Source organism: Heterocephalus glaber, unplaced genomic scaffold, assembly GCF_053883595.1.
Source record: "Heterocephalus glaber isolate CG9 unplaced genomic scaffold, H.glaber_assembly_v1.0 deba00001587, whole genome shotgun sequence".
NCBI lineage: Eukaryota > Metazoa > Chordata > Mammalia > Rodentia > Bathyergidae > Heterocephalus > Heterocephalus glaber.
Genome location: NW_028258365.1, coordinates 3,760,304 through 3,882,199, shown reverse-complemented (window position 1 = coordinate 3,882,199; position 121,896 = coordinate 3,760,304). Strand labels below are relative to the sequence as shown.

General features: G+C 37.4%; 1 pseudogene; it reads left to right on the top strand.

Annotated features, from left to right (window-relative positions):
• Window positions 1-738: 738 nt before the first annotated feature.
• Window positions 739-53,004, top strand: LOC101705529 (PEST proteolytic signal-containing nuclear protein pseudogene; annotated as a pseudogene).
• Window positions 53,005-121,896: the final 68,892 nt, after the last annotated feature.

Below are 121,896 nucleotides of genomic sequence, written 5' to 3'. Positions count from 1 at the left end.
CAGAGAAGTTGGTGATATAACTCAGAGTCCAAAGACCATAAAGTCCCATGTCTGTATCAGGAAGCTGAAGAGTCTGTGCTGGAAGCCAGGAGACAGATGTCCAAGGTGAAGGTGAAAACTGGAGCCCCTCCAAAGAAACAAAAGAGCCTGTCTTCTCTTTCTTAAACTCCTATTATGTGAATGTTCGCTCTCTTGATGTTATCTCATTAATCCTAAAAGCTTTCTTCATTCCTTTTAGTTCTTTTTTTTCTTTTTTCCCCTTTCACTGTATATTTTGAAATAGCTTGTTTTGAAGTTTGTACATTTTGTATTTTGCTGAATGAATTCTGCTGTTGACACTATTATATTTTTCACCTTATTCATTACATTCTTCAACTCTAGAACTTCTGTTTGGTTTATTTTTATGATTTTAATCTCTGTCAAACTTCTTGTTTTGCTCATATGTTATTTTCCTGATTTCACTGAATTATCTCTGTGCACTTTTGTGGCTTGCCAAGCTTCCTTAAGTGAGTATTTTAATTTTTTTTCAGTTGCTTCATACATCTTCATTTTTAGGGGCCAGTTACTAGAATATTTATTATGCTCCTCTGGTAGTGTTGTATTTCATTGCTTTTTTATATGCCATTCATTGATGTCTACATATTTGATTGGGTAGTCACCCTTTCCAGTCTTTCTGGTGGTTTTGGTGGGGAAACATCTCTCTTACTGGTGAGTATCAGGCTGCCTGTTGAGTGAGGGATGGCAGTTCTGGCTCCAGTGAGGGATCAGTATTCTAGTCTTCATGTAGCTCTGTCAGCTGAGGCCAATGTTGGCAAAGGCTGTTATGACCTTCAGTATCCATGGCTGTGGGTGTCTGCAGTGTTGGTGAAGGATCTTGTGGTCTTTGGCGGGAAATGCTGCTGGGCTCCTCCTGATCTCTTTTTCTCCTGCTGGGTAAGTTTTAGTTGAGAGAATCTCTTTTGGTGCTGGGTTTGGTTTGAGGGCATGCTTGTGGTGGCAGTCACCAGTGTCTGATGTGTGGTGCCTGTGGAGTGGCTGCAAAGCCAGGGTCTGGAGCTTGGGCATGTGTGGAGGGAACAAGATTCCAGAGTCCAAGATGGTTGTGGCACAGGTTCCTGTAGGACAGTCACCTCTGCTGCTTCATTGCTAGTTAAATTACCCATTTCAAGGCATGGGTGCTTGTGGAGTAGTTGGGGAGCCAGGGTCTGGAGCACAAGCATGTGTGGAGCTATGGCAGCTCTGGGGTCTGGGGAGTGGGATAACTCTCTGCAACAGTGGGTCAGATATTAGAGGGTTTGGTGTTCATTCAGTAGTTGAAGACTTGGTGTCTGTAGCACTGGAATGTACAGAGCAAGAGAGTCTCTAAGGCTGGGATGGGACTAGCCACTGATGGCTCTGGTAATTTAGGCACAATTGCCTGTGGTGTTGCCACAGAGCTAGGATCTGGATAAGCATGGAGAAGGTGTGGCTCTGGGATCAGGGATGGGTTTGAGGTTGGAGTGTAGCAGCTTGGGCCTAGGTGGCACAGTAGCAGCTTTTTCTTGTAGGGGGAAATGTCCCAGCAGCGTCTTCCTCTTCAGGAAACCTGCAGTAAAATTGTTCTTGGTTATCTCAGTGGAGGAATGTGCTGGTGACCTCTGCAGAGTACGTCATGGGGACCATAGTGGCACCTGCTGTGTGGCAGATTATGATATATAGTCCCCACCCTTCTTTGTTCTTGACCATCTCCAGATTTCTCACTTTTACCTGTCTCCCCTGTGATCCATACTAGCAGTTATTTTCTGTATTTTTTTTCCTCATTTGTATTGCTTCAGATTCTTAAATGGACTCTTGAACCCTCTCAAAGATATTATTGTTCATGGATAACTGCTGTTGTTTTATGGAGGGAAAAAGGCTTGTATCTTCTTTTTTGTTGTGTTGCTTTCATAACTCATTAGAGTTATTTATATACATTTCTGTTTAGATAATACATGGGAGTGATTTTTTTCAACTCCCAGATCCTTTTTGGAATTTTTCATTTGCCCTTTATGTTAACTACAACTAAAATAGTCCATCTAAAGTCCATCTCTTCCTTGTGTAAGCCTTTGATTTTGTTTACAACACTGGGATGCTGGCCTAATTTTACAACTGCATAGATAAGTTGAAAGAAAATGAACTCATATGTGTCATTATTTCATTGAAAAACAATTTCATTCTAAATTATGACTTTTATCTTCTTTCCTTTCTGTCTACTTCTCTAAATAGCAGCCATTCCAGAATTCATTCTTTAAATACCACCCTGAAGGAGTAAAACTAACATAAGTACTTTCAGGGTTTTTTTTATACCATGGAGATTATTTGGGTGGGAGATTACCTTGAGGCTAAAAGTGGAAATTTGACTTTATTCAAGGTGCTTCATTTGCTAGTTACTCAAAGGAAAAAAGAGACAGAATAATGGAATGTCAGCTGTAAGAGCTATTTAGTTTAATCACTTAGCAAATAAACTGAGGCCCTTTACCCAGCCAGGATCTAGCAGGTTACACAGACAAGTGGTAAGGAAGTCTACGAGTATTTCTCTCAACTCAGAGTGATTCTGTTGAACCCTGTGCATTTGGTTAGATTTGACTTGGGAAGTGGTGAAAGAAGGGAAACTAAGAAAAAAAACAACCCATGACAGGTTTATGGCCAGCTTGTTAAATCCTTTACTTAACACTATATTGCTTTCTTTGCTGGGTGTGGATTGACAGGTATTGACAAAGTGTCTGAGGTTCTAATTCAGTATGCTTGGTAACAAATTATAATTTGACAAGATAAGGTTATCAATAAGCTATAGGATGAGTCTGTGAGCTCCAGGCTGCACCAACCATTATACTGTCTCTAGCAAGTCTCTGTGCTTTAACAGGGATACACATTTGATCTCTTTATTCCCAAGAAGTAGACTAAGTGCTTCAGTAAATATGCCATTAATATTTAATTGTACTAAGCCTTTAATACACACCAAAAATGCACTGAAAGCAGAGGGCTAACGCCACCTAAGGAGATATGAACAGTCTAGAGGTATGCGTAATGTTGTCTCTACTTTGACTTTTGATTATTAAGTATAATTTAAGTTCTTTAGGAAGTAAATTTTTTCATGGTTTAAATAAAATCATGATAGAGAAAATAGCAATTTCTTCTCTAATCTGTTCTAAATGACCCCTTCTGCCATGATGCTTACTTTGTTGTGATTCTGATTATATTAATCACTTGACCGTGAACCTGAATCAAACTGTAGGTATTAGAGTACCTTTTCATCACCAGATAACCCTTTTTAAAGTTTCCTTTTTATTGAAGAAGCTAAATTCAAAGCATCTAGAGATGTTTGTTTTGTACATGTGCTGCCAAAATGTTTGCTTTGAATGTACTCTACTGGTTATGTTTGTTGTCTCCTATTTCTTTTCAAACAATTATAGTGGTATTAGACTAACATGTTAATAGAATTTTAACACCACATCAGATCTAAGAGATCATTTAGGTCAACCCTTCATTTTAGAAGTGAAGATATTATAGGTCAAAGATGTGAAGTCACAGCCATTTGTGTTGACTTTGTCATACTAAAGGGATTTGGAGTCTGTAGGTTATTCTTTCCTTAAAAACATAAACGCATTTATCCTTTCAAATACTTAGTTTTTACTTGGCTTTCATCACCTTCTAGTGATTGATATGATAGTTTGGGTGAGAAAACTAAGTACAAAGAAATGACTTGGCCAGAGTCAGACTGAGGGAAGGTGAGGCAAGTCTGCTGCCAAATTTCAGTGTTCTAGTTTCAAGGAGAAGCTCTTTTTTTTTTTAAAAAAAGTGTACTCACTTCTTTTGATATTGAAAAATGAAAAAGAAATGAAAAGTCTTCATTTTTCACATTGATCTTTTATATTTTTCTTTAATGATTTCTGAGAAGTCAAATACATCCTGTAAATTTTGCAGAACAGTCCTTCAAATTGTTTACACATCCTTTTTATTTTTCTTGGGGAAAGGGGATGATTATAATTGGTTTCAGTGAAAGACTAGGTTGAATTGACAGAACCACCAGTGAACACTAATTCAGGAAACATGTAGTCCATGGAAGGCTTCTTTGAGAGGACTGATATTATACTGATTTCCTATAGTACAGTGGCTATTTCAGCTCTAGAGTTACATGATCACCTGTTTGCTTTCTGTGGGTTCAATTCTTTTCCTAAAATGGGATCTAGTAACTTCAGTATCACTTAGAGCTTTGAAACAAAACAAAATTGACCCGGAAGGAAGCTCCCCACCTCCATCCCAGGCTCCTAGGGCAGAGAAGCTCAGCCAGTCCCAGCACCCAGAAGGAAGCTCCCTGCCTCCATCCCAGGCTCCTAGGGCAGAGAAGCTCAGCCAGTCCCAGCACCCAGAAGGAAGCTCCCCCACCGCCATCCCAGGCTCCTAGGGCAGAGAAGCTCAGCCAGTCCCAGCACCCAGAAGGAAGCTCCCTGCCTCCATCCCAGGCTCCTAGGGCAGAGAAGCTCAGCCAGTCCCAGCACCTGGAAGGAAGCTCCCCCACTGCCATCCCAAGCTCCTAGGGCAGAGAAGGTGAGCTGCGTGGGTGCCAGAAGCACCCCCCCCCCCCGTGGAAATGAGAAGACACATAAACAAGTCTCAAAAACAGACTTCCGGATCATCTGCAGCAACCCCAAAGGGAAATGAGTTGGAACAATCTGATATTTAACTACCTGGACTCTCTGAACTGGCAACAAAAGAGGATCTGGGAAAAAGGAAATCAGAAATAATTACTGATAACAGCAAAGATTTTGCTCATGGTGCAAGACATGATTAATAAATCTAGAGAGGACACAGATAAAAAAATAGAGGATCTGAGGAACATGATGGAATCCCAACATAGGAAACAAATGGAATCCATAAAACAGATACAAACAGATTTCCAAGAGATTAAAAACTCCACTGAAAGTCTGTGCAGCAGAATGACCCAATGTGAGGATAGAATTTCACATATAGAAGATAAAGTTGCAATTAGTGACCGGGAAAAGAAAAATTGCTTTAAAATTCTAAGGGAACATGAGAAATCAATCCAGAAGCTGCTAGATGATGCAAAGAAGAATAACATAAGACTGATTGGAGTCAATGAAGAAAGAGGAGAGAGTGCAGATGACATAAAAAAAACTGTTCACAGAAGTGATGGCAGAAAACTTCCCAAGGAGTGAAAAACAACTTGACATACAGATAAGTGAGGCATATGGGACTCCAGCTAGCCTTAATCAAAAAAAAAAAAAAATCAACACATAGGCGTATAATAGTTACGATTGCAGAAATCCAACAGAAGAACAGAATTCTACAAGCAGTGAGAGAAAAGAAACAAATCACATACAAAGGAAAGCCCATCAGAATCACAACAGACTTCTCAATGCAAACCCTCAAGGCAAGAAGAGCTTGGAGTGATGTATTTCAACCCCTAAAGGAGAACAGCCTCCAACCAAGATTGATGTACCCTGCAAAACTATCTTTCAAAATTGATGGAGAAATAAGATACTTTCATGATAAAGAGCACCTCAGGAACTTCATGAATACCAAACCGGCACTCCAAAAAATTTTAGACAATACCCTAGGAAAAGACAATGAGGATCACAACCCCAGGAAACCCAGCAGAATGAATCCATTGGGTGTGACAAATTAAACACAAAGGGGGAGAATCCAACAAAAAGAAAAAGTCATGATAAGGCTTTTAAAACTTTTGACTTCATCTCCCTAATGAGTATATAATTCAATCTTCTTATTGTACTGATTAGTATTTTTCTGATTCTAGAGTTGCACACCATTCCTTGTGCTATACTGGCTATTTATCACCTTCTTATGTCTACATTTTAATTGGGTTGTCCATTAATGAGCTCTAAGAATTCTTTATATATTCTGGTCATAGTTTATATGCATTGTAAATATAGTCTGTTTAAGGACTACTTTTCATTTTAACGATGTCATTTAAAGTTCTAAATTTTGATGGAATCTCATTTATCAATTTTTTTCTTTTATACATCATGTTTTATGTATCCTAGGTAGTTCTTGCCTACCCTGAATTCCTAAACATTTTCCCTTCTAATTTCTTCTTAAAGTTTTATACTTTTAAGCTTTCATATTTAGGTTCATAGATCCCTTCAAGTTATTTTTATGTATGGAAAAAAAGGGTTGAGGTTAATTTTTTATATACGGTTACCAGGTGTTCTAGTGCCATTTGCTGAAAACACTATCTCTTCCTCGGCTCTTGAATTGAGTTTATATTCTATAAAATGCTAATGTTAAATAGTCTTTCAAAACTCAGTGGACCATATATGTGTGGTTCTAGTTCTAGATTCTGTGTTTTATTCCAATGATCTATATGTCTTTTCTTACACCAACACTGCCTTGATTACTGTAGCTTTAGAAGAAGTCTTAAAATTAGGTACTAAACATCTTCCAACAATGTTTTTGTTTTTGTTTTTGTTTTTACCTTTTCTAGGTCCTTTGTACTCCTACATAACTTTTAAATTTCAATATCCAATTCTTCATTTATAGCGAGTATACACAGACCTGAATTTTTATATATACCTTGTGTTTTCTAATCCTGCTAAATTCAAGTACAAGTTCTAGGGGCTCCTAGAGATTTCTTAGTATTTTCTCTGTAGATGATCATTTCATCTACATATAAATATTTTGCTTCTGCCATGCCAATCCTATCCTAGTTGTGTCATTTTATTGCCAGACTATTTTGGTGGGGCTTAGGTTTCAAAGTTTAATGGACAGATAAAGAGTAAACATATCTGCCCTTGTTCACCACCTTAAGGGGAAAGCATTGCATCTTCTCCATTCATATAAGGTATTTTTGCTGGAAGTATGGAGTACATGTCTTTGATCTGTTGAGAAGGTTCTGTTTTACTTGTAGTCTCCTGATAGATTTTACCATGAACAGCTATAGAATTTAGTCCAATACTTTTTCTCCAACTAGTGACAGGATCATATGGCTTTTTCCTTTCCTCTGTTAAAATGATGACTGCTGGGGGTGGATCTTCCAATGCTGAACCAACACTGCCATCCCTATAACAAAACCACTTTCTACATCCTGCCAGATCTGACTTCTAATAGTTTGTTTTGTTACACAAATTTCTATCTATGTTCATACTTTTTTCTTCTATTATCTTTATCCAGTTTTAGGATTAGCACAATGTTGATTTCCTAAAATGAGGGGAGAAGTGTTCCTTCTTTTTTCTGCTTTAATTGTTTGATATAATTTATCAGTTAAAATGTTTATGAGCCTGCTGTTGTCATATAGGTAGGTTTTCTAGCTAGGAATATACTTTCTTTAATAGGTGCTATTCAAATTTTATATTTCCTCCAGAGTTAGTTTCATTAATTTGTCTTCTAAGTTACTTCTTAGAAGTTGTCAAATTTATTTCAAAAAAGATTTTTGAAATATGCTTTCTATATCCTTTTAAATTCTGTAAAATCTGTGGTAATGTCTCCTAGATCTTAATATTGTAATTTAAAAAATGTATAATTGATATTGTGTAAGAGGAAGAAAAGGTCTAAAAGAGCAGGGGAATTGGGAGGGGTAGGGGAAGGGAAAAAAGGGGAAGGAAAAAGTATGAGAAGAGGAAAAAAATGGAAACAAGGTCTTTGCAAATAGGGAAGGGTGGAGGGGTTGAAGGGAGGGCAAGGGAAGGGGAAAAAAATAAGAACCAAGAGACTCATGTAATGGTACAAGATCCCAATGATGAATGTAACTGTACTGTATATCTAAAATGTACCAATAAAGTTAATGGGAGGGAAAAAAGAAAAAGAAAACTATAAACTAGAAAGAAAAACAATATAAAACAAAACAAAATTAAATTCATTGCCCTTAGCAAACCTTTTTTTCTAACCAGCTATAAGGACATATTGAACATGAAGAATGAGCAAATAGACTCTACTAATGACCATTCAGGAAAAATAAAAGAGTTAAAAGTAAATAAAATGAGGGAATCGTAGGTTGTGGCTAAATAGCAATATAAACATGTCTTACTTTTATTTTTTTAGTTGCAAATATTAGGTAAAGAAATAATATGATTTTATTATTTACTGATCAGATCACTTGTGAGTGCTCCCATACAACCACGTGTCATACTACATTGGATTACATTTTTATTCAAGTTCAAATTGAGGAAAATCTGTGCATCTGGGATACCAGCAAATATAACAGCGACCAGCTGTAACATTGGGAAAGGTTGTAATATTCATTTGTGCTGTCTTCTCCACTACGTTTAATTTCTTCCAGGACAGATACCATTCTTTGTTCATTTTTGTATCTCCAATTCGTAGAACAATGAAATACTCAGTCAGTATCTTTTAAATGTATCTTGGAATCAAGTTCTGTAATCATTCTGATGTACATTCTGAGTTTCTCATGCTTAGGATAAAAATTCTGATTCTAAGTATAAAAACAGGATAGTGTCCTAATTTGGCATCATAGCTCATTCATACATAAAAATATATACAGCTATTCAGTGTATGGGGAGAATGCTTCAAGGCATAATAAATAATGGAGTATGTGCCTTTCTCTATGGTGATGACATGGTTTTATTAACACAAACCAGGGTTTTCCTTTCAAAGCTGCTGAACCTGTTGGCTACTTACTGTCAGAACAGTTTAACATCAACCAAGCTACAGCGAAAACCATTGTATTTGACAGACATTCTCCAGTATTTAAATGAACAATACTAAGTAACCCCATACAACAGGTCAATGCATTCGGCTATTTGAATGTATATTTTGCATCTAACTTACTGAGTGGGTTCATCAGGATACAATTCTACTTTTTTAAAAAAATCAGACATTCACCAAAGGCCAGGCTGAACCGCTTTTATGATCCAGGGAGCCAATTGGTAGTTTTTAGAGTGCCTGGCTCTTAGGGACTGCCCCTCCTCCTGGTTTAGAAGTGATTCTAATCCCTCCCCCAACCTGCTTGCTCAGGATTACATGATTCTTCAGATTCTGAATAAAGCTGTCAGCTGCCAAGAACAGAAAAATAGATAAGAGAAGCATTCCTGAGAAGAGGGAGTGGACTCTGGTAGAAGGGAGTAGAGTGGACCTCCTGGGGGCACAGAGAGAATAACTACACCCACAGAACAAGTTCAGATCAGTAAACAAAGGCTCCTTAGTGCCTGGGTTGAGATAGGATAACGAAGCAAGACCACCACAGTGGTGGTGCCTGAGGAAGATGCCCAAGGGGTGAGTGAGGTCACTGCCTGTGTCAGGCAAGGATAACAGAAAAGGACTCAGCTACCATCCTGTTTTCTGCTACTGTATTAGGACTTAACTTGCAAGAATAGAGCTTTGTTCCTATCACTTGGACATGTGTGGTGGAAGAGCACAGTGCCTATCAGGGAGGTGCTACTCCGGAGGAAACTATTTCTCTTTAGACTTTCCTATTTCTCATTCCTAACTGCATTTTTCCATTTTTGGGCATAGATTCTAGGAATCTCAGCTTGATACACACTTGAGTATTTGTGCTGAGCTGATATTACTTCTTGGAAAAATAATTTGGTCTTGGTTTATAAGGAAAACCCTTGTGTCTTGTTTCTGCATGGGGGTAAAAAATGCCAGGCATTTAGGAATTTAAAAAACATTAGGGAAGTTCTGTCACACATGCACCCCTCATATCAGAAATGAGGCTACTTTTTAATAAGCAGCATGGAATATTGGTGTCTCAGATAGCAGAACTTGATCATTAGATGACAGCAATGTGCTTGTCAAAGCATGGCTGAAATGGGTATGGCTATCAGGATCTCCTAAGTTGGCTGCCTCCAAGGCAGACACAGGATGGCAGAGGTAAAGGTGCTCAGCCCATGGCAGCTAGGAAACAGAGAGCAAAGGGAGGAGCTGGAAAGGGAGTTATATCCTGCTATGTCACACCCCCAGTGACCTGCCTCTATCCAGGCCCTACCTTCTAACCCTAAGTCAGCAGTAAACTCATCAATGGAGTAATCTACTGATGGGTATAATGCCCCTAGAATTCAATCACCTTCCAAACACACAAGGTTTTTGGAGAACATTTTACATCTAAATCATAACATTCTACCCCTGCTCCCCAAAAGACTCATGTCCATCTCATTATGCCAAATGCATTTAGTCCATCTCTAAGAGCTGCCAAAGTCTTAAGAGTTCCAGCATTGCTCAGAAGACCAAGTCCAAAGTTTCTTCTGAGACTCAAGACAAATTCTTAGTTGTGACTCCCTGTAAAAATAAAAAATAAAATTAAAAACTTGCAATGTATAATGGCATAGAGTAAACATTCCCTTTCCAAAATGGGAGAACATGAAAGTAGAAAGGAAGACTGAAATCCTGCAAGGAAAATATTAAATCCTATAGTTCCATGTCCAGCATCCAGGGCAATTTGTGGTGAGATGTGAACTCTGAATGGCTTGAGTGGACCCATCCCTACGGTATTTTGCCAGTTACAGCCCTCATGTCCTCTCCCTTGGGGTGGCTCTGCTCACTGCCTTCTACTTTTCCTTTCTGCTTTTCAGAAAAGCCACATTCCTGGTATCTCCAACTTCCTGAAGTCTCCACTGCATGTTCAGCTTCACTCTCATAGCACTGTCCTCTCAGGAGCCCTCCCAGGCCTTTTTCTGAAATCTGAGTAAAAGCCTCCATGATCCTGTAACTCTTACATTCTGCCTGCCTGTAAAACCACTACTACATAGATGATGTCAAGAGCTTCTGTTAACTTGAGCAGTAGCTCAGCCCTGTTGGTGGGCTACAGAGGCCTCTGATGTCTTGCTATCTGTATACTATAAAACAAATACTGGGGAGCCAATTTCTTAGATGGCTCTTTTCTAGAAGGGGACCCAGGGACTCACTGCTCAGATGAAAGCTTTATGGGTTTGTACCTTTGAGTCTGAGAAGGATAGTCTCAGATAGTCTCTTTCAGATAGTCCTGAGGCAAAGTACTTGGCTCCTTTTTAATGCTAATCTTTTCAGCAACTATGTTCTCCTTTGCCTCAATTTTGTGGGTGATGAAATTGCAAACTGATGAAATTTCAAACTTTTCAAATCATTCTGCTCTGCTATTTTTCCTGATTTTCATTACAAATCTGGCTAAAACCAGCTGGCAGTACCCATACCAAAGCCAGAACACTGGGATACCTTCTCTACCACATCCACTACCTTTAATCTCATTCTTCCAGAAATTCTCAAGACATGAACAAAATATAGACAATTTTCTGCCAGACAGTAACTGCTAATGGAGTCCTGTTTCCAGCTGAAATCTAATGCTGGCCATTATAATATTGATTCTTATCAACATTCTGGTCTTCTGAGCTCTCACCAGAATGCCTCATCAAGTTCAGTTTACAGCATTCTAGGGTTTCTGTAGCACACATTTCCAAACTTTTCCATACTCCCTCTACAAACAAGTTGCTAATGTTTCTAAATCACATGGTCAGGTACAGTCACAACCACAGCTCCACTTCTGTGGTACTAAAATATGTGACAGTCACTTCCCCTTTACTTGGACACAATACCTAACACACACAGCTTAAAGGAGGAAAGGTTTATTTTAACTCAGGTTTTCAGTCCATGATCAGCTAGTTCCAAGGCAGGAACAAGATGGGAAAGGCATGGTACAGGAAAAGGTGCTCATCCTATGAAAGCCAGAAAGCAGAGAGCAATGGGAGAAGGCAAGGAAGGAGATATACCATTCTAGGTAATGCCCTGCAGTGACCTGCCTCTAACCAGTCCCAAACTCCTAAGAGGAAGTTAGCTTGAGCTCATCAGTGGACTAATCCACTGATAAGTATAGTATCTCCACAATTCAATTATCTCCCAAACAGGTGAGGCTTTTGGAGCACGCTTTAGATGTAAATTATAGCAGAGCTCATCACTATGTAAGTCATTCAGACACAAAGAGCAAAAGAAATGAAATCTTGTTTAAGGAACTCTCAGGGGAAAAACCCAGACGGACAACTAACCATAAAAATTTTGGGAGATCACTGATGTCTTTACCTGTGCAAACATAGTAGGAGAAAGTAGAATAGATCTAAAAAGTGAACACAGTTACTTGGTAAGGAAATTTACCTAGAAGTTTAACAAAAGAGATTTGAGAGCTGTCCAATCACTTAACAGATGAGGAAGCGAGAACCCAAACCTATGTTTTATAATCATAATTTATTGATAGTGTGTGTCTGTGCATGTGTGTCTATGTGGTGTTTGCACCACGATGGACTAGAAAATACGTTCACCTCTTAAAGTATAGCTGCTACTTTTTTAGTACAGTGAATTAACCTGCAAAATGGGTTGCTGTGTTTGTAGTCCACATGTGAATTTGCGGAAGGATTTTGGCAGGTGTAATGTCTAGGGGCTGGGGCAAGAATTTCTCAGGTTTGTGGGATACCCCATTATCTGAGTGTAGTTGCTGGGAAGTCTCCATGGGGTAAGGCGCCGATATCTAGGTGGTGGTGGTGGTGATGTGGGATGGTAGCAGTGGTGATATCACTATGAGGTCTTTGTTGGACTGGCACAAATTAAGTATAATAAGAGCTACAGCTTTGTTGGCTAGGGTTCATGGCTGGGCTTCTATCCTGACAGGGAGCTAGGGTGAAAACCAGAAGCTGGGCAGAAAGCCAGTCAAATTGAATGGTAGGTCAATTCCCAGGGGTCTCAATTCACCTCAAGGAATACTGGACAAACTACTTCCAGTTTCTGCTTAATCATGAGAAGGAAACTTCTGACATGGTAGGCAACCATTCTTAGCTCCTGAACTTCCCTGAAGTGGGAAGCAGTTGAGTAGATTTAGGATAGTCGGGACACAAGAATGCATATTATGTTTCATAGGTGTGGGGTTTCTTATAAAAATACACCTGTTGATAGTGGAAAATACAAAAAAAGGATAAAGAGGTAAATACTATAATTAACTATAAAATCAAAGACTGTTAGGATTTTCCTTCTCTACATATTTTTAAATTAAGGTAATATTATAAATATTGTTCATTAAACTCTTTCCAATCAGTATCTCATGTTCATTTTAGATCTTTAAATGGACATTTTTATTAGGAATTATTTTTTTTTTGAGACAGGGTCGCCCTATGTAGTTCAGCCCTGACTTGAACTCGCTATGTAGTCCAGGCTGGCCTTGAATTCAAAGTGATCCTCCTGCCTCAGCCTCCCAAGTGCTGGGATTACAGGCATGTACTACCAGGCCTGGCTTCTTTTCTTTTTCTTTTTTTTTTTTTGGTACCAGGGATCGAACTCCAGTCCTTGTGCTTGTGCAGCAGGCGGCAAAACCACTGAGCAAAATCGCCAGCCCCCTGCCTTCTTTTCTTAATACATGTGTATGCCAGTTGTCCAAGTTGATGTTCCTCCATTCCTGTAGTTAATTTTCATCATAATTATAAGTAGAATTTATGAGTTGAGAGGGACTTGTTAAGTCATCTTGCCAAACTATCATTCTACAAACTGAAGTCTAACTTGATTCAATGGTGTACATGAGATCATTTAGTAGGTTTGAACAGAGCCCAGGCAAAAAGTAATCCCATAATTTCATTGGCTGCACAATGACAATGATTCCACAAATTATTTATTTCACATACTTATGGCTCATTGACCTTGCCAGAGTACAAGTTCCTTGAGGACAGAAATAGTAGGGTTTTATTTTTTGTTTTGTTTTTGGGTGGAGTCTCATTATGTTGCTCAGGCTTCTCTCCAAGTCCTGGGCTCAAGGGATCCTCCCATCTCAGCCTTCCCAGTAATCCTGGACTTCAGCATAGAGTACCACACCCAGATGAGGAGAGAGAACATGTTCTGCATGGCTGGGTACTTCAGTTGTGTCTTCAAACAAACACTAACAGCATTACTTGGGAATGGTTTGGTTATGCAGAATCTTAGGCACTACCCAAGACTTAATGAATCTGAATCTACACTTAAGAACATATCAAGGTAATTAATACTCACACTAAAGTTTGAGTAGCACTAAGGAAATAGGCAGTAAATATTTCTGTATAAGTTAAGTCTTTTGTTTGTATCAGTAGAATTTGACCTTAAGTATCTTAAGCCAAAAATAAAAATAATGGTATTTTTTTGAAAAGAGTCTGATGTATCATGGGTAATTAAATACCACACTTTTAGGATTAAGCTTGAGCAACATAAGAAACAGTAATTCACTGGGGCTGTACTATTGATGTGATGCCCAGTTGCAGTATCTTTTCAGTCCAAGTTTTAAATGGGAGGGGGAGAGGATGAGTGTATGGGGTGGGGAGAGAATTTTGGTAGTTTTGCTTGGGCCAGGCTTACATCTTCTTGATTATTTTGAGCTGACGTAAAGGGTCATGTGGCAGCCCTGGGTACTGCAGCCTGCCCCTCCCCATGTAGTCATAAGCCATTACCAGAGATGGGGGATATTCATGAGGCAGGCACCATCCTGCTTAATAGTTGTCTGCTCTAATTTTTAAAGTTTTCACTTTAGTGACATACACATTTTCTGAAAATAATTGGGCCTATTTCCAGTCTTTTTCCCTCTGAAGCCCTATTCCTGTGATTTTTTAAAATCTCTTTTTTTCCATCAAAGAGTTCATAAATGCTAATGATTGTAGCATTTATCATTTAGCTGGTGACACAAATGTACTTCCAGCTTGAATCTCTTTTCTGAGTTTCAGCCTCATATCTCCAAATGTTCCATAATTACTTAAAGTTCAACATGGGCAAAATTGGGTTCATCATCTGTCCTTCCCAACTTTCTTATTTCTATCAAGATGCTACTATCTTTGATGACAGTTAAGCATCTGTGGTTCTTTCCTTGTTTTTCAGATGCTGCTACTAAATCTTGAACTTTAAAATGTGACTTTCTTTACATTTCCCTCTTATCCTAACTTGGCCTGTGACCTTGCCATGCCCCTCCTCCTTCCTGTTTGTCATAACACTGTCATGCATATCTTCCTTAGATTCTATTTGTAGCATTCTATGGTCCACTTCAGAAAATATTCAGTGGTATTTCAGGACATTTTACATATAGACCTGAGGTTGTCACTGTAACATACCACACTGGTAATTCAGAGATCTCTATTATCAGCTATCTACTTAAAAACTATTTGAAAAAAATGACCTTTTTAGAAATAATTCTATGAGATAGATGGCCAACTCTACTAGAAATTAATAGCATTATGTTGACATAAAGAACAGTATGTTAGCATAACCATCCCCTATTAACATTTTTTTTTAAAGTTTTTACTTTGGGATAAACTCAGACATTCAAAAAATTTCAAAAGTGGTAGTCCCCAAATATAACCTATCATAACCATAGTACAATAATGAAAAGCAAGAAATTAATGTTGATATAATATTAAATAATCTATAGACCTTGTTTAAATTTTGTAACACTGAAGTTCTTTTTTTATAGTTCAAGATCCAAATCAGAATGATCCACTACTTTTAATGGGCATGTCATGTTAGTTTCCTATAATCTAGGACAGTTCTTTAGACTGTTGCTCATGATGCTAGCAATTTTGAAGAGTATTGGCCAGTTATTTTTATGGGATATCTTTTAATTTGCGCTTAGCTGATGTTTCTGGATGTTGAAATATGCATTTTTTCTTTTTGGTAATGGGGATTGAACTCTGGACTTTGCATTTGCGAGGCAGGTGGCAGAACCACTGAGCTAAATCCCCAGCCTGAAATATGCCTTTTGAATTGTACATTTTGGGCAGGAATACTGGCAAAATGGTGAGATATCTTTCTCAGTCACCAGGGAGTACATGATGCCAGTCTGTCTTATTACTGCTGATGTTAATTTTTATCACTTGATTAAAAAGATGTCCAACAGTTTCTGCACTTATATTTTTATTCCCTTTGGTGATTCATGAGCATTTTGTGTGAAGATATATTAGAACCATGCAAGCATCTTGTTTCTTGCTATACTTTTGCTTATTTTGTAAAGTCTTGATTACTCTAGCCTGAAATAAATATCATTAACTCAGGTAGTTGCAAAATGGTCCTCTTTTCTTTTCATCATTCCCTCTCTGTTTATTAGCTGAAATTCTGCTGTAAGAAAGAGCTTTCTTTTCTTACATATTTATATGTTTATTCAGTCATTTATATCAGTATGGACATGAATATTTATTCTTTGGGTTATGATATATTACTATTATTACCTATTTTCTTATTCAAATTGTCCCAGATTTGGCTAATGGGAATTCATGTTGGCTCCTGTGCCTTTTTTTTTTTTGGTACCAGGAATAGAGCTCAGGACATCACGCTTGCCAGGCAGGCATAGTGCCATAGTGCCACTGAGCTAAATCCCTGGCCTGGCTCCTGTGTACTTTTAACAGGGCAATATTATTATTTTAAGCCACTTCCTTACTTTCTTGCAGGAAATTTCCAGGCTCATCTTGTATTTCTCTATCCTCTCCCTAGAATTTGCCATTTCTCCCCAAAGCCCTGGATCCTTCTATTATTTGCATCTGGAATGTCCCTCAGAGGCCCAGATGTTTAAGGCTTGGTCTCCAGGTTGGTGCTACTGGGAGGTGGCCTAGTGAGAGCTTTCAGGTCACTGAGGATTTGCCCTTGAAGGGGGCTCTTGTCTCTTCTTCTCTTTTTTTTGCATCCTGACCATGAAATGAGCAGTTTCTCTTTGTCACACACTTCTGCCATGATATGCTACCTGCTATAGATTCAGAGGAATAGGGCCAATTACCATGGATGGAAATCTCCAACAGTGTGAGCCAAAATCCATCTTACATCTTTATAAGTTGATTGTCTCAGGTATTTTGGTACAGTAATTGAAAGCTGACTAACATACTTCTATTGCCATGCAAAAAATGGCATTTGAAAACCAAGAATTTGGCTCCTAGTTGTGTTCATTGCTACTATAGTGTCATTGTGTCTAGCTCTCTTTGTTAGCTTTTTGTCACTGGTGACAAAATACATGAGAAAAACAACTTAAAGAAAGGAGGTTTGTTTTGGCTTATAGTTTCAGAGGTTTCAGTCAGTGGTTGGCCAGCACCATTGCTTTAGGCCTATGGCAAGGCAGAAACATGATGGTGGAAGGATATGGAAGAGAAAATCTGCTTACCTTATGGCATCCAGGAAGGAGGGGGAGAGACAGAGAGCGAGCTAGTCAGAGACATGATATACTCTACCAGGACAAGCCCCTAGTCACCTACTACCAGCTACACTCCACCTCCTAACAGCCTACTCAGCTATGAAGTCATTGATGAATTAATCAACTGATAAGGTTAGCACTTGCACGATTCAGGCACCTTCTTAAAATCCCATTAACTGGCCACTGAGCCTTTAGTGTATGACTTTGGGGTACATTTAAAGTACAAACCATAACAGCCTCTCAGTGTAGGAAATACATGGAGCTGTATACAGACATATGCATACATCTATTTCTACTACTCCTATGTAAATTATGAACTTTTAATGTCTTATGTGTCCCCGGTAAGAAGTCATGTATAGATGCTTTGTAGGCTAGAGGCAGACCAGAAATATTTTTTTTTACTGGTTCAACTTGTAATGACAAAGAAAACATGAAATAATAACAGTGGTTTAGCTAAATAAGGCAAACACATCTCCTCCAAATAAGATAAAAGCATATTTTTAAACATTTTCCTATTACGTAAAAGAAGTTTGAAGTAGACAGTCAGGGTGAGATTGAAGCACCAAAAGCTTCAAGAACTTAAGTGCTATCTTCATTTGTGCTCCCCTATCCCTAACTCACAAATTCTACCCTCAGAGTCACGCCAGGTCATGGTGCAATACATCTGCTAAGGCTCCAGAGACTGTGTCCACATACCAGGCTGGAGGAAGACAGAAAAGGGGGCAGCCAAAAGGAACTCGCTCCCACCTATCTCAGCCCTTTCTGAACATCACCTGACAATGCTGCTTACACTCATCTGCTGCCCCCTCAACAAACGAAGCTAGGTGATGCGGTCTTGTAATGGGGATATTGTAGCTAGAATCAAGTTAAAGTTCTATGAGTAAGAAGGGGCAGACAGATATTGAAGAGAAATCAAGTGACCTTTTCTAACCTTTTATAGCAACATTTAAACATCTAAAAGTCTCATGTTGCCTGGTGTGGTGGCACAAACCTCTAATCCCAGAATTCTGGGAGGCTGAGGCAGGATGATCACAAACAGGAGCCTGCCCTGGACAACTGTCTCAAAATAAAAAATAAGAAAAGTCCTGGAAATGTAGCTTAGAACAAAAGCCCCAAGTTCAATACCCACTAATGCAAGGGGAATAACCCAGGATAAGAACTAAAGCCATAAAACTCTTAGAAGAAAACATAGTGGCAAATCTTCATGATGATGGATTTGGCAGTTGACTCTTAGATGTTACACTGAAAACATAAGCAATAAGAGAAAAAATAGATAAATTAGAATTCATCAGAAGACTTCCTTAAAGACTTTTGTGCATCTATGGTCATTAAAAAGAAAGTGAAAGGCAACCTACAGAGTGGAAGCAAATATTTACAAATTATATATCTCATAAAGGTGTAGTATCTAGAATATATAAAAAGTGCTCACAACACGACACAAAAAGACAAACAACCAATTAAAATTGGGCAAAGGATTTGGGTAGATAGTCCTTCAAATAAAGAACACAGATTTCAACTTTTTTTTTTTTTTTTGTACCAGGGATTGAACTCGGGTCCTTGTGCTTGCGCAGCAGGTGGCGAAACCACTGAGCTAAATCCCTGGCCCTCAACATATTATACAACCCTCACACCCACTAGGATGGCTGCAAATAAAATGCCAGATATAATAGTTGGGGAGGATATGGAGAAGTTTCAACCCTCAGATATTGCTGATGGAATTGTAAAATGGCCCAATCACTGTGGAAAATAATTTGGTTCTTCAATAAACAGAAGTAACCTTTGACCTCACAGTTCTGATCCTTCCTAGGCATAAACCCAAAAGAACTGGAAAGATACACTGAAGCAAGTGTGTGTGCATGCATGTCCATAGGAACACTATTCACAATAGTCAAAAGGTGAAAACAGCCCAAATGTCCATCAACAGATGTATGGATAAACAAATTGTGGTATATACATGTAATGGAATATTATTCAACCAGAAAGTGAAAAGAGTACTGATACATGGCACAACATGAATGAACCTCCAAAATATAATGCTAAAAATGAGAGAAGCCAGACATGAAAGTTGGTAAAGCATGTGATCCCATTTGTAGGAAGTGTCCAGAATAAGCAAGTTCAAGAGGGCAGAGAAAGTTTGATAGATGCCAGAGATTGAGTGGATGGTTGACTGGGGAGAAACTGCTTATGGGATATGGAGTTTTACCCTGAAGCAATGGAATAAAGGCAGTTATTGCACAACATTGCAAATGCATGAAATCCCACTAAATATTTATTTTTAAATGGTTAATTTTATTTTATGTAAGTTTCATCTCAATAAATTACTTTAAAAATTTGGTTGTAAGTGGTTTCTAAAGTTCAGGACAGTGGAAACAGTGTATGTGAACACAGGGAATGTTTAATGAGTTTAAAGAATGCAAATAAGATAATTGTCACTAAAACATAGCAAACTCAATAGAATCACTGACAAGTAGGCTAGAGAGGTAGACAGAGACCAGAACTGAGGTGTTAATTGTAAGGAATTTATCAAGGGGAAACAACAGGAAGAATGATGTGATCCTTTGGTTTTAAAAAATCATTCTGATTACTACGTAGAGGATGGAATTTAAGGGGTCAAGTAACATTCAGTAAGTCTGGTTGAGAGGCTATTTCAGAGATCTAGTCAAGGGATAATGGTAGATACATATAGGATAGAGGTGATGGGAAGTAAAAGGATATGAAAAGACTTGAAAAATATTTGAGAGCTGTATTGGTCAGCTTTCCATTGCAGGGACAAAATATCTGACATATACAACTTAAAGGAGAAAGGATTTATTTTGGCTTATGGTTTCAGAGGTTTTAGTCCATGGTCTGTGAGACAGAAACATCATGACAGAAGGGCATGATAGAGGAAAGCTGCCAATCAGATGGCCGGGCAGAGAGGATTAAAATGGGGAAGGGCAGGCTGGGGATTTAGCTCAGTGGTGCTACCGTCTGCCTTGCAAGCTCAAGGTCCTGAATTCAATACCCAGTACCCCCCCCCCAAAAAAAAACTGGGGAAGGGTGAGACAGAGAGACAGAGAGAAAGAGGCTGGGGACAGGACAGATCCTTCAAAGATATACCTCCAGTGATATACGTCTTCCAACTGGGCCCCATCTCGTAATAGCCCATTCAGCTACGAACTCCTCAGTGGATTAACCCATTGATGAGGTCAGTGCCCGCATGATCCAGTTACCTTTCTAGTCCTCACCTCTGAACTTTGTTACATTGAGGATCAAGCCTTCAATGCATGAGTCTTTGGAGGTGGGACTGCAAATTTAAACCATAACAGGAGCTTAATGTTGGATTAGATGTACTATTGCCAAATAAAATACAGTGTGCACAGTTAAATTTCAATATTTTAGAAATACGGTGCTATGATAAAAATTATTTTTGTTTATCTAAAACTAAAATTCAGTGAGGGTCCTATTATTTTTAAACTGTCAACCACATGTCAGGGGTAAGAGAAAGGAAGAATTACTGGTGACATCTAGGTTTCTAGCACTAGCACTTGATGGGCAATAACACTCTTTACTGTGGAAAAATTGATTTTTGAGGGAGAAGGGGAACATCATGCATTTAATTTGAATTTTAACCTATAATTGATAGATTAAGATAGACAGGATCACTGAAACTATTTGCAGAGTGGAAGGAGAACACTGTGCAGGATGACATAGGGACATCAACCATTAAGAGATGTTCAGAGAAAAAAAATCTCAGTATAGGAGACTTAGAAGGCTCTAACAGGGTGCACAAGAAGCCAGGATGGTGATAGGGCAGAAGCCTCAGGAGAGGAGAAGCGATGTAGAAGTCAGAAGTTGTAGAGATGTCAAATCAGTTGAGGACTGAAAGATCAATACTTTTGGGAATTAGGAGATTTTGGTAGATTTGAACAAAAACTCTTTCAGTGTAATGTGAGTGGGGGGAGAGAACTGCAGATTTTGTTTAAATTTAATTTTAATGGGTTAAGGAATGATGAGGTAAGGAAATAAAACCTGCTACAAATTTGGTAATTGTGTTAGCTTTCTGACCCCGTGACAGAATACCCGAGAACAATTTAAAGGAGGAAAGCTTTATTTTGGCTCATGGTTTTGGAGGTTTCCATCCTTGGTCTACTGGCTCTGTTACTTTAGGTCGAAAGTGAGGCAGAATATCACAGGGGTGGGAGTATGTGGAGGAGGAGGCTGCTCACCACATGGCAGCTAAGAAGAAAAGTGGGCAAGAAAGCTGAGAGCTGGAGACAAAGTATGCCCTTCAAAGGTGCAACCTCTGTGACCTCCTTCCTCCAACTAGGCTCCACCTCCTAGACCTACCACCTCACAATGGCGCCCTCAGGTGGGGACCAAGCTTACAACACATGAGCCTTTGGGAGGCATTCCAAATTCAAACTATAACAGTAATTAAGGGAGTTACACTAGAAAATCTAGGCAGACAGGGTCAGAAAAAAAATCATCAATTCTAAATTCAATATGTTGTTCATCATCATCATCATTATTATTATTATTATTATTATTATTATTTTGCAGAGCACTGAAGCAAAAGTTAAGAATGCATAATGTGAAAAATAAAAAGAATCCATAATGTGGATTCTAGACAAATAAAAAATGAAGGAGAATTGAAATTTTCCCCAAGATTTTCCTCTTGTTTGCTGTAGAAGACCCTAACTTTTTGCGTTTGAAACAAACATTGATGTATATAGTAGAACTATATAGCTAGACTCTACATGATTACAAAATACAGACTTTTTTCTTTTCAAGATTTGTTTGCTTTTCAGCCTTGGTGATTTTTTAATAGCCATCCTTCTGAATATCTTCAGAGTTGATTAACTGTTCTTATCACTTTATACTATCACGACAGGTGTGTTTGTGAATGTAGGAGCTAGAGATAGCAGTCTGTCTAAATGCCAAGTCAGTTAAAATTGATTTGGTATATACTGAAGCATACCATGTTATAAGAAAATAAACATAACTTAAAGGCAAAACACTAAACACCCAGTTAATTTATGGTGAAACATACTTAGTTTATGATTTTAGTTAATACATACTTTAACTAGAACAGTGTTCTGCTCTCATTTTTATTAAATACTGTAGGTGTTTGCTGGGGCATGAGGTAATAACCCAAATACAATTAAAATGACCATAAAATTAAGGGTCTCCACATAGGCTTCCAAGGATGGGTCTGTTTGAGGCTTCTAGTCATCAGCACTGGGTGGTCTGCTGTCGGTGTATGATGCTTAAATAGAGCTTTTTCTCCCTTAGGTCTGTAAGGTGTTAAGGTGTTTTTATAAAACCCCATAAACCCTCATTAAACACATTTTTTCATAAAGAAAACTTAAATTTTTATTTGACGTGTTTTCTGTGACACTATTTTGGCATTTTAACAAGTTCTTTAGAGAATCACTCCAATAATTCTATACTGCACAAGGGGGAGGGGGAAGGGTTATTTTCCAGGTTTTTGTTCATTGAACTGCCTGATCCATTAAGCAGCAGGCACCATTTAATAAGGAAAAAGATTAAAAGAGTCTTAAGGTGGAGAAAGTTAGGCTAATTTCAAGTATTGCATATTAACTGACCAGAAGGTTTGACTACAGAATGAATTAACAGTTATTCAAATATAGATTATTTATTACCAGGAGACTGGTTTTCCCAAAACACTCTATAAGAAATAGCATTTCCCTCCATCCTGTAACTCCTTATTCCCTTTTCCTGCTTTATATTTTATTTAGTTGTTGTGGTTACCAGTTTTTGTCTGCCTGTATGTAACCTTTATAGGAAAAAGATTTTTGTCTTTTGTTCACTGTATATATTCCATGTCTAGGACACTGCTTGGGGATAATGGCAGACAATAAATATTTACTGAATGAGTGGATAAATGAGGGAATAAATTAATAAATTGTGTTCCATATGTGTTTCATGGTGAAGCATGAACAACTCTTTCAGAGCCCAAACTTCACACGCATCTAAATTTCTCTTACTTAAGGATCTCATTCTTTCCTCATTTACTCCACATCTTGAATCACAAAATCGTGGCATCAGTAGGAATAATATTTATATGATAGAGTAATGATGTGAAGTCAGCCCATGGTTTTTTGGTGATGTCATGAAGCAGTAGTCCATATAAATGCATTTGTGCTCTAGAATTTCCTCCAAGTAGAAACAGGTGGTTATGTTAATCTTTTTTTCCCTTCTGTATTTTATATAAAAACACCCCAGTTCACAGAAATATTGGTATCCATAGTCTCTGTATTCCTTGAAAATGTTTAACCAGGGAGAAGGATTCTGGGAATATAGAAGCATAGGAAATAGCAGGAACCAACTACCCCCCAAGACGAGAATCTCCCTACAGTCTGACAGAAGGAACTATTATGGAATTCTGGAGTCTATTGAATGTTTGCAACTTCCAGAGGAAAACTTGCGTGGTAAATTGCAGTTAATTCCAGTAAACATCAGCTCTTAGCACTATAGCCCCTATCCATCACCCTCTCCACACACACCCCATGGCAGTCCTGTGCATGAGTTCCTAGAGCAGCTTACATGTGGCCTGTGGGAACCAGAGTTGGCAGTGAAGACTGTGTCTTCAAATGTCAGGGGTCTGTGATCAGATTGATAATTGGGACTTCTGATCACAGGGGTGCAGATGCAGAGGTGGACAGTCATAGTTGCATCTCCTTCTGTTCTTAAGAGCCCTTCTACCTCAACTGAAGTAACTTCAGTTATTTAGAGGGCTGGTATGTCTTTTCTAGTCCAAGTTTTTTTTTTTTTTTTCTTGGTACTGGGAATTGAACTCAGGACCTTGCACTTGCAAGGCAGGCGGATTGCCACGGAGCTAAATCCCCAGCCTTGGTATGTCTTTTCTTTACCCTTCTCGAGTTTCCTCTTTTTCCCATTTTGGGAATCAGATCTTCTGGGACTTTAGGAAGAAAGCAACTGTATATACTGTACCAGGGAACTGGAATGTGACTGCACATGACTCAGAAAAGATACAGATTCAAGAGAGACATGACAAGATCCACAGTTACACTTCAAGCTGATCCTTGGCACATAGCCTAAAACAATCAAAACCAAACCAGCAGAACTTGGAGAAGGAGGAGAATCTGAATCCAGAGTTGCCATATTATCATAAATATCTAGTTTTCAATAACACAAGCCATATGAAGAAACAGGGAAGTAGTTCCCACTCACAGGGAAAAAACAAGCCAACAGAAACTGTCCCTGAGAAAGACCACGGGCAGGCCTACTAGATAAAGACTTTAAAACAAGTGTGTTAAGGGTCTCAAAGAACTAAAGGAAATTGGGAGAAAGTCAAGAAAAAAATTCCATACAGAACTACATGTACAAAATAAGATAATTATCAATAAAGGGCAGAAGACCTAAAAGAAACAAAAAATAAATTACAGAGTGTAAAAGTACAATAGTTGAAATTTAAAAATCCATTATGGGTATCTAAATGCAGTTTGAGCAGGCAAAAGAGAAAAATCTGTGAACTTGGAGATGGGGAATGGAAATTACTAAGTTTGAGAAATAGAAAGACGTGACTGAAGAAATATGAACAGTGACCGTGGGGCCGTGGGACAACGTCAAGTAGACTAACATCCACATTGTGGGGATTCAAAGAGCAGAAAAATGGGCAGAGAGGTTGCTTGGGAAAAAATGGCTGAAAGCTCTAAATTTGGTCTAAGACATGAATATAAACATAAAGGAACTCACCACACTGTAAGTGGGATGAACTAAAAAATATTCACGAGATGGATTATAATCAAACTGTTGAGAGATAGAATCTTGTAAGCTGGAAGCAAACATGTTTTCATTACAGGCAAGGGATTCTCAATAAGTTTGTCAGCAGATTTTACATCACACATCACAAAATTTGGAGGTCAGAACAGAGTGAGCTGATATATTCAAAATGCTAAAACAGAAAAAAGACAGGTTCATCCTATATCCAGCAAAACAGTCCTTCAAAAGTAAGGGAAAAATTAAGATATTCCTTGAATATATAAATTAATAATATTAATAAATGTTGAGATTATTCTGTCACTAGATCTAGCCACAAGAAATATTCAAGGGAGTCTTGCAAGGTAAAATGAAAGAAAACTAGAAAGTAACCTGAAGTCTCATGACAAAATAAAGACCTCAGTTAAGGTAAATACATTGGCAATTATAAAAGACATACTATGACAACAATCTGTAATACTACTTTTATGTTTTCTACATGACTGAAGATACTAATGAACTAAAAAAAATTATAAAAGCTAGCATTATTATATTTAATTTGTAATCCCATGTTTTTCAAGATAATTTAAAAGATTAATGTTTTTAAAATTAATTACTAGTTTATGTTTTTTGACACCTAGTGTACAAAGATAATTTTGTGGCATCAATAACTAAAAGCTCTGGCTGGATAACTGTAATGAGCAGAATTCTTGTATGTTTTTAGTGTTAAGCTGATAAAAATACAAACTATAGAGTGTTATGACTTTAAGATGTTATATCCAAGATGGGCGTGGTGATGCAAGCCTGTAATCCCAGCACTCAGGAGGCTGAGGCAGGAGGGTCACTGTGAGTTTGAGGCCAGTCTGGGCTACATGGTGAGTTCAAGGACACCCTGAACTACATAGCAAAAGCCTGTCTCAAAAAAACCAAAATAACAAACCAAAACAACAACAAAACAATAAGTTATATACAATATCCATGGTAACTACAAAGGAAATAATTATAGAATTTACCCTAAAATAATTGAGAAGGGCAGTAAAATATTTCACTACAAAATAATGCAGGATATGAGAGACAGAAAGTATAATATATATAGGATACAAATAGCAAAATGACAAAAGTACCTTTTTGTCAATAATTACTTTAAACCTGAATGGATTAAACTCTCCAAAAGATAGAGATTGAAAAATGGAAATAAAGCTTTTGTAAATAGCAAGGCAACTAAGAGTTGGAAGGAGCAGGGAGAAGTGGGAAGGGTAAGAGACGAAAAATGAGTTACGATATGTCATGTACCTATACCAGCTCCCCACAATGAATGCAATCATTCTGCACTGCAACACGTACTAATTTAAAAAAAGACCCAATTGTCTGCTCTCTGTAAGAGGTTCATTTTAGGTTCAAAGATGCAAAAGATTGAAAGTGAAAGGATAGAAAAATCTATTCTGTCTAAGTTACTTTTCTCATTGCTGAGACAAAATACTCAACACCCACAAGTTAAGGGAGAAAATATTTATTTAGCTCACAGTTTCAGTCCATAACCAGCTGGCTCCAGTGGCACATGGCAAAGGGGCAACAGTTCATGGCAGCAGAAGACAAAAAAAGCAACAGGAGACCTTAACAGCATCTTCCTGCCCCTTTTATCTTAGTCAGATTACTTAGGTCGGGTAGCACTCTCACCCTTAATCCTAGTGTCCTGGGGCCTGTATTGCACTATGAATCAATCACACATTCTATATTGAGGCAACTCTGAAAAAGCCCCACCAATGATGGCATGAGGCTTTGGGGGGACATCTAGACACAAGCCATGACACATTCCATGCAGATAGTCATAAAAAATGAGCAGAAGGCATATTAGCATATAATAAGACATTGAGCACCTGCAACCTAAGAAGAAAAGCCTTCATCAGACACCAACTCTGCTGGCTCTTTGATCTTGAACTTCCAGTTTACAGAATCTTGAGCAGTTAAACTTCTGCTGTATAAGCCACCCAGTCTGTGGTATTTTGTTATGGCAGCTTGAGCAGACTAAGACTGAAATGAATGAAAATAAAAGCACAGTGTGCCACATGTATGAGATTCAGTGAAAGCAATGCTTAAAGGGCAAACTTATACCTATAATGATTAAATTTTAAAACAAGAAAGATATAAAGCCAGAAACTGAAATAATTAGAAAAAAGAAAAACTAAATCCAAAGCTAGCAGAAGAATGGAAATAATATTGTAAAGAAACAAATAAAATAGAGGCTAAAAAAACACTAAGTAGAGAATGAACAGAGCCAAAATTGATTCTTCCAAAAGTTCAGTAAAATAGATAAATCTTTTGCTACATAAACTAAGAAAAAGGAGAGAAGACTCAAATTATTAAAATCAGAAATGAAATGGGGACATAGCTGGGCATGCCTGTTATCTCAGTTACACAGGAAGCTGAGGCAGGATAATCACAAGTTTAGGTCCAGCCTGGGCAACTTAGTGAGACCCTGTCTCAAAATAAAAGTAAAAATGGGCTAGAAAAGTAGCCCAGTGTAGAGCCCCTTCAGATTCAATCCCCAGTATAAAAAAATAATAATTTAAAAAGTGGGGATATCACTTACTAATTAACCCTGCCATAAACCTACTTCCAAGCCTTGCTACTTTGTGAAGTACTGGGGGTTAGGACTTCAGTGTATGTATGAATGGGGTATGTGTCATGATGAAACCCATACCACCACTCTGCATGTTCCGTCTTCATTTCTGACACTTGCAGACTTCCCATTCTTAATTTATAAGCCAGCTATTTAATTTCATTTGATTGCACTATTTTATTTAAACATGTTTGAAGTGAGGTGGCAATGTCCTAATGCCAGCATAATCCACTCCACTGGCTGGAATTTTGTTTTTCCATGATTTAATGCTAAAAACCCAAACATCATCAGCTAATACTTTTAAAGAAATTAAATAAGAACTTAAAGGAAAGAATAAAAATAAAGACAAGACACTATGAACGAGGAAGAGGTAGATTTCAAAAATAACTGTGGAGAACTTGTAGAAATAAAAAATATAGTTCCTGGAAATATGAAACTTGGTTGGTTTTCATGTGCTAATTTGGACTGAGGGAAGTCCAGATAGCTGGTAAAACATTATTTCTAGGTGTTTAAAGGTTTTTCCATTAGATATTAGCATTTGTTTTTATTTTGTTAATTTTTTTGTTACCAGGGATCGAACTCAGGTCCTTGCGCTTGAAAGGCAGGTGGGAGTACCACTGAGCTAAATCCCTGGCCCAGGTACTAGCATTTAAATTATCAGGTCTCTCTCATCTGTAGAGATGGATATCTTCCAGTCCTTTGAGGACTCAAATAGAAAAGCAAGGGAGGATGAATTTGATCTCTTTGAGCTGGCATACTCATTTCCTCCTACTCCTGAACATTGGCATTCGTGGCTCCTGGGCCTTTGAACTCAGATTGATACTTACACCCTAAGCCTCTGCTCTGGTCCTCAGGCTTTTGGACTTTGAATTACACCATTGGCTTTTGTGATTCTCCATCCTGCAGACAGTAAACTGTGGGACTGCCCAGTCTCCGTAATTGTATGAGCCAATTCCTGGAATAAATTCTATCTGTCTGTCCATCTATCTATCTATCATCTATCTGTCATCCAGTCGTTCTATTTTCCTGGAGACCCCTAACTAATACAATATGCTAAACTGTATTTAGGTTCCTTTGAAGAAAGAATTGGTGAATTGAAAGGTAGGTCTGAAGAGACAAGGATGTAGCACAGAGGCGGAAAAGGTAAAAAATTAAGAATTAAAAAACATACAGAAAAATCTCTATACTGATCTCCATAGTGGTTGTACTAGTTTATGTTTCAACCATCAATAAAGAAGCCCCCTCCATCTATGCAGGCTTTCCAGTGTTTGTTATTACAGTAATCGATTTCTTGACGATGGCCATTCTTTCTGGAGCAAGATGGTGTCTCAGTGTTGTTTTCATTTGCATTTCTGTAATGGCCAGAAATGTTGAACATATTTTCATGTATTTATTGGCCTTTTGTACTTCTTCTGAGAAGTGTCTTCATTTTGGTTGCCCATTTGTTGATTGGGTCTTTTATTTTGACCTTTTTTAAATGAGAAGGTGAGCAAGAGATGTAGAAGGAAGGAAGGGAAAATGGATTTACAAAAATTTTTAAATAGAAATAGAGCTTTTTCAAATGGGAAAGGGAACAAGAGGAATTGGAGAGGAAGGGGCCAAAAAAGACTTAAGATGTGCTTGTTATGTAGAATTTATAACCCACCCCAAATGTAAATATTATGTACTGTAAGCATGTGCTAATAAAAAAAAATCTGAAAAGAAACCATGGGAAGTCTAAGATTTGTCTCATGAGCTTGAGAAAAGGAGATGGAAAAAGTAGAAACAGTGATTGCCGTGTTTGATGAAAGAATGGCAGAGAATTTTCCAGACTTGGAAAGCGAGCTTAGGAAGACTTGTTAATGGGTGGGAAGGGGATGGAGATGATAAGAGAATTAAGCTATGTTATAGACATACACCTATGCCATAAGATGAATGTAAATTTTGTGTACTGCAAATGTGTACTAATAAAATAGAAAAATTTAAAAATAGGGGAAAAACCCCCAAACTGCTGAAATCTGAAAAAAATGCTAAAAATGGTTAATTCATAAATACTAATAAGTTGACACTATTAGTTCTTGCTTCTCTACAGTGCCTCCAGAAGAAAAGTGTAAGAAGATCCTAAGAAGGATCTAAAATTCTAAGCTTTGGTACAGATGTTTCTGGAAAAAGATTTTGTGAGTAAGGAGGTTGAAACTATTGGCTAAGAGTTAAAGAGATTTTTTTGAAGATTTTTCACATTTTTGTCAATTTCCAGTTTGTATTACATTACAGAAATACAAATCATGCCCTTTTTATTGTCAGACTATATTATCAAAGTAGAATTTAATGGAATGTAAAATAGAGCTGGCTAATGAATTAAAACATTTTAAATTAAAACTTCTCATCAAGAAACATTAAGAAAATCTTTAGCCTGAAGCTATGCTCATACATAGCCATGTTTTTAATACTTAACGAATGTGTGGCTTTTATTCTGAATGTAATATTTGTTTTGAAATTTAAACAATAAACAATATTATATATGTACATACTTTGTTTTGCTTAAAGTCACATTTTGTCATATTTGGCTGCAAAGCATATGGTGGGACCAGTATGATTCCTATCCAATGGAAATATGAATAAGACCACACAAAAATGGTTCCACTGTGTCATTTTATTCAACGTAGTCTCACAAAAATAAACTCTTCTCACCACAAAAACTTGGTTGTCATTTCCCACTCTTCAATATGATCACTCTTAACTTCACTTCTAGCACCTTATTCCTTTTCTAAATTGGTGTCTACTCTAAAGTGACTTAAAGATTGTTTATTTGCTTTGGAATCCTTCACTGTTCATTTTTACCACATTTCTAACTATAAAATGCATATTACTAAAAACATGTGGAGCCTTTGTGATAGTTTGATCTTGGTAATTTGAGAGTGTTGGCTCATTCATTGAGAGGTTTGTGTTGTTTGTATTTGTACTGTATTTGATGTATTTCTGGTGTGTTTTAATTTTTAGAGATTTTTTTAGCACATAATTGAGAACTAACTTAATTCTCCAGAATATTTAGTACAATCTTTATTTGGTTTTCTTCCTCAGCTTGTTTATCAAACAGTGTATTTGTGAAACATTTTAACATCCAAGAATCTTAGGTTATCTTGACATTAATCCAAGACACAGAATTCAGCTTCAAAAAAGGCACGAATTATTTCCAGATCTTCTAAATAGATCAAAGACATTAATAGCAAAATATTATTTGCACAAGCAGACTATAACATTGGGCAATCATAGTAGACTCCAATTATTCACAGTCTATACATTCTAAAGAGTAATACCCTAAATGAGGCACAATATGCTAATAACAATGTGGTACAAAGTATGTTTGAGGGGAAACTTTAAGTGCCTATTATCATTTATTTTAATAAGTTCCTGTATCACATAAGTTTTTAGATTTTTTTCCTCAACCTTAGTACTATTAAACATTTGAACCAGATAATTCTTTGTGCTCAGGGGAGCTTTTGTTGCATGTAGGATGTTTAGCACTATCCCTAGTTTCTGTCCACTAGATGCCAGTAGCACTCATCCCAGTGGTGACAATCAAAAATGTCCCCAGATGCTGCCAAAGTGACATATGGGGCAAAATTGATGGTGAATGAGAACCACTGACTCAGAGCATTATGTTGCTAAATATTCATTCAGCTCCTGGTCAAATCGAGTCTAGCTCCTTAGTTTCCAGTTGTTTTCTTTTGTAATTAAGGCTCTTCTGTCAGTTATATTTTATTCTGCATCTGAGTTATTTGTTTCTTTTAAAATCTGTTTTATGCTGCTAATATCACAGTTTTACAAAATGGGTAACTTATAAAGGAAAAGAAGTTGATTTTGGGTTCACAGTTCTGGTCCAAGCTTGAGGGTCTACATCTGGTGATCCCTTTCTTTCTTGCAAAGTCCTTGGCAGCATGAGGCCTCACATGGTGAAAGACAGAGATGTGGAGTCCTAGTCAAACTGACTTTTAGAGCAGGCCTACTCTGGAGACAATCCATTAACCCAGTAATCCATTACTTGCTCAAACGAAGTAATCCATTTATTAGGGCAAAGGTTTAATCACCTCTTAAAGATCCTACCTCTTAATATCTCCTAATGGGGATTAAATTTCAGCATGAGTTTCAGTGGAGGACAAACCATATTTAAGCCATAGCATTTTCTAAATGTGTACATGTTTTTTCTTTCCATTTTAAAATTTCATTTTATAGGAAACTTACCAATTTTATCAGTCATTTGAAATTCATTCTATCTTTACAGAACACAACCACAATATACTGTACATACATAGTGATTGCTTATTTTCAATACTTTTATTATGAACCCAAGTAAAGATAAGAACTGTGGTATATTGTAGGGTTAATTCCTATGAAATACAGCTTGGAAAGTTTCTCCGAGTTGATAATATATCACTGATAACTGCCCTTTGAATGCAACATTGATATCAGTAATTTGCCTTATTGATACTGATGTGGTCTCAAACCTGCTTTTCTAAATGTCTTTAAAATTGTTTTGTGAGATCCAAAAAAAAATGTTGATTCAAATCAGAAGAGATTACCCCTCTACTTACCATATCTCTTTGTTGAAGCAAAATAATCTGGTTGCTCAGAGTTTCTTGATATAGTCACACTATTTGCTTGCTAGTGATTGAGTGGAACAATTCTAGAATTACACAGGAAGGTGCTGAATATATAATCTATGCAATCCTATGAAAATGCAATATGCTGAGAGTGGCCTGACAATAGATTTATAGATTATGGGAAGTGAGATGTGACACTTTAAAAGTTTTTTTATTTTTTTCAATACTGGGGATTGAACCCAAGGCCTTTGTACTGAGCTACATCCCTAATCCTCTTTCATGTTATTTTGAGACAGGGTCTTGCTAAATCACCCAGGCTGGTCTCTAAGTTCCAATCTTCCTGCCTTAGCCTCCCAAGTAGCTGGGATTACAGCCACATGGACTTGTCAAAACTTAATGTTTGGCATTCTTAAGGATCTTTTTACCCAGATTTCTTCTGTCTCTCCCATCCTTCCTTCATTTTTTTATTGTGGATTTATTCAACTAAAAATTATTGATCACTCACTATGTACCAGATATTGAGAATACAATGATAAAAAAAGAACAAGGACCTTGCCTTCAGGTAGCAGGAAGACTCATTTGAGACTGCGGTGGAGAATAAGAGAACAGATATTTATAGTGCAATGTGCCAAATGTAGTGATAAAAGGGAGCACACAGTAGTATAGGAATACATAGGAGGGGTGGTGCCAGGAAGTGCTGTTCTTACAGAGTGATGTCTACATCCACAATTAAATGTGGAGTAGAAATTATTCTAAGGGAAATGTAGGAAGACTTCCAGGTCAAAGGAGTGAGGTACTCAACTGGATCAATCTGAGTGGAAATTTTCCTCTTTGATCAGAATTAATCTGAGGTGGCGGATTGCCATGAGTTAGAAGCCAGCCTGAAGTAAGACATAGTAAGACCCTGTCTCAAGAAACAATGAATCAAACAAACAAACAAACAAACAAACAAAAACAAAGAATTAATCTGAGGCAAAGACAACACAATGGCTCACTGCTCCTTGAGTTTAGGACCATGGATTGTGTCCCTGATGGACAGGAAAGTATAGATACAGTATTTATTTACACAGTATATTATGAGACTACCCATCCAGAGAGGCCCACCATTAATTGCTTTGAATAAACTAGAAGACTACCCATGATTTACATGAATATACCAGTAGTTAGTGTTACCATAGTTATCGCTCACTAATTATATAATTAGTGAGCTAATGAATAGCTCATGACTAACTCTTCCTCCGAAATTTTTACAGGTAATAGAAATATCTACACATTGTTGCATCATTTTGAGTGAACATTTCTTAATAAAACCATAAGTAGTTTTTCTGTTGGACTATCATAAAAGGAGCTGGTGGCTCATATAATGACCCTGTTTTCTAGTTAGCTTTAATTTGCTCTCGTATTTCCTATGTTTTCAAATACAACATCATGTTATTTTATACCAATGTTTTTAATTAAGTCATATTGAATAAAATAAAATAAGAACTAAGATGTATCATGTACAGGTACAAATTCCCAATGATAAGTGTAATCATAATGTATACCTAAAATTGTCAGGTAAAAGGCCGAAAACCAAGACCAGACCAGGCCACAACAAGCCTTTATTAGGGGAACAGATCTGCCAGGCTATCTCTGAACAAAGGAGAGACAAAAGCAATATGGCTGGGGCAGGGAGAGTCTTTTATAGAGACTGTGGTGGGGTTTTAGGGGCTGAGACAGGGTTGAGTGAGGTAGTGACTAGGGAATGGAGGAGCCGGTGATGTCACTAGGTGATAGGAGGTGAGCGAGTATTAGGTTACTCTCTAGGCGGGAACAGGGGCATGCTGGGAAGAAGGGTTTATTCTTTGGTGGGAGCAACCATCTTGGCATGACGTCACCCAGGGGAAGGGGCAAGGCACCATAGGAAGAGGACAGCTACTATACATAATAGCTGCTGAGGTAGTGGGAGACCTATCAAAAATGTACCAATAAAGTTAATTTTTTTAAAGAGGAAGCTGCTATTTGACCCCGCTATGAAATTAATGCCTTTTTCCATTTATTTGAAACTTTCTTATTTATTTATAGATCTTTTATTTTCTCACGCTTAATTTTTAAAATTAGGTATTTCTTTTCCTCTGACTGCTTCCATCTTCCATATCTTGCTACATACTGGAGTAGATCACTACTAGTCTGAGAGGATAGAAAATGATATCACAGCAATTAAATAATCCTTATGCCCTTCAAATCATCACTTGCAGATGGGCAGAATCATTTTTGTATCAAACTATTAAAAGTTGAGAGCAAAAACTAATGTTGCTCATCTTTATTTAGTAATTATAATAAATTCACCCCTAAAAGTAGAAGCATTTATTATCTTCTACTTTGAAAATAAGTAAAGGGTTAGGGATAGAAAGAAGTAGTGGATTAGCTGGGGGGTTGTAATCAAGATACCTGTGAATAATTAAGCATGTGTCATATAGCTTATGAAGAATATATAAAATATTCCACTTACATTTTAAAGACACCTTTCTTATAGTTAATATAACTGGGTATATTCTTTTACATTTCAATGTTGACATAATTGATATTTCTAGAATTTTCATGGAAAGATGCAATTTGTCTTCATTAAAATCCTCTGCTTCATATCATAAGCATTCACCACAGAGCTTCTCTTAGGATAATTGGTTCATACTGTTATTGATCTTAAGGATCAACATCTTAGCTAGACTAAGAAAAGAGGTGGGATGAGCTTGGATTTGTTGTAGGCAGAATTATGGTTCCCCTAAAATGTCTACCTCTTAACCCTGAAACTTGTGAACGTGTTATTTCATGCGGGCAAAAAAGAGAAGTTAAAGTTGAAGAAAGAAGTAAGTTCCCTCATAATTTTGGCTTTAAAATAGGAAGATTATCCTGGATTATCTGGGTAGGTGCAATGTACTCACATGAATCTCTAACCATAGAAATGAGAAGCAGAAGAGAATCAGTGTCAGAGTGGTATGATGAGAAGGATTTGACCCGCTATTGCTGGACTGAAATATGGAAGGGAACCATGAAATCCCTAAAATTCCTACTCACTTTAATACAGAAAAATTTTAATGGCTATGATTTGGATAAATGTCCCCCAAAGGTCTATGTTTAAAGGCTTGGTTTTTAGAGTGATATTTATGAGAGGCAGTGGAACCTCTGGGAGGTAGGACCTAATACAGGATCTTTAGGTCTTTGGGGCATGCCATGGGATTAAATGGGATTCTGTGACCCTGGGCCTTTCTTCTTTATTTCTTTGCCTTGTCATGAGGTGAGCAGTCTGTTCCACCACATACTTCTGCTGCCATGATGTACTACCTCTATCTTAGAGTGGAACTTCCAGAACTGTGAGCCAAAATAAATAATTTCTCTTGATAAGGTAATTCTCTTTTGTATTTTGTTATAGTAATGGAAATCTAACACATTAATAATAGATAAAAATTTGGTCCCTTCCAGTAAAAATGGACCTTGCAATATGAGATTATGATACTTTACATAATAGAATCTATTTTATAGCCCCTTTATTGCTGCAGAGTGGTCTGTGACTTGCTTTTGTCAAAAGAATGAAGCACTAGTATCAATTCTGATTGTAGTCTTCATGAAGATTTGGGCATTTCCATTCTTTCCTAGATACCTGCCTCATCATGAAATAAGTCTGACCAACTTGAGTAGGGATCATATACCACTTAGAATGGGAAAAAACTGTATTAGCCAGGAACCAATACCTAGAAGCAAACCTGTATATATGACCTATGGTTCACCTCTGATGTATGGGGAAACTCAGATATAACCCGAAGAACTGCCTGCCTAGATACAACTTAAATGGTTAACCCAAAGAATTTTGAGGGAAATAGTATTGTTTTAAGCTACAACATTTGGAGTGTTTTGTTATGCAGCTGTAGCTAACTGTTGCAGTAGATTTTGTGGAGCCCTATGAACTCTGAAAGTGTGTGTAAAATTTGATGTGTATTTATGTTTTCTGGGAAGAACTTTTAAGCTTTAGCAATTCTCAGAAATCTGTGGTGCAGAAAAGATTTACAAATCATTGCCTTATTGGTATAGTGATAGGTTTAATCACAGGCTAGATGTTAGACCCCTTCATCTATTGAATGCAAGTACTTATTAGAGTCTCATGAAGATGCCTAATAAGTTAGAGTATTTTTTAAAAAATGTCTTTATGTGTGCATGTGTACTGTCCTATGCATGCATTTTTTAATTAAGCTGGAAATCATAGGGTCTCTTTTCAAGGTATAAGCTGACATACTTTGGTATCAACTAGTGTGTAGTGCTTATGTCTTTTGTGCATTCCTTATGATTGAGTGCTAGAGTGTTGCGTTAAAAGATCAATTTCAATCACTGCTACCCTCATCACATTGCCTTGGAAGATTACATATATGTTGCTCGTTGAAAAACTTGTTGTTAAAAATACCCTCATAATTCATTGCTTTCAACTTTCAACTCTGATACTGTACTTCTGTTTTCACTCTGAGCTGATAGGTCATCAGAGGGAAGCTTTCTCAGAGCCTTCATGGGACAGTGATTAAGAGAACAGTAAAACCTGTAGCTAAGTAAGCTAACCAAAGCTTTGGGACTCATTTAATTGTCTTATAGTTGAAGACCTACATTTTTGACTGGGTCTCTGAAGCTGTAGGGTATGTCATTTTCACTTGACACCTGTGATGTCCTTTCATGAACCAATGAGGCCAACACACAGAGCTCTGCTTCAGTGTGTGTCATTTGCTTTGCTCTTACCCATCAAGACTTGAGAACCATGCATTTTCCCCAAACTCAGATCTTCTGGCTCATTGTCAGTCAAGTCATGCCAGAGCTTCTAGCCAATAAAAGCATATAGGGAAAATAAATTTGTCATAGGAAAAGTACAGGAAAGTGATCACTTTCGGGCAGTGCTACAGTAAGAATACTGTTAGGCTGCATTTCACAAATGTTAAAAACAAAATACCTTGCCAAATATCTTTCTTTATACTGTGTGTGTGTTAATTAAAACACAAGCATTTTTATATACTTCCACCCTGCAGTGAGACCTAAATTCAGTTCTACACAAAAACCCATAGAGATTTACAAGAGTTATTTGCCTGGGAACCAAGATGGATATTTGTGAACACTTTTTGCACTCATGACTCAAACATGTTTTTGCTAACCAGCTCCCAGGTGTGAGGAGTGGAGAGAAGAGGGGATTGAATTTCAGTAAAACATAGCAGGTATAGTGGTGGTCCCAGAGAAATACCTCCTTTTTATTCACAGAGCAACAGGTCACTTTGCTGTTTTCTTTAGCACTTGTACCTTCCTTACAGCTTCAAATACATACTAGATGGAAAGTGTTTTTAGAAGACTGCACAATGGCTGGTAGAAACGCAACTGGCTGGGAATGGAGGTTCCTATCTTTGTTTTTTCTCTAGGGTACAGCATAATGGTAATAATATTTCCCTTCTTTTTGGCTCGGAAATTACTTAGTAATGCATATAAAAAGATAAAAAAGAGAGTAAGGCAATCTACAAAAAATTGATATACTAGTTATTTGAATATTTTTTCAAAGACACCATTGTCTATATGCATTTGTCAGGTTTAGAGTAAATTTGGTTTCCTGGAGACATGGAATGAAAAAGGAATAGAAATTTGAGATGTCTTTCTGATACCATATATACCATGAAAATAATTTCTGATGTTGCTATAACAGGAATGAGACCATTTGCTGGGCTCATATGTTGAAGCTGTGAGAAACAGGTTCCCGAGCTCAGTGAGGTAGTGGCAGCATGCAAAGGAAGTGACACCTACGTGTCAGTGCTAAAAAAGACAATGACCTGTACATAAAATCCAAGCAGTGCCCAACCAGTTACAAGAATTCCTTCACCCCTTTCCTATTCCCAAAATCAATTGTTCTTTTGTAACTGCATTCTCTCTTTTCCCTAGCAAGGTGGTCATTAGTGTTTGTTGTCACTACATTATTATCTGAATAAATATTTTGGATTTGGAGAATAGGAGATACAGAATGTGTTTTTCCCTGACCCACATATCTCCTTAAGGAAGGATATGTTGTTACATACTATTCCAGAAGAGGAACATGATTTAGGAATTGCTATTATGCTTGTCCTGGGAGGTAAATGTTGGAATGAAAAAATCCCACACAAAGAGATTAGGCACAAGTTGAGCTCTGAAGTTGCAATGCTCTGTTTCCTTTTATTTATTTCTTTAAAAGAAATTTCTCAGATTTTCCTCTTGCATTGACCCGAAATAGAATTTTGAGAACTTACAATTTTTCTCAGCTGCATCCACACTTAGTTTTTGAATTGCTTTTGTTTCTAATTCTGTGGTCACTTAGGTTATTTACTAGTGGTTCAAGAAGTGTCAAACAGCAGCAAAGTTATTCGCTTGATATACATAATTATTAACAAACACAAAATATGCATATATACACTCTTATGTAAATTTATGTCCAAATGGATTTTAAGTGGCTGGAAGAGAATCTAAAGTTGCTGTACTGTAGATAAACTTGTTTTGACAATTCCTTTATCAAGAATTTTTAAAAATTCTACAGTAGATGAAACCTGATATTCTTTGCTTCAAAGTATTCTGTGCTGCAAAAGAGTTTTCAACTCTTTCTAAAATTTACTTAATCTCTATTTCAGTTCAGGATTTATAGAAACATCATGGTTCAACTTCTTCACCAGTTTGCATGGTAATTATCTATGGATTAGAAGCAAGAGTGCAAACCAAAGCTGGGGTCCAGAGTATGAACTTTAGATCGTGCCTCTAAATTGTTACCACTGATTTTAAACTTGATTTGAAATATAAGGATGTAAAAATTTTCATATTTATAAAAAGTTTAGGGGAGCATGTATTTATAATTTGAATTGTGTTTTAAGCAATTTTGATATGGAGATTGGAGATGCTGATATTTAAGAGAAATCAATGGTGAATCTTTTCCCCTCTTTGGAAATAATTATCTTGGAATTCATTTTGGGTGTAAATCCAGACCTTCATGCATTGTTGGCTTGAGTGATTAAGTGTGAGTCCAGCTATGCTTGTCTAACAAAATACCTTAGACTAGATAATATGCAAACAATAGAAATGAAAAGTCCCAGATGAAGGCACCAGCAGATTGATGTTTTGTGAGGTCTCACTCTGCTTCAAAGATGGCACTTTTTAAAAAAATGTATACTCACATAGCAGAAAAGGGTAAGAGTGCTTGTTTGAGGCTCCTTTTATAAGAGTAGTAATTCTTTCCATGATGGTGGAGGCCCTAGACTTAATCACTTCCTAAAAGCCCACCTCTTAACACTATTACATTGGGTATGTGATTTCAACATATGAATTTTGGGGGGGTATGTTTTAGGGACAGGATTAGGGTTAGAACATTCAGAACACAGCAACCATATACATCATTTATGCAGACTCCTTGCTTCTTATCTAATATCCATACCGTGAGTTCCCTATTATTACTTATAATAAGTATAATATTCCAAAATTATCTCTAAAACTTTTATAAGAAGTTTGAGTGCAGCAGTATGAAATGTGACAGGGAGCTAAAGAAGGAATAAAGCATGTAGGTAAATTTTTAAAGTGCTTACCTGGAAAGGAGAAAGTGGTACAGAATTTAAAAATTCACAGAACAAAAAATAATTTTTTTTGGTACTGGGTATTGAACTCAGGACTTTGTGCTTTCAAGGCAGCCAGCAGAACCACCGAGCTAAATCCTTGGCCCACAAAAAAAATTTTTTTAAAGAAAATTGCAAGGAAGTATGGCTAAGGGAAAATAAAATATATAGAAGGAACTAATTGATAGAGAAAAATCCTACTCTGGCGAGGAAGAGATATTAGTTTCCTATGCCTAACACAACAATTACCAAAAACATGGTGGCTTAAAACTATTTTTTTCACAATTCTGGAGGCCAGCAGTCTGAAATCAAGGCATCAGCAGGGCCATACTCCTTGAAACTCTGGGCAATGGGGAAAACTTCCTTGCCTCTTCTAGCTTTGGGTGTTGCCAGAATATCTCAATTTAGCATGTGATCATTTCCATCTTTGCTTCACTCTTTGCATTACCTTCTCTGTGAATTTGTATCCTCTCCTCTTCTGTATGTTTCATATCTCCTTCTACCTTTCCTCTGTATGGACACTTATTATTGAACTTAGGGCCCACCTGTACAATCCAGAATGCTCTCCTTGTCTCAAGATCCTTAACTTAATCACATCTTCCAAGGTCTTTTTTCCAAATAAGGTAACATTTTCAGGTTTCAGGAATTAGGATGTGGATATATCTTTTTTCAGTACTATCATTCAACCCACTATAGAAGGGGTCAAGAGTAGAGGTAAAGGGATGAGTATGGAACTAGAAAAGAGGTAGAGCCCACCCCAGCCTGGGGAAAGAGGAGTGTACAGAAATTGTAGCTGGAGGTCAGAGACCAAAAGAATTCTGACCTGGGAACTTCATATTTCTCTGTAAAACAGTTAACACAATCATCTGTCCAGAGGAAAGAACATAGGACTGAGTATAGGAGAAAAGAAGATAAAATACTGTACAAGTCATGAGTGTGGGAAGACAAGGTGATAAAGAGCAGGTAGAGGTAATTCAAGAGCTAAGATGTTGGGGACTATATATTGGTATGTCTTACATTTGTAAATTTTACCATACTTTTATAAATCTATGCTTGTATTTTTCTTCAAGAGTGTGCAGTAAAACAAAACAACTATAATAACATATAAAACAAAGTAAAACAACTGGTCATAAAGATAAAGCAGCAGCCTACTTACTTAGTCTAGACTAGCCTGGTACTTTTTCATTGTGAAACCAAGAGAAACATGGATATTGAGTAATACACACCAGAATTAATGTAGGAGAGAAGGGAATGAAAGCCTTCAGTCATTGGGAGCTCCATGGGGAGTAGGGCAAATTGAGCTGGATTTTCTTTGGCTTCTGATCTGAAGTTTGTCTAGAAAAAGCTTTTCAAGGAAATGAGAGAAATGCCAAGAATGGGTGTGTGCTAGATGTGGGGTAGATAAGCCTCTGTACATACTGTATTTGTCCAAATGATCAAACCATAGGGACAGATTTCAGTCGGGAACTGTAGCCTTATTATCACTTTAAAAAATTAATATGGAGTATTTATTGAGCACTAGCCATGTGTGGTCCTCCATGTTGCCCTGAGCCCAGGTAGAAATAGTGCCAATGTTTATCTAAGTGACTCCAGGGAAAAATCTGATTTTTACTTTTCCCACTATGTACCACAAACCCACATGCAAATATCCAGACTCTTTTAATGTTATCAGAAGAGATCAAACATTATTCAGATATCCTTCATGTCTAAGCCAGTGAGTTTGAAAACAATTTGCTGTTTACATTAATGGAACAGAGATAGAGATAGAGATGAAGAGGACTTTTGTTGTCTGAATCCATGGTATTCACTTGGTTCTTCAAATTACAGACTAAAGTGATGTGGATTACACACCGTGGATGCAGTTGCTAGATTTCCTACTAATATGTATGTATTCCTCAGGTACCAAGAACCAAGAGAGTGGCTATATATATCATAGTAGTGCTGCTCAAGCTTTAAGGTGCAGTTGAATCTCATGGGAATCTTGTTAAAGGCAGATTCTATGGATTTGGGGTGAAGCCTGAGAGTTTGCATTTTAACAAGCTGACAGTGATGGTCCAAAAACTATATACTTTGAGGATCAAGGTGTTACATTAGCTAGATAACATGTTACTAGGTTGCTGTATCACCGCCCCAGAGGGTGGAGGAGGTGAGCCTCTTTGGCCACTGTACCACTGCCCCAGAACACCAAGGAGGTGAGCCACATGGATGCCAGCACACACACACACACACACACACACACACACACACCCCCGGCTGTGCCAAGTCATTACCTGAATCCACACCACAGAGTTGCAGGGGTCATAAATGACACTGTTCTGAGCTTGAGAAGATAGAGTAGAAGTGAACAACAGAAAGAGGGCCTCTCTGAGGCCTATTGATGAAAATTAAAGCACACTGGAAAAGTGAAGAAAACCTCTGCAATAAAGGCACACCAGATCACCTTAGTTGGGGGAGCAGCGGTGTGGACCAGAGCAGCACAGCTGCAAGCAGATCCCAGCCAGGGCTCCACCCCAACCCCAGAGGCTGGGGCACACCTGCCCAAGCCAAGGGCCCACCTGGAAAAGAGCTGTACAGGCACACAAGCAACAGCCATAGGTTCACCCCTATACCATCAGTAAGTGTGCAAGACCCTAGCCAGAAGCTTGCTCACACAACAAGAACTGGGGTGCACAGCCCCCAGCCAAAGGCCCTTCCAGGCAACAGCTACATAGGGGCCCTAGCCTGTGACACACCTAGATACCATCCCAAGTATGCACAGGACCCAGCCAGAAGCTCACCCAGACAACAGATCAGCTCAGGGATCCAGAAGGCCACCTTTCTGAACCCAGGAATAAGTGTACTGTTGATCAGCAGAGAAAAGACATCTCTGTGGCTTGCTGAGAATTGAAGACCACTGGGTGATCAAAAAGTTGCCTCATCAAAGGCACAGCAGGCTGCATCTGTTGAAATGAGAAGACACACAAACAAGTCTCAAAACCAGACTTCCAGATCACCTAAGGCAACCCCAAAGGAAAATGAGATGGAACACTCTGATACTCAACCACCTGGACTCCCTGAATTGGCAACAAAAGAGGATCTGGAAAAATGAAATCAGAATTAATTTCTCAGATAACAGCAGAGATTGTGCCCATAGTGCAAGACATGATTAATAAATCTAGAGCAAACACAGATAATAAAAAAAAGAGGAGCTGAGGAACATGATGGAATACCAACATAGGGAACAAATGGAATCCATAAAACAGATGCAAACAGATATCCAGGAGATTAAAAGTTCCACTGAAAGTCTATGCAGCAGGATGAACCAATGTGAGGATGGAAGTTCAGCTATAGAAGATAAGATTGCAATTAGTGACCAGGAAAAGAAAAATTTCTTTAAAACAGTAAGGGACCACGAGAAATCAATCCAGCAGCTGCAAGATGGTGCAAAGAAGAGTATCAAGACTGATCAGAGTCAATGAAGAAACAGGAGAAAGTGCAGATGACATAAAAAAACTGTTCACAGAAGTGATGGCAGAAAACTTCCCAAGCAGGGGAAAAGAACTTGACATACAGATAAGTGAGGCATATAGGACTCTAGCTAGCCTTGATCAAAAAAACTCTACACATAGGCATATAATTGTTAAGATTCCAGAAACCCAACAGAAGAACAAAGTTCTACAAGCAGTTAGAGAAAAGAAACAAATCACATACAAAGGAAAGCCCATCAGAATCACAGCAGACTTCTCAATGCAAACACTCAAGGCAAGAAGAGCTTGGAGTGACATATTCCAAGCCCAAAAGGAAAACAGTCTCCAACCCAGATTGATGTGCCCTGCAAAATTATCTTTCAAAATTGATGGAGAAATAAGATACTTTCAGGACAAAAAGCACTTTAGGAATATCATGAATACCAAACCAGCACTCCAAAACATTTTAGACAATATCCTAGGAAAAGACAATGAGGATCACAACCCCCGGAAGCCCAGCAGACTGAATCCACCGGGCAGGACAAGAAATTAAACACAAGGGGGAGAATCCAACAAAAAGAAAAAGTCATGACAATGATAAGTCAATATATATCAGTTATAGCCCTCAATGTTAATGGCCTGAATTCACCAATCAAAAGAAAGAGACTGGCAAAATGGGTCAAGAAGCAAGATCCAACAATATGCTGCATACAAGAATCACACTTAATTTAAAAAGAAACTCATAGACTGAAAGTTAAAGGGTGGAAAACAATACTCCATGAGACAGGAACCCACAAAAAAGTAGGAGTAGCTATCCTCTTTGCAGATCAAGTGGATTTCAACCCAAAATTTGAAACACTGCTGGTCCCAAGAATTTCAGATAAGGGACAGTCAACTTGTATGTACAAATCTATTGTGAACATATGTTTTCATTTCTCTTAAGCAAAAATTTAAGAACAGAACTGTTGGTTCTTAACAGTAATACAAGAAATTTCTTTGTTGTTTCCCAAAAATGGTTTTATCATTTTACATTCACATTAGCAGTATTAGAAAGTTCTAACTGGTTCACACCTAAGCTGACATGTGTTCTTTTAAAACTTTTAGCTTAATCTCCCTAATGAGTGTATAATACAATCTTGTTATTGTACTGATTAGTAATTTTCTGATTCTAGTGTTGCACACCTTTCCTTGTGCTGTACTGGCTTTTTATCATCTTCTTGTGTCTACTTTTTAATTGGGTTGTCTATTAATGAGGTGTAAGAGTTTTTTATGTATTCTGGTCATAGGTTATATGTATTATAAATATGTTTTGGTTAAGCACTACTTTTCATTTTCTTAACAATGTCTTTTAAATTTCTAAATTTTGATGGAATCTCATTTATCAATTTTTTTCTTTTATACATCATGTTTTTTGTGTCCTAGGAAATTCTTGCCTACCCTAAATTCATGAACATTTTCCCTTATAATTACTTCTCTTTTTTTTTTGGTACTGGGGATAGAACTCAGGTCCTTTTGCTTGCGCAGCAGGCTACTTCTTAAAGTTTTATAGTTTTAGTCTTTCATATTTAGGTTCATAGATCCCTTCAAGTTATTTTCATGTATGGAAATAAAGGGTTGAGGTTCATTTTTTATATACGGATACCAGGTGTTCTAGTGCCATTTGCTGAAAACATTAGTTTTTCCTCTGCTCTTGAGTTTATGTTCTATAAAATATTAATGTTAAATAATCTTTCAAAAATCAGTGGACCATATATGTGTGCTTCTATTTCTAGATTCTGTTTTATTTCATTGATCTATATGTCTTTTCTTATGCCAAGATTGCCTTGATTACTGTAGCTTTATAGGAAGTCTTAAAATTCGGTAATAAATTGTCTTCCAACACTGTTATTTTTTTTTTCTTTTTACTTTTCCAGGTCCTTTGTACTCCTACATAACTTTTAAATTTCAATATCCAATTCTTCATTTGTAAGCAAATATACATAGACCTGAATTTTTATATATGCCTTGTGTTTTCTAATCCTACTAAATTCAAATACAAGTTCTAGGGACTCCTAGAGATTTCTTAGTATTTTCTCTGTAGATGATCATTCATCTACACATAAAGATTTTACTTCTAACTTGCCAATCCTATGCTATTTGTTTATTTTTATTGTCAGACTATTTTGCTTTAGGCCTATGTTTCAAAGTTTAATGGACAGATGAAGAGTAGACATATTTGCCCTTGTTCCCCACCTTAGGAGAAAGCATTGTATCTTTTCCATTCATATAAGGTGTTTTTGCTGGAAGTATAGAGTACATGTCTTTGATCTGTTGAGAAGGCTCTGTTCTACTTCTAGTCTCCTGATAGCTTTTACCATGAACAGTTATAGAGTTTAGTTCAATACTGTTTCTGCAACTACTGATAGTATCATATGGCTTTTTCCTTTCCTCTGTTAAAATGATGACTTATGGGGGTGGATCTTCCAATGCTGAACCAACAGTGCCATCCCTATAATAAAACCACTTACTACATACTGCCAGATCTGACTTCTAATAGTTTGTTTTGTTAAACAAATTTTTATGTTTATACTTTTATCTTCTATTATCTTTATCCAGTTTTAGTATTAGCACAATGTTGATTTCTTAAAATGAGGGGAGAAGTGTTCCTTCTTTTTTCTGCTTTAAACGTTTGATATAATTTATCAGTTAAAATGTATATGAGCCTGTTGTTCTCCTATAGGTAGGGTTTCAAGCTAGGAATATACTTTCTTTAATAGGTGCTATTCAAATTTTATATTTCTTCCCGAGTCAGTTTCATTAATTTGTCTTCCAAGGTACTTCATAGATGTTGTCAAATTTATTTCAAAAAGATTTTTGTAATATGCTTTCTATATCCTTTTAAATTCTGTAAAATCTGTGGTAATGTCCTCTAAATCTTGATATTATAATTTTAAAAATGTATAATTGATATTGTGTAATAGGAAGAAAAGGTCTAAAGGAGTAGGGGAAGTGGGGGTGGTAGGGGAAAAGAAAGAAGGGAAAGGAAAAAATATGAGAAAAGGCAAAAATGGAAACAAAGTCTTTGCAAATAGGGAAGGGTGGAGGGGTTGTAGGGAGGGCAGGGAAATGGGGAAAAAATAAGAACCAAGATACATCATGTAAAGGTACAAGATCCCAATGATGAATGTAATTGTATTTTATACCTAAAATGTACCAATACACTTAATGGGGAAAAAACATATGTAGAATACTAACAGAGGATATATATGTAAGCCAGTAGCTATAACCTCAGAAAGAAATAATAGAGCCACGTGTGGTGCTGCACTCCTGTAATCTCACCATTCAGGATACTGAAGCAGGACCATGGCTGTGAGTTCAAGGCCATCCTGAAATACATAGTGAGACTATTCTCAAAAAAACAAAAACATAAAATAGATAATAAATGACAGAAGGAAGGAAATGTTTCCCTTATCTTTTGAGAAGATTCACATTTTTTTAGTCACTTGGTAAGTCTTCATGTTGGCCATGCCCACTTAGCATTCTCTGTAATGAATATTCAACAATTTAAAAAGTGGCAGTATTTGCCCTAAAACTAGTGAGAAATTTGTGATGAGGTTGAATGTGCTTGATAAATGCCTCCCTGAGAATGTACAAGAGTTTGTTTTTAATATAATTATCCTTACGAAGGAACTGGATAATTTCTTGAGAAATAAAGGTTTTTGCTTTTGTAATCAGAATGTCAGTAATAATTTTGGTGATACCTCTATTGAGATTTATTGTGCATTTAGCTATCTGAGGAACCTATTGGTTCCTTATTTAGCATCCACTTCCTCTTTTTTGCTATCAGAAACCCAATTATGTAACAGAATGACTCCAATATCATGGAGCCATGTGCCTTGGGATAACTAATGCCTGCCCAGCTCTAACAGAGGCTCTGGCTTTTTTGGGGGAATTCCATTTCTTTTGCAAGAGACAGCTTAGGAATGAGATGTGGAAGCTTTAGGTGACTTCTACGATGTATTTTCTCCATTCCTAAGAGTAAGTCCATCATCCGCAACCAGCCTGAGACTAAAGTCAAAACAGTGGAGAGATAGATGGAATTGATAACATCATTATCCTCTGACTTAACTAATGCTATAACCCTCCCTACTTCTAGACTTTTTGTCATGTGCAATAACTTATTTCATTTTTATTAGTTTGATTTGAGTTCTCCATACCTACAACTGAAACATTTTTCTTCTAGCTTTGTGCCAAATAAAATTGCAAAGGAGGATCATAATGCATTGGAAATTTATAAACCATTTATTAATGTTATATAAAGTCATTTTGGTTATATTGCAACCATCAACTACATTATTTTCCTCTGCTAAGTGAATATATGAAATTCTTTTTAAATGCATATTTTAAAAAATTATCACTTAAAGATCAATTTTCAAATTATACTGATAAATTTTAGAGCTAAGCTTTCTAAAAATATTATTTTTTCCATTTGTGAGATTCTTTTGGCTTCTGATGAGCAGTTCTACTTTATTTGGAGATACTTCTACTAACAAGTTGGGGCAGGGGGTATAGCATAGCTCACTGGTTGAACATTGGCCTCACATGTGCAAGGCCCTGGGTTTGATCCCCAGGACTGCTAAAGAAAAAAGAAGAAAAAGTCGCCTCTCATTGTTTTTGCACACTGAGCATACATCACCAGAGTGGAAACTGTGCGAACAGGGAAAACCGAGACCCACACTGCAGTTCACGCTGAGGCAATGCTTTTGACATCGGCTTCCCTCAAAAGTAAATGGTTTTAATTTGTTGGCCATTTTTTGGTTAAAACTCTATTTGTGAGTGTCGCATGACATCCATCTGTACATCCTCACTGCTGAACACGATGCTGTGAGAAGCGCAGGGACGAAGAATGGCTTCTTTATGATACCGTATAGCAAAACCCTAATGAGAGCCATTTACTATAGAAGCCTTCTATATGTGGTAGTTGACAGCGGTGTCTGGAGAAATTCTTGCAAACATTTTGAAGTATACTGTTACTGACAATTGGCAAGAGAAGGTAAAGGTTTGAGTGCAAAAGGTTGAGCCAGAAAGAAGAATAAAATGCAAAATCATAGTGAAAGAGAAGGAAAATGTCCCCATGTCTCAGCCTACCAACTTGCTTGTGCATTCAGAAAGTATAGAACTCCATTGGAAGGCTCGCAACCTAACATACCCTACATAGAGGAGAAAGGTCTTACTGTGCTCAAACCACTGCATCACTTAAGTCTCCTCTCTCAATAAAGAATGCATGCAAGTGACTGGCTCACATCAGTTGGGAGTTTAATTAAACCACTCACCCCTGGCCTGCAGAAGCTGAGAATGAAATTTATGGAGGGAAATGTACATGTGGACAAGTTTTACATGAGATTTTTACATCTCATGCTTAATGTCAAATGCATTTATAATTGTATTTTTGCACACTAGACAAAGATACTGTATCTGGTTCAAGGGGTGAGTGAGTGGGATCTACAATCAAAGCCCATCTGCAATGCCCAACCCTAAACTCTGGCAAAGGGCAACATTTTCTAGGACTGATAGGATGTGTTTATTACTTCCTGTAAAGATATTCTTTCTCTCTTTCTGTTTTTCTCTCTCTTTCTTTTCTTTCTTTCTTTCTTTCTTTCTTTCTTTCTTTCTTTCTTTCTTTCTTTCTTTCTTTCCTTCCTTCCTTCCTTCCTTCCTTCCTTCCTTCCTTCCTTCCTTCTTTCTTTCCTTTCTTTCTTTCTTTCTTTCTTTCTTTCTTTCTTTGTTTTATAGATGTGGTCTCTATGTTACCCAGGTTAGTCTCAAACTCACACCCCTGCTGCTGGGACTATAGCGGTACACCACAACACTTGGTTCCAGAAAACTACTTTCTTTAAGCCATGTGCTCACCTTGGTAGGGGTATAGAGGGGCAACTTTAAGTAATTTGCCAAAGTACACAGCATTTAAAAAAAAAATTATCCGTGGTGGTGGGATGCTTTTTCTAATTTGTCTACATAAAGAACATACTTTTTCCCTATCTAGAGAGCACACCTTTTACCTATTTGGCACAAAGGCATATGTAAACTAGCAGCTGCCTAGTTCAAGAGGTATAATTGAGTCTCTCTTCCCAACTTTGGAGCATGGACAAGGCCAAAACAACTAACCATTCAGGTACTGTTCTATAGGGCAGATTGCTCTTATGCTTTGAGAACTGTTACGTACATTGGGTAATTGTAATATTCTAGGAACTGGTGACAGAGGAGTGGCAGGCAGGAAGAACAGGTAGAATCTATAATCCTACCCTTCTACAGCCAACAAATGTTCCCTGGTCTTGCTGGTTTTAGGAATGCAAAGTGAAAGTGAGCAGAGTTGATGGGGAACATTTTTTCATTGTATTACACATGGACTGCTACAAGTTTATGAATGACTAGAGAGGGAGTGAATACAAACCAGTTGAAAGCAAAAGCAAATCACAAACATAGTTTCTTTTCTCCTTCCACCTCCTCCTTCTTTTTAAAGTTTTAACAGGAGCAGTTGTAAGGCAGTATAAATTATAGCTGCACACAGCAGTAATCATCACTGTTCCCAAGAGATGACAAGACTGGTTTCTTGGCAAGCATGATTATAAACAAAAAAGTTTAAAAACTCATTTATTTATTATTTTGCTTTGTCATTATTAAGAAAAAAAACATATTCCTCAAATAATTCTATTCTTCACTATAGTGATCGATTTGATTATTTATCCAGTTATTTGCTATTGAGAGCCATTCTATATAATTTTTGGGGAAAATCACTTCACAATTAAATTATGGTTAGTCTTCTTGCCTACAGGCTGGCTACACATGCTGAAACATAACACCACTTTTGCCTCCAGGCACAGCTGAGACCTCAGTGGTCCCATGATACTGTGACTCCCAAGGGCAAGATTATATCAGCTGAAGACATCCTGATTCCTTGAGAACTGAGTAGTAAGGGAAGTGTTTTACCTAAGGAGGGATGAATTCCTTATTGGCTTAACTCATCCCACCCACTGTTGTATGAATGTTTTGCCCATCTCACCATCCTAATCAACTTAAGCTCCTCATTGATTTAAGATCCTCATCAGCATAAGAGCCTCATCACCATAGGATTATTGCCACCCTTCAAGACATCTGATACTTCCTCTGATTATAAGATCCTTGTCAATTTAGGATTATTGCTATCCACTGAGTCATCTGTTACTCCCTATGAACCCAATAAATAGTGGCAAGTTTGGGGTGCCTATATCTTTGCTGCCCAGAGCAGCACTGATCAGGCCCAAAGCCCAGCTTCTCTCTAAGTCTTGTTTCCTATCTTTATTCTTTAATTTGCCTTGTGCTGTCATGGCTCACAAGAGACCAGGACTCACTGCAGGGGTTGTAGTAACATCCTCTTTCCTGTGCCCTACAATTTGCCTCCCCTGTTCTTGTGAAAAGATTGTATAGTTTAACCCATGGCAGTTCCAACTCATGGAGGAATGTTCTTCCTTATTGCATTGGTATTGTGCTTGGCAATGCTACTCACTTTGGCCAATCACCTTTGACAGATGTAATGAAAAACCGTAAATTGTTTGCCATGGGATTCCTTTTCATCTACCATGAGGCCTGCATGTGCCAAGCAGAGATTGTTTCTCCACTTAAGGTCCGAGAAGAAGTTATGTGGAGTGGAGTTAGAGTCTACTGTATCTACATGTAACATGAGTGCTAAATAAGCCTTTATTTTATAAGCCCAAGAGACTGGAGGACATTTGTTATTACAGCAAAGTTGACTAATACAGAAATTGGTACCAGAAATGGAATGCTGCATAACAAAACCCCCAAAAGATGCAGCATTGACTTTTGATCAAAAGTTTATTTAAAAATGTAAAGATGGAAATTTGTGCTATGAAATTATGTGTATTTGGTATAAATGATGTGCACAATAATTTGGAGGTAGAAAATATATTTTACATACTTGTGATTTTAGGTTATGATGTAGTGAAACAGAATGTCAGGATGATGTGTGTATGGGAAGGCTGAATTTCTATTTAGGACAGAAGCAAAACTGTGGGGCCCCCATATCTCTATAGATAGGAAACTGGCTGAGAAAGATGCTTAGCCATGAGGGTCGATATACTCTCCAGTCGCCTCTTTAGACATAGCCAAGAAGTACAATGCAAAAGGAATGCCCTCCTGAAGGCTAGATCCAAAAGCCATGGAGGAAAGTGTGCTGGAAAACTACTTCCAGGGAGCAGAAGTCAAGCCCTATTCAGGAGCATTTCCTCTGTGCAGCAGAAGAAACCTTCAAACTTCTGCGTAGTGGATTTTAGAATTGCTATTGATGCCCTCTCTGGATCCCCCCTTCCTGATGAGTATTTGTTACTGTTACCTTGTTCCTGAGCCACTATTGTATATACATTGGGTAAGTAATTTGTGGGTCAGTCTGTGTCTAGATCTGAAGTAGAGACTATCAGGAAACCTGGACTTCAAGAATGTTCTCATCATTTATGGAATTTTGTATGTGGAGAGGAAGGAAGCAACTCTTCATGATTCCCAGAGTAGACTGTGGCAGGTTGCATTACTGTCTCTTTCCTCAAAGATTATTCATCCTCATCCAGTGCCATGAGATTTTCATCAATTCTCCTCACTCTACCCTGGTGCCATAGGAGGGGTCTATTTTGTGGAAATAAACCAAGACGACCCAAACAAGAACAAACCAGAGGCTATTTATTCAAAGTTTGCTATATAGCAAGGGAATCAACCATCATGACTTGCACTTGTCAGCAATTCAAAGGTAGGGAGAGGAGTGGGAAAACTCCACAGTGAAAAACGGAAGGCTCCAGGACTACTCTAATTGGTGGATGTTGGCAGGAGGAAGCTGAAGGCTGGTCACCAAAGTGGGGCATCTCATGTGGTTGGTTTGGAAGGCCTATTTTGCTTTCTCTGGTTGATCTTGAGTTGGAAACAGGAGCAAAAAACTGGGAAGCTGGCAGTCATTGACAAAGTCCTAACTGTTCTGGGATGATTGCTGAGGAGGCTGTGGTCTGGCTTCCTGGGCTGGTTGCTGCAGAGCATGTGAGTCAGAGTTCTATTGCATAGATCTGGCCATTATCCACTTGTACATTCAATCTCTCTAATTCTCTGACTCATTGACATAGAGCTTAGCAATAGGACTTTGGCTGGTAGGACATGATATATACCATATGTGAGCAAAGGTTTAAGAGCCCTTGTGTTCCTGACTCTGGTTCCCCTTTTCATCTACCATGAGAATGGCATGTCCTACATACAGCTGCCTCTTCAGTCTGGGTCCCAGAAAGTGAAAATGCATGGAGCAGAGCCAAAGATTACCCACTGCCAAAGACACATCTGCAGCTGTCTAGAGCCCACATGAAATAGCTGTGAAAAATAAACCTTTATTTGTAAGCCACTAGTGTCTGAGGTTCCTTTTTTGCTGCAACAAAGCTAACTAATACAGCCACATTGGCTTATATTAGAGAGATTCTGACACAAGGATGGTACTTCTTTAAAGAGAGGAAAAGAGGGAAAGGAGAAGCCTGGTCGCAGCGCTGAGAAGCGATCAGCTGAAGAAGCTGCAGACCTCCCAACAAAGCCTACAAAGATCTCCAAGTTTGGATTTGCCATAGGTAGTCAGACAACAATGAAAGCATCAGCTATATCCATCAAACTTGGATCAAGTAAACCTAAAGAAACTGTTGCAACTCTTGCTCCAAAAACCCTTTCAGCAGCAGCAGCTTTTAATGACGGTGAAGATAATGAACCAGAGGAAATGCCTCCAGAAGCAAAGATGAGGATACAGAATATTGGAAGGGATACACCAACATTAGCCAGACCAAACTCTTTTAATAAAGGAAAGCATGGGTTTTCTGATAATCTGAAGCCATGGGAGCAAAATATAAAATCTCATTTTGGAAATGTCCATGACCAAGATAATTAAATGATGTATTTTGAATTGGGGTATGGGGTGGGTGTAAAGTTAAAGGGAACAGTTTTCTTTTTTTGAAGAATGGTATAAGACTATCTTTGGAGCTGCTTTTTCTTTTTTTTAAGATTGAGTGGTATATTAATAAGTGAGAGTTTGAAATTAGAGGTAATTTATTTGTTATATACAGATTTCAAGACATTTGCTAATTTTGTAGTTTCATGTGATTAATTTCCAAAGGTTACAGATAATAAAGAAATCAGAAATGGTACCTTTTAAAGAACTGCATAGTTTTTTAGACCCAACTATTAGCAAAAAATTACTATTTCAAACTATAAGGAGTTACTCCTAAATTAACTCCCTCATTACCTAAACTGTCTGGCTCCCAGGAACAGCCTTATAGAGAAAGGGGGAGTATTGTATTGAAAGGAAAATGTTACTGGACTATTACTGAAAGTAAATCTAGAGAAAATTAAAATAGAGTTTTTTTCCTTATGGACATTTGTTTTGTTATCATATTATTAGGTATTACCTTGCTATCAGTGGATAGAAGCTTACCTCTTTTACAAAAAATAATTAAAAAAAATTTTTATGTGAAGTGTCAAGTATTTGAAGTAGCCCATTTCACTTTAATGGTCTTGTCTACCTTCATTAGTCTCCAAAGAACAGCCATTTGCTACCAAAGTAAATCAGTATTTAGAAAGTGCTTCTCTTGGTTTGTGTTTGTTTATTAGCTAGTTCCTGTAAGCATTTCCACCAGAACTTGAGGAAAATTGTAAGGAAGCTGTTTCTTTTAAAATACAAACCACCACCAAAAATTTAAATGTACATACTGCTCAAGTATTTGGCTGGCTTTTATTTTTTAAAAGGTATAAACACCCCCCAAAAAACTGACATGTAGAAGATGGAAAACAATAAAGATGCATATTCTGTAACTTTGTCTACACATTTACATTTCTAAGTTGTTAAATCCCATCTGAATTGAACTCACTACAGGATTTCTTATTAGAAGAATTATATGGTTCATTTTCAGTGTATATATACCATCCAGTGGCCTCTCAAAAGCATATTGTAGGTTTTAAAAATAAAAGGAAAGAAAATGCATCTTCAAACAAATTTTATGGAATTGTTCACCACATATACTGTTAGATATGTGTATTTATAAGGTGTTTTGTTTTGAATTTTTGTATTGTATATGAACTTTTAAAAACACATCTTTGAAAGCAGTCACAGACAAAAGAAAAATGATACAATGATTTCCTGCAGAATTCCTACAATGTTAAATTTGGAAGCAGCTTTAGACTTGTTTTATTGTTGGCAGTTATTTGCTGATCTTTTTTAATAGGTAGTAACTCCAGAGAAGAAACCTGCTCTATGCCTAGTAAGTTGTTCTTTTACATTAAAGTTTAGATTAAGCCCCAAGTAAAACAATGGAAATGTATATAGGACTATTAGTTCTTACATGATTTAATTATATCAAGATACATGAATTTAACTTTAAAACTTACTTTTATGTAGGCAAACTATTCATTTTTGTCCATTTTACTGTTTGTTAAAATGACATCCCTCTCCTACATACTCTTTTCTTGACCCAAATGAAATACTAATCTAAAGTCAAGATGAGGAAATGACTGAGATGAATGTCTTTATCAAAATAACCAATAAATTTTGTCAAACTCAAAACAAAAAGAAAACCTAAGAAAAGGGATAAAGGCAAGTCTTTGTACATGTTGAGAAACAATGTATCTGCACCAATAATAACAATAATACTAATATTTGTATTATGCATAGCAAATATTTATACCTGGATGATTTTGAAATCTTCATGTAATCACATGAAGAAAATAATTCAACAGAATTCCTCTTAAAAGGAGAAACATTTTTATTAGGAAAATATATTGATGATTGAAAAGGTGAAACAATGACAGAATGTTGGTGTGGACAGAATCACTCTTAGTAAGTGAAGGTGGTTTTTCATTGTTGAACCAGAGCAAAAACGGGACTAGGAAAAGAGGAAGACAAGAATTGGAACCAATGAAGTATTGAAGACAGCAACTTTCAATATAATCTCCCTATGATAATTTTCCTCAAATCCCAAGTGCATTTGTTAAATTTATGCAACATTTGTCTTGGGAAACTGAAAATGGTCTGCACTTCCTTCCAGGTGCACAAACATAAAAATAGAACCATAAAGATATATGTCACAGGTTGGAGAATTGGGCCAGGTCCAATCAGATTTCTTAGGTGAGTTCCTACTTATAGACAAATTATATTCATAAAATCCTATGAACAAACATTATTCCTACTATACAGTGAGACAATTGAGACTTGACAGGGCCGGAGATTTAGCTCAGTGGTTCCGTGGCCTGCCTCGCAAGCTCAAGGACCCGAGTTCAATCCCCGGTACCAAAAAAAGAAAGAGAGACTTGACAAGCTGGAGTGAATGTCTGATCTGCGTTTTTGCAAAGGCTATGTTCTTTCTTTTCTGTTATTATGGTCTAAACCAAATTTAAAAGTTGATAATACATTTATAGGTCTCAGAATAGTTTTTTTTTCTTTTGAAAATGTTTTATTTATTTATTTATTTATTTAATGCCCTTTGTTCTATCTTCTGATTTTTCATTGATTCCAGTTAATCTTACAGTAGTTGTTTTTGCATTGTCTAGCAGCTGTTGGATTTTTCATTGTTCCTTGCTGTTTTTAAGAACTTTTTGATTTGATGATTGCCAATCCCAACCTTGTCTTTTAGATCTGGATTTTCTTTCTATATATTGGTTGATTCTGCTGCATAAAATTTCAGTCGAATTTTTCTTTTTTTATAGGGGGATCGAACTCAGGACCTTGCACTTCTAAGGCAGGTGCAGTGCCACTGAGCTAAATCCCTGGCCCCTTCTTTCAGTAGACTTTTTAATCTCCTGGATTCTATTTCATCTGCTTTATGGAATCCAGTTCTTTTCTATATTGGGCAATTTTGTTCGTTTGTTTCCATGTCTTTCCTAAGCTCCTCTATTTTGTTTTGTTCTGTACCTACTCTAGATTCACTATTTCCTACATTATGGTCATCATCTCTTTAATTATCTGTGTAATTATTGCTGTTTTGGTTTTGCCAAGAGACTATTCATTTGTTTTCTAACTTCTGTGCTACCAAAATTCAGCTAGGTTGCTTTTGATTTCCCAAGCCCTGCCGGATTTGCCTTGAGTGAGTTTAGGGTGTTGAGTTGCATCTTGCTTTCATGTTTTCTCATTTGTTTATTTGTTTTCTGCATTGAGGCTTGTAAATTGCTTAGCTTTATTACTAGTATCAAGACCTTTTTAGGAAATGACTACTTTTCAGAGATGTCTTCTAGGCATAGATAGCCTTTGACCTTTTATTCTGTCCCATGATCCTGCCTTTTGTGTTTATTAGGGATGAAAATTTGCAGCCTGTTTGGTCTAGCACTCAGTTCTTTGGTACAGAGCTGTGATATTGTTTATGACCCCCAGACAATCTAAGTATTGGCATACAACAATGTCATCTTGGCTAAAGTAGTACAATCAGTAATAATAATAGCATCAAACAAAGACTGAAAAATGACAAACTGATAACTGATAATTTGCCACCTTTAACACTAGGTACAAGATTTATGGTTATAGGGCCGGGGATTTAGATCAGTGGTTTTGCCGCCTGCTGTGCAAGTGCAAGGACCCGAGTTCAATCCCGGTACCAAAAAAAAAAAAGATTTATGGTTATATAACAAGATCTAAGACAAATCAGAAAACTATATACAGTAAATATCCACTCAATAGAGTGATTTTATCCAGAGGGGAGAAAATTTAAAATGGAGAAGAAAAAAAAGAAAGAAATGAAAGAAGAAAAAAATTAGAATCAAGACTGAAGGAAGATTATTCAAGCCTCAGGAAACTGGTAAAGAAGACAAGAGGGAAGGAAAAAAAGAAAAAAACACAAAAATACCCCCCAAATGTTCCCACTCACCAAAAAATAAAAAATAAAAAAAGGAAAACAAAAAAGAAATTTCTCTGTGGTTATCTTATTTGGGCTTCAGTTTTATGGCAGTGTCCAATTCAAGGCATGACTTCTCTCACTCGTAGACAAGGCAAGCAGTCAGAGCCCAGACCCATGCTGAATAATCACTAGCAAGTCAGCAGTAGTATTAGGATGGGCATCTTTTCTGGGACTTTAAAATTCATGGAAATTCAGGCTGAACCTGGCCTCTGGTCATGGGGATAGGACCTGAGTTGGTTAGCTTATAACACTGTGACTGTCTCTTGCTGGCCTGCCCATGGGTCCCTGCCCATGGATGTCTCCTGTGGTGTTCTTCACCGAGTCACTGTGGGAGTTTAAAACTGGGATCCCTAAGATGCAGACAACCCACAGCTGCTCTGAGTCCCATGTTTAGTTGGCTCCTCCTTAGAGTGGTGTTTGACCAAGCATTCTCTTCTTGTATATGGCAGTCACTTGGTCTGGAGTCACTCACCAGCTGTTGTAGCACACAGCATCCACTGTTCCATGCCATTGGTATGTTTCTCCCTGAAGACTTCTGGAGTTGGTCACTTTCACTCTGTCTGTTGATTTGATCTTCCTTTCTTATGCTACCAGCCAAGGGTTGGGGAGAAAGTGCAGATTGCCCTTTTCTTTTTCTGTGTTGAGATCTGTCTCTTCAATTTCTCTGTAGGCTCCAATTTTCTCTTCAGATCCTTCCTGGGTCCCAAGGGTCCACTTCCCTCCTTCTTTTCTTCCCCAAGTTATTATTTTCCAGTTTCTGGATTCCAGATCTTGAAGATGCTGACTTGTTACTACTTATTGCTCACCATTTTCCCAGAAGTCTCAGAATAGTTTTAATGAACACAATTATTACTTAAATTTCTGCTTCATTAATGAAATTTTAGCTTTGTGCCTTCTTTGATGTATTCAATGCATCTTTTAAAAAAAATTCTTTTATTGGTACATTGTAGGTATACAACACAATTACATTTCTCATTGGGAATTGCACCTTTACATGATGCATCATGGTTCTTATTTTTTCCCCATTCTTAGACCTCCTTTCACCCCCTCCACCCTTGCCTATTTACAAAGACTTTATTTGCATTTTTTCCATTTCTCATCATTTTCGCTTTCCCTTCTTTCCTTTTCCCTGCCCCTCCCACTATCCCTACCCCTTTGGACATTTTCTTTCTATTTTGCATTATCGATTTTTCATTCTAATCATTGGTGTATTTTAGGTATACAATATAATGACATTCATCATTGGAAATTTGCACCTTTACGTAATCTCTCTTGGTTCTTATTTTTCACCCTTGCCAAGCCCTCCCTTCAACCCCTCCAGTCCTCCCTATTTACAAAGATTTTGTTCCTATTTTTCCATTTCCTCATATTAATTCCATACCCCTCTCTCCTTTCTCCTTCCCCTCCCACTTCCTTCCCCTTTGTGCCTTTTCTTCCTATTATAGTTCCTATTATACATTTTAGTCCTTATTTACACTTTCAGTTTCTCACACCAGAGAAACTATTCAGTATTTATACATGTGTGTCCTATTTATTTCACTTAAGGGTATTGCCTCAATGTGCATCCATTTAGCTATAAATGTCTCTAATTTCTCATTTTTATGGCTGAGTAGTACTCCATTTTATAAAAAACCCACATTTTCTTTATCCAGTCTCCAGTTGATGGGCATTTGGGCTGTTTCCAAGTTTTAGCTATCACAAACTGTGCTGCTATGAACATGGGTGCACATATATCACTGTGGTATGATTCTTTTAATTCTTTGGGGAAGATCCCCAGCAGTGGAATAGCTGGGTCAAATGGGACTTCTAGTCCTAGTTCTTTGAGGTATCTCCATACTGATTTCCACAGTGGTTGCACCAGTCTACACTCCCACCAGCAGTGGAGCAGTGTTCCTCTTTCCTCACAGCCCCGCCAGCATTTGTTATTGGTTGATTTCATGATAGCAGCCATTCTTTCTGGAGTGAGGTGGAATCTCAGCATTGTTTGCATTTGCATCTCTCGAATGACCAGTGATGTTGAACATTTTTTCATGTACTTATTTGCTCTTTCTACTTCTTTGTGTGAGAAATGTCTGTTCATTTCAGATGCCCATTTTTGGATTGGGTCTTTAAATTTGGAAGGTCTGATCATTTTAAGTTCTTTATAGATTTGAGATAGTAGACTTTCATCTGAGGGAAAGCAGGTGAAGATTTTTTCCCACATTGTGGGTTGTCTCTTCACACTGCTGGTGGTTTCTCTTGCTGTGCAGAAGCTTTTTAATAAGAAGAGATTCCACTTGTTGATTGTTTGTGCTAGTTCACGGGCAACTGAGGTTTTGTTCATAAAATCTTTTCCTACACCAGTGTCTTCAAGAGTTCTACCTAACCTCTGTTCCAACTGGTTCAGAGTTTCTATTTTAATATTTAGATCTTTAATCCATTTGGATTTTAGTTTAGTGCATGGTGAGACATATAGGTCTAGTTTTAATCTTTGGCAAGTTGAAGCCCAATTTTTCCAGCACCATTTATTAAGGAGGCTATCTTTCCTCCAGTGAGGGTGTTTGGCTCCTTTATCGAAGATGAGATGGCTGAGTGTGTCTGGTGTTGTTTCTGCATCTTCTAATCTGTTCCACTGGTCCTCAAGCCTGTTTCTTTGCCAGTACCATGCTGTTTTGATCACAGTAGCTTTGTAGTATAGTTGCAGGTTGGGGATTGTGATATCCCCTGCCATGTCTCTGTTACCTAGAATTGCTTTTGCTATTCTGGTTCACTTCTTGTTCCAAATGAATTTTTGGATTGTTTTCTCAAGGCCTATGAAGTATGCTGCTGGGATCTCAATTGGAATTGCATTAAATCTATATATCAGTTTTGGAAGTATGGCCATTTTCACTCTATTAATTCTTCCTACCCAGGCGCCGGGGATGTCTGTCCATTACACAGCTATTATTTTAGTAAGTATTATAAGTTCATAATCAAAAATTTTGGTGGAATTTTTTGATGAGAATATAAACTGCCACAACAATTAGGAGAACAATTTGGCAATATCTAGTCAAGTTAAAAATGTATAGAGACAGGCAGGTCTGTGGATGCTGTAGCAACATCGTGAGTCACGCGTTCCGTGCCGAATCAGCCCTCTCCCAGGCACCAATCCACTGGACCCCCCCCCCCCCCGGCCCCGCTCCTCTGTACAGCCACCTAGTTCCACACTACAAAGACGCAGAGGACACTGGACGACCAGACCACTGGACTGGGTAAGTTGGAGTTATCTTCACCTCCCATCAGGACAGGGACTATCTTCAGGGGAAGGGCAGCTGGAACCTGCAATACAACTCTGCAGAGTTCAACCCTGCAGGAGGACAGAGAGCTCAACTTGGAACTTGCAGCCAGAAATCTGCCTGAATCTCATAGGTCTGCGACTAGCTTGCTGAGACTCATTGACTTCTATCTGCACACTGCAACCCACTTGGTCTATTGTGACAGCAGAGACATACCCTGAAAGAGGCCCTTCATCTTCATCGTTATTTTTTATTCCCAAAATTAGTTTTATTATTTTGGTTTTTTTCTCTTTTCTTTTCTTTTGCTTCTCTTACTTTTAATTTTTTCCCCTACTCTTTGCAAATATTTGTTTTTCTCTCTTTTTTTCTTTTCTTTCCTTCTTTCTTTTCTCTTTCCTTTCTCTCTCTCTCACAATCCCTCTCTTGCTCTCATTGTTCATCTCCCCTTTTTGTCCCTGTTTTGGTCCTTGTTCAGAGTTCATCTTTATTTTCCTAGTATTCTCTTTTTCCCTCTCACCTGTGTCCTCTGGCCACACTGCTAACCTTCCCCTATTCTTCTTCCCATCTATCCCTCCCTCCGCAACCCCTTCTAACTCCCCGTCTCAAAGGGTAAAGTTGTTATATTGAAGAGTTTATTCACTATATGTTGAGTTGGTCCTTGATCTTGATTTAATTCACACAGCTAAAGGTGACAGATTAATAACTACCACAAAATGTCATTTTCAAAGATGTACTTAATGCAATGGTGTTGCTGATTGTATCACTTGGGCTAAGGTGTTGGTATTGATCAGGTCAATGAACCTTCCTAGTATAAGGAAAATGAGATAGCCTTAGAGTCATTAGAGACTCAAAACTTAAAGACCAGCTATAACTGGAAGACACCTCTGAGAAGCAATCATTCCATAAGGGTTCTAATTACAAGCAACAAAGATAACTACAATAAGCAATTTCAAACTATCAACCCAGGAGTTAAACCAAGGACAGTACCAAAAACAAAAATGAGAAGACATTAAGCAAGGCACAAACTCAGACTTCCACCCCACCAAGGTTAAATCCTGGGGGAAATGAGATGGAAAAGTCCCATAATCAACCACCTGGACACCCTGAACTGACAGCACAGGAAGTAACAAAACAGATGAATGAGGCTCTAGAAAAATTCAAAGCAGAAATCATCTCCCAGATATCCACAGAGATGGTGAGCAGAATGAAAGACATGATTAGAGGATCTAGAACAGAAACAGATAAAGAAATAGATGAGCTCAGAAACATGCTGGAAGCCATGACTACCCAGCATAAGAAAGAAATGGAAACCATGATCGCCCAACATAAGAAAGAAATGGAAAAAAGAAACAGATTCAAACAGATATTGAGGAGATCAAAAACTCCATTGAAAGTATCCACAGCAGATTAAGGGAATCTGAACATAGAATATCAGATATAGAAGACAGGATAGTGGTTAGAGACCATGAAAATAGAGATTTTTTTTAAATAGTAAGGGACCACGAGAAATCAATCCAACAACTGCTAGACGATGCAAAGAAGAATAACATAAGACTGATAGGAGTCCATGAAAAAACAAGAGAAAGCACAATTGACATTAAAAATCTGTTCACAGAAGTAATAGTGGAAAAGTTCCCAGACAGAGGTAGAGAATTGGAAGTACAGATAAGTGAGGCATATAGAACTCCAACTAGCCATGATCAAAAACAATCTACATCTAGACATATAATAGTCAAGATCCCAGAAACCCAACAGAAAAAAAAATCCTACAAGCAGTTAGAGAAAAGAAACAAATCACCTACAAAGGAAAGCCCATCAGAATCACAGCAGACTTCTCGACACAAACCCTCAAATCAAGGAGAGCCTGGAGTGAAGTATTTCAAGCCCTAAAAGAAAATAACTTCCAACCTAGACTGTTGAATCCTGCAAAATTATCTTTCAAAATCAATGGGGAAATTAGATACTTCCATGACAAAGAGCACCTGAGAAATTTCATGAACACCAAACCAGCACTACAAGCAATTCTAAACAATATCCTAGAAAAAAGCAATGAAGGCCACAACTCCATGAGGCCCAACAGAGGGAAGCCACCAGGCAAGGTAAGACACTAAAGGGAAAGGGGGAAAAAATAAGAAATAAAAGACACAACAACAGTAAAACATCATGACAAGGATAAATCAATATCTATCAAATATAACCATCAATGTTAATGGCCTCAATTCACCAATCAAAAGAAATAGACTGGCAGAATGGATTAGAAGGAAAATGCAACAATATGCTGTAAACAGGAAACACACCTAACTCAAAAATAAACTCAGACTGAAAGTAAAAGGATGGAAAACAGTTCTCCACGCCACAGGAACCCAGAAGAAAGCAGGGGTAGCAATCTAATTTACAGACAAAGTAGATTTCAAATCAAAACTAATTAAGAGAGACAAAGATGGTCACTACATCCTTGTGAAGGGACCAATCCAAGAGGAAGAGATGACTGTCCTAAATATATATGCACCAAATATGAATGCCCCCAACTATACAAAACAAAATAAATGAAAAACACAAACATGAAAAACCAAATAAACACTAACACAATTGTAGTGAGGGACCTCAATACCCCACTATCACAAATAGACAGATCATTTAGACATAAAGTTAACAAGGAAATTCTAGAACTGAACCAAGCTATTGAACAAATGGACTTAATAGATATTTACAGAGTGTTCCACCCCACAAAATTGGAATACACATTCTTTTCGGCTGCACATGGGTCATTCTCCAAAATAGACCACATGCTAGCTCATAGGACATATCTAAGGAAATTTAAAAGAATTGAAGTTACCCCCTGTATGTTATCAGACCACAGTGCAATAAAATTGGAGATCAATAACATAAGAAACCACAAAACCCCAACAAACACATGGAAACTGAATAACACCCTCTTGAACAACCAATGGGTCATAGATGTAATTAAAGAAGAAATTAATCAGTTTCTACAAGTAAGTGAAAATGCCAGTACAATATACAGGAATCTATGGGACACAATGAAAGCAGTTCTACATGGGAAATTCATAGCAGTGAATGTCCATATTAGGAAAACAAAGAAAACTCAGATAAATAACTTAATGCAGAACCTCAAGCTCCTAGAAAAAGAAGAGCATAATGAATCCAAAGCTTGTACAAGAGAGGAAATTATAAAGATTAGGGCAGAAATCAATGCAATGGAGACTGAGAGAACAATACAAAAAATCAATGAATCAAAGAGTTGGTTTTTTGAAAGAATAAATAAAATCGATAAACCTTTAGCCAACCTTATCAAAAAAAGTAAAGAAAAGGCACAAATACATGTAATTAAGAATGAAAAATGTGAAGTCACAACAGATCTAACAGAAATCTAGAGGATCATCAATACCTACTTTGAGAACCTCTATTCCAATAAAATGGAAAACACAGAAGAAGTGGATGGATTCCTAGATACATATGAATTGCCAAAGTTAAATGAAGAAGATATAGAAATTCTAAACACCCCAATTACAATGAGTGAAATTGAAAATGTAATAAAAAATTTACCAACAAAGAAAAGCACAGGTCCTCATGGGTTCACTGCTGAATTCTACAAAACATTTAAAGAAGAACTATCACCATTACTCTTTAAACTTATCAAGGAAATTGAAAGGGAAACAAAACTTCCAAATTCATTCCTGAAAGCAAGTATTACTTTGATTCCAAAACCAGGGAAAGACACTGCCCAAAAAGAGAACTACAGGCCAATCTACCTAATGAACATAGATGCAAAAATCCTCAACAAGATACTGGCAAACAGAATACAGAGGGTCATCAAGAAGATCATACACCCTGACCAAGTTAGATTTATCCCAGGGAAGCAAGGATGGTTCAACATTCGTAAATCAATAAATGTAATACACTGTATTAACAGAGTCAAGGACAAAAACCATATGATCATCTCAATAGATGCAGAAAAAGCATTCGACAAAATCCAGCACCCATTCATGATAAAAACCCTTCAGAAAATTGGAATAGAAGGTCTTTATCTTAACCTGATTAAGGCTATCTATGAAAAACCAACAGCCAACATCATACTAAATGGTCAAAAACTGAAAACTTTCACACTAAAATCAGGAACAAGACAAAGATGCCCACTAGCACCACTCCTGTTCAATATCATTCTGGAAACATTAGCCACAGCAATTAGAAAAGAGAAAGAAATAAAAGGAATAAAGATAGGAAACGAAGAAGTTAAACTGTCATTATTTGCTGACGGTATGATACTTTACATAGAAGACCCAAGAAACTCCACCAAAAGACTTCTAGACTTAATTGACAGATTAAGTAGAGTAGCTGGATAAAAGGTCAACACTCAAAAAACAATAGTCTTCTTGTACACAAATAACAGACTCACTGAGAGAGAAATTAGGGAAACAATTCCTTTTACAATAGCATCTAAAAAAATGAAATATCTAGGAATCAGTCTAACAAAGGAAGCAAAAGACCTCTACACTGAAAACTACAACACTCTGAAAAAAGAGATCGAAGAGGATACGAGAAAATGGAAAGACATCCCTTGCATCTGGGTAGGAAGAACCAATATAGTGAAAAGGGCCATATTTCCAAAACTACTATATAGATTCAATGCAATGCCCATTGAAATTCCAACAATATATTTCACAGAACTAGAGAAAACAATCCAAAAATTCATTTGGAACCATAAGAGACCTAGAATAGCTAAAGCAATTCTAAGCAACAGAGACATGGCTGGGGGTACAACAATCCCCAACTGGAAACAATACTACAAAGCTACTGTGATAAAATCAGCATGGTACTGGCAAAGGAACAGACCTGAGGATCAGTGGAATAGATTAGAAGATGCAGAATCAACTCCAGACACTCTCAGTCACCTCGTCTTTGACAAAGGAGCCAACCATCATCATTGGAGGAAAGATAGCCTATTTAATAAATGGTGTTGGAAAAACTGAATTTCAACATGCCAAAGAGTGAAACTAGACCAATACCTATCACCGTGCACTGAACTAAAATTGAAGTGAATTAAAGATATAAATATTAAGACAAAAACACTAAACTTGCTGGAAGATAAGTTAGGTAGAACTCTTGAAGACATTGGCATAGGAAAAGACTTCATGAACAAAACCTCAGCATCATGGGAACTAGCAGAAAGAATCAACACCTGGGATCTCATCTTATTAAAAAGCTTCTGCACTGCAAGAGAAACCACCAACAGAGCTAACAGACAGCCTACAATATGGGAAAAAATTTTTAGCAGCTGTACCTCAGACAAAGGACTACTATCTAGAATATATAAAGAATTTTAAAAAATCATACACCCCAAATTCAAAGACCCAATTCAAAAATGAGCATCTTAAATGAACAGACATTTCTCAGACAAGGAAGTAAAAGCAGCAAACAAATATATGAAAAAATATTCAACATCACTGGTCATTCAAGATATGCAGATGAAAACAACACTGAGATTCCACCTCATCCCAGAAAGAATGGCTGCTATCAAGAAATCAACCAATAACAAATGCTGGTGGGACTGTGGGGAGAAAGGAACACTTCTCCATTGCTGGTGGGAGTGCAGACTGGTGCAAACACTGTGGAAATCAGTATGGAGATACCTCAAAGAACTAGGACTAGAGGTCCCATTTGACCTAGCTATTCCCCTACTGGGTATCTTCCCAAAAGAATTAAAAGAATCATACCATAGTGATATATGTGCACCCATGTTCATAGCGGCACAGTTTGTAATAGCTAAAGCTTGGAAGCAACCCAAGTGCCCATCAACTGGAGACTGGATAAAGAAAATGTGGTTTTTTAAATAAAATGTAGTACTACTCAGCCATAACGAATGAAAAACTAGAGACATTTATAGCTAAATGGATGCATATCGAGGCCATACTCTTAAGTGAAATAAATAGGACACACATGTGTAAATACCGAATAGTTTCACTAGTGTGAGAAACTGAAAGTGTAAACAAGAGTTAAAATGATTAAAATGAATATTTGATAATTTGAAATAGGAAAAAAGATCCAAAGACGAAAGAGTGAAGGGAGAGGAAGGGGAAAGGAAAAGAGGGAAAGGAAAAACTATGAGAAAAGAAAAAAAAATGGAAATGAAATCTATGTAAATAGGGAAGGGTGGAGAGGGTGAGGGGTGCACAGGTAATGGGAAAAAAATAAGAACCAAGATATATCATGTACAGGTACAAGCACCCAATGATAAATGTAAATGAGTCGTACACCTAAAGTGTACCAATAAAATGTACCAATAAAATTAATTTAAAAATGTATATACCCCATGCCCCAACTATTACACTCCTGGAGATTTTTATGCATGTACTCTATATCAGTTAGGGTCCATTTGTGATTAAAGGAACCTACTGTAGCTAGTTAAGCAGGAAGACATTTATTAGCATTTATTTAATAGCTTTAGAATTACTGAAAGGCCTGACAACTCTAGGTTGGGTCTTCAGGAGTGATTCCCCAGAATCACAGGACTGGGCCGACAAAGGAGCTTCTGCCTTCTCTATGACCAGGAAGCTGCTGGCACCAGAAACACATTGCAACTGCCAAGATCAGTAAGTTGTGAAACCAGGTAATGGTCATAACTATGAAACTGCCACAGTCAAGAAGCCATTGCTACTCCTCCTGAATCCAAATCAGTGCCACACAAACAAAACAGAAATCTGCCCTGGCTTTCCATACCTCTGAAGCTTGTTGACTAACCGCTGGGACTTGGCTGGCACTGCCTCTGTGGCTGTGCTTGCTCCCAGAAAACATGGAAGCAGCAAAAGTACAGTTTCTGCCTCATTCTGTTCTCCAACTGTTATTGAGATCATTTGACTGGCAGAATCTAAATCACTTCCAGAACGTGTTTGCAAAACTGAAGGGGAATTAATTGTTTTTAGCCTCTTTCCTTGTGAATCTCAATCTGCCTTTGAACTCTACAATGCAGTTAGAATTACAAATCTTTACACTTCTTTTATTTCTCATTCCTACCATATTCCTCATTCCTGCCAGAGGCTTCCATTTCGGAGGTCCTTGTTATGGCTTGAGTCTAGATGTCCCCCCAAAAGCCTCATGGGTCATAGGCTTGATATAGAGTGTGTGAAGCTGGAATTGATTCATGGTGCAATGCTAGGCTCTAGGGCACTAGGGTTAAGGGTGTGAGTGCTATCCACCCTAAGTAGCCTGGATAAGATAAAAGGGGCAGAGAGACGCTGTTAAATTCCCCTTGTTTCCTTTGTTGCCTTTTGCATGCCATATGCCATATTGTTTCTCCTCTGTGATGCCTGTTTGCCAACCTTGCCTTGGAGCCAGCCGATTATGGACTGAAACCTCCATGAACTGTAAGCCAAATAAACCCCTTCCCCTTTAACTTTGGGTGCTGGGTATTTTGCCTCAGCAATGAGAGAAAATTAACTAACACAGTCCTTTTTTCCAGGCAAGCAGAGTTTAATTATCTGTTGCTAATGAGATTATCACTGCTTTTAGACCCACCTAGATGAGATAACCAATCCCAGAGTTCCATTTTCTTGAACTCTATTGCATGTAACCCTACATGATAATAATTGCCTAACTTACTAATTTAAAATATGGGAGAACAAAATCCACTTCAATCAGTTTAAACAATTGACTTCTTATTGGAAGAGAATAATTTTTAGGGGGCTATGAATTTAATAAAAAATTTGAGGGCTCTTTTAAGGAAGAGAATACAATATGACATATGCAAAATTAGGTACACACTTCAAATTTATTCATAATTAGAAAATAAATTACAACAAATTTCAAATTCTGAAAAACTGACATTTACCAACACATTACAAAACCCAGGGGCCAAGGATTTAGCTCAGTGGTTCTGGCACCTGCCTTGAAAGTGCAAGGTCCCGAGTTTGATCCCCAGCACCAAAAAAAAAAATTAGTACAAAATCCAGAAATGTAATGTGATTTTTATCAATCAAATTTCTTATATATGTTTACACTGTTTCCTCTACATTTTGACTTTATACATTCTTTGTCTATTTGATATTGACTTTATTTTGATATTGATTTTGTTATTGACTAAAATGTTTTATTACTGATAACTTAGGAATTTTTCTTCATATTTGTGAATCATTGTTGATAACATCAAGTGACTTTTCATAATTATTACCAAAATTGAGGAAACCTATCACATTTCTTTTTTATATGAAGTATGAGGTTTGGAAGAGTTTTCAACAAATTAGTTTCTGGCTTTGTGTATTTTAAACTTTGTTATTCCTTCACAACTCACTCTTCTGGTGCAGTATGATCTCTGGGTCTGTTTTCTCACGTCGTGAAGCTGGCTGATTCCACACAGTGGGCATTAGAAAGAATTGAAAATACAAACAGATATCCATTAATCTGATCTAAATATATACCCAACTTATTTTTCCTTAACTGGGTCCCCAAAAATGCCTGAAGTCACTCCGTTGATATTGGGGAAAAATTGGAAATGTAACTGAGGGAAAGTTCTAGGGGAAAGAGATAATATTTTTCATTTGTAGCAATTGAGATGTCTTACTTTTGCAATTAAAAAAAATTATGATCACACATGGCCCATGCAATGAGGTTTTAAGCTTCATAGCTTCATGATAAATACATCTTTGATTATAAAGTATTAAATGTAATCGTTAGGAGAAGGAAAAAATAGACTTCCAAGTGAGCTTTCAGATAGACTTCTAAAGCTACACTACAGATTGTATTAATGAGGCCATCTCTTATGAGCAGGAAGCTGCCACTATCAGGAGACCACTACACCATTAGAAAGCTGTTGCTGCCAGTTCTAGGCTCACAGCAGACCTGCAGTGATTCATAATCACAAAACAAACATACTATGCATTGATTCTCAATTCTTGCAAAATGTGTGAACATTAGGACTTTTGCCATCATTGAGTAGAAAAATCTTTTTTGACCATACAGCACTAGAAATGATAGCAATATGGAAATTATCTTATGTTCATTATGAAAAGCTTTTATGATTGTCTTTGATTGGCCAAACCTAAATCATACATGGACATGTGAGTTTTATACAAATCTCTTGTTGATGATATTGATTTTAGCTTTGTAGATATTATTTATGGAAAGCACACAAAAAGGAACATAGAATAGATACTGCTAACCAATGATTTAAATGCAAAACAAGACATAATAATAGCTGACATGCATCGAATATTCATAATTTTCTTATTCAAAAGAGTGAGAAGAAAAATTCCTATTTGTCAAGAAAATGGAGGGCTGGGGATTTAGCTCAGTGGTTTTGCCGCCTGCTGCACAAGTGCAAGGACCCGAGTTCGATCCCTCGTACCAAAAAAAAAAAAAAAAGAGGATGGATAAATGTATCAATTCATTTTTTCATACAATGTAATATTATTCAGCAGTTAAAATGGAAGAAGTAGAGCTGTGTAAACATCAGCCGGAATATATCAGAGAAGCATAATGTTGAGTTAGTAAAAAACAAATCGCAGAAGGATTCATAAAGACTGAGACTGTTCATATATGTTTAAAACAGAAGAAATCTACCTAAATAGATAGATAGATGTAAAAAAAAGACTAGTGAAGTTGGGTATAATAAATACCAAATTCAGGATGGTGGTACGTAAATGATATAAGGAAGGGTTTACTGGAATTTGCTGAATCCAGATTCAAGACTAGGAGGTCAATCCCAGGAGGTGTCACTTGCACAGAATGCAATGTATGATTCCTGGGCTTAGGAGAGTCATTCACTTTCTCCTTTAAGCAAAGTAGTGTCTTCTGCAGTTGCTCAACAAGGCAGCGCTGAGTGTACTTATATGCTTCATTTTTTAAAAATAACTTTATTATCAAACACACACATACAGAAATTAAAACCATTCAAAGAAGAACAATGCAAGGGAAAAAAACTACAATAATATTCAAATACAGTAGAACTCAACCAAAACAAAACTGAAAAGCACTTAAACATTTTTCCATATAACTTAAAAAAAATCTCAAGTACCAACAAGACACCAGAGTATGTGACTTGTTTCAGAAAGATCCCCCAAACCAACATTGAACAAATGGTAGTGTGGAAAAAAACCTCCAGTTAGCTAGCATACCCCACATAAGTGAAACTTCTCCCTAATTGAAATTTTAATACAGTCATATGACACGCAATGGAAACACAATCAGAGAAATATGTTATTGGGCAATTTTATCCGTGTGTATCCTTAATTACACTCTCAGTTTCTCACACTAGAGAAACTATTTGGTATTTACACGTGTCCTATTTATTTCACTTAAGAGTATGGCCTCAATATGCATCCATTTAGCTATAAATGTCTCTAGTTTCTCATTCTTTATGGCTGAGTAGTACTCCATTTTATAAAAAAACCCCACATTTTCTTTATCCAGTCTCCAGTTGATGGGCACTTGGGTTGTGTCTAAGCTTTAGCTATTACAAACTGTGCCACTATAAACATGGGTGCACATATATCACTGTGGTATGATTCTTTTGATTCTTTTGGGAAGATACCCAGCACGGGGATAGCTGGGTCAAATGGGACCTCTAGTCCTAGTTCTTTGCGGTATCTCCGTACTGATTTCCACAGTGGTTGCATCAGTCTTCACTCCCACCAGCAGTGGAACAGGGTTTATAACAGCCATTCTTTCTGGGGTGAGGTGGAATCTCAATGTTGTTTTCATCTGCATCTCTCGAATGACCAGTGATGTTGAACATTTTTTCATATATTTGTTTGCTGCTTTTACTTCCTTGTCTGAGAAGTATCTGTTCATTTCAAATGCCCATTTTTGAATTGGGTCTTTGAATTTGGGGGGGTCTGATTTTTTTCAATTCTTTATATATTCTAGATAGTAGTCCTTTGTCTGAGGTACAGTTGCTAAATTTTTTTTCCCACATAGTAGGTTGTCTGTTAGCTCTGTTGGTGGTTTCTCTTGTAGTGCAGAAGCTTTTTAATAAGATGAGATCCCAGTTGTTGATTCTTTGTGCAAGTTCCTGTGCCACTGAGGTTTTGTTCATAAAGTCTTTTCCTATTATCAATGTCTTCAAGAGTTCTTCCAAACTTATCTTCCAAAAAATTTAGAGTTTCTGTCTTGATATTTAAATCTTTAATCCACTTTGATCTTAGTTTAGTGCATGGTGATAGATATGGGTCTAGTTTTAATCTTTGGCAGGTTGAAATCCAGTTTTTCCAACACCATTTATTAAATAGGCTATCATTCCTCCAATGAGGATGGTTGGCTCTTTTGTCAAAGATGAGGTAGCTGAGCATATCTGTAGTTGTTTCTGCATCTCCTAATCTATTCCACTAGGGCCAGGGATTTAGCCCAGTGGTTTCGCTTCCTGCTGCATAAGCGCAAGGACCCAAGTTTGATCCCCAGTACCAAAACAAAAAAAACAAAAAACAAAAAAACCCTAATCTATTCTGCTGATCCTCCGGTCTGTTTCTTTTCCAGTACCATGATGTTTTTATCACAGTAGCTTTGTAGTATAGTTTCAAGTTGGGGATTGTAATACCTCCAGCCATATCTCTGTTGCCTAAAATTTCTTTTGCTATTCCAGGTGTCTTCTGCTTCCAAATGAGTTTTTGGATTGTTTTCTCTAGTTCTGTGAAATATATTGTTGGAATTTCAATCGGCATTGCATTAAACCTATATAATAGTTTTGGAAGTATGGCCATTTTCACTATATTAGTTCTTCCTATTCAGGAACAAGGGATGTGTTTCCATTTTCTTACATCCTGCTCAATCTCCTTTTTCAGACTGCTATAGTTTTCAGTGTAGAGGTCTTTTGCTTCGTTAGATTGACTCCTAGATATTTCATTTTTTTGGATGCTATTGTACATAGTTTTTTTTTGTTGTTGTTGTTGTTGTTGTTTTTTGCTTTTTTTCCCCCCATTAAGTTTATTGGTACATTTTAGGTATAAAATACAGTTACATTCATCATTGGGATCTTGTACCTTTACATGAGTATCTTGGTTCTTATTTTTTTCTCCTTCCCCTGCCTCCTTTCACCTCCTCCACCCCTCCCTATTTGCAAAGACTTTGTTTCCATTTTTTTCCTTTTCTCATATTTTTTCTTTTCCCTTTTTCCCCTTCCCCTACCCCTCCCACTTCCCCTGCTCCTTTAGACCTTTTCTTCCTCTTACACAATATCAGTTATACATTTTTTAAATTAAAATATCAAGATCTAGGAGACATTACCACAGATTTTACAGAATTTAAAAGGATATAGAAAGCATATTTCAAAAATCTGTTTTGAAATAAATTTGACAACTTCTAAGAAGTACCTTGGAAGACAAATTAAAGAAATTAACTCTGGAGGAAATATAAAATTTGAATAGCACCTATTAAAGAAAGTATATTCCTAGCTTGAAAACCTACCTATATGACAACAGCAGGCTCATAAACATTTTAACTGATAAATTATATCAAACAATTAAAGCAGGAAAAAGAAGGAACACTTCTCCCCTCATTTTAGGAAATCAACATTGTGCTAATCCTAAAACTGGATAAAGATAATAGAAGAAAAAGTATGAACATAGATAGAAATTTGTTTAACAGAACAAACTATTGGAAGTCAGATCTGGCAGGATGTAGAAAGCGGTTTTGTTATAGGGATGGCAGTGTTGGTTCAGCATTGGAAGATCCACCCCCAAAAGTCATCATTTTAACAGAGGAAAGGAAAAAGCCATATGATCCTGTCTCTAGTTGGAGAAAAAGTATTGGACTAAATTCTACAGCTGTTCATGGTAAAAGCTATCAGGAGACCAGAAGTAGAACAGAACCTTCTCAACAGATTAAAGACATGTACTCCATACTTCCAGTGAGAATGCCTTATATGAATGGAGAAGATACAATGCTTTCTCCTTAAGGTGGGGAACAAGGGCAGATCTGCCTACTCTTTATCTGTTCATTAAACTTTGAAACCTAGGCCTGACCAAAATAGTCTGGCAATAAAATAACATAATTAGGATAGAATTGGCAAAGTAGAAGCAAAATCTTTATATGTAGGTGAAATGATCATCTACAAAGAAAATACTAAGAAATCTTTAGGAGCCCCTAGAACTTGTATTTGAATTTAGCAGGATTAGAAAACACAAGGTATATACAAAAATTCAGGTCTGTGTATATTTGCTATAAATGAAGAATTGGATATTAAAATTTGAAAGTTATGTAGGAGTACAAAGGACCTAGAAAAGTTAAAAAAACAAAAACAAAAACAGTGTTGGAAGACATTTAGTACCTAATTTTAAGACTTCTTCTAAAGCTACAGTAATCAAAGCAGTTTTGGTGTAAGGAAAGACATATAGATCATTGGAATAACACAGAGAATCTAGAAATAGAACCATACATTTATGGTCCACTGAGTTTTGAAAGATTATTTAACATTAGCATTTTATAGAATATAAACTCAATTCAAGAGGCAAGGAAGAGATAGTGTTTTCAAACAGCACTAGAACACTTGGTATCCATATATAAAAAATTAACCTCAACTCTTTTTTTCCCATACATGAAAATAACTTGAAGGGATCTATGAACCTAAATATGAAAGCCTAAAGGTATAACACTTTAAGAAGAAATTATAAGGGAAAATGTTTAGGAATTCAGGGTAGGCAAGAACTACCTAGGATACAAAAGACATGATGTATAAAAGAAAAAAATTGATAAATGGGATTCCATCAAAATTTAGAACTTTAAATGACATCGTTAAAATGAAAAGTAGTCCTTAAACAGACTATATTTACAATGCATATAACCTATGAGCAGAATATATAAAGAATTCTTAGAGCTCATTAATAGACAACCCAATTAAAAAGTAAACATAAGAAGATGATAAATAGCCAGTATAGCACAAGGAAATGTGTGCAACCCTAGAATCAGAAAAATAGTAATCAGTACAATAACAAGACTGAATTATATACTCATTAGGGAGATGAAGTTAAAAGTTTTACATGCCTTGTCATGGCTTTTTCTTTTTGTTGGATTCTCCCCCTTTGCCTTTAATTTGTCACACCCAATGGATTCATTCTGCTGGGTTTCCTGGGGTTGTGATCCTCATTGTCTTTTCCTAGGGTATTGTCTAAAATTTTTTGGAGTGCCGGTTTGGTATTCATGAAGTTCCTGAGGTGCTCTCTGTCATGAAAGTATCTTATTTCTCCATCAATTTTGAAAGACAGTTTTGCAGGGTACATCAATCTGGGTTGGAGGCTGTTTTCCTTTAGGGCTTGAAATACATCACTCCAAGCTCTTCTTGCCTTGAGGGTTTGCACTGAGAAGTCTGCTGTGATTCTGATAGGCTTTCCTTTGTATGTGATTTGTTTCTTTTCTCTCACTGCTTGTAGAATTTTGTTCTTCTGTTGGATTTCTGGAATCCTAACTATTATATGCCTATGTGTAGATTTTTTTTTGATGAAGGCTCTTTGGAGTCCTATATGCCTCACTTACGTGTATGTCAAGTTGTTTTCCACTCCCTGGGAAGTTTCCTGCCATCACTTCTGTGAAGAGTTTTTTTATGTCCTCTGCACTCTCTCCTGTTTCTTCATTGACTCCAGACAGTCTTATGTTATTCTTCTTTGCATCGTCTAGCAGCTGTGGGATTGATTTCTCGTGTTCCTTTACAATTTTAAAGCAATTGTTATTTTCCTGGTCACTAATTGCAATCTTTTCTTCTATATGTGAAATTCTATCCTCACATTGGTTCATTCTGCTGCGCAGACTTTCGATGGAGTTTTTAATCTCCTGGAAATCTGTTTGTATCTGTTTTATGGATTCCATTTGTTTCCTATGTTGAGATTCATCATGTTCCTCAAATCCTCTATTTTTTTATCTGTGTCCTCTCTAGATTTATTAATCATGTCTTGCACCATGAGCAAAATCTTTGCTGTTATCTCAGTAATTATTTCTGATTTCATTTTTCCCAGGTCCTCTTTTGTTGCCAGTTCAGAGAGTCCAGGTGGTTGAGTATCAGATTGTTCCATCTTGTTTCCCTTTGGGGTTGCTGTGACTGATCCAGAAGTCTGTTTTTGAGACTTATGTGTCTTCTCATTTCCATGGTGTGGGGGGGTGCTTCTGGCACCTGTGCGGCTCACCTTCTCTGCCCTAGGAGCTTCGCATGGCAGCAGGGGAGCTTCCTTTTGGGTGCTGGGACTGGCTCAGCTTCTCTGCCCTAGGAGCTTGGGATGGCAGCGGGGCAGCTTCCTTCCGGGTACTGGGACCAGCTCATCTTCTCTGCCCCTTTTGTTTGCTAAAGTCACCTGCTTAGGACTAGTAGAGCAGATGGTAGAACCCAGCCAGTGTGACCGTACTTGCACGCGTAGCCTCTTTCTGTTTTGGAGCTGTTCATGAGGAAATTCTCTGGCTGCTTGATAGGAGGTCAAAGATTTGTCATTCCCAAGGAACCCTCTTCCTGACCCTGGAGGAAGTGAGTGGCTACCTGCAGACGGATGAGGAAGAGTGCAGAGGGTCCGTCTGCACACTGGAGACCGCCCATGTGAGTTCCTAACAGGAGATGGAAGTATCTGCACCGGAAGCTGCAGTCCGGGCATGGACACCGGGTCGGTGAGGGCAGGAGGACGTGAGGGCTACAGTCACTGCGACACGGGCGACATGGACGCGTTTCCTTCAGTTAAAAGGGCGCCAAGGTTGCAATGGGGGCGCTGCCGCGCCTCCTTACGGATCTGAGCCCACGGCAGTATTGTAAATACTGGATGTATTGGATTCTGTTGTAAAAGGAGTTGTTTCCTAATTTCCCTCTCAGTGAGTCTATTATTTGTATATAAAAAGGTTATTGTTTTTCCAGCTATTCTACTGAACCTGTCAATTAAGTCTAGAAGTCTTTTGCAGAGTATTTTGAGTCTTCTATGTAAAGTATCATATCATCAGCAAATAATGACAGTTTAACTTCTTCCTTTCCTATTTTTATTCCTTTTGTTTCTTTCTCTTTTCTCATTGCTGTGGCTAGTATATTGAGAACAATATTAAACAGCAGTGGTGATAGTGGGCATCCTTGTCTTGTTCCTGATTTTAGTGTGAAAGTTTTCAGTTTTTGACCACTTAGTATGATGTTGGCCATTGGTTTTTCATAGATAGCCTTAATCAAGTTGAGATAAAGACCTTCTATTCCAATTTTCTGTAGGGTTTTTATCATGAATGGGTGTTGGATTTGGTCAAATGCCTTTTCTGCATTTATTGAGATGATCATATGATTTTTGTCCTTGACTCTACTAATACAGTGTATTATGTTTACTGATTTATGAATGTTGAACCATCCTTGCATCCCTGGGATAAGTCTGACTTGGTCAGGGTGTATGATCTTCTTGTTGATCCTTTGTATTCTTTTGCCATTATCTTGTTGAGGATTTTTGCATCTGTGTTCATTAGGGAGATTGGCCTGTAGTTCTCTTTTTGGGCAGTGTCTTTCCCTGGTTTTGGAATCAAAGTAACACTTGCTTCCAAGAATGAATTTGGAAGTTTTGCTTCCCTTTCAATTTCCTTGATAAGTTTAAAGAGTAATGGCGATAGTTCTTCTTTAAATGTCTTGTAGAATTCAGCAGTGAACCCATGAGGACCTATGCTTTTCTTTGTTGGTAAATTTTTTATTACATTTTCAATTTCACTCATTGTAATTGGGGTGTTTAGAATTTCTATATCTTCTTCATTCAATTTTGGTAATTTGTGTGTATCTAGGAATCTGTCCATTTCTTTTGTGTTTTCCATTTTATTGGAGTAGAGGTTCTCAAAGTAGGTATTGATGATCCTCTGGATTTCTGCTAGATCTGTTTTGGCTTCACCTTTTTCATTCTTGATTGCATGGATTTGAGCCTTTTCTTTCCTTTTTTGATAAGCTTGGCTAAGGGTTTATCGATTTTATTTATTCTTTAAAAAAACCAACTCTTTGATTCATTACTTTTTTGTATTGTTCTCTTAGTCTCCATTGTATTGATTTCTGTTCTGATCTTTATAATTTCCTCTCTTGTACGAGCTTTGGGTTTGTTATGCTCTTCTTTTTCTAGGACCTTGAGGTTCTGCATTGGGTTATTTATTTGAGTTCTCTCTGTTTTCCTAATATAGGCATTGACTGCTATGAATTTCCCATGTAGAACTGCTTTCATTGTGTCCCATAGATTCCTGTATGTTGTACTGGCATTATCATTTACTGGTGGAAACTGTCTAATTTATTCTTTAATTACTTCTGTGCCCCATTGGTTATTCAGGAGGGTGTTATTTAATTTCCACGTGTTTATGGGTGTTTTGCAGTTTCTTATGTCATTGATCTCCAATTTTATTGCACTATGGTCAAATATTAATGGATATGAAAAACCAAGTAAGCTCTAATACAATTGTATTGGGGGATCTCAATACCCCATTATCACAATTAGACAGATCATCTAGACAAAAAACTAACAACAAAATTCTAGAACTGAACCAAGCTATTAAACAAATGGACTTAATAGATGTTTACAGAGTGTTCTACCCCACAAAATACACATTCTTTTTGAGTGCACATCGGTCATTCTCCAAAATAGACCACATGCTTACTCATAGGACATGTCTAAGTAAATGTAAAAGAATTGAAGTTACCTCCTGTATATGCTTCATTTTTTAAAGGTGAGTGAGATGATTATACTAGTGTTCATTATTGTATTCTCTACAAATTTGTATGTGTAGGAAAGGTTTTTTTATTAAGATATTCTGTGACTCAAAATACAAAGTTCTAATTCCATCTATGAAATCGTGTGTATGCTGATCTGGAAAAAAATATCTCTCAGACTGATGAGTTTAATAGCCAAATATTTATTTGCATCTCTTCTTTTGTGGTATGGGGATTGACTTCAGGACTTTCACATTGAGGTACATTTCCATCCTTTTTTTTCTTTTATTTTGACACAAATTTTCACTAAGTCACTCAGTTGCCCAGGCTGGACCCCAACTTCCAATCCTCCTGCCTCAGCCTCTCAGAGTGCTATGACTACTGTTATACACCACCATGCCCAGAGTGATCTCTTGTCCTTGGTTCTTGTTCCATAATGGGAGAGTAGACACTTCATTTTAACAGTTTGTTGGCATTGATGGGCTGGAAGCTTCTAACAGAGCTAACCATGTGTGATAAATGCCCCAACTTCTAATAAAAAAGTCTTTAACCTACTTATGACACCTTTACTAAGCTTTTTTGAGGTTTTAGAGTTTTATTGGCATTACTGTTAAAACTCAGGATTCCAGTAGTTAAAAATTTTTTGGTTGAATTTTTTGATACCTGGGTGTGAAATACAAGTCAATAGATGGAAAGCAGAAGTGCTAGTGTTATTCTGGAATTCAGTAAAATTTATATACACCACACATATATTTACCTTCTCTTTCAAATGAGGATTTCTAAGTATTAATTTTATATTATTCATAGAGATTGGTGAATGTAGCCTTTTAAAAATTCCAAACCTATCTCTCACCCTGTTTTGTGGTTTGTGTAGCTGATTGACCACTTCTGAAATTACTCCCCAAAGCAACATTGAGGAACCCACCTCAAACATTACCATCTAGTGAATTTTTCAGAGACAAAAACCTCTGGCAGAAAGAAAAGTGGATTCGTGGAAATATTATGATTTCAAAAAACAAACAAATACAAACAGTGAGACCTTGTGTCTCGGGTCAAAGATTCAGGGTATTTTGTGTATCGTTTTTGTGGGTGTGGGTCAAAGGTTGTCTATGTTAATAGCTCATCTTAGAAAGATTAAAAACAACTTCTCTGAATGCTGACAGAGAAGGAAAACTCACACAGGCCCTTTACGCTCAACCTTGGCCCACCAGCAGCAGCCAAGGTGTCGGAGGTTGCTGTAGCAATGACCTGTATTACATAATGCTTCCCATCTGTCCACAGATGTGAGAGTTTGCTCAAAGGTTTTTTTCTTTTAGAAAATTATCACATTTTTATAAATCCCCAGGCCATCTGCATTTACCAGTGTGTTTATAATTTCTGAAATGCCTAATCCTTTAGATATTTAATATTTGGAGAGAGATATTGAAGTATGTTCTTTGCCTATGTCCTTGCTGGTATCTGTGGGATACTGACAAATGTTTTATGGATGCAATGGAATTGATGAAGTAGGCATTGCAGGCCTCAGTGATGATGATGATGATGATAGTAATGTCTGTCTGGACCACTTTGGTGCCAAAGGCTCTAACTGAAAGTTAATGTTCTCTTATTTGTAACTTTAAAACTACTCCAATTCACCCATAATTTGATCTACAAGGAGAGATGACAGAAGGAGCACTACAACAGTAGCAATATATCCAAAACAGAGCAAAAACAGTTCACACAAGCCCTGCAAATTGTTTTTACTAATGTCTTAGTCACTTTGCTATCACTGGGACAAAATACCAGATACCTACAACTTCAAGAAAAAGTTTCTGTTGGCTCACTTTTTAGAGGATTCAGGTGATTTTTGGTTGGCTGCAAGGCAGAGATGGCATGGCAGAAAGGCATGGCAGAGGAAGGGTGCTCAACCCATGACAGCCGGGAAGCAGAGGGGTAGAGGGAAGCAGGGACAAGAATGCATCCCTACAGTTCATGTTCCCAGTGACCCATCTCCAACTAGCCCCACCTGCTAACAGCACATTCAGCCGTGACCTTATCAATGGATTAATCCACTGATGCATATAGTGCTCCCATGATCCAATCAGCTTCCAAAAGCCCACTTGTGAATGCATAAGACTTTTGTGGCACATTTTAGATCCAGACTATAACAACTAATATAAATAATTAAAGCTTTTTTTTTTTTTTAGAAACCTGTAAATAGTCTGGACTTGAGAGAACTGGATCTAAACATTTTTTCATTTTGATATCAGTGGTGATGGTACTTTTTCAAGCTAAGCTGTCACAATCACAGCTCGACAAGCCCTGTTTTAGAAAGCCTCTATGAGAAGATCACTAAGTCCATCTTGTTCATACCTCTGACCCCAGCATAGTGCTCCACATGTGGTAGGCCCTCAACAAATATGTGCTGAATAGAAGATTGAATCGGTTTTTACTGGGTGTGTGTTTTCCAGCTGGTTCATGGTTGCTGAATGCTTATTGACTGAGTAGACTGGAAATCTACACTCAAAATTCTATACCATGTTAGAATTTTATTTTGTCATAATCATCATTTTTCATGAGAAATTCAATCTTGGGGCTCCCCTGAAAAGTTATTTTTAAATATTTTTTTATTTTGTATTTTGTATTAATTATATTGGTACATTTTAGGTATACAATATAATGACATTCATCATTGGAAATTTGCACCTTTTCATAATCTCTCTTGGTTCTTATTTTTTCCCCTTCCCCTGCCCTCCCTTCAACCCCTCAATCTCTCTCTATCTACAAAGACTTTGTTTCCATTTTTTTCTTTTTCTCATATTAATTCCATTCCTTTCTTTCCTTTCCTCTGCCCCTCCCACTTGCCCTTCCCTTTTGCCCCTTTTCTTCCTATTTCACATTATCTATTATACCTTTTAGTCCTTATTTACACTTTCAGTTTCTCACACTAGAGAAACTATTCAGTATTTACACACATGTCCTATTTATTGCACTTAAGAGTATCACCTCAATGTCCATCAATTTAGCTATAAATTTCACTAGTTTCTCATTTTTTATGGCTGAGTAGTACTCCATTTTATTTAAAAAACCCCCACATTTTCTTTATCCAGTCTCCAGTTGATGAGCAGTTGCATTGTTTCCAAGTTTTAGCTATTACAGATTGTGCTGCTATGAACATAGGTGCACATATCTCACTGTGGTATGATTCTTTTAATTCTTTGGGGGAAGATACCCAGCAGGGGAATAGCTGGGCCAAATGGGACTTCCAGTTCTAGTTCTTTGAGGTATCTCCTCCCCTGAAATGTTATTGAATTTACTGCATATTAGAGATTCCAGGGTGGTTAATCATGGGTTTCTTCAACTGAATTATTCATATGATTAGTTGGAAATGTCTGTATACTAATAATTAGTGATCTTAATCTTTAGATTTAAGGGTAGAATTTGTAAGGACTAATTTTATTCTTTGACTCAAACTGAAAACAAGTTTTGGTTTTTAATAGCCATTTTTGGCAGCTCCCTGTCCATGGATGGAGTTTCTCTTCTTCTCCTGTCTCATAAACAACCTCCATTCACATGGCATGTGTGAATATAATACGTTCTCAAGTTGTTTATTCCAGTACAAAAATATTTTTCACACAAATTGGAAGGTCAGGAAATAATATCCTCTTTTATATTTTAGCCATGTCCAAAATTTATTGTGATGTTATTCTGTGATTATCTCAATTTTGTCTAAAAGGAAAACAACAACATTGAGGGTTAGATAGCATTTATTTGGCAGGTAGGCCTCGGGCCTTTCTTATTCTGATTCCAGGCTTAGCTGTGCCAGAGTGAGCCAGAAGCCAAATTCAGTCAGATGAGGAGAAATGGTTTGCAGGTGTCATGGAATTCCAGTGTTTTACTTAGACTGGGTAACCCTAAGAAGGAGAATTTCCATATATGAAGCCAATGTTGACTTGTCCAAAGAAAGTATCCTTGTGTTCCAGGCTGAAAATATGATATTTGGTGGTATGAGAGGATGAGCCCAATAGTTGGTAACCCAGCAATAGATTCTTCCATGAGAAGTTGTGATTATTTTCACATGTAAGAACAGGGAAAAATGAGTATCATTTTCAAATCTCCGTCTAAGTAAACTCGCCAGTCGGGAATGCATCTACCTACCTCATTTTAAAAGAAATCCACTGGGGCTTTGACAGCATGTGAGCTATTTCCATGACCTTCTTTCACTGGATGTTTCTCACACTTATTTGGTCTCTATTTTCATGTTTATAAAATGTGTTCCCAAGCCCTTTTGGATAAAATCAACAATAGTGCCTAGGGCTCCAGTGAAAGATTCCCAGTGGGAGGGTCTGAGCCTTTTGTTCCAGAGGATCTAATAGAGTGCGAAACTGACACAGAAATGGAAGGACCATTCAGCTAAAATTAAAGTCTTTGTTCCATCATTAGTTGAACTTGAACTTCACATTTCTGAGGTTTTGCTAGGTTACTTTCTCTAAAGTTCTGATTTAATCAAGATGAACAGGGAAGCTCATTAAAATCTGTTTCTCTCATGCTTTGAAAAAGAGATTGCAAGCAGTCCCATTTTGGGGTACAAATGTTGTTGAAATTTTGGGGAAATTGATCTGAATTTTAAATAAATATTTATAATTCATTAAAGAAAATTTTTTGCTATCATTTTAAAAAAATTCGGATGGAGACTTCACTTTATTTTATCAGTTCATTGACTTCTTCAGTTACATTGGGAAAGATGAAGGGTTAGTGGTCAGGCCATTTATGTGATTAATGAACTAATATGACTGTATAAAATTTAATTTTATTACTTTTATTTTGGGGGGAATTATTGAAAATAGGAGGAAACCTTAGATTGTACATGTTACTATCCACCCTAACTTTCACACCAAAACTGTTTGTCATGTCTTATTTCTAATCTGAGTTCATTTCTTGCCTTCTTCATTCAGCAGGAAAAAGGTGAGAAAATTAGGTACAGCAATACTCTGGGACAGAGGGTATGTATAAGTGTCTCTGATATTTTGATATGATAGTGTATATCCTCAATAATATAATTATTTTATATTTCCAAATTACAATGAGCTTTTTGCCAAAAGTCAGTGAAACTTTGTCAGATTCTGATACAATTCTAACTATGAAGTTTAATTTTTTCCTTCATTTGAGAATAGAAATTTCACCTTTTCTGTCTTACTCTTTTCTTCTCTTTCTGTTCCAGTCATCAGAGTATGATCTCCAGGCCTTCTCTGTTATGTTTCTAAGTGAAGAATGATAGAGAAAATTAAAGAATAGCTCAACTGACTGAAAAAGAAATTTCTTTTTCATATTTTTTGAGGTTTGTTATATTCCTTCTATGGCACAGAACTCTATTACTTCAGCCTGGGTGTAAATTTGCTACTCACAGTAAGAAGCAGTAAAGCTTCCACATTGCCCTCAGATTTTAAGAGAATTATATGCATATTAAACCATTGCTGTTTTATTGCTCTAATCAGAGCAGATGTTTTGAGTAATGACAGTCAGTGGGGGAATAACTATGATCATGCTTTTGGGTAAAGTAGCATCCTATTCAGATTTTAATAGTTTTATATACAAACAATACTTATCTCAAACCCAAACAAGCAGGCAAACAAACAAAATAAAAACTTTGGAAATTCTCAGAGGATATCTATTATCAGGGCAGAGTATTGTGGAAAGGAAAAGATGAATAAAACATAAGTCTGATCTCAAAAAGCTTATTTTTTTGTGTAGAGGAGGTGCTGGCTTATCAACATCTGTAGTTGGAGGCAAATTATTCAGTTTTTTTTTATTCTGCTCTTCTGATTCTGCTCAGGGGGTCACAAAATCAGATACCTACAAGGAATAAGCAGGTAAATAAATTTAATGATGACAATAAGAAGGGTGGCTGTTTCTGAGCTCCTGTTATTACCGAATGCCAACATGAGCCCGATGTTGTGATTTTTTTTTTCTTGGTGAAATCTCCCAATTTTTAAATTGGCAGATAGCACAACTTTAAAAATCATGGTGTAGGCCAAACAAAATTCATTTGTTGGTTCAGCCAAAATAGGCTGCCATTCATGGTCTCTGCTTTTCCCCTTGCCTTCTGGTTTTCCACATCCATTCTCATGGATGTTATACCTATAACAAAATTATGTATATCTCAGCTAGGAATGGTAGCCTATACTTGTAATCCTTGGAGTCTTGGAGGCCTGGGCAGGTAGATTGCAAATTCAAAGCCAGCATGAGTGACCTAGAAAGACCCTGTCTCAAAATTAGGAAAAAACAAAAAACAAACAACGAAAGAAACACCAAACCACTGCTGGGAATATGGTGCCAACACCCTGAGTGCAATATCTAGTAATGCAGAATAAAATAAGGTATATTTCAATAGTTATTGGTTGGTGGTAGCTGATCCTCCTTTGTTGCTTTTGAAGGTATTTCTCATTTCTCCACTGTTATCCTTCCTTCGACCAGGCATGCATTCCTCCAATGGCGTCAATGTTTTCATGATTAAAACATATGCATAACCCTTAGTTTTTTCTTATATGCCACATTTGCCTCAAGTAGACACTTGAAGTTCCTCACTAATTATAGTTAATAAATCCCAAATCTTCAACCTTGCCCATTTTTTGGAGTTCCAGACCTGCTGCACATATCCACAACAGGACATATCCCAAATGGAATTTTTAAAAATCCTCTTTCAGATATACTCCTTGGTATTCTCTCCTCAGTGAGTTCCACCATTATCTCCATTGTGCAATCAGTACCATCCTGGACTATTTTCTCACCTTTATCCTAATCAGTCTAAGGTCCTGATGATTTTCTCTTCTAACTTCACCCCTCTCATCTCCTGGCCACTGCCTGATTCCAGACCTCCATTGTTCTCTGCCTGTATTCCTGTCAGCTGGCACTAATCTCCAAGCAAGCCATTCTATTCTCTGCCGCCAGGGCTTCTTCTAAAATACAATCTGTTGTGCTTTTTATTTGCTCAAAAACTTTTAATGACATATCCTTACAGTTTTAAATTGCAAATTTGCAGCATGGAGAATAAGCCCTTAATATCTTGGTTTTAGACTTCTGCAATTTAATCTTACATACCTTAAGTATATACCTTACTCTACAGCTACAGCAGTTTCTTTTCATTAAATAAACCAGGCAACTGGTGTGATCAAAAACTTTGATGAATTTTAATTTTTTTTTTTTTAAAAACCTTACTGCAGTAAAAGACACATTGCCAATGAGGATAGGGTAAATATGCTCAAAGCAAAGGAGAGTATTTTAAGTATTTTGAGGAGGATATAGCAATAGATATTTTACTGTAATGATTTTTAAAAATTTGAACATTCACGGTATTTTTGAGCACATCTCATTGAGATGTTTGCAGGAATTTCTGTTAAATAAAAACATTGTGTGTCCCCATTCACATCATTCACCAGATTTCGCACTGCATGACTTGACTTTGCCTCTTTCCCAAAGTCAAAATGGCTCTGAAAGGTAAACATCTTGAATCAGTTCGGGACATCTAGGCAGCCACACCCATGCAACTAAAGACACTCAGGAGGAAGGACTTCCAGAATAGCTTTAGAAAGTGGCAAGACAACTACAAAAGGGGGGGAAACATTGCCAGCTGTTCCTCAGACAGAGGACTAGTACTAGGATATAGAAAGAACTCAAAAAAAGAAATTAGACCCCCCAAATAATAGGCTCAATCAAAACATGGGCAACTGAAATTAATAGACACTTCTCCGAAAAAGAAGTACAAATGTCTGATAAATATGTGAAAACATCTTTAACATCTCTAGTTATTAGAGAAATGCAAATTACAGTAACACTGAGATTCCATCTTACTCTAGAAATAATGGCTAAAATGCTTAATAAACCATGCTGGAACTTAGCTTCTTAAAGCAGTAAACATTCATTGAACTCACAGTTTCAAGAGTTGGCCACTTGTCTGGATTCAGTTGAGTGATTCTCCTGCCTTTGGCTCAACTCCCCTGTGCACCTGCCATCAGCAGTGTAGCTTGGGCAGCTGTTTCAGGGTGTTGTTAGCAGTGATATTTTAGCAGAATTTTTTTAAGCCACTTGTTCATTTTATGAAGACCATTTAAAATTTCATTAAAGCGATTAAATCTATGAAAGGGGGACAGATCAGCTGTGATACAATTCAGTACGCTTGGTGGTTGAGGGCATCTGTAATAGACTGTGGGCCGTTCACCACCATCCATTTCTTCTTCTTGGTCCTCTAACCCCTGCTATTATTAGCTGTGGCTATGAGATTAAGTTCTGGCCAATGGAAGATGAGCTTAAATGATGTGTGCTCCTTCTAGTCTGAGTCTATAATAAACCTTCCAAGATTCTTTGTCCACATCCCCTTTTCCCCCTGCATGGAAGTGATGCAGGTGGCCATGCTGACCATAGACAGAAGTTAGCAGAGCCTCATTCACCTGAGAAACTGACTTGAGCTGTCTTGCAGATCCAATCACCAGAATAATTAAGCAAGAACTAAGCTTAAGTGCAATGTTGGACCATTGTATATTTGTTTTTGGTTTTTTTTGTTGGTACTGAGGATCGAACTCGGGTCCTTGGCGCTTGTGCAGCAGGTGGCGAAACCACTGAGCTAAATCCCTGGCCCCTATTTGGTATTTTTGTTGCAGCCTCACCTGCTAGAATTGATTCACTTGTCACCTCTTCAACACTGGTAAATCCTCAGCCTTCAGAAATACTCATAGCTGCATCTGCATCATAAGGAACTTGGTGTCATTCTCCACCAGGCTTACTTTCTTTTTTAGTGTTTAGCCCAAAAGTCAATAGAAAAAGAAGTTCTAAAAATACTTTCCAGGACCACAGAATGTACTACACTTCACTTAGTAAACCATGACTTTAAGAAACTTCAACTTTGTAAGAGTTCAGCATTGAGAAGCAGGTCATAGTGGCACATGCCTGTCATCCCATCGCTTTGGGAGGCTGAGGCCTGCTTCTGCTAGTTTGAGTCCAGCCTGGGCCACTTAGCAACTAAAATGAGCTGGGACTGTAGTTCAATGCAAAGGCCCTGGGTTCAATTGCCAGTATTTTTTTTTTTTTTTTTGGTACCGGGGATTGAACTCGGGACATTGTGCTTGTGAGGTAGGCAATGGAACCAGTGAGCTAAATCCCCAGGGTAGGGGAGGAGGAGGAGGAGGAGGAGGCGGAGGAGGAAGAATTCCTCACTGTTAATGTGTGCATTATTCTGTAAGAAGACGAGATTTGATTCTCAGTCCATTGTAAAATAAAAGTCTCTTGAAATGCAACTTTCATTTACTACATTTTCCATTGTTCATGTGCCCTTATGTGGACTTTTCTGACTGTCTTTATTCTTTCTTTTATAAATGGCTCATGGGAAAGAGATTTCTACCTGAGTTGCAATCCCATTTGATATAAGACTGGGGGCAAACTGATCCAGGTCAGATTCTCTCTCTCTCTCTCTCTCTCTCTCTCAGCTTAGTTTTTGCTTGTGAAAGAATGTTGCTTCAATTAGCCCTACTTGCTTCTCTCCTGCTCATGGAATAAATTCCAAGGCAAAGACAGTGATGATCCAGCTGATATGCTGCCACTAAACAACTTCACTCTATTTTCCTGGCCCTTTCCCCACTTGTCTATCTTCATCTTAAATGAATTGATACTAAGCAAATCTACAACCCACCCAAGACGGGTGACACTTTTCAAATGAGTAGGACAGGTCAGGTCTCTCTACCCGTTAGTTGACAGAATTAAAACTGATGAGAGGTTGAAACATGACTTCAAATGTTTGCTTAAGGATGGGGAAGTTGGGCCCAACCCCACTGTATTGCCAAATGTTACATGGAGCATCATAAAATCAAATTCTCACATCTTGTTGTCCTCCCATTAGATCACATTAAACTCTGGCAGCCAGGCCAGCCCGCCTTGGTGGTTTTCTGATTTGTGGTTTGCACTTGGCTCTCCTTGCAGGCTTTAAAAATGATTTTATTTTGTGGGCAGTCACTGATAGACTCTAGAGTAAACTTGCCAGGGCCAACATTTGCAGCAATAACATTTCACATTATCAAGAGTTTCCTGAAGCACTGCAAAGAATAAGAACAAAGAAGAGCTTTTCTGGTAGAGGTTGTTTTTCTTCAGAGGCTGGTAACCTCCCGAGTAGAGAGGCTATGAATTTCGCCTTTGAAGAGTCCTACAAGCATCTACAGTTCTTTGCCTTTAAGGTGAAACTGGAGGCCTGGAACCAGTTTGGGTTTTCTTGATCCCTGGCTTGTTGAGTGTGTAACTGATTCTCCCTTTTCCTTGTCTCGGGTGGTTTTTCTGATTATCTTGTTCAATCTTTGGTGGTGTGGGGGTGGAGGTGGGTGGGCTGGGGCTAGGTGGCGTGGGGTCAAAGAAAGAAAAGCTGTTTGGGTAAGTCCAAAGACTTTCTCAATGATCTTCATCCTGTGTCCCACCAAAACTTTTTATGCTGCTCATAGAAAGGAAATGAAGTATGATCGTCAGAACAAAACATGCAACTGGTTTCCTAGGTAGCTTGGTGATGATAGGGATGATTTAAATGGCAATTATGTTATGATTCATTAATGAAAAATATTAAATAAATGAGCTTATAAAATGAAAAATGAATGCCAGTATACATTACCTTGAACTGATTTCAAACCCAGTTGTTATATTCAGACTTTTATTTTTTAAATTAAGATAAAATATATATAGCAAAAAATGTACTATTTTAATCATTTTTAAGTGTACAGTTCAGTGGCATTGAGCATATTTACTGTGTTGTGCAACTATTACCACATCCAACAAGATAAGCTTTTTTCATCTTGCATCCCTCCCCCCAGCCTCTGACAACCACCATTCTTACTGTGTTTATGATTTTGACTATTTTAAGTGCCTTATAAAAATGGAATTATAAAGTATTTGGTTTTTGGTGATTGGTTTACACCCTTAACATAATGTCTTCAAGCTTCTTCCACATTGTACTATGTGTCAGAATTTCCTTCTTTTAAAAGGAGGAAAGATATTTCATTGTAAGTATGTACTGCATTTTAATTATTTGGTTGTCTGTAGACAGGCATTTAGGTTTGGAGACTTGGTTTTATCAAAGAAACATCAGTAGGTTTGAGTAACTGATATTTTGGAGAGAAGAACTTGAATGATTATGAAAATTATCTCAGTTTGAAATTCTTGTAAGTTAAACTAGACTGATAAAGCTATATTCATCAGTTCACCAAGAAGTATTTACCAAATGTGTTCTCTTTATCTCCTTAACAAATAGTGATAGTGTTTTGTTATTACAAAGATATATCATTGCAAAGAATTGAACAATATAAAAAAGTATGAGGGAGAATATAGAGGTCATTTGTAAAACTGTAACCCTGTTAACCGCTCAATATTTGGTATACATTATACGAACAAATGGTATCAATGTAAATGTAAATGCTCTACATATTAGCGTAGTCCAGTTTTACTTAACAATGAGGGTATATTCTGAGAAATGGGTTAATAGCTGAGATAGTCTTTGTGGAACATCATGGAGTGTTCTTACTATCTGGATAAATCACCTGACATGAGCTCCTGATGCAGTTAATGGATGCATTAAACATGCTGTATGAAGCTGTTGCTATTACAGCATAACATATTGTTTTACAGAAAGCTTTAAAAATTATATAAATAGAAGGAAATACTTTAAAATAAAAGAATTAAAATAAATTAAAATAAAAGAAAAAGTATGACATAGTAAATATATAAGCCAGTAACATTTATTATGGCTATCAAGTACTATGTACTACACATAATTGTATGTGCTTTTTGTTTCATTGGCAGTGCATTAAATTTATTTATACCAGCATTACCACAATCACAGTAATGCATTGTGACACAACATAACCAGGGGACAGGAATTTTTCTACTCTTAATCTTATGGGACTACCAGGATATTAGTCTGTTGTTGACCAAAATGTTATGTGGTGCATAACTGTATAGATAGGGATTTAGATAATTTTGTAGAACTGGGAACATATTCACATGCTTGCAAATTGTTTTTATCAATTAGCAATATATTGGGGACATAAATATGATTTTACTTTGGTTGTTTTTTGCATTTTATATCATATAGCCCTCCCTTCATATGAATTCTCAGAATTAATTTATAAAAATGAAACTTTTCTGGTTAAAGTGAGCAAGACAAGTACAGAACTCACCCAGTCAGGATGAACAGGTGGTTACAGTGATTTTTGAGACACTCCTTGGGAACACTACCACTTGTGGGTTGAATTGTGTCCTTGAAAAAGACACTGAACTCCTCTCCCTCGGTACTTGTGAGTGTGACCTTATTTATAAACAGTGTCTTTGCAGATAATCCAGTTAAGATGAGGTCATTATGACTTAATACAGCATGATCGATGTCCTTACAAAAAGGGGAAATTGATCCTTGTAAATAGGGAGGCATGGAGGGGTTGAAGGGAGGGCAGGGGAAGGGGGAAAAATAAGAACCAAGAGAGTATGTAAAGTTGCAAATTTCCAATGATGAATGTCATTATATTGTATACCTAAAATGTACCAATAAAAGGATATACAAAAAAAGGGGGGGAAATTGAACACAGAGACAGACATAAACAGGAAGAACATTGTGTGAAGATGGAGGCAGTGTTCAGGAGACCCAAAGGTTGGCAACAGTCACAGGAAGCTAGGAGAGAAGCATGAAGATATTTTCTTTCACAGTCCTCACATGAAACCAACATGCTGATAAGATTTTGAGCTCTACAACTGTGAGACAATAAATATATATTTTTCTAAGAACACTGTTTTAGCATACTTTGTTAAAGCAGCCATAAGAAACTAATACTGACCTCCAAACACAGGATTTGCAAACCATTATTTTTATTATTTTAAAAGTCTGGTGTATTCCACTGTGTAGAAGTATATAATGTAGCTTTCATTCCCTTATTAATATAAACAAATAGTGTTCTGATAGTTTAAAGAATGATGCTTTGAACACCTTTTTAGGTAAATCTTTGCAAATTTGCCCCATTATTTCATTACAATAACTTGCTGGAGAGGAATCATCAGATTAAATGACAGGAACATTCAAAATTTTAGTATTTGCTTCTAACATACTTTCCAGAAAGCTCATAGTAGTTTATTCTCTCATCATGATGTCTGAAAGTGTATATGTTTCTCTATGTCTTGACTAAACATTGTCATTCTATCTTTTAAAATCTGAATTAAAATTTAATTTTTATCTAAGAAATATATGAAAGTATTTTAAATAAGTATATTAGTTTTGCAGGGTTTATAGCCCAAGCCAGCAGTCAAATCTGTTTCCATCCCTACCCCTGTCAGTGATAACCATGTTCAATTCTTGCAACTGATTCTTCTGTTTGTTTGTTTTTTTAAGTGTTTCTTCTTTCTTTTTATAGTCCTGGGGATCAAACCCAAGGTCTCATGCATGCTTGCAAGTGCTCTAACCCTGAGCTACATCCCCAGCCCTGTATTTCTAGTTAACATGTTTATACTACTTTTTTGTTTTTAAAAGTTTAGATGTTAATTTTTTACTTCTTGGCATGCAAGATTAAGAATGGGCTCACTTTATGGCCTTTCCATCTCATTCTCACAAAGAGATTATGTTATGGTTTAGATTTAAATATCTCCCCAAAGTCTCATGTATTTAGAGATGGGAGTTTTGGAAGGTGACTGGGTCATGGAGGATCTATACTGATCAATGGATCTGTGTACTGATAAATTCATGGCTGATTGTGCTATTAGGAGAAGGGCCTGGTTGGAGGTGGGTCATTGGTGGCATGACCTGAAGGGTGTATTCTTGTCTTCAGCCCCTCCCTTCCCTCTGGTTCCTGGCTGCCATGGGTTAAGCACTTTTCCTCCACCGTGGCCCTCTGCCATGCTTTTCTACATTGGAGCCAGCAGAGGATGGACTGAAACTGTGAGCCAAAATAAACCTCCCTTCTTTTAAGTTGTGGGTGTCAGATATTGTGTCCCAGCAACAGGAAAGTGAATAATGCAGGTTATATCACAATTTAAGTTAAATCAATATTCAGAGTTGCTTTTTATACTACTGTGTCCATAAATAGTTTTTGCAGCCAAGTCACATAGTATAGTATAATTCATTTATTTTTATGGGGTTAATAATTAACTCATTTTTTTGTTTTTGTTTTTGCTTATTTTTCTATGTTCTTATTACTAACTCCTGTAAAAATCCTTTTCTCAATGCATTTTTACTCTGTTCTATCAGTCTATCTTTTTATTTTTGGAATTATCTTTGCTGTAGCTCTCCATCTTCCTACTCTCTTCTCTCTAGAGCCGTTACCCATCTGTCTACCTGGATTTTTCTTCACCATAATCCTTTGCTTATCACCTGTGTTGGATCCTGTTTTTTCTGTATCTTCCTGTTTCTTGACTGCTTTGCTGTAGTGGAGTGTGTCCTACTGAAGAGACACAAGAGTGGCAGACTCCTCTCACGTTACACTTTTATAGGAATAGACTTTGGATTCATTGGAAGCATCATTTAGGTTTCTGGTAGTATCTTCTGTCAAGTTGCTCAAGAAAAACTTTGCTTCTTAATAATAATTGCTGAATTTTAGCAAATGCCTTTTCATACACATTTAGATAATGATATAAATTTTCTCTTTGAAGCTGTGAGTATAGTGAATTACATTGAAAGACAGACTGATATTAGCCTACCCTTGCTTTTCTGTGGAAAAGACTACTAGTTCATAATGTAATTCTCTTAATGCACTATTGGATTAAATTTTCCAATGTTTCTTGGAGTGTATTTTTGCCTCTATTTGTCTTTGGGGTTTTGTTGGGGTGTGTATGTGTTTTACTTTCTATTTTTATCTGATTATGATTTGGTATTATGTTAGATTTCTAAAATGAACTGAAAACTTTCCATATTTTTCTATGTTCTGTAACAGTGTAAATAGTACAGATATTATCTGTTCTTTGTAGGTTTAATAAAATGTACCCATAGATTGTCTTGAATTGTGCCTCTTTTCAAGACTTTGGTTTCTTTTAATTTCTTTTATGGCTATTGGTTTTCTCTGGGTTTCAATTTTTTCTTGAGTCAATTTTGATTAATCAGTTTTTCCTACTGAATCGTCTTTCAAACCATTTTCTAATTTATTTGGTATAAACTTGGATTTGATGCTTACACTTTAACATTTTTTTCCTACTTATTTTCCTTCAATGTTGGTTAATCTTCCTTCTTCAATACTGATCACATTTGACTAAATTTATTTGTTTAATAATTGCTCTATAAAAATACTATTATGAAAGAACTAGTTTATCATTTTATTAGTCATTTATCATTTTTGTTTTCTACCTATATCTTTATTGTTTTTTATTTAGGCTTATTCAATTCTCTCTCTAACTTCATGAATTAATATTTAGTTTATTTTTCAAGATCTTTTTTTTTTGTATTAAATTCTTTTATTGGTACATTGTAGGCATGCAACATAATTACATTTCTCATTGGGAATTGTACCTTTACATAATGCATCTTGGTTCTTATTTTTTCCCCATTCCTAGCCCTCCCTTCACCCCCTCCACCCTTCCCTATTTACAAAGACTTTATTTCCATTTTTTCCATTTCTCAGCATTTTTCCTTTCCCTTCTTTCCTTTCCCCTGCCCCTCCCACTACCCCTACCCCTTTGGACCTTTTCTTCCTATTTTGCATTATTGATTATTCATTCTAATAATTGGTACATTTTAGGTATACAATATAATGACATTCATCATTGGAAATTTGCACCTTTACATAGTCTCTCTTGGTTCTTATTTTTCAACCTTGCCCAGCCCTCCCTTCAACCCCTCCAGTCCTCCCTATTTACAAAGATTTTGTTCCTATTTTTCCATTTTCTCCTATTAATTCCATTCCCTTCTATCCTTTCCCCTAGCCCTCCCACTTCCTTCCCCTTTGCCTCTTTTCTTCCTATTTCACATTAACTATTATACATTTCGTCCTTATTTACACTTTCAGTTTCTCACACCAGAGAAACTCTTCGGTATTTACACATGTGTGTCCTATTTATTTCATTTAAGAGTATTGCCTCAATGTGCATTCACTTAGCTATAAATGTCTCTAATTTCTCATTTTTTTTGGCTAAGTAGTATGCCATTTTATTAAAAAACCACATTTTCTTTATCCAGTCTCCAGATGGACATTTGGGCTGTTTCCAAGTTTTAGCTATCACAAACTGTGCTGCTATGAACATGGGTGCGCATATATCACTGTGGTATGATTCTTTTAATTCTTTGGGGAAGATCCCCAGCAGTGGAATAGCTGGATCAAATGGGACTTCCAGTCCTAGTTCTTTGAGGTATCTCCATACTGATTTCCACAGTGGTTGCACCAGTCTACATTCCCACCAGCAGTGGAGCAGGGTTCCTCTTTCCCCACAGCCCTGCCAGCATTTGTTATTAGTTGATTTCATGATAGCAGCCATTCTTTCTGGAGTGAAGTGGAATCTCAGTGTTGTTTTCATTTGCATCTCTCGAATGACCAGTGATGTTGAACATTTTTTCATGTATTTATTTGCTCTTTCTACTTCTTTATGTAAGAAATGTCTGTTCATTTCAGCTGCCCATTTTTGGATTGGGTCTTTAAATTTGGGAGGTCTGATCTTTTTAAGTTCTTTATAGATTCGAGATAGTAGACCTTTGTCTGAGGAAGAGCAGGTGAAGATTTTTTCCCACATTGTGGGTTGTCTCTTCACACTGCTGGTGGTTTCTCTTGCTGTGCAGAAGCTTTTTAATAAGAAGAGATCCCATTTGTTGATTGTTTGTGCTAGTTCATGGGCAACTGAGGTTTTGTTCAGAAAATCTTTTCCTACACTGATGTCTTCAAGAGTTCTACCTAACCTCTGTTCCAACTGGTTCAGAGTTTCTATTTTAATATTTAGATCTTTAATCCATTTGATTTTAGTTTAGTGCATGGTGAGAGATATAGGTCTAGTTTTAATCTTTGGCAAGTTGAAGCCCAATTTTTCCAGCACCATTTATTAAAGAGGCTATCTTTCCTCCAGTGAGGGTGTTTGGCTCCTTTGTCAAAGATGAGATGGCTGAGTGTGTCTGGTGTTGTATCTGCATCTTCTAAGCTGTTCCACTGGTCCTCAGGTCTGTTTCTTTGCCAGTACCATGCTGTTTTGATCACAGTAGCTTTGTAGTATAGTTGCAGGTTGGGGATTGTGATACCCCCTGCCATGTCTCTGTTACCTAGAATTGCTTTTGCTATTCTGGGTCTGTTCTTGTTCCAAATGAATTTTTGGATTGTTTTCTCAAGGCCTATGAAGTATGCTGCTGGGATCTCAATTGGAATTGCATTAAATCTATATATCAGTTTTGGAAGTATGGCCATTTTCACTATATTAATCCTTCCTACCCAGGAGCAGGGGATGTCTGTCCATTTTCTGATATCATCTTCAATCTCTCTTTTCAGAGTGCCATAGTTTTCAGAGAAGAGGTCTTTGATTTCTTTCGTTAGGATGATTCCTAGGTATTTCAGTTTTTTGGATGCTATTGTGAAAGGAATTATTTGCCCTATTTCTCTCTCTGAGTCTGTCATTGGTGTAGAGGAAAGCTATTGATTTTTGTGTGTTGACCATGTATCCAGCTACTTGACTGAATTTGGTTATTAAGTCTAGAAGACTTTTGGTGGAGTTCTTGGGGTCTTCTATATAGAGTATCATGTCATCTGCAAATAATGACAATTTGACTTCTTCATTTCCTATCTTTATTCCTTTTATTTCTTTCTCTTGTCTAATTGCCATGGCTAATGTTTCCAGAACTATATTGAACAAGAGTGGTGATAGTGGACATCCTTGTCTTGTTCCTGATTTGAGTGTGAAGGATTTCAGTTTTTGACCATTTAGAATGATATTGGTTGTTGGTTTTTCATAGATGGCTTCTATCAGTTTGAGGTAGAGACCATCTATTCCAATTTTTTGTAGGGTTTTTTTTAAATCATAAATGCATGTTGGATTTTGTCAAATGCTTTTTCTGCATCTATGGAGATAATCATATGGTTTTTGTCCTTGGCTCTATTGATATAGCGTATTACATTGATTGATTTTCGTATATTGAACCATCCCTGCATCCCTGGGATGAATCCCACTTGATCAGGATGTATGATCTTGACGATCTTCTGCATTCTGTTTGCCATTATCTTATTAAGGATTTTTGCATCTATGTTCATTAGTGAGATTGGCCTATAGTTCTCTTTTTCAGTTGGGCCTTTCTCTGCTTTCGGGATCAAGGTGATGCTTGCTTCCAGGAATGAATTTGGGAGTATTGCTTCCTTTTCAATTTCATTGAAGAGTTTAAACAGTAGTGGCAGTAGTTCCTCTCTAAATGTCTTGTAGAATTCAGCAGTGAAGCTATCAGGGCCCAGGCTTTTCTTAGTTGGTAAGTTTTTAATTCCATTTTCAATTTCATTGCTTGATATTGGGTTGTTCAGAATCTTTAGGTCTTCTTCATTCAACTTTGGTAATTCATATGTATCTAGGAATCTGTCCATTTCTTCTGTGTTGTCCATCTTATTGGTGTATAGGTTCTGGAAGTAGGTATTGATGATCCTCTGGATTTCTGCTGGGTCTGTTGTCATTTCACCCTTTTCATTCCTAATTGCATGGATTTGGGCCTTTTCTTTCCTTTTTCTGACAAGGTTGGCTAAAGGTTTGTCAATTTTGTTGATTCTTTCAAAGAACCAACTCTTGGCTTCATTGATTTTTTGTATTGTTCTCTTAGTCTCCATTGCATTGACTTCTACTCTGATCTTTATAATTTCCTCCCTTGTATAAGCTTTGGGTTTGTCCTGTTCTTCTTTTTCTAGAAGCTTGAGGTTCAGCATCAGGTTGTTTAATTGGGCTCGTTCTGTTTTCCTAATGTGGCCATTCACTGCTATGAATTTCCCTCTTAAGACTGCTTTCATTGTGTCCCATAGGTTCCGATATGTTGTATTGTCATTGTCATTTAATTGAAGGAACTGTCTGATTTCTTCTTTAATTTCCTCTGTGACCCATTGGTTATTCAGAAGTGTGTTATTCAATTTCCATGTGTTTATGAAATGTTTTGAGTTTCTTTTGCTATGGATCTCCAATTTCATCGCACTATGGTCTGATAATATACAGGGGATAAGTTCACTTCCTTTGCACTTACTTACACATGTTCTATGTGTGAGTGTTTGGTCTATCTTGGAGAATGACCCATGTGTAGCTGAGAAGAATGTGTATTCTGATTTTGTGGGGTGGAGGATTCTGTAAACATCTGTTAAGTTCATTTGTTCAAGAGTTCGATTGAGTTCTAGTATTTCATTACTTATTTTTAGTCTAGTTGATCTATCTATTTGTGACAGTGGGATGTTGAGGTCCCCCACTACAATTGTATTAGTGCACATATGACTTTTCATGTCCGTTATTTTTTGTTTTATATAGTTGGGTGCACTAGTGTTTGGTGCATAGATATTTATGATTGTCATCTCTTCCTCTTGGATTGTTCCCTTTACAAGGATGTAGTGTCCTTCTTCGTCTCTCTTAATCAGTGTTGGTTTGAAATCTACTTGATCTGTAAAGAGGATAGCTAGTCCTGCTTTTTCTCAGGTTCTTGTTGCACGGAGTATTGTTTTCCACATTTTAACTTTCAGTCTATGAGTTTCCTTTTGAATTGTGTTTCTTGTATGCAGAATATTGTTTGATTTTGATTCTTGATCCATTCTGCCAGTTTATTTCTTTTGATTGGTGAATTGAGACCATTAACGTTGATGGTTATAACTGAAACGTATTGACTTGTCATTGTCATGACTTTTTCTTTTTGTTGGGTTCTCCCCCTTTCCATTTAATTTCTTGTCATGCCAGATGGGTTCATTCTGCTTTGCTTCCTGGGGTTGTGATCCTCAATGTCTGTTCCTAGGCTATTGTGTAAAATTCTTTGGAGTGCTGGTTTGGTATTCACGAAGTTCCTAAGGTGCTCTTTGTCATGAAAGTATCTTATTTCTCCATCCATTTTGAAAGATAGTTTTGCAGGGTACATCAATCTGGGTTGGAGGCTGTTTTCTTTTAGGGCTTGGAATATGTCACTCCAAGCTCTTCTTGCCTTGATGGTTTGTGTTGAGAAGTCTGCTGTGATTCTGATGGGCTTTCCTTTGTATGTGATTTGTTTCTTTTCTCTCACTGCTTGTAGAACTTTGTTCTTCTGTTGGGTTTCTGGAATCTTAACAATTATATGCCTGTGTGTAGATTTTTTTTGATCAAGGCTATTTGGAGTCCTATATGCCTCACTTATCTATATGTCAAGGTCTTTTCCCCTGCTTGGGAAGTTTTCTGCCATTATTTCTGTGAAGAGATTTTTTATGTCATCTCCACTCTCTCCTGTTTCTTCATTGAGCCCAATCAGTCTTATGTTATTCTTCTTTGCATCATCTAGCAGCTGCTGGATTGATTTCTCATGTTCCCTTATAATTTTCAAGCAATTTTTCACTTGATCTTAACCAAAAGGCCGAGAAGCAATTTTGAAGCAATTTTTCTTTTCCTGGTCACTAATTGCAATCTTATCTTCTATATCTGAAATTCTGTCCCCACATTGGCTCATTCTGCTGTGTAGACTTTCAGTGGAGTTTTTCATGTCCTGGAAATCTATTTGCATCTGTTTTATGGGTTCCATTTGTTTCTTGTGTTGGGATTCCATCATGTTCCTGAGCTCCTCTCTAGATTTATTAATCATGTATTGCACTAGGGGCACAATTTCTCCTGTTATCTGAGAAATTATTTCTGATTTCATTTTTTCCAGACCCCCTTTTGTTGTCAGTTCAGTGGGTCCAGGTGGTTGAGTATCAGAGTGTTCTATCTCATTTCCCTTTGGGGTTGCTGTAGGTGATGTAGAAGTCTGGTTTTGAGACTTATTTATGTGTTTTCTCATTTTGACTGGGGCGGGGGACTGTTAGCACCTGCACAGATTACCTCCTCTGAGCTCAGAGAGGTGGGACAGGGGCCGGGAGCAGCGGTAGGGATGGTGACCCAAAAGCCCTTTCCTGTGGGCCAAGAGCAGCGGGAGAGATGGTGGCTGGGAAGCCCCTTCCTCTGGACCAGGAGCAGTGGAATGGTGGCTCAGAACCCCCTTCCTCTGGGCTGGGAGCATTGGGACAGAAGGTGGCCCAAAAGCCCTTTCCTCTGTGCTCGGAGCAGCGGGAGGGGTGGTGACCAGGAAGCCCCTTTCTCTGGACCAGGAGCAGTGGGACGGTGGCTCAGAAGCCCCTACCTCTCAGTCGGGAGCAGCGGGACTCAGTACCTTCGTCTGGTGGTCTGGTGTCCTTTGCGTCTTTGTAGTGTGGAACCAGGTGGCTGCCTGTCTACAGCAGGGTGATTCAGTGTCTTCTACCTGACTGAGGACCTCGGTAGTGCGTGCACAGACCTGCCTTTCTGCAGCGGGCTGATTCGGCCTGGTCTTTGTGACTCAGGACCTCGGTAGGGCATGCAGAGACCTGCCTGTCTGCAGCGGGGTGATTTGGCATCTTCTGGGTGACTCAGGACCTTGGTAGGGCATGCACAGACCTGCCTGTCTGCAGTGGGCTGATTCAGCGTGTTCTTTGTTATCCTTAATAGGATGCCATCTAAAGAGAACATACATATTGGCCTATAAATGTATCTTAGGAGTTCATAATGTCTAGCCTCTAATTTTAGTGTGACATTGTTTCAACTGTTTGGTGACTGAGCATCCCTAAGTGTGGTGACACATATAACATACATCACATAAATTTTTAAAATAACTATTATTTGACTAGTTTCCTCATGCTAGCTTGACATGTACCTGCTTTCACAAGTAGCTGGAGTGGAAGAGAAAGGCAGATATCTGAGTCAAAAAAGATCATTACCATAAACAATATCTTAGAAGACCTGTACACCCAGAAGGCATGAGTATTTAATGCACCATGAAATAACAATGAATATCAGTTACATGAAACCCCTTGTCATTTAATTTTGTTTTGTACAAAGAAATTTTTAAATAAAACCTTATTATTTTTTCACAGAAAACTTAGCCCATGACCAGTGTATACCTATCATGATGATATGTTTAGCGATGTATTTCCCACAAGGCTATGGATATTATTGGGGTTCCCTTTGTGAAAAAAGGCTGGAATAAATTATTTCCAGGCAGCTGCTCCTTTTTTTTTAACCAAGGGGAGTCCTGTCCTGTAGTTTTCCTAAGCCCAAGAGTCTTTACTTATCTTAACAAATTTTTAGATGACATGTGAGAGCCAGATCATAACAATTAACACATTATTTTGACCAATGAAAGATTCCCAAGTTATACATCAGCAACAATATGTACTGTATTTGTAAAACCAGTTGACATTATTTGGATCATCTGGCAACCTGCGAGAACCATGTCTTTAATTACATTTATCTATAAGCCAACTTGAGTTACAGGGAAACATCTTAAAAAAATCCAAAATGCCAAAAGAAAAAAGCTCAAACATAACAGCTGTACACGTTGTAACAAATTGAACAGACAGACAGACACACACATAACACAACTTGTTTGTAAACCAGAGTGCACTCAGATGTATTTGGCCAAGTTGAATTATAATAACATAATTTTTTGGTTTATAACTATAAAGAAGACTAGTCAGAACTTTGTAGATCAATTAACAGAAATCTCTTGTAATAAGAATCAAAAGGAATAAAAATCTTCTACACCCGTGAAAGCAAAGGCCATTTTAAGATTGGCTCTAAGATGATGGTTATCTGACTGGAATACCCAGCTATATAGCCTTCTCGTTGCTTTGATAACCATAGTTCGATAGCCACATGTGATTGTTCCCTCTAAAGGGACAGACTATTAAAGGTAATTTTAACTATCTCCAGTGGGGTTCTGCTCAGCCAGGTTTGCATGTAGAAGAGACTAGGTGACACTCTTTGGAGCTAAGTATGAATTTCAAACAGTGAGGGAAGAAGGCCTGCCAAGGCTCCAATCTGCTGTGCTGCAGATATCTACCTATGACAGTTTTTCCCATTTTGAAAATAAACAAAGGGAAAGAAGGTATCCCTGTTTATCTCTCTTGTTCTGTGCCCAATCTAAGGTGCCCCTTAGACTTTATCTTATCCAGTGCCAGTGGCAGCTGACTAGAGGTGCAAGGAGGTAGCCAGAGCCAGGTTAGCTTTTCTTACCATTCTCTAATTTTGCCTGAGGGATGAAAGAAATATAAATCTGAACTAAAACTTTTACATTTATCTTTTGACAGTTTCAAGATTAAACCCAGACCAGTTTTCTATATGGCCCAGAGATAAATTAAGGTCAGCTTTACTCTTGAAGGATTCCAGGGAGGGGAAACTCACCATTCTGGAAGCTTTGTCTTGAAATCCAGCAGCCACAGAAGAGGGAAGTGCCTTGAATCAAGCTGTGTTATTTTTCAGGGGCAGGGCAGTGGACAAGGGACAGAAGAGTGCCTTTAAGTATGACACAAGAACTAAATCTTAACCATCTCAGGTGCAGGACAATTAAGATCAGGAGCTTTTCCAGAGTAGATCTGCTATTCTTAGCAAAACATGTCTCTAGAGACAAAAAGCTATGATTGACTCCAGCTGCATTGCCAAGCAGAAAAATCAAACCAATAATCAAAGAACCCGAATGGCTGCTTTTTGCCTCTTGAAAGAGAATAAAAGTGTTCTAACTGTATTGTTTAGGGCTTTTCTTTTTAAATAAATTATTTTTAATCTATAAAATCTAATTTATGACTTAAATACCCTACAGGCTGTTGAGTAGCTCCCTGGTCTTGTATAAATACTCCCAAAGCCATGTCTCACCTTTTATTAACATACAAACTGAAATGGTGTCCTGTAGGTAGGCACTTAGAAGTTCTTATTTGAACTTCTAGAGTGTAGTCTGGGAATGAGGTTCCCAGGTGCCTGTCTCGTGGGTTTCTCTATAAGCTAATAGAGGGGTCATGCAGTCTCACTATATCCTGCTATCTGAAGGCCACAAAAGCCGGTAATTTTTAGGGGCTGTTGAATTTTTAGAGGCTGTGTAATTTTTCTTGGGCTGTGGAAAGGAAAGAATTGGTTTAATTCTTTCTTCCCCCAGTCTTTGGGTTCCCTTAGATATCATAAGGCCTAAATATTTTACCTCAAGGCTGCGAAGTTGTCTTAGATCTAGAAATATTATAACACCTGTCTGTTAGAAAATTCAGCAGAGCAGATGTCTTGACTAGAAAGCTCTTTTGAGGGGGCACATAACAGCATACCATCTACATATTGCAAGACTGACTTGGAAAAAACTATAGTATTTCCTTCCATCAAATCAGGATCCAGGATGTCCTCATATTTTTCCTGGTAAATAGTTGACAATTTAAAATAATTGAAGAGCTTAGTTCTCATCTTTTGTAGACCTTCAAGAATACATGCCTGAAAATGTATTCTATTTAATCTCCTATCTGATTGGCAGGCTAGTGGAGGTCTTGTATAGGAACTGCTTGTGTTCCAGTAGGAACCAGTTGTTCCCTGGGCTGCCTGTCTTTTGAGGTTCCAAAATTAAGATAACATTTGTCTCTATATGTAGTAGCAGCTTTTTAATACTACTTGTCTCTCATTAGAAATCAATGTTTGATTTAAGAGCAACATTCCATCTTTATAATCTAGTCCATAGGTCTAAGTTCTTCAAAGACCTCAATGTACATGTCAGAATCATCTGAAAACTTTCTTAGGTCTCATTTAATCTGTTTTAGATCACTCAGAGAAAAAAGACACATGAAGACAGGTAGTCCCATATTTTCCATTTACTTCCTGCAAGGATTGTCTTTGAGGGACCTGAACAACTTAGCTAAAGATGGATATAGCCTCATAGAGAGTTTAATTATGGCTGGCCTAGAAACTCCACTCCCAGTAACTGCTGGTTAGGGCAAGGAGTAGCCTCAGGTTTAGAGGTACTGAATGTCTAAAGGGTGAGGTGTCTCTCATTTTTCTCTTTTTTTAAAAAATTAATTCTTTTGGTACATTTTGGGTATACAATATAGTGACATTCATCATTGGAAATTTGCAACTTTACATAATCTCTCTTGGTTCTTATTTTTTCCCCGATCTCCTGTCCTCCCTTCAACCCCTCCATTCCTCCCTATTTAAAAAGACTTTGTTTCCATTTTTTCATTTTCTCATATTAATTCTATTCCCTTCTTTCCTTTCCCCTACCCCTTTCGCTTTGCCCCCTTTCTTCCTATTTCCCATTATCTATTATACATTTTAGTCCTTATTTAAACTTTCAGTTGCTCACACGAGAGAAACTATTTTGTAATTACACATGTGTGTCTTATTTATTTCACTTAACATTATCACCTCAATGTGCATCCACTTAGCTCTAAATGTCTCTAATTTCTCATTTTTTATGGCTGACTAGTACTCCATTTAAAAAAAAACAAAACACATTTTCTTTATCCAGTCTTCAGTTGATGGGCATTTGGGCTGTTTCCAAGCTTTAGCTATTACAAATTATGCTGCTATGAACATGGGTGCACATATATCACTGTGGTATGGTTCTTTTAATTCTTTGGGGAAGATACCCAGCAGGGGAATAGCTGGGTCAAATGGGACTTCCAATCCTAGTTCTTTGAGGTATCTCCATACTGATTTCCACAGTGGTTGCACCAGTCTACACTCCCACCAGCAGTGGAGCAGTGTTCCTCTTTCCCCACAGCCCTGCCAGCATTTGTTATTAGTTGATTTCATGATAGCAGGCATTCTTTCTGGGGTGGGGTGGAATCTCAGCATTGTTTTCATTTGCATGTCTCCAATCACCAGTGACATTGAATATTTTTTCATGTGTTTATTTGCTATTTCCACTTCTTTGTCTGAGAAATGTCTGTTCATTTCAGATGCCCATTTTTGGATTGGGTCTTTACATTTGGGAGGTCTGATTTTTTTAAAGTTCTTTATAGATTCAAGATAGTAGACCTTTGTCTGAGGAACAGCAGGTGAAAATTTTTTCCTACATTGTGGGGTGTCTCTTTACTGTTGGTGGTTTCTCTTGGTGTGGAGGATCTTTTTAATAAGAAAAGATCCCACTTCTTGATTGTTTGTGCTAGTTCACGGGCAACTGAGGTTTTGTTCACAAAATCTTTTCCTACACCAATGTCTTCAAGAGTTCTACCTAACCTCTGTTCCAGCCAGTTCAGCATTTCTGTTTTAATATTTAGATCTTTAATCCATTTTGATTTTAGTTTAGTGCATGGTGAGAGATACAGGTCTAGTTTTAATCTTTAGCAAGTTGAAACCAAATTTTTCCATCACCATTTATTAAAGAGGCTATCTTTCCTCTAATGAGTGTGTTTGGCTCCTTTGTCAAAGATGGGGTGGCTGAGTGTGTCTGGAGTTGTTTCTGCATTTTCTAATCTGTTCCACTGGTCCTCAGGTCTGTTTCTTTGCCAGTACTATGCTGTTTTATCACAGTAGCTTTGTAGTATAGTTTCAAGTTGGGGGTTGTGATACCCCCTGCCATGTCTCTGTTGCCTAGAATTGCTTTTGCTATTCTGGGTCTCTTCTTGTTCCAAATGAATTTTTGGATTCTTTTCCTAAGGTCTGTGAAGTATGCTGCTGGAATTTCAATTAGGATTGCAATTGAATCTATATAGCAGTTTTGGAAGTATGGCCATTTTCACTATGTTGATTCCTCCTACCCAGGAGAAAGGAATGTCTTTCAATTTTCTGATATCATCTTCAATCTCTCTTTTCCAAGTGCTATAGTTTTCAGAGAAGAGGTCTTTGATTTTTTTTTTTTGTTAGGTTGATTCTTAGGAATTTCAGTTTCTTGGATGCTATTGTGAAAGGAATTGTTTGCCCTATTTCTGTCTCAGTGAGTCTGTTGTTCATGTAGAGTAAAGCTATTGATTTTTGTGTGTTGATGTTGTATCCAGCTACTTTACTGAATTTGGTTATTAAGTCTAGAAGACTTTTGGTGGAGTTCTTGGGGTCTTCTATGTAGAGTATCATGTCATCTCCAAATAATGACAATTTGACTTCTTCCTCTCCTATCTTTATTCTTTTTATTTCTTTCTCCTGTCCAATTGCTGTGGCTAATGTTTCCAAGACTGTATTGAACAGGAGTGGTGATAGCAGACATCCTTGTCTTGTTCCTGATTTTAGTGTGAAGGATTTCAGTTTTGGACCATTTTGAATGATATTTGCTGTTGGTTTTTCATAGATGGCTTTTATCAGATTGAGGTAGAGACCATCTATTCCAATTTTTTGTAGGGTTTTTATCATAAATCCATGTTGGATTTTGTCAAATGCTTTTTATGCATCTATTGAGATGATCATATGGTTTTTGTCTTTGGCTCTATTGATATAGTGTATTACATTTATTGATTTGCATATGTTGAACCATCCCTGCATCCCTGGGATGAAGTCCGCTTGATCAGGATGTATGATCTTCTTGACGATCTACTGCATTCTATTTGGAAGTACCTTATTAAGGATTTTTGCATCTAAGTTCATTAGTGAGATTGGCCTATAGTTCTCTTTTTTGGTTGGGTCTTTCTCTGCTTTGGGTATCAAGGTGATGCTTGCTTCCAGGAATGAATTTGGGAGCATTGCTTCCCTTTCAATTTCATTGAAGAGTTTAAACAGTAGTGGCAGTAGTTCCTCTCTGAATGTCTTGTAGAATTCAGCAGTGAAGCCACCAGGACACGGACTTTTCTTAGTTGGTAAATTTTTATTATGTTTTCAATTTCATTGATTGATACTGGGTCATTTAGAATTTTTAGGTCTTCTTTTTTCAATTTTGGTAATTCATACATATCTAGGAATCTGTCAATTTCTTCTGTGTTTTCCATCTTATTGGCTTATAGATTCTCAAAGTAGGTATTGATGATCCTCTGGATTTGTGCTGGTTCTGTTGCAATTTCACCCTTTTCATTCCTAATTGCATGGATTTGGGCCTTTTCTTTCCTTTTTCTGGTAAGGTTGACTAAGGGTTTGTCAATTTTGTTTATTCTTTTGAAGAACCAACTCGGCTTCATTGATTTTTTTGAATTGTTCTATTAGTCTCCATTACATTGATTTCTGCTCTGATCTTTATAATTTCCTCCTTTGTATGAGCTTTGGGTTTGTCCTGTTCTTCTTTTTCTAGAAGCTTGAGGTTCAGCATCAGGTTGTTTAATTGGGCTTATTCTGTTTCCCTAATGTGCGTATTCACTGCTGTGAATTTCCCTTTTAAGACTGCTTTCATTGTGTTGCATAGATTCTGATATGATGTATTATCACTGTCATTTAATTATAGGAACTGTTTGATTTCTTCTTCAATTTCATCTGGGATGCATTGGTTATTCAGAAGTGTGTTATTCAATTTCCATGTGTTTTTGAAATTCTTGCTGTTTCTTTTGCTATTGATCTCCAATTTCATCACAGTATGGTCTGATAATATACAGGGCATAACTTCAATTCCTTTGCACTTACTTCAACATGTTCTGTGAGTGAGTATGTGGTCTATTTTGGAGAATGACCCATGTGCATCTAAGAATGTATTCTGATTTTGTGGGATGGAACACTCTGTAAACATCTGCTAAATTCATTTGTTCAATAGTTTGAGTTCTAGTGTTTTGCTTATTTTTTGTCTAGTTGATCTATCTATTTGTGACATGGGGGTACTGTGGTCCCCCACTACTATTGTATTAGTGTTTATTTGATTTTTCATGTCCATTGGTATTTGCTTTATATAGTTGGGTGCACTAGTGTTTGGTGCATATAAGTTTATGATTATCATCTCTTCCTGTTGGATTGTTCCATTTGTAAGGATGTAGTATCCTTATTTATCTATCTTAATCAGTGTTGGTTTGAAATCCACTTGATCTGCAAAGAGGATAGCTACTCCTCCTTTTTTTCAGGTTTCTGTCACATGGAGTATTGTTTTCCACCATTTAACTTTCAGTGTATGAGTTTTTTTTTTAATTGTGTTTCTTGTATGCAGCATATTGTTGGTCTTGCTTCTGGACCCATTCTGCCAGTCTATTTCTTTTGATTGGTGAATTCAGACCATTAACATTGAGGGCTATAGATGACACATATTTACTTATCATTGTCATGACTTTTTCTTTTTGTTGGATTCTCCCCCTTTCCATTTAATTTCTTGTCCTGCCCAATGGATTCATTCTGCTGGGCTTCCTGGGGTTGTGGTCCTCATTTTCTGTTCCTAGGATATGGTCTAAAATTTTTTAGAGTGCTGTTTTGGTAGTCATGAAGTTCCTAAGGTGCTCTTTGTCATTAAAGTATGTTATTTTTCCATCAAATTTGAAAGACAGTTTTGAAGGTCACATCAGTCTGGTTTGTAGGCTGTTTTCCTTTAGTGCCTGAAATATATCACTCCAAGCTCTTCTTGCCTTGAGGGTTTGTGTTGAGAAGTCTGCTGTGATTCTGATGGGCTTTCCTTTGTAGGTGTTTTGTTTCTTTTCTCTAACTGCTTGTAGAATTTTGTTCTTCTGTTGGGTTTCTGGAATGTTAACTATTATATCCATATGTGTAGATTTTTTTTGATCAAGGCTTGTTGGAGTCCTATATACCTCACTTATCTGTATGTCAAGTTCTTTTCCCCTGCTTGGGAAGTTTTCTGCCATCACTTCTGTGGGCAGTTTTTTTTATATCATCTGCATTCTCTCTTGTTTCTTCATTGACTCTGATCAGTCTTATGCTATTCTTCTTTGCATCATCTAGCAGCTGCTGGATTGATTTCTCATGGTCCTTTACTACTTTAAAGAAATTTTTCTTTTCTTGGTCACTAATTTCACTCTTTTCTTGTATACCTGAAATTCTCTCTTCACATTGGCTCATTCTGCTGCATTCACTTTCAGTGGAGTTTTTAATCTCCTGGATATCTGTTTGTATCTGTTTTATGTATTCCATTTTTTTCTATGTTAATGTTAAATCAGGTTCCTCAGCTCCTCTATATTTTTATCTGTGTCCTCTCTGGATTTATTAATCATGTCTTGCACTATGGACACAATCTCTGCTGTTATCTGAGAAATTATTTTTGATTTCATTTTTTCCAAATCCTCTTTTGTTACCACTTCAGGGTGTCCAGGTGTTTGAACATCAGATTGTTTCATCTCGTTTCCCTTTGGTGTTGCTTTAGGTGATCTGGAATTCTGGTTTTGAGACTTGTTTATGTGTCTTTTCATTTCAAGGGGGGAGAGGATGTGTGGTGCTGGCACCCCTGGAGCTCACCTCTTCTGTGCTTGGGGCAGTGGTTCCCTGCCCTGGAATGTTCACCTCCTCTGTGTGTGGGGCAGATCTTCTCCTCTTGAGAGAATCCTTGAGAGTAATAACTTGTGAGCATGGCACAATCCAGGTCGGAAGCCTCTCACTTTTCTTTGTTACACATTTACATTTGAACACAAGCAAGAATTACTTCTTAATATAAATAAAATCTCAAAATAAGATGATTTGACCATTTTTTTCTCTTACAGTATAATTCTGATTGTGAAATAGCATCATAGTACTTTCATCTATGTACTTGGCTTTAGGAGGTAGGCAGAGCACACATGGGTGTAGAGAAATACTAAGTTGTTCCTTAATGCATTCCAAAGGAGTAAGAGGTTCAGATATGCAGCATCTAAACTGAAAGAAGAGAAACAAATATGGCATCCCATAAGTCTCTGCTTGATTCCTGTGTCCTGTATGGTGTCCCCAGGGCATCTCCCAATGTTTATACCACTCCAGTGTAGGTAGCTACCATCTGGAGAGAGAACCAGAAAATAAAACCAGACTGGACGTAAGACTGCATAACTCTGTAATCATAAAACTCCCCTAGCCCCACCTGTGATTGAATGTGAGTAAATAGATAAAGATGCTTCTTAGTTCTGGAACACTAGATGAGATCCCTATCAGTCATAATTATGCAACCCTTTGTTCTGGACACCACTATCTATAGACCAATCTACAAAGCATCTGCTGATTTACAGTACAGGTCAGGCTAATTAACATACAAATATAAGACCACTAAACCTTTGTTCCTTCTTCTGTAAATTTCGCCAGTTAACTCCTCTGCAAGCCCCTATAAAAAGAGCCTCGGACTCTGGACTACGCCTCTCTAAGCTACTTTGCTTTGGGAGTGCCGTCTGGCCAGATTAAGGTCTGTTTCACTTTCCAACTTGTCTGGTGTGTTCCTTCCCGGGTGTTCTTCGCTGCAGTCAGCTCCTTGGAGCATTTGGTAAGGCCTTTGGTCTTACATTCTGGAGGCACCACTGGGATCCCTGGGTGTGCTCCACTCAGCTCCTTGGAGCATTTGGTAAGGCCTTTGGTCTTACATTCTGGAGGCACCGCTGGGATCCCTGGGTGTGCTCCACTTCAGCTCCTTGGAGCATCTGGTAAGGCCCTTGGCCTTACATTCTGGAGGCACCACTGGGAGCCCTGGTTGTGCTTCACTATAGTTAGCTCCTCGGAGCCTTTGGTAAGGACAGCAGTCTTACAGGACTATCTACCCTTTACCAGTGCACAATCTTATCTTCCTCAGGGAACTCATGTCCTACTCCAGTAGGTACTCTCAAAGCATAAATTACAATTGACTTTGGCCATAACAATCATGATTAGAAAAGGAAGGATTACTAGCAAGCCAAGAAATTTAAACCATTGCTTTTTAGTTCCTTGAAAGGGAGAGGAAAATAAGTCAACAGTCAAATTAGGGCACTTTTCCTGCAGAAGGAGTTTTCTCCAGAGATGGTAAGTCAGAGATTCTGGCCTGGGCCCTATGGCAGAGAAAGCTCTGAGAAATTTCTGTTGTCTATCCCATCATTTAGGCAACTTTTATTAGCAGCAAAACAAGGGTACTCCTTTACGGTTCATTTCAAATTCACTAAGTATTTAAAACTCTTAGGTCCTCCTAGCAGCCACAATCTACATAGTAAAGGCACTCTTAACAACTTCCTATGCATGGCTGAATGAAGAGAAAGGCTGGATAAGATAGTCCAGTATTCCAGTTAATGAGTAAAAACACAAATGCAAAGTTACTGATTGCTATTTTCCTTGCTGTAAGATAAAACAATTGTTGTGAGTTGCCTTAATCTGACGTTCTGGAAGGAGTAGTCTGACTATAAGGGATTTTCAAATGAACTCCCAACAAGTTGCAGAAAAGTTTAAGTGGAGTTTTTAACTCACTATCAGAGAGAAAAAGCCCAAATAAAGCTCAAGCTGGTTAAACACCCCCAAAAGTTATGATACAGCATTTTAAAAGTCCACAGTCAATGTTCCAAAGTCCATAACCTCTCAGAAAAGGCATTTGTCTCACCTACACACATGAATGATGAAGGCCATGCCTAGGTGGGAGAAAAGGTTCAGGTATTTTTACTCTATCAAAGATTTGTTTTGTACATTTGTTTAGAGGCCTTATTCATAGTAGAGAAAGCAGTCCAAACCTGTAGCTCACCTCTTAATGGAGGCTTAAGAAAGGGCTCTGACAGCATCATTTCAGATCACTCTGAGACAGAGGATATCTGATCATTGACAGAGTTCCCCTTTTACCTCACTGAGGAGTCCAGATAGGGACAAGATGTGGAGATTTTCTGCTGATTACCCAGATGTGCAGTTAGGAGCTAGTTTCTTCTGAGGAACATTTAGGTATCCACCAGGGGGTAGCCCTGGCCATGACTGTGGGACTGCATGATTCCAAAATCAATTATTCCCCTAGCCTCTATTGTACTTGTAAATTAATGGTTAAAATGTGCTTGTTAGTTCTGGGATAATAGATAGAATCTGTAACGAAACAAAGTTCCTAAGTAAAATTACTCAACCCCTTGTTTGTTCGGAGAACAAATGTTCCTGGGCCCATTACCTGTAGAACAATCCATCAATGTGTCTGCTGACCATCAGTACATGACGGTCATGACCATTAGTGTGTATGTCGGCTGACCATCAATATGTGACAGTCGACCACTAACCTTTGTTCCTTTTTTCGAAAATCTACATGTTAACCTCCCCCTCAACCCCCTATAAAACAGCCTCGGACTCTGAGCCACTTGCCTCTCTTAGCTACTTTGCTTTGGGAGTGCCATCTGGCCAGACTAATAAAGGTCTGTTTTATTTTTCAACTTGTCCGGTTCCTTCCCAGGTGTTCGTCACTGCAGTCAGCTGCTCGGAGCATTTGGTAAGGCCCTCAGTCTTACATGACCCCTCAGTTGTCACCTCAGTTTCTGATAGTTCCATGGAATCATAGATCTGTCTCCGAAAGGAACCCAGTTGCCTATCTGGTCAATGTTCCACCCTCCATTGGTGTTAATGGGAGTGGGGATTCACCAGAAGGCAACTGAAGAAACCTGTCCTCTGCTTTGAGAGCAGCAGCTTCCCTAAAGGCAATTGCTAGCTGGCAGAGTAACCACCATTTGGCATTTTATAAGGGACAGATAAAAGCCTGAACTGGCTTTATCTGAGACAATTTTATAAAAGGCCCATTTTACATTTTTAAACAACTAAGTCCAAATGCATCACATACAAAAGAATAAAATGTAATTTTAACAAAAGACAATGCATAAGAAAAACAAGAAATTGACAAACATTTAAAATACAGAACTTAAAATTAAGACATTTTTGAAACAAAAGCCAAAATAAAGGCCAGAATTTATGAAACAGAAACCAGAATCTATGAAACAAATAGCCAGAGCCTATGAAACAAAAAGTTACAATCTATGAAGCAAAAAGACCAAAGTTAGAACCTAAAAGCAAACTCTTACCTCTGACCAGTAATCTCAGTGGAAGACCTCCAAAATAATATAGGGGAAGAGATGTAACTCCCAAACCTACTAGGTATCTGAAATGTGAGTTCATGTTCTCTAGAATAAAAGAATGAATTCTACAAACAACGGAGGTCAAGGGTAGGAAAAATTTATTGAGAGAAAGAAAGCTTCTGTTTAAGAAGACAGAAGGGGACCAGAAAGTGGGTTGCCCTGGCAGCTTTTTTAAAGGGCTTGAAGCACTGCACTCCAAGTTCTTCTGGCTATTAAAGTTTGTGTTCAGAAATCTGCTGTAATTCTAAGGCATTTACCTTTGTAAGTGATTTGTTGCTTTTTTCTAACATATTTTAAGAGTCTGTCCTTGTGTTTGACTTCTAGGATTTTGATTATGATGTGTCATGAAGAGATTCTTTCCTGATCATAGGTATTTGGGGTTCTATATGGCTCCTTTATCTATGTGTTAAATTCTTTCCTCATAACTGGAAGGTTTTCTGCTATTATTTCTGTAAACATCTTTTATGCCATTTGTTCTGTCCTCTAATTTTTCACTAATTTAAGATTAGTCTTCATTGTATGATCTAGCAACTATTGGATCCATTTTTCATGTTATCTTGTTTTTAAGCTATCTCTGAATAATTGACTGACATCAACCTTATCTTCTAGTTCTGACTTTCTGTCCTAACACTGGTCACTTCTGCTGCCCATATGTTCAATAAACTTTTTAATTGCCTTGATTTCTGTTTGGTACCTTTTGTGGACTCTAATTCTTTGATAAACTGGTCAATCAAGGTTTGCATCATTTTCTTTATCACATCCATTATCTGTTTAGTTATATATTCTTTGAGCTTGCTGTTCTTTTAAAAAAATCTCTTGTTTTATTATTTCAAATAATTCAGCTATGTGGCTTTTTATTTCCTCCTCTTTGATGCCCCATGGATCAGCTTTGGAAGAATTAGAAATTTTTTAAGGCATTTTGTTGCCTTGTCTTCTCATGTTCGTGTGTGTGTGTGTGTGTGTGTGTGTGTACGCATGAGCACTGAGGTTTGCAGGTTAATTATAGTGGAAAAACTTAATTGCTAGTACAGAAATCTCTTTAGTTAGTGTCTGCTTTTTCTTTGGTTCCAGGGATAGAGCTCAGGTCCTTGTGCTTTAGTGTCTGCTTTTTAATGATTCACTCGGGGCATGGCAAACTCTATAGGCTTTTGCCTCTGCCCCAAGATCCAACCACCTCCATTAATATGGTAGGGAAAGTGGCAGTATAATTGACCCAGCACCCAATTCTTTGTGAATGGGCCACAGTATTAATGACACAAAGGCAATCCAAATATTGGTATACAAAGAAAATCAATTACTTGCAACAGGTATGCCACTCTGGTAATAGCAATACAATCAATGACAGTAATACAGGTTCTATCAAAAAATGAATGAAAAGAAAAATAATAAATGTCTGGAAGGAGCACTTCTTGTAATTGTAGAGGCCAAAAGTAACTTGTATTAATCTCATGATGTCTTAGTAAAATTAGTATTAAAATAGTAGTACAAGTTTTTCTATTCCTGAAGTGTGTATACATTTTTGGTGGACCCTATAGTGTCAAAGACAAACTGGATACTGACATACTCTAAGAACCAATAAAGTACCACACTTATCCATAGAAAAGAAATCTATATTTACATTATAAACAGTAAGACAGCCACATTTTTTTCATTAAGTTTATTGGTACATTTTAGGTATACAATATAGTTAGATTCATCACTGGGAACTTGTACCTTTACATGATATATATTGGTTCTTATTTTTTCCCCATTCTCCTGCCCTCCTGTCAACCCCTCCACCTCTACCTCTTTACAAAGACTTTGTTTCCATTTTTTTCTGTTCTTATATTTTTTTCCTTTCCCTTCTTTCCATTCTCCTACCTCTCCCACTTCCCCTACCCCTTTGGACCTTTTCTTCCTATTTCACATTATCAATTATACATTTGATCCTTATTTATACTTTTAGTTTCTCACACCAGAGAAACTATTTGGTATTTACACATGTGGGTCCTATTTATTTCACTTAAGAGTATGGCCTCAATGTGCATCTATTTAGCTATCCATAAGATAGCCAAATATTGAAATAAGTGAATATCTACTAAATGCAACAACTGTACCTCCACTAACAATAGAAAAGTATTCAGCAGTAATAGTATCTAAAAATTAATAAAACTTAATTGGTATACTAATAAAAGTAGAGGGGATGAGAAATGGGAGAGTGAAAAAAATTGAAATTTGAAAATTAAAGATGAGGAGGAGAGAAAAAATGAGCTAAATATCCTATTAAGGAGTAAAAAAGAAATTAATAGAATTAGATAATAGTAATAGAAAACAACATGCAAGAAAAAGGATAGAAAAAGAAAACATAGAGCAAAATAAAGGAAAAAAGAAGAATAAGTGTGGAGAGCGAAAGATTGAAATAACCTTGAGAGACCTCTGAGTCTGTTGAGAACATAATGAATCCTGGATATGTAGCTGGCACAAAAACAAGGATGGTTACTTGTAACGAGAGTGGTTAAATAGAAAGAGTTCGAATGTCTGTAATGCAAGGGAATGTTATTCCCGGAGTTGTAAAGATACATTTGACCTTTTCCCTGGAAAATAATTAGTCGCCGAATTATGTACAGAGGAGGGGTTGGGGGTTGTGGAAAAGGTATATAAAGGGCAATAAAGTGGGAAGAGGGGTCTCTCCTCTGCCTCTCTCTCCTTTTTCTTTTCCTCAGAGGTTGTGTTTTTCTTTCATCCTCTCCCCTCCTCTCAGGTACTGTTCGACTAGTGACGGCTGGCACCGTCACAAATAAGAAAAAAAAATCAAAAGGAGAAGGGGAAAAAAGAAAGGAAAGGAGAAAAATCCCAAACCCCCCAGAACTAAGAAAGGAGAAAGAGAAAAAAATTGACTTCAAGAAACCAAAATTCCTTTGTAATTTTGAATGAATGGTCTCTTCCAGGATCTGCATTCTTGAAATTTAGCAACTCATGATTTTTCCACATAGTTATACAGCCTTATGGCCTTGTACAGTATGCTCCTCCCAGCTCCAGTGGCCTTTCTGTTCATTCACCCCAAATTGTGGCAACTATACAAGCTGAAGCATATCCTTGTTCATACTGGTAGATGGGGAACTCAATCAGACCACTGGTCTCTGGTGGCTGTAGTCAGTAGAGTGGGGTGTGTGCTGACCACTGGACTCAATGCCAGAACTTTCAGATCCAGTCACCTCTGAAAACCACACACACTGAGACTGGCTTCTCACCATGAAGGACAGTGCCCCATGTACTTCCTGGCCCGAGCTTAAACTTCCCAGGGGTCTGTTTCTATCCTGTACCCTCTCTGCAGCTGTGTCTTATCCACTCACTGTGATTTGGTAATTCTGGAAACTCTGAAGTGAAGTCATGTCATTGTTTTGTAGCTCAGTCTTAAATAATTAATCCCTTCCTATAATGGCTCCTAATTTAATCTTCTCTATTATATATTATAATAAGTACCTGATTGGATTTCTTTTCCAACTCTACCCTGCCATGAAGGAGTCACTTTGGAGCCATACTATTTTTGTAGTTGATGATAGTCATGGGCTTTTCTTGGGATAGCACTGCTGGCTCAATCCATTCTGTCTCCTTGGACCTGGTGACCTCTGGGCTTACTTTCTGTCTTTGGGCATTGGCCTTGTCCTTTAAGGTCAGTTGGTAGGTTGGTTGGCACCTCTGCTGGCCTGTGCCAGGGGAAACAAAATGTAGAGCAGACTTGAGTTGGCAGGTGGCCACAACCAGGGCACAGAATCTATGGGTGCAGAGTTTGCTGGCATTGCTATATCTTAATGTTATGATTAGTGATTTGTTTGTATTTGTTTCAATTACATTTACTCTGTATTTTGTCTTCTTTCTTCCTAATATCCTGCTATCTTCATCTAGAATCCATTGTTAGTGATGAAAATATAAACTAATCTAAATCTCACTTCCTTGTGAGCAGCTCTTTATTCCATTCTAGACATTTTTAAGATTTGTTGTTTATGGTTGATGTTCTGCAGTTTCCCCAGGATATGTTTGAATGTTTTTGTCTCTTCATTAATTCTGAAATATTTAAACCTATGAATTTATTTCTATGGGTAATTTTCTTTTTTAAAAAATTTAAATGATTAATCACTTCCATTCTGGGGTTTTTTGGAATTTTAAAATACATATGATAGTACTTTTATATCTATCTTTATATCTCCAGTTTTCTGCTCACACCTCTTTTTGGTATAGTACTGTGCTTTAGAATAATTTTTTTAGTACTAGGAATTGATCTCAGGGCCTTGAGCATTCTAGGCAAGTACTCTATCCTTGAACTACAACCCCAGCCCTTAGCACTGTGTTTTAGAATAATAGTTCATCTGAATCTTCCAGCTGAATTACTTGATACTCATATATGTCCATTATTACCAATTCAATATCTACATTGAATTATTTTAAAAGCAATAGCTATAGTTTAAATTTCCAATTATTTCTAAAATGATTTTATATTCTTTTTCATTATACACAAAGTTTTTGCTGTTTCCTTGAGGCAAACAGGTATGTAGTAGTGGCATTTTCTGCTTCTTCCCTGAGGAAAGAAAGTCCACATTGCTGAGCCATGTTTTATACCATTTCTTCCATTATGGCCTGTGTGTTTTGCTATGCATGGAAGAAGCCAGAGAAAGGTGTAATTGAAATTTACAGAACAAATCTTTTCCTCCTAACAAGATAGACTTCTATTCATGGGTGTTCTTTCTTGAACATTCAATGGAAGAAAAATATTCTCCAATTCCTTGCCATTCTGAAGAGTCCAGAATAGATCGTTTTTCCAGATTCCCTTGCAACTCATTCTCTAATTTTATTTCTTTTCTGTCTGTGATCACCTGGCCCAAACATTAGGTCTTATCCATGAATTCTTGAGGCAGGTGGTGGAACTACTGAGCTAAATCCCCAGCTTATCCATGAATTCTTATTCACTTTTTTCTTCTGGATACTGGGAAATGATCCCAGGGCCTTTGCATTGAGCTTCATTTCCAGTGCCCCCTGCTTTGAGACAGGATCTCACTAAGTCACTAAGTTGCCTAGGCTGGGGTCAAACTAGCAGTCCTTCCGCCTCAGGCTTCCAGAGTTCTAGGATTATAGGAATGTGCCACCACACCCAGTTAGAACTGTTATTCACCTCTCCTTTCAAGGAAAGTGGACAACTAGATGCATTGAAAACAATTGTCTTCTACGAGGCTACTAGTAGTCTACTTCTTACTGGGGCTTTCACATGTAGCAATTCAATTTTGGCTGGTGCCTGCATATCTATAAGCCAAATTGATATTGTTTTTGTTTCTATTTTGTTTTGTTTTTCTTTAAGTGGTTATAGAGAGTTCCTCACAAAGCTGTGTGTACAGTGGACCCTTGATTTACAAACTCAATTTGTTCACAAGGGCTGGTTGTAACTCAAGCTGGTTGTAAGTCAAGACTATTTTTCCATAAGAAATTTTGGAAATACCCATAATGCATTCTGAACCTACCCCTTAACTAACATTTTCATAATAAAAAGGTTGTATAATGTATGTAATTTCCCATAAACACCAATAATTTTCCTAGTGTATTGACCAAAAAGTTGTCTAGTTTACTAGAAACAACAATTTCATACTGTACTCAACATTCAAGTTGACATCTTTGGCTTGCAGGAAGGGAAGAAATGGAAGGTGGTTATTGTTTGGAAGGAGAGTCCCCTTCCATAAGAACATCAGGAATCTGGCTCTCTGGTGTCCTTTCTCTCCTTGGGAGAGTCTGAGCCCACTAGGACCTACTTCTGGTTCACTAGGTCTCAACCCTTTTCAGAACTAAAAACTGGTCTAAGGTTGTCTGTTTCTGTCATTTCTTTAATACTGTTTGGTAGTATGACTTGACATTGTCATTAAGCAAGTAAACGTAATGATTGGCTTTCTCTCTGGGTGGGTGGGTCTTTTTTACAAATGTTTGTGGCTCTGCACATTTTTTTTAAGGATTTCCTTTATTTCAGAAGAAGAACTTTGCTGCACTGATTGTTGATACTCTCCCTTCTCTTCAGAAAGCTCCTCAGTTGCCATTCTCTGTTGCTCAGCCAGAAGTTGCTGAAATTCCTATGTAGACAGTTCCTCTTAGTGTTCCTCCACTAGTTCCTCAGCATCACTACTGTCTACCTACAAGCTTATAGACTCTGCTGTAGTGACAGTGTCATCAACCAAAGGCTCAATTGAAGGCTCAGGCTCCTCTACACAGCCTTCAAAGTCTCTCTTCTGTATAATTTTAGACCACACATTCTTCTAGGCAGATCTCAGTGTCCTTAGAGAGACATTGACCCAAGATTTCTCAATTAATCCCACACAGGAAAGACATTCATGTTGTAACTCAAGACTTTGGTCATAAGTTAAAACTAAAATTCCAGTCATAACTCAAGTTGTTCATATATGAGGCCAGTTGTAATTCAAGGATCCACTGTAATAGTTTGGGGAGTAGTTGCAGATACATGTGATATTTATTTACTAATGTATGTATACCTTGTTCTGAAAATTTTAGAATTTTCCTATCAAGTGTTGATAGACAACCTATACAATAGTATCTGAATCTGCAACAGACACTTTAAAAATTATTAAATATACTGAATCATAAGGCCAGAGCTATACAACCTGTAGTTTAGACTAGTTGTAGAACCTTTTATTACCCTAGGCTCTACTCAAAACTGGCAGCTGTAAAATTTATTCCCTTCAGTGGATGGTTATATTAATGGCCCCAATTAACAGGGCTCCATGTATCTATGCACATAGACTTAGAACTTTGAGTCTCTTCATATTCTGACTTTCAAATTGGCAATGAGACTTGCTCTGGTCAATAGGATAGTAGTTAACTTGATTTGATTTAAGAAGAGGCTCAAAAAGATGCTTGTGTATTTCTGTTTCCATTTCTCAATTCTGTTATTAGAATGCTGGAGGATGTGAAACCATGTGGAGGAGACCTGAGTTTTCCCAGCTGAAACCCAAGGTGACTTACAGAAAATAATAAATGACTTAATTTTAAGCCACTAAATTTGAGGGTGATTCGTTTTGAAGCATTATTGAATCAGTATGTCACTGGTACCCTTATAAATGGCACCATACACTTTGCCTTTGCATGGTTGTAGGCAGCTCAAAGTACAGTTGCTTGTCACTAACTTGGGAGAAGTTATTCCTACATGACCTCAGAAAACTGGAAAGTTTTCTTGAAATATCCTCCAAGGTTTCTGTCTCATCAGCTGTCACTGCTGTGCAGTGCTGGTTTCTGCTTACTGTCTGCCTTCCAAAGTCCATGACAGGACTTTGCCAGAAACCAAATCATACATAAAACCTTAACTTCAAAAAAGTATTGCAAATGTAATATTTAGCTATTCAGATGTTGACACATGGGGACAGGATACAGAATAGAAAGGGCTGTGAATAGATACCAAGTACCAGTAGATAACATCTAATACTCTCATAACCTGCAACTTGAAAAAATATTGCTAACCTAAATCTACCCTTCCATCCTTAGCTCTCACTTCTCTTTAAATGTCCTCTTCCCCAACCAAACAGGAAAACTAGTGAATCTCTGACTATCCCACCTCTGTATTCATCATATGTATCCACTCCCTCACTTCAACCCTTCCTGTTAAAATCCTGTTGATCTGACAGAGCTAACTCAAATACTATTTACTCTAGTTAGCTTTTATGGGTCTTCCTGAGAGAGAGCTTTCCTCTCTCCTTTAAAATTCTTTCATATTTTGTACTTCTCATGTGATCCTTTTTTTTTTTTGCTTCACTTGACGTTATTGTAATATTTGTATGTCTTTAAACACATCCTTCTACTGTGTACCTTGGGAATAGGGATCATTTTTTAGTCATCTTTATGTCCCATGTAATACAGCATTTTGGACAATATGTGTAGTCAATGTATATTTGCTACTTATTGAAAGACATTCACAGATAGTGGGAGATATTGTGCTACAGGTTGAGATGAATCTGCCTGGCACTTATCATCAAGGAGCTTATAGGTTGCTCAAATTGGACAGTGTTTCAGTTGTATACTTTCAAAGAGGAAGAAGTTCATAATACTTTAAACAGGGCCACAATTAGTGAGTGGGGCTCTTTTCCAACTTACCGGGGCAAGATTCAATATTAGAAGTGTGGGGAAAAGTAAGGAAACTTGTCCTCCTGAGCTCATATTTAATTAATAAGATTTTGCTCTGGGAAGTACTTGAACTAGAAGAAAGAACTAATAAAATATTCACAAATGTGTTTTATATCCTAGCCACTTCTAGCGTTTTTTTTAGTCTTAGTTTAAGCACCATTAAAAAAGAAGCTTTTTTGCTGGTGGTTATCATAGGATACGCTCTGTCTTCTCAGGTCCCACAGTATGTGAAGCTTTCTGGTACATGTTACTCTCAAGTTCCACGACACACTGACTGGTGACATCTCTCCCCATCTTCCTTTCATCCTTCTGGTAGAAGAGACTGCTGATTGATTTGGACTTCAGACTGGCCATCTTTAATTGAGTTTAGCTGTTGACATTCACAGGGTTTTGCTCGGGCATGTTCTATTAATAGGAGAAGTAGGGTGGGGTGGAGTTGCTGGTGCCATGTTCTTTTCAGATGCTTGTTGTGCTTTGGAAAAGAGAGGAAGCCAAAAAGGAAAGGAAGAGGTGTAGTCTGTGGTCTTTGAGTCCACCAGACTGTGGATCTATAAATTTTCCTACTCTGAGGGCCTGAGTGAGATTTACATTTTACTGGCCCACAAGAGGATGAGGTTCTCTCTGTGAAAACATGGATGTAAAGTGTTGCTTTCAGACACGACAATGACTGCCCTCTGTTGTTTCAGAATTAGGAAAATAGAGATTCCAAAAACTGGATGCCAGTGGAAAAATCAACCAATATAGCTGTCACTGAGGAAAGCAGCTCAGCAAGATTTTGTTTTACCCTCTGCCAATCCCAACTCACCAATGTGCAGGCTACATATGTTTAGAATTAGCAAGTAATGTTTTATCCTTCACTTCCCCATTTCCCATTCCCCCACTCTTTCAGTTGCTTATTTGAAATGGAACTAAGCTTGCAGGCTTCTTGGAGGTCACCCATGTCCCCATACAGGTGCAGTGGAAATAGCTCCTTCCCAGATTAGCTCTTCCAACTGACCACCTTGCTCACTGACTCCATTAGGTCTGGAGGTATTTTATTTTCATAGCTCTCTGGAGGGCTAACAAGCTTTTAAGAAACACCTGCAACAGCTGCAGACTCTATACAGAAACCTAAGTTTTCAACAACAGTTTTAAAGAGTACCTTGTTGGTGGGGCCAATTCTTTACCCAGATAAATGGAACCATGGCCATGAGACCAACTTAATCCAACATCCACATTCACTTCTCCTTTTTCGGCAGTGATATGCCCAAACTCTAATGCTTTCATTTCCCCTTCATTTGCAACAGCAAAGCCTCCTTGACCAGAAAAATAAATGTGCAGTTGGCAAGAGCTGAATAGAAGAGTGCTTAAACGATTTTTAATTTATGTTAAAATGCTAAGAGCAGTTTTCCAGGTCCCTATTGAATAGCTCACAAAATGAAATTTTCAAAGCCTATTTTATAAAAGAACTAAAAGATTTAAAAACATTGCCTTTAATTTTAGCTACCCAGAACTGTATCTTTTATTTCTGTCCTACTGGGATTCAAGCAGCTGGCTAGGAGTTTATATACCATTGGTCTTAGAACTCTGGTCTGGAAGTCGGAGACCAGTCTTCTCTTCTTGCCTCAGGAGCAAAAAAGTACATAACTCTGAGCTTATCATTTACTCTCTATAACCCCACTTCTCTCTTTATGAGATGGACAGGGCCTTAGATGTAAAGTATGTTAAGAATCATAACTGTTTTTTGAAGAAAATGCTTAGTATTTCTTGGTGTTTTTACATTTGTAAAATGTATATTTCTTTTGATTGGCATCTGCTTTGAAAAGAACCACAAAATAATTGGCTAACCAAACTTGCTCCCAATACTCTTGATTATTATAACCTGATTTTAAAACCAGGTTAACTTTTGTCTGCTGTCAGGAGCAATGCTACCTAATTTTGGGAAAAATCATTTGGTTAGGTTTAGTTCTCCTGCCTACAGCCCTGCTATGGCATTCGAGACATAATTCCATTTTGATCTCCGGTCACAACTGAGACCTCAACCATCTGGTGATGCTGTAATTCTCCAGGACAAGATTACACCAGCAGGAGACATCCTGGGAGGAACCAAATCTTCATCTGCACAGTTCCTCATTGTTCTTGGATTTCCACCCTCCCCAGTCTTTTGTTACA